The following is a 144179-nucleotide window of genomic DNA, read 5'->3' as shown; positions in this document are numbered from 1 at the left end:
TTCTTGGTCTTCACTTTTTTTCAGCTCTCCTTTTGATTCTGTATCCTTCATGATTTTAAGCTGTGTCTGTAGCAATGGGAACCATGTTCAAGAATGAGTTTCCATTGCTTGATATGAACCCAACATAGTGACATACTAGAGTACTTTAATTTTCTTTTGGGCAGAAAAATGTTGCCAATTAGTTAAGTAAGAGTTTTCTAACTTGGAAAAAAAATCCCCCGCCCCCCCCCTCCAACAAAGTAAGGCCTATTTGTTGTGAGAAAGGATGTCCTCCCTTTTAAACCATCTAATTTTTTTTAATTTTAATCCAGAATTAAGATGCAATGCATTTAAATAATCCAATAGTATTCAAATATCTAGGTAAAAGAAACAAAAATCAAATAAATGTCTCAAGTCTTACATCAGGACTAAAATTAGAGGGAATTAAATTGGAGATTTTATATGGGAGGATAAAACTTGGGTCCAATGTGTAATTGCACTGAACCCGTTAGGATGATAACACGTATTCATATTTGAGCACATGTCATCATTTCAACGAATCCAATACATTAAACCCAAACCAAGTCTTATATGAGAAAAGATCTTTTCTCATTTTTTTTTAGCTTAAAATGTTATCTTAGTTTCTTTTCTTTTTTTCTTCTTCTTATTTTCACATTTAGTTTATATGCATCTTTTAATATATATATACAATTTTTTCTCTTGCTACAGACTACAGTTGTACATTAATAGAGTTTTTTTTTAAAAAAAAAAAAAAAAATCAATAACTCATTTGAAACATTCTAAGATAATGGGACAAGGTTTCTCTTCTCTTAAAAAAAAAAAAAAAAAAAAGGTTTGATGCTATCAAATCTGCTGAGGACACATGTTTCTCTGCCATCACGTGAACTAAATTAAAAGCTGCTGAGATGTACAAAAGGAACTGTATTACCGACATTAGTTTATAATCCTGCAAACGGCGCTCTTAAAACCATAGTTAGCTATCTATTTAAAAAAGGTTTTGATATTATTTTTATGAAATATAAAAAAGTTGTTAAAATATTTTTTTTTATAAAATTTTTTTTTTAAATGAATTGTTAATTATTACTTTAAAGGCAGTGGTTAGTATTTTCTTTCTTTTTTTCTTTTTTTTTTATTAGGAAAACCTGATGAACTAACTATTATGGGCCTACGGTGTGTGTGTGGGGAAAACCTAATTCAAATTGTCTTTTCCAATTCACTTTGAACTTTACAATGGTGGACTATCCGATCCTTATTATTTTACTCCAAAACCCCAATTGGGTGTGATTAAGAAGAAACATTGTTTGTTAATGACTCGGTTATGTATAATTAATATGATCCTTGTTTTTTGGTTTATGTTTTCATTTTCATTTTTTTAGTTTATCATTCATCCTGGTCAAGCATATCCTGGTCAAGCATGAGTTCTTATATTCTGGTCCTCGGGCTTCACAATTCAAAAAGTAAACCTGAATCAATATGTATGAAAAGGATAAGGTATCACTATCCACATGGCCTGTCTACAAGAGCACGAGGCCATGTTCGGTCCCTGCTTTTAAAATCAGTTTTCTGTTTTTAAATTCATAAACATAGACATACAATACGGAATGGTGCTATCAAATATGTTTTTTTTTTCAAGCTTAAGGACATGCTATTTTTCACACTATTGAATTGGTTTATTGGGATTGGTGTATAATAAAATGAGAGTCAATGATAAATTTTTGTTAAAATGATGTTACTCTAATTGCAATTTACTATTTTAATAAATTGTGGAAAAAAAAATTATGAAAAGAGTTGTCCCTAATGATGATGAAAAAGAATCTCGATGAGCCACTCGACCAAATTGGAGACATGGAAGACTTGCAAAAGGAAATCACTCAATCGAAAGACTTTGGTGTGGTACCAATATAAGTTTCTCTAATTAATACTCACAAATCTAATATACTTAAAAATAAAATAATACACTCATCAAAAAATAAAATAAAATAAAATAATACAGTTTCTAAGATTTTTCTCTTATACCTTGGAGTGGGTGTGGCTTAGTGTTTATATGGTCATTTCTAACCCCTCCATTTATTGAAGTTAGGGCATAATAGGGGACTATAACATTAATGGAAGGCGAGAATCTCGTGATTTGTGCCCATGACGAGAGATTGTAGGTTAGTTATCATGAATTACACACCTCAGAAAACCACACCTTTTCACATTTGGGTTCTCGTCCTTCCATATTCGTCCTCTTTTTTAGTTAGGTGATTATGGTTAGACAGCTATGAGGTGAAAGTGTCTTTTGTAAATAGACGACTGTAATTGAATGAACGATACTCATCATATCTAACATTACTTTTTTTATTAAAAAAAAAAAAAACTATTTTGAAGGAAATGTCTTTGAAAACTATCTGTTTAAGGGAAGATTGAAATGATGTTTTTAACTTAAGAAAAGCATTACTATTATTTTAGATTTTGTGTTTGTAAGTTTTCCTTTTGGTTTTCTAAAAACAACTAAAAGAAACAGCCAAACACACCTTCTCTTTTTCTACTTATGAGATAAGGTTAGGTAAGATGGTTAGAAAGTCCAACATCACTCTCTTGTATGTTGTAATAGACCAACCAACAGATACATTTTAAATTGCTTTCACCTTCTCTCACTCACACACTCTCTCTGTCTCTCTCTTTCTTTATAGCATGCATATTTTCTTCGTACAAGGTTAGGCTTAGCCATAGAGAAACAAATATATATACAACAAAGCAAGTAAATTCAAACTAGAACACGTCGAGCAAAACCATTCGTTTTCGTTCAAATTAAAACGCTCAGCGTGGCGTACGTACAATGATGAATCCTCAAAAGCTCTGCGTTGTCAATGACGAGGCATTCCTGGCCGCCCTTATCTCTTTCATTTCATCCTCATGGGAAATGAACAAGACTTTCTATAGGGAAAGTCGGAAAGATGACTAGTTCAATTCTATCTATAACAATTTCATTAGAAACATTAATATATATAAGAGTACTATATAGTTTTAGACACATCATTCATGGGCCCATTACTACATGTTTAGTCATTTTGCTTTTGTTCAAATTTTAGACTTTCAAAACACTTTTGGGAGATCCTTCTATTTCTAAAAGAATCTGGTATAGTCTTCAGCACATTTTTATTTGTTTGTCAACTGAATAGACGTATGAATGTTAGTTAAAGTTTTCCTTTGAAACTCTATTATACATATACTGTGTGAGTGTGTGTTTAAACAATTTTAGGGGATGGATCTTTTTTATTGTTATTATATATATAAAGCGTAAATAGTAGAGTACACCAATAGAATATTCTGGCCTGCTTGGAAAGAACCAAGCTCTGCTTGTGATTCATGCATATATCTTACGTCAACCTATGAGAAAGTCCATTGTGTTGTGCCCTATCAACTCATGGAGAGCCACATGTAACCAAACCATCTGAGAAATTTCAACTCTGATAAGTGATAACCCCTCAACTTTTGCTTTAAGTGCAAATCAAAAAGCATTATTGAACAATTCTATAGCCAGATTTGGTAAAGCGAAAAAGACAAGAGAGCTTTGCAGCTGAGTTATAGCCAGATCAGCTATAGCCAGATTTTTATTTTCAATGAGACTTACAGGGTTCAAATTATCTCTCCCAATTACTTAAAAAAAAATTTAAATTAAACAAAATATTATAAAAGAAAAGATGGTTAGAAATAACTATATGTTAAGAATTTTTTTTTTTTTGGATAGATAGATAGGGGAGAAAACGTAGGAGATGAGGTTTGAATTACAAATGAGGCAATATATATGAAGGATGTGATTGCTTATGGGTTGTCATTTCAACCCCTTGATTTGATAGGATTTGAATCTATAATATGTGTTCCATGTTAATTACTCTTTATTATCAAAATAAAGCACCGATGGAATTAGTAAATTGTTGTGATACAAATATTTGGTATGACATGCTAATAAATAAATTGAATTTGGCTCCCAAACATGCATGTATGATCGATTTTACATAAATGTATGATAGCTTGAACAATGATAGATTTTGACTTGTGCTGGCCCTCATTAATTATTCATGACCTTGGCTTTCTAGTCAGGTATTAATTGGCTTTGAAAAATGAAAGATGGATCAATATTATTGGTACTTACAAAGTTTTCCAAATTTCTTTCAACCTAATCATGGAAAAAATGAAGCTAACCAAAAGAAATAGTGTAGAGATTATGAATTGGAGAAAAAAAAATGCCAAATTAGTTTAAATTCTCATTGGTGGAGGTAGTCTTCCAAACAAAAATTCTCTTATACTTCGAGTATTTTACTTTATGTTTCACAAATCGCAGTCTATGAATCTTGTTCTTCTATTTAGCCTTAAAAACATTCAAAATAGACACATAACTTAATGTAGCCAGTAGTAAGTAGCTAGTAGCGTATAAAGTGGATGTCAAGAGTGAAATATATGATTTTTAATTTTGTTTTATCTTTAGTGTTGACTCTTAAAACTCTTTTCAACCCAATTAATGTTGCCTGGACTCGAAAGGTCGAATCAAAAGACTTTGAGATACCTCCTCAAATTTAGTGCAAGTGCCAATAGAGCAAGAAAAATGATTAGGTAAAAAGTATTGTGATTTTTCATTTCATATAAATGGTGGCTTTCACCATAAATTTAATTAGTAAGACTTACCATTCATATAAGAGGAGGAAGTACGTATTTATAGTATTTCGAAAGTACACAATAATTTTCCTCCTACTAAATGGTCATTAGTGGTATGAAAAATGTGGAAAAAAAAAAAAACCATGATCGGTTCTGTCTTTTGGGCTTTCATTATCCTTAATTTAAGGGCATGTTACCTTTATTTAAGTATTGGGCGCCCAAATAAGTGGCCCAATATTTTTATATTATAATGTTTATATTTGATTTTGGAACACTTGACGGACTTGAAGGAAGCGAAAATCACATGAGAGATGTAGTCAAAAGTCGGTCATGTGATGAAGTTGACCAGTCGACATACAAAATCTCTTCGCATCAATTTGTGGCGCTTTCCATGGATTATTAATCAACATCATCCTATTCCTACTACTTGCCTAGTAAATTCAGTGGGTGAACTGATACCTCGAGTATGGCATCTAATGCAATAGTTTTAGATGGCCAAGATTGGAAATTGAAAAAATCAACTTTTAATTTTAACAATCGAGTAAAATAATAAGAAGAAGTTTAAAAAATAAAAAAGGGTGTAGTAAAAAAATTTTGTGAGAGCAAAATGGGATAATTATACTGAATCCAAGTCAAATTCATGGAACATTTTTTTTTTTCTTAGAAAGTAAATATAATGAACTTCATTCATCAAAAAAGAAGAGAATAACCTCGAATTAACCTTTTTTTTTTTTTTTTTATTAAGAAAGTGGTGTTCCAGTTTTTGATTAAATATCCCACCCTCTCCTCTTAAAATGCCTCATAAACAATAAAAACCTATATGAGACACTCGATAAATACTATAAACCAATAATTTAGTAGTAGATAAAACTTAGGACCTCAAAATCTACTGCATCTTTCAAATCTCAAATCTATTAAATTCATCAATCAAGTGTCTTTAAATCTACTAAATTCATCAATCAAAGTGTCTTTAAATGAACTTTTAGAATCTAACCATTGTAGTAGTTGGCCTGAGTGGTGTCAATTAATTGCATGTGTTATCAATTTTTATAATATAGTTCTGAATCTTCCGAATTTTTTTTTTTTATAGGTCCATCATAAATAAATTGGGAATATATATATATATATATATATATATATATATATCATAATAAGATATTTGACGTCATTCAAATATTGGAGTGGCAACAATCTCCAATGTACGAATTGTTGGTTTGAAGTGGACAACGATTTTGAGTCCCACTATTGATGATTCGAGCCTGTTGAACCGAACCCACTCTGCGAATGTGCATGTGCGCATGTGCATGCAGTTCCTTCGCAAGAGCAAAAGGGGAGAGAGGAAGAGAAAAAAAAAAGTACTTATTATATTCTATCTTCATCATTTTTCTTTTTGTATAAACTCATGATATTCTTTCTTTTTCTTTTTCTTTTTTAATGTCATTAGAAAAAGCCAATGCTCTTTTTCATAGATTTGTTGCACAAGTCTTTTACTACTGCACCAGCTGGTCCAGAGTCCTAATATATATATATATATATATATATATATATATAATATTAGGCCTTTGAATTAGAATCTTTGAGAATATTATTTCTGCTCCATGCAAGTTTCTTGATCCCCTGCAGATTAGGTATTAGTTACTATAATTTTTTTTTTCTTCATATAGGTAGGTAGAGGATGAGGAGAGAGAGAAGGCTATCGCTTCCTAATTATTATATTTAATTATCTTTAAACAAAACGATTTGGCTTGAATTTGGTATGCTGATGAACTTTTAAAGATGATGACACATATATATCCTACACATGCCGTCATTTTGGTGAATTTAGTGCACTCGAACACTTAATCTAAGTTGATTACTATACATATTTTTAAGCAAAATGATTTCGCTTGGATTTGGGTTTACTATCAGAATAATGACACATGCCACTATTTTAAAGAATCAATTGCACTCACTTGACCTAAGCTTTATCCCAAACAAAATTGGCATGACTCATCTCTCCCACTTGTTAGGTATTTTTTTGGGGTGAAAAAAAAGTGGTAAGCGAAAGACTTGTTAGGCACCATTATACTTCCTTATTTTTTTAATTTTTTTTAATGATTGATAATGTACTCTTCTTTTGGAAAAATTTTGGTGATACAACTTTGTGCACAACTCGCCTACATAGTGAGTTGTGGTTGATAAAAGGGTGACCTACCATCATCTTTCTACCAATCACAATTTGTTACGCGCGTGATTTGTACACGAAATTGTGTATAGAATTATGGCACCAGAACTGCCCCTTTTCTTGTTGTTTGGCATAGAATCAATGCACTTTGAATGCATGAAGATTCGGTGACGGTTGCTACTGTCTTTTACGGTTGCTACTGTTGTTGGTATTGTAACAGTACAAAACTACAAACTACATAGTGAGTTGTGGTTGATAAAAGAGTGATCTATCATCATCTTTCTACCGATCACAACTTGTTACGTGCGTGATTTGTACACGAAATTGTGTATAGAATTATGGCACCAGAACCGCCCCTTTTCTTGTTGTTTGGCATAGGATCAATGCACTTTGAATGCATGAAGATTCGGTGACGGTTGCTACTGTCTTTTACGGTTGCTACTGTTGTTGGTATTGTAACAGTACAAAACTACAAACTTATTCAATTCATTTGACCAGGACCACGTGTAATTCATATCCTGTGCAAGAATTGACATTGTTTATTTTGTTGTTGGTCTAGGGACGTGGCACATGTCGGTACCACGATATAGATATCAAAGTCTTGTCTTATGGATTTAATTTTAATAAAAAATTATGGGCATATTATAACGTATGATGAGCCCCTCTGACCTGTGTGATTTGATCAGACTATTCAGCAGACAAAAGATTTTATCACACAGTGGTGAAGCATGATCTTTGCTTGTGAAGCACGATCTTATGACTGACACAAATTGGAGTGTGCGGATTAAAAATTGGAAATAATTTTAGAAATACAGTCAATTCCACGTCTAATTTTGCATTTTGCTTACTTTCTTATTATGCGGCTGTCAGTGGTGGCCATTGCTGGTATTTTATGTCTTTGTAGATCGTCACTTTAAATTAATTACTAAGTTAGTTGTAAAATTGGGTATGAGAATAATTGTTTAAACTAAAAAATAGGTGGCATTCGCATTAAAAAAGTAATGAAAGTTAATAAACAAAAGAATATTTCAACGGATGCTAGATTGCACTCGTTAGAAAGGAGTTGAGTTGGGAAGTAACAAAACGTAAACTAATAAAGAAATACCCTTTTAAATAAAAGTGGCTTGACCTCCTAAAAAAAACAAGTCAATTGCAATAAAAAAACTCACCTTAATCAAAACACTTTGATACTCGTTAACCGAATCTTTAAACAAATATTTTTTAAACTGAAAGTACTATGAAATTTACTTACTTATTATGCGACTGTCAGTGGTGGCCCTTGCTGGTATTTTATATCTTTTGTATATCGTCACTTTAAATTGATTATTCACATTCGTACAAATCAGTAACTTGTAAAATTAGGTATGAGAATAGTTAGTTAAGGTTAATAAGCAAAAGAATATTTCAATGGATGTTGGATTGCACTCGTTAGAAAGGAGTTGAGTTAGGAAGTAACAAAAAGTAAACTAAAAAAGAAATACTCTTTTAAATAAAAGTTGGTCGACCTCCCAAAACAAAAACAAAAAAGTCAATTGCAATAAATTTAAATAAAATAAAATAAAAAACTCACTTTATTCAATGCACTTTGATACTCGTTAATTGAATCTTTAAACAAATACTTTTTAAATTAAAAGTGACTTGACTTCCTATAAAATGTCAATTATTTATATTATAAAATTCAACATGGCAAATTCCTTAAGGCACTTATTAACCAACTCGTTAAAAAATTTGATCAATGCACATGTAACGGTCACATTGTTTATTTTCATTTTTATTTTTTTCCTTTGAAATGGAGCACTCATAGTTAAATACATTCAACACTTTAAAGCATCATTAGAAACACAAACATGTTTAAGAATGTTACAAGTTTTTATTAGAACATTATCAATCAAAATTTGTAAAATAATTCATTTTAAATATTAATTATTTAAAACAGAACAATTTTTGAAGTTATTTGGAGAATTAGCATTTTTTCTATTTTGGAAACACAATTTCCTAATTTTGACTCCATAATATTTTAAGTGAAATTGTATTTTGAAAATGTGATTTCAAAAAAAAAAAATGACAAGATTCCAAAATAGTTTCAAAATAGTGCCAATTTAAATAATTATTATAGTATTATTATTATTTACAATTTTTTCCTTCCACTTTTCAAAATGATATACAAAATAAATTTATAATTTTTTTTTTCACAATTCATTGAGTAGTATTATGATTAGTGCGACATTACTCTCAATGGGGCTATCACTGATATCATTTTTATTATATACAAATAACAACCTGTCATCTCAATAGTTATTAAAAATATTGTAAAACTTGTTGTTTCATTACTTATATTACATTTACATAACTTATCACTAAGATTATTTTTATAATGCAACAATCACAAATCACAATAAGATACGTGAACAATTCTGAAGAAAAAAAAATTTTATCACTAAATTTATTAAACTCTTTTAAGTTTTCTTGTTGTATGCAACTAAAATTAACAAAAAGTTTTTAGCTATTTAAGTTTTATTTAATTGAATTTTTTAATTTTGTTATTGTTTAAAATAAATAACTGAAGGAGATGAGTGTAAAAGACTCATATAAATATTTATTCTAAACTCACCTTACTATATAAATTACATGTATGTATAAGGTTTTGATGTTCAAAAATGAAAATTTTAGTCGAGAATTTTGTACTTTAGTGTTTTTTAACTAAAAGAATCATGATTTATCCCACATTCTCTTGTTTTTGTAACTATCAAAATTAAGAAGGAAATAATGAAAAATATAAAGTGCATTTGTAATTTGAGAGTTGTGATACATAAGGACATAGTTGTCAAATCATGAATCGTATCGTGAATCGATTTTTTATTTTATTTTTTGTATCGTGTATCGTAAGATACACAAACACCTAATAAAATTATAAAATAATTACAGATATACATATATAAAAGATATATTCATTATAAATTCAAAATATATTCAACTAATGACCAATTTAATCATTACTTATATAATAAAATTTAACAAATCTAACTAAATAAATCAAATTAACTTATGTTAACATGCACATTCAAATTTATTAAACTCAAAAGTAATAAATGATATATGAACCAAAATAACAATATCTTTTCATCATTTTGGCTAATCAACTTCATCTAAGTCAATGTTATCATCATGTTCAGCATCTTGCAAAATTATTTTTTCATAGACATTTTCTTTATTATTATCAACATTTACTCTTTTTTTTTGGTTTTTTTATTCTAATAATTCTTTCTTTATATTTTTTCTTGGCATTCTAGCTTTTTAGACTCAAAATAATAATAATAACAAAATAAAAAATAATTATATTTTCATTTAATACACTATTAATAGCATAGAAAATAAATTTGCACATATGAAAGTGAGTGTTATGAGTATATTCTAAATTTTGTAGGAGAAAGAGAAGGGAGGAAAAAAACTCATGGATTTGCTATTTCATTAGACTCAATTAAGTTTCCCGATAATTTTGTGTTAACAAAGTCTAACAACTTGTTTAAATCAAATAAAATCACAAATTTTAACAAAAAAAAAAACTCATTTTAAACTCACATGTCTATGTATTGTACGATATGTACGATTCACCGATACGATATAATTCATACGATACGCACCAATGTATTGGACGATTCATGAACACTTAAGATATACCCTTACGATACAAAACTTTTTGTACACGATACGATTCATATTGTATGATACGTATCACATATTGTATGATACTGACAACTATGCATAAGGATGACAAAAATACCCCACCTTGCATGACCCATCCTACTTCGCATAAGCCTTTACCATCTCACCTTGAATGTGTGAATTTATTATTATTTTTATATATAAATTAATCTTTTTTATACTTATCCTATTTAAAATATTTTTTTATACATATTTTATTACTGTCTCCTAAAATATTTGATTTCTCTCTTGACATTCCCACAATTGTCTCTCACATTTTTCTTTTATCTCTATCTTATTAATTTTTTGAAACCAACTCATTAGGGATGAAAAATACCTCAACCCATCCCAAACTCGACCTACTCCACTTGAGTTTTTATCAATTCGAAAAAGGGACGAGACACTGTGGTGGCTCCAGGAATTTTTTTCCCAAGATAGTCATTAAAAAACTTAAGTTAAAAAACTTTTAATAAAAATAAAACTTGAATATATTAACATCACAAAAAAAAAAAAACACAAATACATATATTTTTAAAATTTTTAAATTTTCTTTCACAAGTTTTCTTATTTTGAAATCGTCATGTGATTTGGTAGCTTCACTATCAATGTTATCAGCTACATCCTTTTCAATATATACAACCAATCAATCATTTAGCTATTGATCTCCCATTCAATTATCAACATATTGCCTAAATAAGTAACAATATAAACAAAATGCATTATCTTTTTGAAAAAATGTATCACAAATCAACAAATTCGGCTAAAAACTAAATCAAGCACTAACAGACTAGCTATTTGAAAAGTCTGCATTTTTTATTAAAAAAATAGTGATTTTAAAATATGTCCTTTGAAATTAAACACAATTTAAAGAATTCACAATTAAACATTTGATTTGGGCTTTTAGATTGATTTGTTTGTTTGAGAAATTTTTAAGAAATACTACGTTCACAATATTTTTACAATACTTTCACAACAAAGTCTAGGTAGTAAGTTTTTATTAGTTCTAATTTGAACATATTACTGAAATTATTTTTTTGTCCATCATTAACAATCTACTACTTAGAATTATGAAAATATTGTGAACATAGCATTTCTTATAAGTTTTTGGTTCAACATTCGACATACCAAAATTTTGAAGAGATTAAATTTTATTTTAATGGGCTCAAATTGTTATTCAGGATGTTCAAATTTTTTTTTTAAGGGTGGTTAAAGGCCCGTATTAATTTAAAAAAAAAAAAAAAAAAAGGTTATGGCATCTTAGGAGACACCCCAAATCAGACGTCAGCCATCTTCCCATCTATGGTCTATATAGGTTATGGCATGAGCCCAACCCTCATCATAACAATTCTCTAAATTCAAAGTATGATAATAATAATAACACTAATAATAAAAAAAGGGAAAAAGGAAAAAGAAAAAAAAAGGAAGAAAGATAATATGATTAAAGTAATGTTGTCGGCAGAGTTGGGTTTGGTAGGGTGAGCAGCCGTACGTATGAACGGTCAACCGTCAGCGAGGGACCCACTGTAACCAACAAAGATGGAAGAAGCACGTGTCTCTAACGTGGCAAACTGTCATAACCGACAATAACCGTGACCTCGTCCTCTCTGCCTCGAGTCATGTGTTGCTCTAATCTAAGCTGCTACCTGATGCGACAAAACTTAGACACGGACTAATGTCTTTTTGTTTGTAATTTTTTATGAAACAATACCTAATTATTTCAAAACTCCGGCAACTTTTGTTTTGTATTATTTTATTTTATTTATGTTACTTACGTATGATTTTATGACATATATTACTAAACAATTTTATGGCATATATAATTTTATGAAAAAAAAAAAAGAAATTAGCTAATTTTTTAAATTTTTTTTTAAATTTTTCATAAAATTTTTCTTAAATAGATGATTAATGTATACTATACATTAATCAGATTCTTCAATATTTAATTTATTTATGCTATACAAAAATTAAATTCGCCTAAAAGGAAATTGGGGTTGTCAAAGATTTAACCCTTGCGAACAAACCAAACAAACAATCGGTGGAGAAAATACTTTTTATTAATATTTTTTTTGGTTGTTGAGAAAAAAAAAATATTAGACATTTCACATGTGAATCAATAGATAGCTCTAATAAGAGAGGCTATATTTGAAACACTTTATTATTATTTTTTATAGGAGTATTTGAACTTTTATTGATCAAATTAAAAGATAATACATCATTTGAGAAAATATTTTCTAAGAAATAAAAGCGATCTTCGGTAAAAGTAACATAATACTCAATATTCTAAGCATTTTTGGCTAGCAAGTAAGCCGTATGGTTACCCTTCCTTCTCATATATATGTGAAACTTGAAAAATGCAAATATCAAAGGGCTAAAGAAGAAAGACCATGAACTACCGATGCTATAGAAGATGGAGTAGGAGACTTTCCAGCAATTGCATTTGAGACCACTCGAGAACCATTATTGGATAGTTTAGTTTTTTGGGACGTTGAACCTGTTGGAATGCTAACATGTATCAAATAGTTTTTAATCCTAATTGTCTCAAATTCTCTGAAACTACGTTCTCTCCTTATCTTTTCCAGCATTTCTCCATTAATGAACTACCATCTGTTTCAACTTTTAAGTTCAATGAGTATGAAACCTAAGCCCCTGCGGGAAAATTCATCGCATAGGATAATTAAGTTGGTTACTTTTTGTCTTGTTTATGGAAAAGTATTGTCCTCCAATGCTCTTGTGTTAATAAAGAATTTTGTTTTCCCCGATCGTCTCCTCCTTTGTTTTTCTAATTGTCTCCTCCTTTGTTTTTGGTTCCCAATTCGTTGTTGATTTGATTTTTTTCTTTCTTGCCACATGCAAGAAATGATCATATGAATATCTCATTACCAATAAAAATGACATCAAAGGATGAAAGCCTGACTACCCTATCTTTAGGTTTGTGTTTGGTCTAAGATGCTAGTGACTTTACAATTCATTCAATTGGGAGCTTTTACAAATTAATGGATAGGATTAGTGGGTTACTGTATAATCACATCAAGGAGGAAAACCTAACTAGCAATTTTTAGGTTTGTTTTGACTTTTCTAAATTGTGAATGTTTCCTTACATCGTCACTAAGCTACTTTGAGTTAGAATTTCATTTAAGATTCTTATGAATTTTTTTACTAATTAATATCATTTATCTCAAAATTTGTGTACAAATTGCAAATAAGTACAAACCTAATTATATAAAGAGAGCTCATCTATAACCACGTGAAGGCTCCCCTCATTTTAGCATTTCTCTCCTCATGGTTTGATAAATATTTCCCCGAAATCACGGATTTTGAAATCTGTACCCTACCAAACCAATGGGCCAACCATGTAAAGAGAGATGATAAAAAAGAAAACAAAGGTAAATAGAAAAATATTTTCCTAATCCTTGTGGGAAGAGCAGGTAAAAGGAATTATTAGTTTAGTATTATACAATTTTCACTGTTTTTTTTAACCTCAATTTTTGTTGTGTTATATTGTTATTGATAATTTTATATATAATAAAAGGAATAAGTAAATTATTGGTGAGTTGGGATTTGGTAGAAAAGTGCACGGGCATTTGATATATAGTTCTTTTAGAGTTGGTAAGGAAAAGGAGTAGGTAAATTATACAAGAAAAAAAAAAGCAAAAATGAAATAAAATGAAAATAAATATAATTTATTTTCACATGTTATAAAAGAAAAGAAAAGAAAAAAGAACTATTTTACCATAATATCTTTCATGTCATATATATTTTTTTCAAAATTAAAATCATTATATTCATTTCCTTATAAGAATTACAGTGGTTTTCCTCATTTTTAGAACAATGATTTTTTTTTTGAAAGCATTTGTGGAAGAATGATTAGTAAAGAATGGAATTTTTTTTTTTTGATAGGATAGTAAAGAATGGAATTGATTAAGAGGGAATGCTAAAAAAATGACTTAGTTATACTCAGTTTATTTTTTTGGCATCATTACATGTTGCTAGTCGTATAGAATGAGAATATTCATTCAATTCTTTCTAAAATAAGTTGTAATCAAACATGTAACTAATTAAAATCAGAGAGAAGGTTTAAGAATACAATAAAGAGAAATCCACAACATTTTTCATAAAAAATTCTAGATGGTATACTATTTTTAGTCATAATTTAGGCTGACCACTAAAATTACTTTAGCATTTCTCATACAAAAAAATCTCACAATATATCATTATTATTATTATTATTATTATTATGGCAAAAGTTAATGGATACCCAGAGGATATTGGTTTAGAAACTTTTTATGTGGAAGAAAAAAAAATTGATATTTTAACAGTTTATATATATATATATATATATTTATAAAATTTGTATCAAAACGTTTTAAATTTATTATTATAATAATAATAATAATAATAATAATAATAATAATAATTATTATTATTATTATTTTATGGTAAAAGTTAGTGGATACCTAGAGGATATTGGTTTAGATACTTTTTATGTGGAAAGAAAAAAAATTGATATTTTAACAGTTTTTTTATATATTTTTTTTATAAATGTTGTATCAAAATTTTTTAAAAATAATTTAAACTATTTTTAGTCATAATTTAGGTTGACCACTAAAATTACTTTAGCATTTCTCATACAACAAAATCTCACAATATATCATTATTATTGTTATTATTATTATTATGGCAAAAGTTAATGGATAGCTAGAGGATATTGGTTTAGAAACTTTTTATGCGGAAAGAAAAAAATTTGATATTTTAACAGTTTTTATATATATATTTTTTATAAAATTTGTATCAAAACTTTTTTTTAATTTATTATTATTATTATTGTTATTATTATTTTATGGTAAAAGTTAGTGGATACTTAGAGGATATTGGTTTAGATACTTTTTATGCGGAAAGAAAAAAAATTGATATTTTAACAGTTATTTTATTTTATTTTTATAAAAGTTGTATCAAAACTTTTTAAAAATAATTTATTAACAAATATCCTAAGGACATATTCGTCTCTACAGTGAGTTGACATCTCACTTCTTATGAAAATATTGTGACATGTTATGTCGGTAATTAGAAGAACTCATAATTGAATTGAACTAAGAGGGCCATCATATTTCATCAGCAAGATTACAAAGGGAAATGTGGAAATGCCCAATGACATGACTTTATTTTGACATTTTACTTCTTATGAAAATATTATGAAATTTTACGTCGGTAGAAAAGGTCATAATTGAATAGAATTGAATGGGCCTTCATATATTTTATATATATCTCGTCGGCCAGATTACAAAGGGAAATTGCCGAATGACATAACTAACTCATTATGTTTCAAACATCCTCTAAAGTTCTATAATTAATCAAGTACTGCTATGTCCTCTAGGCTATTCGAATGAAGGAAAGGGCACCGAAAGATTTAATGCATTAATTAATTATCAAAGAATATGATGAAGTCTGATTTAAAAGATCAGAGGCTTATGTGGTGACATGCAAAGCTGACGTGGTAACCTCTGAGCTTAGTATTCTCTCTCTCTCTCTGTATAGAGTGGTGGCCACAACCACAGCAACAACAACAGCCACAGCAACAACAACAGCAACAGCAACAGTAGTTTTGGATATTGAAATAGTTGTATTTCCCTTTCAATTCAAATCTCTTAAATAAAAAAAAATAAAAAAATAAAAAAACAAATGAAACCCGAAAATATATATATATAAAGAAATGAAATTTTTACGTGCCCACCTAATTTTGCATAATCTTAATCGACGCTGACGATTACGTCGAGAAGACATGGAGTCAGCACCACGTGTGATAGCTAAAGAGCTTGAGTCATACATTTGGTCCTCCTCTAGGAAGTCAGTCACACCACGAATGCTTGAATCATTTTAATTTGTTGGTGGTTAATTAATTTTTTGGTTTTTTCAATGGTTTTGTACAACTTTTTTTTTTCCTCTATTCTTTATTTAATAATCAATGTTTCTCGTTGGTCTTCTCTGGCCAGATGGGACTGCTTTTGAAGTAAAAGGCTCAATTGGGCAATCGCCATGCATTTTGTTTTTACCCTTTTGTTTTTGTCTGTGTTTTTCTTTAAATAAAGGATCTTGCTAGCTAGGGTTAAAAATACAGTTAAAAGAATATTAAATAATCAATTATTAGGATTGAAAAACAATTAAAGAATATTAAACGTTCAATTATTAGTTGTTATGCACATTTTTTATTAAAAAAAAAAATTGTCATTGATTCAATTGTTTCCACGCGTAATTTTGTGATTGTTGCATTTTTTTAAGTATTTATTTAGTGTTTGACTGAATTTTTTAAAATAAAATTTAAAAAAATAAAAAATAAAAAATAAAAAATAAATATTAAATGTATCTTAAGTCTTAAGTCTTAATTTAATAAAACATGAAAGAAATCTAATGATAAATACATTAATTTAATTTATTTTTTTCTTTTATTACTTTTCTTTATTTCAAAAAAGAAGACAATATCTGATGTAATCCATATGTAGGTGAAAATCCCATTTTCAATTTATGTTGCATTTAATTTGGCGTAAACTATTTTCTAAAGACGGAAAAACATTTTATTTATTGGTATTTGATTGCATTTTTGAAAATATTCTGAAAAACATTTACATTATGCCACCCTCAGATGAGTTTCCAACATTTGGGTGTGTTTTGGGGGCCTTTTGCGACTCAAAATTGTACAAATCAAATACCATTGGAAAGCATGTGAATTTATCTTTCCAATGACACTAAGTTTAGGTAAATTTCTTTCTAAAAAAAAAAAAAAAAGGTTTGGGTAAGATTAAGGTCTATGCAAGAAGTTATGACTTTCAGAAATCAGTATATCATAAACTTTTTCGGTTTATTATAGCGTAAATGCATGAATTTGCATGGAGGCCTTACCGAACTAGAAATTAAGTGCGCCATATATCGTTGGAAAGTTTAAAATATCTACTTCAAGGTATTTCTTTGGTTGTAGCATTTTGTACGTAGGATATTTAAAAGTTATGGGCCCCCCGAAGTGTTTTTTAGGGTTTCTTTACGTCCTTGTCCAGGTTTGATTGTGGCTAATTTATTGCACAATATTTCCAACTATATGTGGTTGATGCAATTCAGATATCATTTGGTCGAGTTTCAATCAAACCTAATTTTGAGTCAGTTTAAAAGTGATTTCTCGTTTTCACAATATCTCATTCATTTTACACATGATTTTTTAGTGATCAAACTTTTATTGTAAAATCAATTGATTCTTTTACCATTAGGAAATTAATTGCTTCTATCAAATGGTTGGATTTTCGGGGAAGGTGGAGCATGTCCATTGCAAGGTGCCCTTGATTTGGAAACCCACCTTTGGATTTAGAGGAAATCAAAAAAAAAAAAAAAATCACATTGGAGTCAGAATCGCTTTAACTAGATTGAATCTTATGAACAAGGTGTTTAAAGTTGGTTAATGATGGTCAGACTCTTTCAAACTTTATAGTTTGCTCCAAAAGTTTTGAATTTGTCATGATTCGACTATATTTAGCCAAGTGGAGGAGTTTGAGTGAGTTTTGTGGTGTTAATTTGCATTTTTAGTGAAATTTGGGTTTTCTCCGTTTTCATAATTTTCTCGGTTTTGGTTTCCAAAATGGCAAAATAAGGTAGCAACAACAATGGCCAATATAACAAATTCACCCATCTAACACACAATTAATATAAAATAATGAAAAGCTTAGGAAAAAAAAAACATCATTGTGCATTCACCATTCACAATAAAAGATTAAAATTAACTAGAGGAAGAAATACAAATTAACATAATGACACATTACATGAAGAATAAGGGAAAAGATGAATACATAATGCATCCTACCTAAGATGTATGAAGTTGCTAGAATGCATGAAAATTTATGAATATGCGAAGAGATTGAAATTCATATTCCAATTGAAATTCCTAGATGATGAATGAGGAAATTTCATAATTATTCTTTAAAGGATATATTGCATGTCAAATTTGGAATTTTGACCCTTTAACAAACGTTTCATCATTTCATTCAACTTCTCTTATACCACAATCGAGGAAAATGCAAAAACCTAATTTATATTAAACGTGGATGATATGCAAGAAACAATATCATATTATGTTTTTGGTATTTTCATTATTTTATGTGATGCAAGGTTAAATTAATGCACAAGGCATGAAAATTGCCTGAATGATTACATAATGCAACCTACCCTAAGATGCATGAAATTGCTAGAACGCATGAAATTCATGAATATGTGAAGAGATTAAAATTCATATTTTAGTTGAAATTCCTAGATGATGAATGAGGATATTTCATGATTATTCTTTAAAAGATATATTTCTTGTCAAATTTGGAATTTTGACCCTTTAACAAACATTTCATCATTTCATTCGACTTATCTTATACCACATTTGAGAAAAATGCAAAAACTTAATCTATACTAAATGTGGATGACATGCAAGAAACAATATTATAATATATTTTTGGTTTTTTCATTATTTTATGTGATACAAGGTTAAATTAACATGTTAGAAATTTCTATACAGCATGAACAACATTATTTCATATAACTAATTTCAAGATTTTAATGAAATAAAATTGTATTTCTATCGCAAACACATGGATTCACAAATCTATGAGAATTAAAAAAATAAAAAAGGTAAATTCCTAATCTAATATAAGGAAATCATGGCAAGAACATCTTGATTCATCCAACAAAACGTAATCTAACATTTAAAGAGATGTTATGATTTCATATCGAACATGATGTTTGCTTACGATGAAAGGATATATCAAAATGCATGATCAATATGAGTATGAGATGACATGTAAAAACTAATTTACCAACATACTAAGGGGCAATCCATAATAATCATGTTTTCATGTCTAAGAAAGTTTTTCAAACCAAGAAAACGTCCTAACTCAACATGAAACGAATCTTTTGCATTTTTCTAAATTTTAATAAAAAAAAATCATTTTTAACTAATTTAAAAATGAGTCATTTTTTTAATGAGAAGAATAAGCCTAACTATAAGATTGGAGTTTATTTGTATGCACGTGTCCTAAGCGACGACAGATTCCACGAATCCTATCATGATTAATTATGATGTATATAGTTATTTCCTATTTAGATTAATTATGATGCATCCTATATTTGCATGTATATGATTATTTACTATTTAGATTAACGGGAATTGAGGATTTAGTTGTCTTTTAATTAATTTTGTTTTAGGAAAAATCAAAATTAACTAAATTTAATCACTTTTGCACGCATGCCTATGGTAAGACCATTCTTTGACCAATGAAAATTATGCCTTTGTATCATATTGGTCTAAACCTTGATTTCAAATTAGAAAAAGACTGTTATACCCTTAAATCCTACTATGATTAATTATGATGTGAATTTTAATCCTAGGTCACTCATGGAATTTTTAAAACGTGTAAAATGGCCATTTTGCCTCTAAGCACTAATTTGCACAAAAAAAAAAAAAAAAAGAGAGAGAGAGGAATTTTGACTGTTGCAAAATAGGGTTTCTATACTTAAAAAAAAAAGGGTTTCTATAACAACTCATCAGTGAATAAATAAAGAAAAGAAGAAATGATTGAGAACCAATTATTTTTGTTTCTCTCTATCTTTTTTTTTTTTTTTTTTAATTTTTTTTAATTTATTTATTTGAAGGGGTGCCTCCGGCGAAGTAAATGGTATTCTTTTTATGGGGGTTATTGGGTGAACTCAAATTTTATGGAGTATGGAACCGAAAATTTTAAAGGTCATAATATTAAATATATATATATATATATATATTATTAAAAATCCAAGGGGTGGGGGAGAAGGAGATAGACAAAGGGCACAAGCTTCTCATTTGGTATATACATATTTTTTATCATTAAATTTTTTCCCCGTTGATTAAATATTTCTCGTTTTATAAAAAAAAAGAAGAAAAAGAAAATTCTTCATTAGTATTTTCTAGAAACATTTTACATTAAAATAAACGGGGCAATATAACTAAATTTGAATGTATAGTAGTAGTATAGTATTAGAATTTATAATGTTTTGTATTCATCACGCTGTAATTTACCATATTTTCTCCCAAATTTTTTTTTGGGGATATAATGAGGGTTAATTTCATCTAAAAGATATATATATATATATATATAATCTAAAGCTAAATGATACGTGACCATAAATAGCTTTAGATATTGAAAAATATATATATATTTTCAAAATCTAAAGCTATTTATGGTCACGTATCATTTTGAAATGATTTTTTTAAAATAATTAAAAATGAACTCAAAAATTTAAAATGAAGTGACACCAAATATTTTTTTTTTTAAATATGTATTAAAATTAAATCTATGATGAAATAAAGCCCTTATATTTCAAAATATGTAGAGGTCCACTTTGGTAACCCCCCGACAAATATTAAAAAAAAAAGAATATGACTTATTGACTATTCCATTGGACGTTGGTTGGTTGTTAGGTGGCTTTCTTGGAACATAAGGATACTTGTTTCTGCTTTGCTTTCGGTTGGTTAATTTATCCTTTTAAGATTTCTAAAGTCTTTATCGTTCTCAGTTTTGAGTTTTGACCACATTTCTCTGTCCTTGTTTTCTCAAAAAAAAAAATTTCTCTCTTTTAGAGAAAACTTTCGGAAAGTGGCAGTAAGGTGGATAAGAAAAAGAAAAACCTCATCTCTGAAAATTTTGTTGTAAGAATATGCTTTCCTTCTGCAATGAACAAAGACTGGTTTTGACCCCACTTACAGCAGCGGTGCTAAAAAGCTAAAATGTTATTTTCGACACCATTAAAAAGCTATTTGGAGTTGCAACAGTGAAATTATAGCAAAAAAATTTGACTTCTTAGCTACGGTGCACAGAAATCTTTAGCTGTGCATTGTAGTTCAAAGGTAAAAAAAAAATTTTGTGTTCACATTGTTGGTTTGAATATTTGTGGTTTTTTTTAGTGGGATGTATTATTTTATTGTAGTTAATATATTGTTTTATTGTGATATTTATATTATTTTATTGTGTTGAAAGTTAAAATAGATTCACTGCTGCAGTATGTGAGTAAGTAAAATAGATAAATTAATTTTTTGTGGTGTCAAATAGCTAAAAATATAGTTCTATTTCTGTGGATGCTTAATATGAAAATTTATGAGTTATATTCTTATTTACTCTTCCAAACCGAAAATGGAAAAAGTTGAAATTTATAAGTTTGTGTAATTAATACACTTTTTCCAATGTTTGAAAATTTAAAGGAAGAAGAGAGGAAAGAGATTGATAAAAAGAGCAGAGAAAAGTGGAGTGAAAATTAGGGTAGAAGTAAAACCACTTATTTTTTATTTAGATGTTTTAAAAATTAAAAGTAAACAGTAAGAAATAGACTAGCGCTGTTGCTTTCTACAAAGTTTATGTAAAAAATCGACAAAATCCATAATTACTGAACATAAAAGGCATCAATTGTTTTTGATAATGTTGCTCTAGATTTGTTGTTTGAGGATCATGAGAGAAGCTTTTAGAGAAATCAATAATTTCATGGAAGAAAGAAGGTAGGAAGCACACATAAAGGCATAACCGCTGTGGTGTAGGCCAATAGGACCGACGTTGGGATGGTAACAAATGATGGGTTAGGGGACTACAGGGTGAGGTCCACTGGTGTTGGGGTCCAATCGACAAGATAACCTTGTTCACAGGTGGTTGGGTAGGGACAGATTTCATTACACACGCATAAAAAAATATTGAGAGAGAGAGAACAAATGGATTGCAAGAGGAAATAGGATCTGTTTGTAAACACTTTTAAGAGATTTTATTCTAGTGGAGTAGTCCCTCTTGTCTAAACCAACTCTATGCATTTGAAAGAAGAATATGATGTTCTACCAACAAAATGAAAGAAGAATATAATGGATAAACTATAAAATAATAAAATAGAATAAAGCAGAATGTGATTTTTTTTTTTTAAAGTATGTTTATGGATTTATAAAATTTAAAAAAAGAAGAAGAAGATATATACTTCCCCTTAGCCAGTTTGCATCCCACATTAGGGAATTAGGGAAGCAAGAAGAAGCTTCATGATCAAAATGGAATGGACTTTCCCTTCTAAATCTAATTATTTCATTTCGTTGGACAAAACTCTCAAACAAGAAAGTATATGATAAATTTAGACCACTTTGATGTGGTGATTCTAGGAATTTTTCTCAGGATGTTCCTTAAGAAACATAAATTATATAATCTAATAAAAAGATAAATTCATTTATTGACAAAAAAAAAAAAAAAACACGCAATACATAAAGTTTACAATTGTCTTTTACGAGTTTTCATATTTTGAAATCGTTGCATGATAGTTTCATTATCAATATTACAAGCTATATCTTTTTCAATATACTTAATCAAACAATCATTCATCCACTGAATGTAGAACAAATTATACAGCAAAATTTAATTTTATTAGTATAAAAAAACTGAAGATGTTCCCAGATTTTTTTTAAAGGGTAGACAAATAAAAAATTTTAAATTATATATATATATATATATATTTTTTTTTTTTCACGTCAAGGTGGTCCTGGGACCACTCTGCCCTTAAGTTGGCGCCGCCCCGAGTGCCTCTTTATTTTCTCTCTTATTTTGCTCTTCATTTTTTTTTCTCCTCGTTAAATATGATTACCCCTGTGGTCCACTAGATACTCTAGGTGGCTCATTAATTTGAGGCATAATGTAGATTCGACGTTCTTTAGTTCAATCTATCGTACTATCGGTCTATGAAACTTAGAGGATGTCTTATGGGTAAAGAGTAATAGTTCAATAAAAAACTGAAACACCATTCTTTTATATAAAAAAAGTATGATATAATTTTAATCCTTTAAAAGAATTAGAGGTATTTATAGAACATGAAGCCCATTCATACGATTTTATAACAGGAAATAGATAAAGTAATAATGGAAAATGGGAGAGTTATCTTCAGTGCCCTCTAAGTAATGGAAAAATCATGAAGGAGGAAGAATCATCTAGCGAAGGAAAAAAAAAGTAGACGTGTAAAACATTTAAATAATATTTATGAGAGTAAAATATCTGTGGCAGCAAGCACCCTGCAAGGCTTTAAGACTGTAACCCCACTTCCCTTCATATTTATTGGTACTTATTATTGCTATTATCATGTAATTACTGATTTTACCTAATTGCCAAACTAAAACTAAACCCAAAATGAAAAAAGAACAAATAGAACCGAAAAAAAACAAGTGGCTCCCACCCCAAAGCTCCCAAAAATAAGATAAAGCATAATTAGTTGTACCGTTCGTTTGAAATTCGCTTATTTTGTTAAAATTAAAATTTTTTTTATTGAAAATATTATAAATAAAGGTAAAGGTTAGTTGAAATAGTATAACGGGACTCATGAATAGTACCAAAAAGTATAATGAGACTTATAAATAGTAGCAAAAATAAACTGAATAATAAAATAAGTTGACAAAAATAATATTTGACAAACGGACACTAAGTATATCAAATATGACCAAAAAAGTATATCAATTAAAAAATTATCATAAAAAATTCGGAAGATGAAACCTAAGTAATGTGGGATAATGTAGTTTTGCCATGTGTTTAGGTACATCTTTTGTTGTTAACTCTAATAAAATGGATAAAGCAATAAAGGAATCCAACAAAGATAATAATATAATAAATGTGGCAAAGGTTACTTGGCAAAATTTCTTATCCTCAAATAAAGAATTTAGATTTGAATCTAATCTACACAATGACCAATTAGTATTTTAGTCCAAAAGTAAAAATTAGTAATAACTATGAAGTGGATATCATAGGTTCAAATTTTACTGTACTTATTAAAAAATTTTGGTAAAAATTTCAAACTCATTTGCGTGAGACAAGTTTTGAAAATTAAGGCAGATGAATTCTACTTCAAATGACAATTTGACCGGTGTAAAACCTTGGGTCTAAAGAAGGTAAAAAAGAGAAAAGAAAAGAAAAGAAAAAGGGAAAGGGTGTCTCATATTGTGTTATCATACCACCTAAAAGTACTTAAAAGGACTTTAAAGCACCTTTGTAAAAAAACGATGTATTTTCGGTAAATTTCCAACATCTTTAGGGTTGTGTCCGGTTGGGTGTCTGTAGTTTATTTGTATAGTGCTATATAAAATATATAATTTCTAGTTGTTATGTTAAATATGTGACAAAAAAAATTAAAACTTCATTTATTTTTTAAAAGCTATTTTTGTTAAATTTAAAAAAAAATTTGAGACTAAAGGAAAAAATAAAAACTAAAAGTTTGTGCCAAACATACACGAAATTTATACCCAAAAAAAAATCAGTTTTTAAATTCAGAATTTCACCAATAAAAAAAATTTGAATTTCAAATCACTATAGAGGCCGTTTGGTATATGTGTTTAAAAACTGAAAATTGTTGTTTAAAAATATTTGTGGAAATACGTGTGGGTGAAAAAGTACGTTGAAATGCGTGAAATGCTGTTTAAAAACTGAAAATGGTTGTTTAAAAACACAAACCAAACACCCTCATATTGTCAAACACTCAAAAACACAAAACATTAAAGAGTTTTTAATCTTACAACTCTATATAAGAAAAATTGTACTGCAAAGGTTCACAGTAAAAAAAAAAAAAAAAAACTTTACTTTTGTAACAAAAGGAAACGTGCAGAAAGTTGACTACTGCACTCTGCACCGAAGTTGCCCTGTTCCAAGCACTCGCACAGGCAAAAGACAAAAAGTAACGGCCATGGCCTTCTATTCGAGGTCTTATTATATATATATATATATATATATATATATTTATTTATTTGTATTACTAATTAATACTTTACATTCAAATAAATAAATATATATATAAAATATTTGTATGTAAAGTTTGAATATTTTAAATATTTATTTATTTGTATTACTAATTAATACTTTACATTCAGCCCAAAAAAAAAAAAATTAATTGAATTTAGTAAGATGGGTGTAATGTTTTATATAATATAATAAGAGATTGTCATATCAACATTTTACTTAAAATTTAATACATTATATTATACATAATAACATCTCAATAAATTCTCAATTTGGTTAGATTTATATATGGGTATTAGAATTCTATGGGTGTGGTTGTGCTTTATTCTTAAATATGCGATAAGATGATGTGACATGTTGGAATTTTTTTTTTTAAATCTTTTGAGAAACAACATGTTGGGATTAAAAGGGTAAAATATAGGTTTTACACTATATCCTTACATAATTTAATTTAATTTATTTATATCTTAAGATTAAAAAAAAACTTTATGTGGTTATTATAAAAGGGTCATGCTAACGAGTGTCCTTAGGGCACTTATTAATAATCAATTTTAGGAAAATTTTGATATCACTTTTATAGGAAATAAAAAAAATTGTTAAAATATTAATTATTTTTTTTTATTTCCCATAAAAACTTTATTTAAATGGATTATTAACTAGTACCCTTAAGGCACTCGTGCACTTGTTAACATTTCTCATTATAAAATATTTCGATTAATGGGTGCTCTTTAAACATTTGTTAATAAATTATTTTAAGAATATCTTAATACAATTTTTAAGAAAATATAAAAAGTTGTCTTCTCTTCTAATTTTTTTTAAAAAAAAAATATTACCTAAACTAATGCTAGGATATATGCTAACTTTTTTCATTATAAAAACATTAATATTTGTCGCAAACTTATTACACACATTTTTTTTAAATACACACTTTTGGAAATAGTGCGGTCAAGATATAATTTCAGTCAATTCAGCAAAAAAAAGAAAGATATAATTTCAGTTATAATTTTGAAAAGGTAACAAGAAAACACGATTTCACATTTTAACAAAAATCGTGTTTTGAACTCACATTTTTCAGCGGATGTTTCTCACGCGTACCGTACACGGTGTGTAATTAATCACTGTTGAGAGAGAGAGAGAGAGCGACATTTATAGGGAAGCAAAAAAGTAAAACCCTTTTTACATTAGCCTCTAAAACAAATTTCTATTGGGGGGGGTTTTACGTTTTAGGCTTGGAGTGTTGGCATAATAACTATATAAAGCCGCCAATGCTGAGGAATCTCAAACTCACATCCTTTCCTTCAGCCCAGTTTTCTCTTCCATTCTCTCTTTCTTTCCTACATATTTGTACTCCAGTGTATAAGTGTGTGACTGACTGACTGTGTGTTTGTTTCTCATGCTCTTTGTGCCTTTGCCACCTTCTTGTTATAACGTCTGAACTCCCAAACCAAACTATAGCTGCTTGGTTTTCCTCTACAAACAAAACCCACTTCAGCTTTTGGGTACTGTGTCTGGTTTTTCAGTTTAACACCAATATTTGTTGTTGATGATCATAGGAAATGCCTGTTCTGTTCTGTTTTCTGATATAATGTTCTGTTTATATATGTAGGTGTTGTGTAAAACTGAGGTAAAGAAAAGCAAAGAAAAAAAAAAGTACAAAAATGAAGTATGTGTTGGTGACTGGTGGAGTGGTTAGTGGCCTTGGAAAAGGAGTCACCGCCAGTAGTATTGGTCTGCTTCTCAAGGCCTGTGGCCTTCGCGTGACTTCCATCAAAATTGGTCTCTGCTGCTTCTTCTTCTTTGGTTTTTGTTTTTTTAGCTGCTTTCTTCTGTATATTTCTCTTTTCTTGACAAAAATAGCTTTTTTTTGGGCCCCTAATGAATTTTTTTGAAGCTTTATTGCTACATTATTAGCTTTTGGAATATGGGCAATCTCTTTTTTTTTCTAAAATGAGCATCTCAATTTTAAGTTGTTTCTCGGTTAAGGATGTGCATATGTTATTTGTACAAATGTGTCTCATAAAGTTGGTTAAACTTCCATTTAGTTTTCCTTATCTAATTTATTAATCTCTTTTTTTCTTTTTTAAATAAAAATATATTAACTTGTGTGTTTTTCTGGGCTCCTCTTGTTGGGGCGGAAATTGACAATATCACACAACCACATCAGTTTTATGATTCATTACTGGGCGTCTTTTTCTTTTATAAACTCTTGAGATATGATTGCCTTGTCTTGTTCTTGTTTTCTTCTTTTTCAACGTTTTGACATGTGTTTTGGCCTAAATTTTTGTTTTGTAATTCAGATCCTTACTTGAACACTGATGCTGGAACAATGTCCCCTTTTGAGCATGGAGAAGTTTTTGTGTTAGATGATGGCGGTGAGGTATAAAAACAGTTCCTTTTCTGTGTTATTTGTTTGTTAATTTTATTGTATAGATGATATGTCAACATTATTTTCCTACTTGCTTCAACTCTCTTTGATGGGGTTTATAAAATTAAATTCTTGAAAGGTTGGCCCCTTTTATGCTCTAAATGGATTCTATTTCGACAAAAAGTTTTTGAAATGTTTAAGTAGGCCTATTGGTATGGGGATTTGGTTGTTTCAGTAAATTGTAGTGCACCTCACTGGATCAATTTCATGTTTTGTTTTTGAGAAAAGAAATGACTTTTAAAATGATCACTATCAAATTTGTACGCTATCCTATTTCTTCTGTACAGATACTAGTTGAAAGTTCTAGTTAAGCATGTTACTTTTAACAAAAATTAAAGCAAAAATGTAAACATCAGGACAATTTGTCAAAACTTGACAAATATGGATGATTTGATCAAATCTGGGCATAACAGTATGAACCATGACTTTATTTTGTATTCAAAGGTGGACCTGGACCTTGGAAATTATGAAAGGTTTCTAGATATCAAGTTGACACGCGATCATAATATCACTACCGGAAAGATTTACCAGGCAAGTTGGTTCATTTCCATACCTGTATTAAATATTTACTTGTAGAGTTGGCAAAGATTATTATATTCCCTACCAAAATCTAATGGCTTAAGTTTTTCTTCTTGTATGGCAGTCTGTTATTGACAAGGAGAGAAGGGGAGATTATCTGGGGAAAACTGTACAGGTTTGTTTTCTTTTTTCCCTCTTTCTCATTAATAAATCCATTTTGTTTTCTTGTATCATTCTTAACCTTGATATACATGTATGGCCAACAAGTCTTTTTACATTCTTTGGTTCTGTAGGTTGTCCCTCACATTACAGATGCCATTCAAGAGTGGATTGAGCGGGTAGCAAGGATACCAGTGGATGGAAAGTCAGGTTCACCTGATGTTTGTGTCATAGAATTGGGTGGAACTATAGGTACACTAACAACAGTGTTCTTGAACGAGTTGTTTCTCTTTTTTTTATTATAAGATTTTAATAAGCTTCCTTGGTGCAGGAGATATTGAATCCATGCCGTTTATTGAAGCATTAGGCCAATTCTCGTATCGTGTAGGTAAGGATATTATCTATGCAACTTCACAATACACAAGTGTTAAGCCTGATCTTTTAATAATTCTAATAAAATGTCTTCTTTTCTTGAATACTTCTCATTTTAGGGACCGAGAACTTTTGCTTGATTCATGTCAGCCTTGTGCCTGTTTTAAATGTTGTTGGTGAACAGGTAAACTTCTTAGGAATTGCAATGTACATCCCATATGGCAGATGATATAGTGGCTGCATCTTTTTTATTTATCAGAACAAATTTCTTGGTCGGGTTAATAATTGTTGTGAATTTTGTCATTATTGTTCAGAAAACAAAACCAACCCAGCACAGTGTTCGGCAACTAAGAGGCCTGGGTTTGACACCACATATCTTAACTTGTCGTAGTACAGCGGTATCCCACTATCCCTTTGTTTCTCTCTGACACGCGTGCGTGCACACACACACACCTTTTATGTTTATGTTGCTACTTTATTGGGTTGACTTAATGTATTAAATTGAATTTGTTGACAGGCACTTGAGGAGAACGTAAAAGTCAAAATCTCTCAGTTTTGCCATGTCCCGGTATTTTGATATGGACAAAAGTTTTATGCGCATATAAGTTGAAATTTATATTTATCTGCTTTGTAAGATTCTATCTTATTGAAAGCACTTGTTTTCCAGGCAGAAAACATCATCACTCTCTATGATGTACCCAACATCTGGCACATTCCTTTGCTTTTAAGAGTAAGTAGTACTTTAGCACTCCTTGGAATGTAAATCATGAATATTTAATTAAGATCTCTTACAGCTGGATATGTTTTTTCTTCTGAATTAGGATCAGAAGGCCCATGAAGCAATCTTGAAAGTGCTGAACCTTCTGGGGTTTGTCTGATTAGCTCAGTTCTTAATTATTATGTTAATTTTGATCTTGAATGTACTGGCATGTAACATCATTTTAGTTTTCAGCATCCTTATGCAATGTTTTCTGTAATGGCAGTAAAACTGGCAAGCCTGCATTAGATGAATGGATTTCAAGGGCTGAAAAATGTGACAAGTTGCATGAGCCGGTGGGTCTAACAAGCAATTCTCAAATTCAGAATCTATTTTTCTTTCTATTTGTTGTCAGAAGTTTATCTCTGTATGTCAACTAATTGGCAGGTCCACATTGCCATGGTTGGGAAGTATACAGGCCTTTCAGATTCCTACCTCTCTGTACTGAAGGTGCACTTAGTTATCACTTCTTACTCTAAATCATTATTTCAGCTGGAATTATTATGCATTCTTATAAAGGAAATATCAAAGATTGTTGCTAAATGCAGTTGACTTTGGGGTCCTTATACAAGAAATATTTAACTATATTCATTAGTAGATAATATGATATTATTTTTCAACATATGACGCCAATAAAATATTTAATTTCTGTTTCTATTTCTCTAAAGATACTTTCATCTGCTCTTACATGTGATGCCATTCAAAATTTTAACTGTGTATTAGAATCCAAATAGTCTTTAGTAGATAATATGATATGATTTTTCAACCTACAAATCATGTCTCATGTACTTTTATAGTGGTAGATAAAATGACATGGTATTGCAATCTATGCTGGCCTTGTTTTTTGTTTATCCAGGGATTTAGGATATCTGGATCATCTTCAGCATCTTAGTCAATATATTGTCTTATTAGAGTATAAGTCACTTGTTTTAGCAATTCTGAATCCATTTTGAGCATTCATGATGTGTCTCAGTTCGTTAAGAGGCCAGTTATTGACAGATCTGACTACTGATTGAATTTAGTTATAGAAATCTGATGATTCTTTTTTATCTTCATAAGCTCAAAGAATCACAAAGCACACATATCTACTATGTAACGATGCTTTTGAAGATTCTATAAGTAGTGCCCTTCTTCAAATAAAGGGCAAGTTAGAAATATTATTAAATTTGTGTCCTTTTACTTTTCAAAGTACATATTATTTAGGAACATCCTAAAATGGAATGAAGGACCAAAAATGTGGGACAAAGGGAATGTATATGTTATTTTAAGTTCAGTATCTTAATACATCACATGCATATTGGTATAGCCTGGGTGTGCAGAAGTTTAATGTTGCTGACTATATACAATGTACTGTCTCTACAGGCTCTTCTGCATGCTTCTGTTAGCCATGGCAAGAAACTCTTTGTAGATTGGGTTCCAGCTAGCGATCTTGAAGATGCAACTTCAAAAGAGGTTGTTATTAATTTTGTGTTTCTCACATTGTATGTAATCTTACTTTTTACCTTATTTCACAACATGACAAAAATTTCTTGTTGCAGAATCCAGATGCCTATAAAGCTGCTTGGAAGTTGCTGAAGGTTGGTTTATCTGATGTCATTGGATTATCAAGCTAATAATGCTATTTTAATTTATTCTGGAGGTGTCTACCCTCTTGAAGTTGTAGTAATTTTTTTTTTGATTTGGTCTCTGACTAGCCTTTATCTTCAGAGTGCAGATGGTGTTCTTGTTCCAGGAGGGTTTGGTGACAGAGGAGTGCAAGGGAAAATTCTTGCAGCAAAGTATGCCCGAGAAAATAAAGTTCCATTTCTTGGCATTTGTCTAGGAATGCAAATTGCTGTCATTGATTTTGCACGATCTGTTCTTGGTCTGAAAGATGCTAACAGCACAGAATTTGATCCCAATACCAAGAATCCCTGTGTTATATTTATGCCTGAGGTTTGTATTTTGTGCCTTTTGAGTTTAAACAATGATAGAAAATTGTTTTTGCACTTTTAAAGAAAAAGTAGAAATAGGGTTTAATTCTTATTCCTTCTTTTATTTTTAGCTAAGAAGAGAATGTTGCTAATAAGAGCCAGAGAGAGATGCTTCCCTTTAAATTCAACCCTCATTTATTTTTTGATTAAACTAAGAACCTGACATGAGATCTATGTATTTATCTAATAATTTCTGATCTTTCACTATAAGCAGGGCTCAAAAACACAAATGGGAGGCACCATGCGCCTTGGATCAAGGAGGACAAATTTCCAGGTTTTGGACTGCAAATCTGCAAAACTGTAAGTATTGATTTTAAAAAAGATATTTACATACAATATACATGAGTTAACCGATAATTGAACATTGGGGCTGAGTAGAAATTCAAAAGAAAAATGTATTTTTAAGGGTAGATTATAATGTATTTTTATTGTATAATTAAAAAAAAAAAAATTAACAGTAGGGTTCTGACTTAAAAAAAAAGAAAAAAAAAAAAACTCGGGGGCAATAATGAAACAATATCAATATGACAAGACATGCTAGATTCAGATTTAGACTTTAGGTTCTTGTACACACACACAGAATGTTAACGAGCATGAATGTATTACAAGATTTGAAAGTTCTGAATTTAATTTTAGATGGGTACTAGTCTGCTAAATAGGATGCATCAGCTGGTTGGCTAAACCTTTGTGCTTTGATTTGTGTTAGATATGGAAGTAGAAAGTTCATTGATGAGAGACATCGGCATAGATATGAGGTTTGTGGGATTGACATGCATATAATTTTCTTTTAACCAGCTATTTTGGAAGGGGGAATAATTTTTTATCATGCAGGTGAATCCTGATATGGTTGTACGCCTTGAAAAAGCTGGCCTTTCTTTCACTGGCAAAGATGAAACTTGTCGACGTATGGAGGTATAATTATAAGCTACAATGTTAATGACCTTGTGATCTTTGAATGTAGTTATTTTACATCTGTAGTGGCTCTGTGTTAATATTTGGTTTGCTGATGTTACAGATTGTCGAACTACCTAATCATCCTTATTTTGTTGGTGTTCAATTTCATCCTGAATTTAAATCAAGGCCAGGAAAACCTTCTCCTCTGTTTTTAGGTACCTCTCTTGCTTTCTTAAGTATCCATTCAACTTGATGTTATTCAATCATAAAATTGTTACATGAAACAAAGACCTGTTTCAATCATCTGACACATATACTGGAATTACGTGTGGTTAGTTTTTGGTTGGGACTTTGACAGTTTCTATTATTTTTGCTTCTAATCCATGTGTTTCCAATCATGTGTAAGATGCAATAGAATATACTAGGGCCCATAAAGCTAAAGAGATTAGAGCTTTAGTAATAAGTGCTGAACGCAGGATCTGAGTGGAAACATGTAAATAATTGTATGCTACGATATATCTTTCAACAAAAAATGATCAAGGTGGAACTATTTCTGCTGCTTTTAGGAGATACTGATTATAGGTAGTTTTCTTTTATATAAAAAGTATTCTTTCTTCATATCTTATGAGTTCTTCTAAGCAAAACATTTTTTTGGTGCATATACCTTATGGTAAACCTAGATTCCTTCCCTTGTGTAACTTTTAACAAGAATAAGTTAAAAGCATTGCACTTTAGTTAATCAGAAACAAATATGGATCTTGCATTAAAAGGAACAAAAATGTTCAAATCCCATCATCCAAGTAAGTAAACAGACATGAGTTTGGTATTTAATAGGAAAAAGTTCTATTTAATTCTATCTTCAAAATGCCTGCATGACTCTACATATTGTTACACGAGACCATTGTATGGTACAATTTGCACCAATAAATTAATACATCTGACAGGTAAGATACCTTCCTGGCTTTCTTATTGTAAAATATACCTGCATTAAAACCTATCTTGAAATTTCAGAAGGAGAATTAATAATTTGGTTTTATATCATATTGAAGTCCAAGGATATAAAAACATGGAACAACTGCAGAGTTTCCATGTCATTTGATCAGATACCCTAGGGTAAAGTGCTGTCCATATAAACAAATTGTCCTAAGTGGGTTATCACCCAGTTCGAAATATTTTTAAAATAAGGGAGCATATTCTGGAAATATCTGTAATTTGGAAGTGCAATATGCATATTATAAGCTCGCTCATATTTGAAAGTGTCATTTTACTTCACTCTAGCCTGGTCAGGCTGCAGGTTAGGCATTCATGAACAACTATGTTTTTGATCAAGGGGTAAATATTTGGCCATCCTCACCCAATTTACAGAAATTATCACAAAGAAAACATACTGTTGTGTCATCTTTTGGGTATGATATGGTGGACAAATTTACAAATGGTGATGACCAAATGCTGACGTAGATATATGTTGGATAATCTTTGATGAGATGACATTGTATCAAGATTGATAGGGTTCATTTTCATTTGTTTTGATATCTAATAATGATTTTTATTTTTTGTGTGTTAGTTACCGCTCTAAATAACAAACTGAAAAGTGAAAAGTATAGATTGAATGTTTTCTTTTAATGGTTAGCATCTGAATAATATTTCATAATTCGAATATAAATTCAGCAAAATTCAAGTTTTGGTCCACTAATTCAAGGAAAATTGGACGATCTCTGCCTTTATTGCAAATATTTCATCATTTTATGAGAAACTTGTGAGTTTCATGAATATTAATGTGGTGCTCCTATGATAGATTATGCTATAATATTTGCAGGTGTCAGTGTATGTGCATGTAAAATTTTTTATTCTCTTTTTTTCCTTTAAAACTGCTCCATATTGTGTGCATTTTCTCCTTGATTAGTTAAGATGGGTGGAATAGCTGAAATAAGTACTTGTTCTGCTTGAAGCAGTCCACTGACTGTTGGTTTTCTAATTCTATTAAAATTTTTGGATCTATGAGAGTTCATGTTTGTAATAGGAGAGGAGTATTCCCTGACATGTATGTTGTTGCTGATTAACCATTTAATTTTATTTACTTGTGTCTTAACCTCATTTGATATGTGTGTGCACCAAAATTCGGAAATGTTAACTTCTGAATCCTCTCATTCTTATGTCAAATTTAGGACTTATAGCAGCAGCATGTAGGGAATTGGATGTTGCCTTACACAGCTGTGGGAGCCAAAGGACTGTCACAAATGGAGCAGCCAATGGTCCCACGAAACTCAAATACCGGAATGCAACTCCAGCTAAGTGCACCAAGGGGTTGCCTGATGGTGTTTATAGCAATGGCAATGGGATCTACTTGTGAAGGTTGTTGGTGCCTTATGTTATAGGATCTCTCTTTGTGGTGTGGTTGGTAGGTTTTGTGAGGCCTTACAGAAGAAATTTAGGATTGTCTGTACAGTAATTTGGGTACCGGTAGGTATAGCTTTCCAAAGGACTCATAGAGCAGCATTCTCCCGGTCTTTTTAACGGGATAGCTTGTTATTGTTGTATTTCATGAGAAGGTATTGAGAGTCACCTCTCTTTGCACCATTATTTTTATCATGTTTTGGTGCATTTATTGTATCCTAATTATGTCTGGACTCTTGCAGTATGTACTCTGTATACACTGAAGTTTGTGCAATGAACTGTTTCCCTTTCCTAAAAGTATTCATCTCCAAAATTGGATCATCTCTTATGATTGTTTCTTACAGTAGCAAAAGCACAATTGATGGTTTAGTTTCAGGGGGCCTTGAGGCAATCGACAATCAGTTCAAATACACCAGTCTTTATCGATTATCAAAACAACAATTTGCTTATGAATAGGACACTACACTGCTTACAACTATGTCAAAGGTTGTTGACAGTTAAAAGAATATCTTGGGAAAACACCAAGTAAGTTGGCCTATTCTTTCAAATGGCAGTGGACGTTGTTGGAAGGGTGAGTTTGTAAAAGGATAATAACATATTATCCGCCTAAGATTAGATCTGAATTCATGTTGCCTATCCATTGTTTGAAAAGTGTCATTTTACCTAGCTTATGCTATACAATTGTTACTCATTTCATCACTTTCACTGACAAAAACAGGGGAAAAAAAAAAATCAAGATCTAAAGTTTGGGTTTTGGAATCTGTCATGGCTCCGTCACAATGGGGTGGGCCTGATTTAACAACTATAGTCACAAGCTATAATTTCTCTTGGATGGGCCGTTTGTCTCCATTAGCCCAGATCCCTCTCAAGGCTTCCTAATGGCCACAAGCCCACTCCTTTCCATACCGAACTCCAAAAGCCCATATCTCCGGCTTCACCCCCTACTCGCTACACCGCAAATTTCATTCTAATTTTAGAACCCAATATCCACCTAAAATCTAACAATCACACCACTAATCTCAACCTCACCCAATTCTTACCAAAAAAAAAAAAAAGCTGGGCTTTAGTCTCCCTTACTGTTATTCCCATTGACCCACTTAATATAAACCAAATTTTCCCTGAACCCAACTTTTCAAGACATGAACATGGTGGATGTCCAAATCTCTCCACTTGATCATTCCTTCAATATGGCAATCCAGAAATGCAAAAGTGAACTTCCTGATCTATCACAGATTGGTTCCCTCTAAAAATCTCAAGTTGCATAATTTAGTCTTCTATGATTTGGAATGTCTCTCCTCTTGGTAAGGCTAGTGGTCTTTGCCTTGCCTAGAGAAATGGTATTGATCTATGGTCCCTCAAACCCTCCTTTTGGGATTCCCTAAAACATGTGATTAATTCTGTTGATGGCCCTTGGATTGGGATTGGGGTTCTCTCTAGCTATGTAAAACAAGAGGGTTCCACTTTTGCATTCTCTTCTAGTGGTGGCTTCGGAGGCCTCAATGATTCTAAAGGCCTTATTGATATGGGCTTCATGTAATCATCTTATCTTAACTTAGTTTCGGGCTGTCCTCCTCTTTTTGTCTTGATTAATATTACTTTTACTTACATTTAAAAAAAAAAAAATCTGATCTCACCATTTGTTTGAGGAATAATAATAAGTGAGATTTGACTAAAAAAAAAGAAAGAAGAAGCGGCGATTCTTCATTTAATGATCATGATTTAATAATGCTAGCATTAATACATTTTGTCACAATTATCTTATGTAACAGACTATAATTAGCTATTTGTCACTATCACTTAAACCCATATTTTTTTTCTCCCCACTTACAGTTTACCAGATAGGATAGTTGTAGCAAAATATGTGTACTAACATTGTTGTTCCTAATTTTAGGTACCATGAGTTTTGGTGGCCATACTTAGCAAATAAAGACATCTCATTTACCTTACACTATGTTTGGTTTGAGAGGAAAGGGAGGGAAAGGAAGAGAAATTAAGTCTTTCTGCTGTTTGGATAGTAGGAGAAAAAAGAAAATGAGCTAGATTTGATGGAAAACCTATCAATTAGGTCCACATTTTGTTTCCACCCAAATTGGGTGAAAATGGAGAGAAAAGCCCATTAAAAAATACATTATCTACAATTGTTGACTTTTAAGTGATTTAAATATATTTTTTTTCCCTGTAAGTTATGTTTGGTTGGAAAGATTTTGGGAAGGAAGGAAAAAGAAGAGTGAAAAATAGGAGAGAAAATGGGTGAAAGTAGTGTTTAGTTAGGAAAGGAGGGGGAGAGAAAAATTGGTAAAGCCCGCTATTGATTTGACAAAATTGTCCTTCTCCTAGCAAGTTAGCAACAACAACTCTTTTTGTCTTTTACGTTTTTTGTTCTAAGTCCATTTCTTCTATTACCATTTTTATTTATTTTATTTTTTTGTTCTCACTTTTTGTCTTTTTTTTTTATCCGTTTTTTACATTTTCATTTGTTATTGTTTTTTTTTTTTTTCCCCATATGTTCTTGTGTTTTTTTTTTTAAATAATAATAAAATTGAAGCGTCCTTACACAAGTTTTTTTTTTTTTTAATTAAAAAAGTGTTACATTTTGTTTTATATAATAAGGACATAATTGTAAATTTATATTAACTTAATTTTTTATCTACTCATTTTTTATTCAGTTATTTTCAACCAAACAAATAAGATTTTTATCTCTTTACTTTTCAATATCCTTCCAACCAAACACAAATGAGAAAAAACTAAAATTTTCTATCATTTTACTTTTCTATTTTTTATTCTCTTACTTTTTCACTCTTTCAACCAAACAGCCATAAAAGTAAAATATTTTTTTTTTCCTCCCCTAATTCTTTTCTATCTCTTCTACTCCCTTCCTTCAAACCAAATATAGCGTTCATGAATTTCAGACTACCATTAAAAAGTAAACGAACCCAGGTCATCCCCCAGTCCTCTTTCTCTCTGGAAAATAGTTCTGGAGAAAGAAAGAACTCCTATCGATAATGCACCTATCCAATAAAAGAGTATGTTGTTGTTCCTTTCTTTCCCATTTAAGGCATGAAAGTGTGCTAATGATCTGGTCGACGGTCGTGTTGTATATGTTGGTTTTTTCAGCTCTTTTTTTCATATGGGGTTGAGTTCATCTTTCTATTTTATTCATTTTCTTTCTTTGATTGCCTTTTGGGGGGTAGGGTGGCACTGGATGGACTTGTTAATGCAGAGATCCATCCAACAAGTAGAACAAACCAGCGAGGCTGACTCAGTCAAGAGAAAACCAGTGGCACTGGATGGACTCGTTAATTTCCTGGCGATTTTGAAGGACGCAAACATAAGTATTGACACTTCTATGAGTTCTATCCCTGACAAGCTGCGTGATCAGCACTATGCTGGAGTGTTCTTAGAGCCGAAAAAACTGGTAAGTTCCATTTCGATTTCCTCGTATCTTATATAAATAGATGGAACATTATCATATAATCAGTACATATATCTCATGTTTAATACTCATTATTCTCTGTAATGTTTAAAATGTATACATTATCTAAATCATATCTACGAAACCCAAGATGATGCAGCAAAATATAATAGACTAATAGTACGTTCATATACATATTAATAGTCTACCTAAATCAACTTGTATTTATATTTTATGTTTTATAAATCCTGAAAATTGTATTAAAAAATTTTGATGTGAAGATCATTTTTTTTTCCATTTCTTTTCTACATGTTAGAATATTATACGATTACTTTAAAAATTAATACTTAAAAAATTCGTGTGATAGTCAAGCCTTGATTATATATATTTCTTAAGGATTAATCTTGCATACTTTCCCTACATGTTTCAATTTAATTTGTATATAAAATTTCTTCTAGAAAAAAAAAAAAAAAAAAAATTCGTACACCAAGGGTCCATTTGTAGTGCAATATGCATATATAATTAAGCGCGCTCATATTTGAAAGTGCCATTTTACTTCACTCCAGCCTGGTCAGGCTGCGGGTTAGGCATTTATGAACAAGTATGTTTTTGATGAAGCCATGGAGGGATAAAGATTTGGCCATCCTCGCCCAATTTACAGAAATTCTCACAAAGAAAACATACTGTTGTGTCATCTTTTGGGTATGATATGGTGGACAAATTTACAAATGGTGATAACCAAATGCTGACGTAGATATATCATATATGTTGGATAATCTTTGATAAGATGACATTGTATTAAGATTGATAGGGTTCATTTTCATTTGTTTTGATATCTAATAATGATTTTTATTTTGTGTGTTAGTTACAGCCCTAAATAACAAACTGAAAAGTGAAAAGTATAGATTGAATGTTTTCTTTTAATGGTTAGCATCTGAATAATATTTCATAATTCGAATATAAATTCAGCAAAATTCAAGGAAAATTGGACGATCTCTGCCTTTATTGCAAACATTTTATCATTTTATGAGAAACTAGTGAGGTTCATCAACATTAATGTGGTGCTTCTAAGATAGATTATGCTGCAATATTTGCAGGTGTCAGTGTATGTGCATGTAAAAATTTTGATTCTCCTTTCTTTTTCCTTTTAAAACTGCTCCATATTGTGTGCATTTTCTCCTTGATTAGTTAAGATGGGTGGAATAGCTGAAATAAGTATTTGTTCTGCTTGAAGCAGTCCACCGACTGTTGGTTTTCTAATTCTATTAAAATTTTTGGATCTATGAGAGTTCATGTTTGTAATAGGAGAGGAGTATTCCCTGACATGTATATTGTTGCTGATTAACCATTTAATTTTATTTACTTGTGTCTAAACCTCATTTGATATGTGTGTGCACCAAAATTCGGAAATGTTAACTTCTGAATCCTCTCATTCTTATGTCAAATTTAGGACTTATAGCAGCAGCATGTGGGGAATTGGATGTTGCCTTACACAGCTGTGGGAGCCAAAGGACTGTCACGAATGGAGCAGTCAATGGTCCCACGAAACTCAAATACCGAAATGTGACTCCAGCTAAGTGCACTAAGGGGTTGCCTGATGGTGTTTATAGCAATGGCAATGGGATCTACGTGTGAAGGTTTTTGGTGCCTTATGTTATAGGATCTCTCTTTGTGGTGTGGTTGGTAGGTTTTGTGAGGCCTTATAGAAGAAATTTAGGATTGTCTGTACAGTAATTTGGGTACCGGTAGGTATAGCTTTCCAAAGGACTCATAGAGCAGCATTCCCCCGGTCTTTTTAACGGGATAGCTTGTTATTGTTTTATTTCATGAGAAGGTATTGAGGGTTACCTCTCTTTGCACCATTATTTTTATCATGTTTTGGTGTATTTATTGTACCCTAATTATGCCTGGACTCTCGCAGTATGTACTTTGTATACACTGAAGTTTGTGCAATGAACTGTTTCCTTGTCCTAAAAGAATTCATCTCCTCCAAAATTGGATCATCCCTTATGATTGTTTCTTACAGTAGCAAAAGCACAAGTCACTAGTCTTATCTCCTTTTTCCGATTATCCTTTTTTTTTTTTTGGTTAGAGTTGAATGTTCCATGGGTGAAGCAAGTGGAGAATCTTGGCATTTTTCATGCCAAATTGATGGTCTAGTTTCAGAAGCCTTGAGGCAATTGATGATCAGTTCAAATACACCAGTCTTTATCGATTATCAAAATAACAATTGGCTTATGAATAGGACACTACACTGCTTACCACTATGTCAAAGGTTGTTGGACAGTTAGAAGAATATCTTTGGAAAAGACCTAGTAAGTTGGCCTACTTTCAAATGGTAGTGGACATTGTTGGAAGGGTGACTTTGTAAAAGGATAATTACATATTGTCCACCTAAGATTAGACCTGAATTCATGTTGCCCACTCCTTTCCACACTGAACTCCAAAAGCCCACATCTCCGGCTTCACCCCCTAATCGCTACACCACAAATTTCATTCTACTGTTAGAAACCAATATCCACCTCAAATCCAACAATCAACCTCACCCAATTCTTACAAAAAAAAGCTGGGCTTTGGTCTCCCTTACTGTTATTTCCATTGACCCACTTAATATCAACCAAATTTTCCCTGAACCAACTTTTCAAGACATGAACCTGGAGGATGTCCAAATCTCTCCACTTGATCATTCCTTCAATATAGCAATCCAGAAATGCAAAAGTGAACTTCCTAATCTATCACATAATTGGTTCTCTCTAAAAATCTCAAGTTGCCTAATTAGTCTTCTATAATTTGGAATATGTCTCTCCTCTTGGTAAGGCTAGTGGTCTTTGCCTTGCCTAAAGAAATGGTATTGATCTATGGTCCCTCAAACCCTCCTTTTGGGATTCCCTAAAACATGTGATTGATTCTATTGATGGCCTTTGGATTGGGATTGGGGTTCTCTCTAGCTAAGTAAAACAAGAGGGTTCTACTTTTGCATTCTCTTCTAGTGGTGGCTTCAGACGCCTCATAGATTCTAAAGGCCTTATTGATAAGGTCTTCATGTAATCATCTTTGATAGTTCCTTGGATATCAGTAGGTTGATAAGTCTCGAACGATGACGATCTTTGGGCTATATCCTGTAAACAAGAACATTGAATTAGAGGAGACCGGTGGGGACCGGCTAAAAGTCCTCCGATGGTGAAGTTAGTGAACTTGGAATTCTCTGTAAGAAGGGAGTATTTTCTTAAATAAAAATGTCTGAATGCCTTACCCCTCATCGAAGAATCCTTATATAGTATGTGTGGAACGGTTATCTGTTTAATAACCGTTTCTAATATAAAAGAGTTTGGAGAATTGAGGGTAACTTCCATAACCGCTATGGAAGTTACCTCTGTTGGACGGCTTGTTCCACAGTAGTTAATGTAGAATTTGGCACTTAGTAGTTTAATCCGGTGAACTCATCCTTCTTTCATTAAGGACGGACGAGTCTATCTAGGACGGCTTGTCCTTGTCCAAATGATAAAGGATGGATAAGATTCCCATGGGATCTCGTCCGTCCAAAGACGGACGAGGTTAGCAAGGACGCTTGGGACGATCACTTCGCCTGTCTGGTTTGCCCTAACTTGTCTTTCGTTGGATGATCCATATGGACGAGTTCAGGAGTTGATGTTTTTTGTGACACCATTAGTTGCCCCCTTGTCCATGTGGGTTGTCCAATGAGTTGGGTGAGTTGCCGACACGTCCTTGGACGTATATAACTGGTTAATAAATCAATGCGCCATGTGTTATTTTTTTATTGGCGACTGATCTCGTCGATTTAGTTTTCCGAGGTAGATGCCACGTGTCATTTTTGTATTGGTGGTGTCATTTCAAATACCCAGGCCAGCATCCTATAAATAGTGGAATGCCTCCCTTAACCCTTCTCATTTCAGAGATTTTCTTCCTTGACATCCATCGTCTAGAGCCTTGTTTAGGAGTTTCTCTACATCTAGAGTTCTCTTCCGTCTAGAGCCAGGTATTCTTCTTCTCTCCGTCTTTAGGTTCTGAGTTTCTTGTCAAAAATGTCAGTTGCTTCTTCGTCCACTGATAGCCTTAATAAGGCTATAGATGAGTATTATGAGGATAGTAGTGATAGGTCTAGTTCTAGCAGTACTAGTGACGGTAGTGGAGGAAGTACAGATGAGAATTATTCTTCTAGGGCCCCTGGGTTCTCTATTGAAGTCGTCCAGGAACAACTTAGAAGAGCTTCTGGCTCTCAAGTTGGCTCCCTGTCCAGCATCCCTCCGTCTAATCTGACGGACGAGGAGGAGACCGTCTTTAGGTGTGCAGTAGGCGTTCATTCTAAGATGGATGAACAAAGATTAAATAATCTTAAATCTTGGTATCAAATTCCGGACGAGTTTAACCTTAGGTTGCCCGTCCATGGAGAGTGGTGTTGTGATCCACGCTTTGGAATAGGCGTCTAAGAAGCTTATTTCCTGGGTGGCCTTAGGTTTCCATTAAATGCCTTTGCTAGAGAGTTGTTGGTCAAGTTAGGTTTAGGTGTCTGTCAATTTAATCCTAATGCGTGGAGATTAGTTATCTCCATGCAAATTTTGTGGAGGGAAGTTTTTTGGTGGGGATTGTCCTCTCACTGTGGACGAGTTCCTTTATTGTTATAAATCTTCTGAAATAAGTCAGTCTGAGGGTTTTTACTAGTTCACTGCTAGGGGGAATGATTGTAGGTTAATCAAGTCCCTAGCTTCGTCTGATAGAAAATGGAAGACAGAATTCATCTTTGTCTCTGGTTTCTGGGCAGGGAACCCTGTGGGCATTGGCAGGGATCCCTTTCCTCCTTATACTGGGGACTTAGGGAACCTTCGTCCAGAAGGTACGTCCCTTCCCCTTGTTTATCTTTATCTTTCTCTTTCTATTTGATTTGTTTACAATTTCTAACCTTTGTTTACTCATTGTGTTGTAGCCGCCAAGCGTCTGTCTTTAAGCAAATTTCATCGTGACCGTGTCCACAGGGCTCGTCTTCACACAGACAGGAGCTTTCGTTCTCTTGTCACTCTTAGACATCTTGCCAAGTGGGGTTTGGGTCCTGAGCCATCAAACGAAGCTATTACACACGAGGTTATTGTGCGCAAAAGTAAGTTTTAAGCTAAGGGTTTTTTGTTTGTTTTTGTTTTTTTTTTTTTTTGAAAGTTCTATGTTATACATTCCTGATCTGCTTATTATCTCATTTTAGGAATGTTAACAATGAAAGAAAACAAAGGGAAAGAAGTTGTGGGTGAGGGAAAACGTCCTGAGGCTCAGTCCTAGGATCACCTTATGACTGGGGATAAAAGAAAGTTCTTGCCAAAAAACATTGATTTAGAAGGGCTCCCCAGCCGTCGAGACAAAAGAGTGAAGCACGGTTCGTCCAAGGTGGTTAAGTCTAAACCTCCACAGCCTCAGCCTTCCATCCAGATAGTTGATGTGGACTTGTCCACTCCAGTCGAGTCCACACCGTCTAAGACTCCTCCGTCCAAGACTCCTCTGTCCAAGTCAACTGTGCCTGGCTCGTCCCAGCCCTCTACAAACATCATTGAAAATGAAGATCTAGCTTGGGAGCGTTTTCAGATGGCTGTTTTGGACGAAGACATAAACATGTGTTATAACATGGGCTTAAAGGAGTTTGAGCATTCTGGCATCCATGACCTCTTTTAAGGTATGTTAATATTCCTTTCTCGTCCTTGTTCATTTAACAACTTTTTTCATTTAACCATCCTATGTTCTTTACCTATTTATAGGCCATGTCAAAGTTTATGGCAGTGTCCAGACAGGCAACAGAACTGGACAAGATGAGGGTCTTGTTGGAGACGAGGATTCAAGAAGTGAATGCTGACTGCAAAAAATGGGTTGGGGCTGCTGTAAAAGCTAAAGGAGGAAGTCACTGAACATAAAAAGCTGATCGAGGAGCTAAGGACTGATGCGCTGGAGAAAGATACTCATATTGACCATTTGCAAAAGATGAACGACGAGCTAAGTGCTCGTCTCTCCAAGGCAAAAGAGGACGTTGTGGCTGAATTCAAGTTGTCCAAAGTGTATACGGACACTGTGGATCGTAATTATGCAGTTGGTTTTGAGGATTTCAGAATGGATGCTATTAAGAACTTCCCTGAAGTTTACTTTAGCTCAATCAAACTTAACCTCGCTGCTGCCACCAACTCTTTTATTCAGACCAGCTCTGATGACATCAATGTGGAGGACGATGCCAGCACTCAGCCACCCTAGGATGACCCCAATGCCAATGCCCCCTTTGCTTAAGGACGAGACCTTCACACTTAAAGCAATCTTTGTGTTTGTTTTCCTTTTATTTGGTTTTTGTTTGGTCCTCTGTTTGGGACCTTCTCATGTAACCAAAATACACTTGCCTCGTCCATGGTTTTAGGACGGGGTTTTTAAACAATCATTTCAGTTTTTTTTGACTTAACAAGGGCTTTTGGACGTAGGACGTCCACCCTTTAAATGAATGAAGGCTCATTTTCTTTGCATGGACGAGTGTTGTTATGCTGTTATTTAAATCAACTCCAGCTTTGGCTCGTCCATGGCGAAAATATATATATTCTTCATATTATTTGTTAGTCTAACTCGTCTTTGCAGGTAGTATTTTTATTTAGCTTTATTCGTCTTAAGACTTACAAGCTAATTTTACATACCATTCAATATATTTTGCCTAACTTTTCTCTCATCCAGAGGTTGGATTGTTTCAGTTGGCTTTTGATTCTCGCCTTTAAATTGGACGAAAATCCTCTATAAGGCTTTTCCTCGTCCATGAGTTGGACGAGTGTACCTAAGGTTTTTTCCTTGTTTTACTTAGGAAAATTTAGACGTTACATCTCTGCGTCCAGAGAATTTATTCGTCTTGAATCTTTCAATCCCCTTGTGGGTTGGCTTGGACGAAAATAGCATCGAGATGTAAAATTCACACAACATTTTGTACATAACATAAATATCGTTTACAGATAAGGCACATGCATACTAATGCCTTTTTATTTAATAAGTACAAACTTCACAACTTCGTCCATAATCATGACACAACATAATAAATAATACGGTAGTAGTATCAAACACAAACAGCATCAAACATAAACAACATCAATATTAGTAGAACGTAAGTAGACAGACAAAGTCCAAGCTCGTCTAGAGGTTCACTTTTACTGATAGTAACTCCTCAGGTGCTCCACATTCCAAGGATGTTCCAATTTTCTCCCGTCCAGGGCCTCCAAGTAGTAGGATCCTTGCCTTTTACAGTTGATAACTCTATAGGGTCCTTCCCAATTTGGGCCCAACTTCCCATGTGCTGGGTTTTTGGTTGACAAAGAGACATTTCTCAGGATGAGATCTCCTATGTTGAAATGCCTTGGCTTCACCATCACATCATATTGCCTAGCCATGAGGTTCTTGTACTTTGCTGCCCTGTGTTCTGCGTTTGCCCTTTCCTCGTCTATTAGATCGAGGTTCAAACGGAGTTGCTCCTCATTATCCTTGTCTTGATACATCATCACCCTGTGATTGGCCATATGTACTTCTGCAGGTATGACTGTGTCGCTTCCATAGGCTAGCTTGAAAGGAGTCTCCCCCGTAGGGGTTCTCACTGTGGTCCTGTACTCTCATAAAACTCCTGGTAGCTCATTTGGCCATACTCCATTTGCCCCCTCAAGCTGAGTCTTGATGATTTTCTACAAGGATCGGTTTGCAACTTTAGCTTGGCCGTTGGCTTGGGGGTGTGCAGGTGAGGAATAATGATTTTGAATTCCAAAGTGTAAGCAAAAGTCCCTGAAGAGTGCATTGTCAAATTGTCGTCCGTTATCAGACACCAATACCTTCGGCACTCTAAATCTACACACAATGTTCTTCCACACGAAATTTTTTACATTCTGTTGTGTGATATTTGCTAACGGTTCAGTTTCCACCCATTTGGTGAAATAGTCGATGCCCACCACAAGAAACTTCATCTGCCTTGTGCCCAGAGGGAAAAGACCCAAAATGTCTAGTCCTTATTGTGCAAAGGGCCACGGTGCCACCATCGGGGTGAGGTATTCTGATGGTTGTCTGGGGACGTTACTAAACCGTTAGTATTGGTTGCAGACCTTAACGTATGCTTTAGCATTAGCTTACATATTTGGCCAGTAATACCCTGCACGGACGACCTTGTGGACAAGTGACCTGGCTCCTGAGTGATTGCCACATGCTCCTTCATGAACTTCTCTCAGTACATAGTTTGCTTCGTCCGGAGCCAAGCACCTAAGATAAGGTTGAGAAAAGCCTCTCTTGTATAGCACTTCGTCCATAAGGACGTATCTAGTCGATCTCACCCTCAACTTCCTGGCTTCTTCCTTCTCTTTTGGTAGTCGTCTGTCTTTCAAGTATGATATAATCGGGGTCATCCAATTTCCTCTGCTATCCACTTATTGTACTTCCGGGATATCTATACTTGGCATATACTGAACTTCATCAGATTCGTCCATAGATTCATTCGCTGAGGCTTCTTTTGCTATGGTATCAGCTTTCACGTTCTCCTCCCTTGGGATTTGAACGAAGTCAGCTTTTTCAAATCTTTTCATAAAGCGCATCACCCTACTAAGGTATTTCCTCATCCGTTCTTCCTTCACTTCATACATCCCATTTACTTGCCCCATGATCAACTGAGAGTCCCCCAAGACGAGTATAGACTTGGCTTCCACAGACTTAGCCAATTCTAGCCCTTTGAGAAGGGCTTCATACTCGACTTCATTGTTAGTTGCTTGGTACTGTAGACGAACCTTATGTTTCAGTTTGTCTCCTTCTGGGGATTGTAGGACCACACCAATTCCACCTGCATGCCGCGTAGACGAACCATCCATATGGACGACCCATCTCTTACTGTCTTCTGTCTCATCATGACTTGGGGTAAACTTAGCAGTGAAATCTGCTAGTGCTTGAGCTTTTATGGCATGCCTTGGTTGATATCTAGTGTCAAACTCATTGAGCTCTACAGCCCACTGGATCAATCGTCCTGCAGCTTCCAGTCTATTCATTGCCTTCTTGAGCAGATGATCTGTCATGACATTAATGACATGTGTTTGGAAATAATGCCTCAGCTTCCTGGAAGCGGTAATCAATGCGAAGACTAATTTCTCCCTTTATGGATACAGTCCTTCCGCTCCCCTCAATGCCTTACTCGTATAATACATAGGTCTTTACACTTTATCTCCTTCTCTTATCAATGCTGAGCTCACGGCATGCGGGGTTACTGCTAAGTATAAATATAACTCCTCTCCCACCACTGACGGACTCAGCAACGGAGCCATGGTAAGGTATGCCTTCAGATCTTCGAAAGCTCTCTGACACTCATCGGTCCATTCGAATGCTTTTCTAAGAACCTTAAAAAACGGCAAACATTTTTCAGTGGCTTTAGAGACAAACTTGTTGAGTGCAGCAACTCGTCCAGTAAGGGATTGAATTTCTTTGGTATTTTGCGGAGGTTTCATGTCTAGTATTGCTTGAATTTTATTAGGATTCGCTTTAATTCCCCTGTGGGAGACCATAAAGCCAAGGAATTTCCATGATGATACTCCAAAAGCACATTTGCTAGGATTCAACTTCATGTGATACTGTCTCAGTGTGTCAAATGTCTTCTGCAGGTCGTCTAGATGCCTACCCTCATCCTGACTTTTTACCAGCATGTCATCTATATAGACTTCCACATTCCGCCCAATCTGCAGACGAAACATGTGGTTGACCAACCTTTGATATGTCGCTCCTGCGTTCTTTAAGTCAATTGGCATCACCTTATAACAGAATAAGCCTTGACTGGTGACAAAGGATGTCTTCTCTTGGTCTGCCTCGTCCATCCTTATCTGATTGTATCTAGAAAAAACATCCATGAAGCTAAGCAACTTGTGGCTTGCAGTTGAGTCTACCAACTGGTCAATGCGTGGTACCGGATAACTATCCTTGGAGCAAGCCTTGTTTAAGTCAGTGAAATCTACGCACATTCTCCACTTGCCGTTTGCCTTTTTGACCATTACTACATTGGCCAACCAATCCGGGTAGTACACTTCCCGAATAAACTTCGCCACCATCAACTTTTGAACCTCGTCTTTGATAGCATCATTTCTCTTAGGGGCAAACACCCTCTTCTTTTGCCACACAGGCTTGGAGGAAGGACATACATTTAGACGATGGGTGGTCTATACCCGGCATGTCCTCATGACTCTATGCGAACACATCAATATTTTTCTTCAAAAACTAGACGAGGTCCTTCTTAATCTTCTCTTCTAGATCTGCTCCGACCCTGGTACACCTCTCAGGATTATCTTCATCCAAGGAAATATCTTCCAATGCTTCGGTAGGCTCTGCTACAACTCTCTTTTCTTCAATATTCATGGCTTAAACTTGTTCATCCATGGCCAACATGGCCAGGTAACTTTCTCTTGCTACAAGTTGGTCCCCTTGTACCTGCCCTACTCCGTGTTCTGTTGGAAACTTGACTGATAGGTGGTAAGTCGAGGTAATAGCCTTCCAGCTATTCAAAGTTGGTCTTCCAATTATGGCGTTGTAGGAGGATGGACAATCTACCACAAGGAAGTTCACATCCTTGATGATTTGTCGTGGGTATGCCCCCACTACCACTGATAAGGAAATAGTACCCACGGGTTGCACCTTCATTCCACCAAAACCTACTAGGGGGGAGTTTACTGGACGGAGCTGGTCTCGTCCTAACCTCATCTGCTGAAAAGCTGGATAATATAAAATGTCTGCCGAGCTTCCGTTGTCCACAAGCACTCTTCTAGTTGTGTAGTCAACAATTAATAAGGTGATGACGAGAGCATCATCATGGGGGTGATGAATTCTTACAGCGTCTTCGTCCGTGAAAGTTATTGCTTGTTCGTCCGTGGACCTTGCTTTCGGTGATTGTCCAGAAAGTTGGACGCTCTACACTACTTTCATGTATGCTTTCTTGGACTTGGACGACTAGCCTGCTGAACTTCCCCCTATAATGACTCTATTTCTCTGAGCGGTGGTCGTGATGATTCTTCCATCTTCCTTTTTAGTTTCTCATCCCTGTGGTCTCGCCCAAGGAAATTCCTCAGCTTCCCTTGCCTTATGAGATTTTCAATTTGCTGCTTTAAATCGAAACACTCGTCTGTATCATGACCATGATCCCTATGGAAGCGACAATACTTGTTCCTATTGTGCTTATTGGGATCTCCCTTCATTTTCTCCGGCCACTTCAAGGAAGGATCATCCTTGATCTGCATAAGGACCTGCTCAAGTGGGATGTTCAAAGGGGTATATTGCTGGTTCCGTGCTGAAGAGCCTGGCTTCTTACTATCTCGGTCTTTCCTTTCTTCCGTCTGTCCCTTCTTTAGACGAGGGCCTTACTCAGGATGGTGACTGGGGTTTGCGTCTACTCTCTCAGACCTCTTTTTCTTCTTAGCAATGATCGTGTCTTCTGCATTCATAAAATTTTGAGCCGAATGGACAAGTTCGGCCATGGATTGGGGCTCTTTTTCATAGAGTTTATGTATAAACAAATCCGAATTCACCCCATTATGGAAGACCACCAATAGGAGCTTATCATCTGCTTCGTCCACACTTAGGGCTTCTTTGTTGAAATGGGCGATGAATGACCGTAGGTTCTCGTTCTCCCCCTGCTCTATGGTTAACAAGCTGGACGAGGAGCGCTTGTGCCTTTGTCCCCCAATGAAATTTTTAACGAACAACTTGCTCAACTCTTCAAAAGAACTTACCGAATTCGGGGGTATTTTGCTGAACCAAACTCGTGCTGGGCCCTTGAGGGTAGTAGGGAAGGCTCTACACATTATTTCGTCAGGCACCCCTTGAAGATGCATGGTGGTCTTAAAGGTGACGATGTGATCAAACGGGTCACGTGTTCCATCATACGAATCCAGAGAAGGCGACTTGAACTTTGATGGTAAAGGGTGACCGTTGATGGAAGCCGTGAAGGGGGAATCAGTTCTGTGAACCAAATCTTCTATCGGATTCGCCCTCCTCATATTCTCTTTCATTTCCTCCATGACTTTCTTCATTTGGTCCATTTCTTCTTTCAAGTGTGGTACCGTTCGTGAAGTGGTGCCTCTGAACTAACTTCCAATTTCAGTATTCTCTCTATCACCATGACTCCGTGTTTGTCCTCCTTCTTTACGTTCTTCACGTGTCTGCCTCCTCATATTAATCTCCATTCTTAACTCTTGGTTTTGGCGAGTCAACTCCACCATAGATTGCGCATGTTGGACAGATGATGTCTGCATGACCGGTGCAGATTGGTGATTGCGATGAGGGTTGCTGCTTCCCTGATGGCCTGGGCTAGTAGCCCTCGACCTAGTCCGAACCATCAACCTTTTGTCAGGGAGAAGTAAACTGTAAAACAATCTCACTTCCCATAGATCGCGCCAATTGATAGTTCCTTGGATATCAGTAGGTTGATAAGTCTCGAACGATGATGATCTTTGGGCTATATCCTATAAACAAGAACACTGAATCAGAGGAGACCGGTGGGGACCGGCCAAAAGTCCTCCGATGGTAAAGTTAGTGAACTTGGAATTCTCTGTAAGAAGGGAGTATTTTCTTAAATAAAAATGTCTGAATGCCTTACCCCTCATCGAAGAATCTTTATATAGTATGTGTAGAACGCTTATCTGTTTAATAACCATTCCTAATGTCGAGGAGTCTGGAGAATTGGGGATAACTTCCATAACCACTATGGAAGTTACCTCAGTTGGACGGCTCGTTCCATAGTAGTTAATGTAGAATTTGGCACTTAGTAGTTTAATCCAGTGAACTCGTCCTTCTTTCATTAAGGACGGACGAGTCTATCTAGGACGGCTTGTCCTTGTCCAAATGATGAAGGATGGATAGGATTCCCATGGGATCTCGTCCGTCCAAAGACGGACGAGGTTAGCAAGGACGCTTGGGACGATCACTTCGCCTGTTTGGTTTGCCTTAGCTTGTCTTTCGTTGGACGAGCCATATGGACGAGTTCAGGAGTTGATGTTTTTTGTGACACCATCAATCTTATTTTATCTTATCTTATCTTAGTTTCAGGCCCTCCTCCTTTTTTTGTCTTGATTAATATTACTTTTACTTATATTTTTTTTTTAAAAAAAACCTCATCTCACCATTTGTTTGTGGGATAATAATAAGTGAGATTTGACTAAAAAAAAAAAAGTGGCGATTCTTCATTTAATGATCATGATTTAATGCTAGCACTAATACATTTTGTCATAATTGTCTTATGTAATAGACTATAGTTTGCTATATGTCACTATCACATAAACCCATAATTTTTTCCTCCTTACTTACAGTTTACCAAGAAGGATAGTTGTGGAAAAATGTGTGTACTAAAATTATTGTTTCTAAATTTAGGTACCACGAGTTTTGCGGGCCATACTTAGCAAATAAAGAGATCTCATTTCCCTTACACTATGTTTAGTTTGAGGGGAAAGGGAGAGAAAGGAAGAGAAATTAAGTCTGTCCACTGTTTGGATAGCAAGAGAAAAAAGAAAATGAGCTAGATTTGATGGAAAACCTATCAATTAGGTCTACATTTTGTTTCCACCCAAATTGGGTGAAAATGGAGAGAAAAGCCCATTAAAAAATACATTATCTGCAAAGGATTTAAAATTTCCTTTTTTACTTGTATGTTTGGTTGGGATGATTTTGGAAAGAAAGGAAAAAGAAAAGTGAAAAATAAGAGAAAAAATAGGTGAAAACAGCGTTTAGTTGGGAAGAAAGGGGGAGAGAAAAATTGGTAAAGCCCGCTATAGGTCTAACGAAATTGTCCTTCTAGCAAATTGGCAACAATTTTTTTCTTTTACGTTTTTTGTTTCAAGTCCATTTCTTCTATTACCATTTTTATTTTTATATTTTTTGGTTCTCACTTTTTGTCTTTTTGTTTTTATCCGTTTTTTACATTTCATTTGTTATTGTGGGTTTTTTTTTTTAAATTTTTTTTAATAATAATAAAAAACTTAAAGTGTTTTTTTTTTTAATTAAAAAAAGTGTTACTTTTTGTTTTATATAATAGGGACATAATTGTAAATTTATATTAACTTTATTTTTTATCTACTCATTTTTTTTTTTAACTAAACAAATAAGATTTCTATCTCTTTACTTTTCAATATCTTCCCAACTAAATACAAATAAAAGAAGTCTAAATTTTTTCTATCCTTTTACTTTTCTATCACTTTTTATTTTTTATTCTTTCACTTTTTTACTCTTCCAATCAAATGGCAATAAAAGTAAAAAGCATATACCACCGCGCACTCTTGGGGCGGTGGTCACTCCACAAGTATAAATGCTTGTAGGGTGTTGGAGATAAGGGTCAGGGTTCAAGTCTCCAGGAGAAAGTTTCATACAAATATACATTTAGATTAGGCTAGAGTACAAATTCTATCTTGTAAAAAAAAAAAAAAAAAAAAAAGACACATATTTTTTCCTCTCCTTCTCTTTCTCTCCTGGTTAGCAAACAAATAAAGAGAGAAACTTTCTTTCCTCTCTTTTTTTCCCATCCCTTCCCCTACTTCTTTTCTATCTCTTCTACTCCATTCCTTAAACCTAATATGGTGTTCATGAATTTCAGAGTCTCAGACTACCATAAAAAAGTAAACGAACCCAGGTCATCCCCCAAGTCTTCTTTCTCTCTGGAAAACAGTTCTGGAGGAAGAAAGAACTCCTATCGCTAATGCACCCAATAAAAGTGTATGTTGTCGTTCCTTTCTTTCCCATTTAAGGCATGAAAGTGTGCTAATGATCTGGTCGTGTTGTTCTCGTTGGTTTTTTTTGCCCTTTTTTTTTATATGGAGTTGAGTTCATCTTTCCATTTTATTCATTTTCTTTCTTTGATTGCCTTTTTGGGGGTAGGGTGGCACACTGGCACTGGATGGACTTGTTAATGCAGAGATCCAACAAGTAGAACAAACCAGTGAGGCTGACTCAGTCAAGGCTCAAGGGCAAACATAAGTATCGACACTCTATCCCTGATAAGCTGCATGATCAGCTCTATGCTGGAGTGAGTTGTAAGGTTGAATTTATTCAACCATCTAATTGGCTTTATTCCGTGCTAAATTTGCTTGTAATTCAGCATTTAGTAACCCTGTATTTAGGTGGGTTTGTTGTAAGGGTAGTGAGTGAGATAGAGTGAAGATTGCTCAAGAGTGTGCAAGAAAACAGAGACTCGCGGCTGGGACTCGTGGGTGACTCGCGGCTGCAAGCCGTCAGAAGCAGCACACGTGCCAAGCATGCTGGAAGATGAACAGTCATGCTAGCTGGAGCACTACAGGACAAAACAGGACAACTGGCCATACGGTTAACTCGCGACTGGATCTCGCGACTTAGTCAAGCCGCGAGGTCAAGTCGCGAGCCACCCCTGTTTTGTAAAACCTGACGTTTCACATTCCTCTCCCACTCCAGTATAAATACCCCTTTTACCCACGATTGAAAGAGAGCTTCCAGAGAGAATTTTGAGAGAGAAACCCTAAAGAAAAATAAGATTGTTTCACCCACAATCTATACCTTAGATTGAAAGTTCAAAAACGTGTACAAAACACCTTTGAACGTTTAGACCCCCAAAATACAACTTAACCAATTCAAGCAATATGTCAAACAACTAGTGTGCGGAAACTTAACACATGCTATAATATGAAATTGGTTATAAACTATCTAAGCCATAACAAAATAAAATCCACAGCAGATAATTAAAAGGCAAAGATAGAGAGGAAGGAAGATGCAAACACAAAGACAACACGCGATGTGTTATCGAAGAGGAAACCGAAGTCCTCGGCGAAAAACCTCTCCGCCGCCCTCCAAGCGGTAATCAATCCACTAGAAAATACAGTTGGGATACAAGGACATCAATAGACCCTCCAAGCCTAATCTACCCAGTGCACCTAAGCCCTCCAAGCTTCTTGCTCCAACGAGGTTGCGTCGAACCTTTTTCTTTTCTAGCTTCCCGGATTCCGCTACTAGACCGTAGCATCAACCAATGAAGATTGGTTCCTTCCTAACTGCTTCCCAGAAAGCCAAACAACTGTCTCACAATGATGATGATGGTGAGAACCAGGTTTGGTATAATGCCTCTCAAGGATTTGACAATGGAGAGGAAGAGAGTAGGGGAATTTGAAGAGACTCTAAGGTATAGATTGTGGGTGAAACAATCTGGTTTTTCTTTAGGGTTTCTCTCTCAAAATTCTCTCTGGAAGCTCTCTTTCAATCGTGGGTAAAAGGGGTATTTATACTGGAGTGGGAGAGGAATGTGAAACGTCAGGTTTTACAAAACAGGGGTGGCTCGCGGCTTGACTAAGTCGCGAGATCCAGTCGCGAGTTAACCGTATGGCCAGTTGTCCTGTTTTGTCCTGTAGTGCTCCAGCTAGCATGACTGTTCATCTTCCAGCATGCTTGGCACGTGTGCTGCTTCTGGCGGCTTGCAGCCGCGAGTCACCCGCGAGTCCCAGCCGCGAGTCTCTGTTTTTCTTGCACACTCTTGAGCAATCTTCACTCTATCTCACTCACTACCCTTACAACAAACCCACCTAAATACAGGGTTACTAAATGCTGAATTACAAGCAAATTTGGCACGGAATAAAGCCAATTAGATGGTTGAATAAATTCAACCTTACAATCTCCCCCTTTGGCTATTCCGTGACAAAACCCTAAAACAGACTCTAGACTTAACATGTGAGTTGGGAACAGTTGAACAAAACTCACTCACACCTAACTCTAGAAACTGTGAAGCACTTGAATCATATGAACAAAATACTCTTGAAACACAACAATACACCATGATCATTGTAAGCAGAAAATTATAAATGCATATGAAACAGGCAATATGTGATCAAGCAAAGATGGAGTTAATAAACAAATCATGGCTTGATCAACCAAGTGAACACCACAAGGTAGTGATCACAGTGCTCATTCACACTTGGAATGAACACAAGGACATACAAGTTAACAAGCACAAGGCAAGACACTTGTATGCTCAACACTCAACCAATGCATAACACACAAGGCATATGCATCTAGGAACAATCCTACAAGGGCACAAGAGTGACAGTACATAAACCAAAATGCAGAACATTTAGATTAAAGTACTGATTTCAACATAGCATAAAGGCTGCACTAAGCAAGGTACATACCATAAAGCCTACAAACTATGCATAAAACATTAACCCTAAAAGCTTACAAAAGCACATGGGTACAAACACAAAAACATCCTGAATAACATCATCAAAATATATTAAAGATTAAACCAAGAGTATAAGAAATGAGTTAGAAACAGCTATACACCAAAACACAGTGTATCAAAACCATAAAAACACTAAAAGTACCCAAAACATAAACATATATAAACAAAGTTTCTGATTTTGGCAACTCCCCCTCAACTCATTACTCCCCCTTAAGAGCTGCTTTTCTGCTTCTCAATCATCAATGAACTTCTCCCCCTTTTTGACAGGAATGGCCAAAGGGTCACTGGTTATGCTGAGTGGTGAAGTTGTCGAGTTTTGCAGACAAGACATCAATCTGGTCCTGCATGGCTCTCATCCGCTTTGAGTGCTCAGTCTGGACTTCCCTGATCCCATCAAGTCTTTCCAGAATGATTTGGAAAGCATCTGGAGGTGTATCTGAAGAAGTTGAAGCTCTAGACCTTTTGCCATTCCTCCTGGGTGTTGAGGTTGATGCATGCCTTGCAGCCTCTGCTTCAGTCTCCATTGGGACACCCTCTCCTTCATCACCTTCATCTTCTTCTCCTGGAAGCCTAACACTTATCCTTTTGCAGGTAAGCTTGTTAATTGCAGAGGGTGTGGACATGGGACTGATGTCTTGAGGGATTGGAACACCCTTCCTTCTAAAAATCCTCATTAGCAAATTGGGAAAGATCAATTTAGGCCTAGAGGTTGTTCTAGTCTCATCCACAATGGTGTCATATATGTGGGAACTTATGTCTATGAAATTCTTTTCTTTGAGATCCATCAGAAAAACTGCTCTAGCACAATTGATTGTAGTCAATTTCTTAATGGAATAGAGGTTAAACATCATGATTATTGTAAGACACCTCATGTCCACTGGAAAGGCAGTGGTATTCAAACATTTCCCTTCTCTCTGCCCACCTATCCTTTGTTGAACTGTTTCAATAGGAACACTCCTATCCTTGTAATTGATAAATTCTTCATCATCTAATCCTTCAAGCCCTAATGCATCATCTATGACATGAGCATCCAAAACGAATTCTTTACCTCTCACCCAGCAACTTAATTCATTCTCCTTTATCACAGCATTTGAGTAAAATTCCCTAATTAGGGGTTCACACACAACAGGGAAACCACTCAGAAGCTTTTCCCATCCTCTTCCTTCAAAACAGCTGGGAATAAAGGTTTGTCTTAAGTCCTCCAAATCTACAAATCTTTCTTGAATGATTCCTGCATTCAAGAAGTTATCCTTATATCTCTCAAAGTGATGAACTGACCTAAACAGTTTAGAATCCATTTTTAATCTTTTGTCAGCCTTCTTTGCAGTAGATTTCTTCTTCTGAGGTGAGGGAGCCATCTGTGAACAATCAGAAAAGGCCACAACAGCATAGAACAATATATGTGCAGAACCAGTCAGTACCATGTAATTAACAAAGAGATATCATCCATATAAATTAACTTTGAATACTTTAAACAATAAGCTACTTAATCAATCACATGGATAAACCAAGCCTAAGATAGGAAACACATGAACATGGAGAAACTATCCTAAAGGCAGATATATGTCATTGAGACATATAATGAAAAAAATGATATGACACACAATCAGTATTTTGAGACTAACAGAAGCTCCCAACAGATTAACACAATAAAACTTGCATATTTAGCACAGTAAAACTCACAGCCTCAAAAGGAACAAATAGAAACAACTCAACAGCTCAAAGTACAGATTAAAATAAAAGAAACACTTAGCTAAGCACAAGATGAAGAGCAATAAGGAAACAACTAAGATCACATCAAATACTAGCAGCAGCATTCGCAAGCTAAGCATGAACAAGGAGCAAAATCCGAAACACAAACCCATTTCTAAATCACAAACATATGCGGAAAAATCAAAGGGAAAAGCACAAAATCAAGTATAAAAGGGTGCAAAACTGAAAACCCATACCTGTAACTTGACGATTTTGAGCTACAAGAATGCAACAATGGAGATTGGAAATGGGAGCACGGAGTGTTTGGGAGGGAGATAGTTTAGAGAGAAGATGAACAGTCACAAAAGTTCGAGGGAAAACTGAAAAGAGGTTTAAAAACTGCTCCTGTTTCTGCAAAACACGCGTTTTTCGCGACTTGATTAAGTCGCCAGATCAAGCCGCCAAAGCACACAAGAACAAAAATTTGAAAAATTTTTCTAAGTGTTTTTCGCGACTGGAGGGTCTACCCGCGAGTGAGTCGCGAGCTGAGCCGCGAAAATCTCTGAGTGAACCTCGCGACTGGACCTTCCACTCACGAACAAGTCGCCAAAAAAGACCAGCGAAGATGCGACTGAGGTTCGCGACTTGACATACCCGCGACTGAGCCGCCAAAACAGGGCAAAACTGGATTTTTGAAATTTTCAGATTTTTCAAACAAAATACTTTCCAAAAACACCTAAAACACTAAAAAATCTTTTTGTGCTTGAATTAACAAAGATTGAGCATGTGAAAACATATTTCATCAAGTACAATCACACAAATGAATATGGCATTTATTGAACATAAACTTGTGTGTTGTGTGTAGATATCAACAATGAGATAGTCCTTCGTCTAATGTGAAGCTTCAATGATCAATTCAACCAAGACATACACAATTAGCACTAGATCATGTAACCCATCTCAATTATAGAAATATGTATATATGACCTCCCACACAACTTGATAACATAACTTGGAGCTTATAATTTGACTCCACTTTCAAACATAACATTTGATCTTTTTGATCTTTTGAGGCAATCATCCCTCATTGTGAGAGTGATATATGACATTTCACTTTAAAGAACAGGCCTTTGGCCTTTTTGAATAAACATTCACTTTAATATAAGGTCGCTTACCCTTTTTCCTAGTCAAATACTAGAATGTGCGACAGGCTTTTGCAGCTCAATATCTCTTTTCATTTGGAGATTTACATTTGGTGAGCTCTTTTTAGCAAAACAAAAATAAAACGTGGGAAGATATATAGACACAAGTCTATGCATGTCTCAAGATCAACATAACCATTCACTAATCATTCATGACAAGTTTGAAGATCTATTTACAACAATCACATAGATTTCAAGATTTTTCCCACAGTGATATAAGTGCATGAAAACAAGCAATGCTCGAAAATGCACAAAGCCATTAGCACAAAGGTACAAGGCAAAACAAGTTTTGAGACAAAACTCAACAAAGTCAATCAAGCTTTTTGATTTTCTAATTTTTATGTGATTTTTGGATTTTTGACACAAGAAACAAAAAGATTGATAAAACAAAATTAAAAATATTCACAAGAAGACAAGCAAACAACCAACATCAAAAATAGCAAACAAATCAAACAAACATTGTCGCAAAGCATAGGAAGTATTAATGCATGGACATGTTGTAATGCTTATGCATGAGTACCCTTTTTCACCCACACGTCACTTGCGTTTGGGGTGATTTCCTTATAGGATTGGGTACGGGAGTTAGGGCTTTCAAACCTTCGTGAGAAGCTTTCCAAGCAGTTGGTGAATGCACCAATCATCTTCATCACGTTCATCATTCCGGGATCTCCATTTTGATCTCTAGATTGATCACCTGCCCAAATTCTCCTATCATTTCTGGGTCCTCCTGACCTTTGAGGAGTTGCACTGTTCTTTGCTCTCAGCTTTTGGCAATTTGGTCGAGTATGCCCTTGAAGTCCGCAATAATGGCACACATAAGTTCCTCTAGGACCTCTTTGTGGTCGTGGACGTGACTTGGCACGATATTCAGACCTGCCCACAGACTGATTACGGGGATTCAGCATCCGTTGGTTCACCACATTCTTCTTCTCCTCCACCTCAAGCTTCTCACCAGTAAGGTCAGCTACAACTGGATCTTTGGCCTTTACAAACTTCACTTCTTTAGTGACATTTCCAGATGAACTACTTCCTCCGGTATATCCCAATCCGGATTTGTCTGAAAAGCTCTTTTGAGATGATATAACATCATCTAGCTTCTTGGTGGTGACCCTCTCTATTTTAACATTCGCTTGCACAACCTCATTCTCAAGAAATCTCACTTTTGTGTAAGCTTCGGACAACTCACCATTCAGTGTTTCTATCTCACATTTGGCCTCCCTATATCGAATTAGGAGACTTTTGTAGTCCTCCTCAACCTTCTTCATTTTTCTCACAGTAGCCTTGGCCACCCTTGTGTACTCACCCGACTTCTCCAAGAGTGAGTTATAATTCTCTTGAAGATTTGCTGCGCTTTCATCTTCTTCAGCATCTGATTCTTCAACAATTCCTAGTGACTCATCATCACTATGTTCTCCATGGTCTCGTACAAGCAGATTTAACTCATCCGAAGACTCAACATGAGCAATAGTCATAAAACCTGAATAGTTCCCCTCTCCATCACAGCTCTCTTCAGATTCTGAGTCAGACGAATCCGAGTCACTCAAGGTCGTGGCGTACACTTTACCTTTCGATTTCAAATAATTCAGACATTCCTTCTTAAAGTGTCCATGCCCGTTACATTCGAAACAAGTGACACCTTGTGTGGGTTGGGATTCTTTTCCATCTTTCTTTTTGAAATCCCTCTTCTCCCTTCCAGAACTTTGGAATTTTCTTTTATCATCAAATTTGCCATTATTTTTGAATTTCAAAAACTTTCTAAAATTTTTGACAAGGTAGGCTACATCTTTGTCAACCACATCTTCTCCCGATGAGTCTTGATCTTCCACCTTCTCATTAATGGTCTTTAGAGCAAGGGATTTACTCTTCCGTTGATTGGGCAGCGACATCTCATAAGTCTGCAGAGAACCAACCAGCTCCTGTACTTTGATGTCGTCAAGATCCTTGCTCTCTTCAATTGCTGTCACTTTAGCACGAAAACTTTCCGGCAATGATCGAAGGATCTTCCTTACAATCTTTGAGTCCTCCGTTTTCTCCCCCAAGTTGAACTTACTGACAACCACCTCATTCAGCTTTCCATAGAAAGAGTCAAAAGACTCATCCTCACTCATTTTGAGCTCCTCAAACCGAGTGGTCAGCATTTGTAACTTGGTGTCTTTCACTTTCTTTGTGCCTTCATAAGTTGTTTCCAGAATCTCCCATGCTTCTTTGGCAATGGTAATGTGAGAAATCCTGTGAAATTCATCTGGAGACACACCACAGAAAATAGCATTGAGTGCTTTACTGTTAGCATTAGATGCAGCAAGTGCTGCCTTATCCCATGTGGATTTGGCTGCCTCAGGTTTGGTCCAACCAATCTCAACAGCATCCCAAACGGATTCATCAATAGAACACAGAAAAGCTCTTATACGAACCTTCCAAAAAGCATAATTACTACCATCAAAATATGGAGGTGCATTTAGGGATTGAGACCTATCCATCTCAAAAGGGAGTCAAGAATCACACAATGGTAATGAAACCAATAGCAGTGTACCCGCTCTGATACCAATTGAAAGTTCAAAAACGTGTACAAAACACCTTTGAACGTTTAGACCCCCAAAATACAACTTAACAAATTCAAGCAATATGTCAAACAACTAGTGTGCGGAAACTTAACACATACTATAATATGAAATTGGTTATAAACTATCTAAGCCATAACAAAATAAAATCCACAGCAGATAATTAAAAGGCAAAGATAGAGAGGAAGGAAGATGCAAACACAAAGACAACACGCGATGTGTTATCGAAGAGGAAACCGAAGTCCTCGGCGAAAAACCTCTCCGCCGCCCTCCAAGCGGTAATCAATCCACTAGAAAATACAGTTGGGATACAAGGACAGAAATAGACCCTCCAAGCCTAATCTACCCAGTGCACCTAAGCCCTCCAAGCTTCTTGCTCCAACGAGGTTGCGCCGAACCTTTTTCTTTTCTAACTTCCCGGATTCCGCTACTAGACCGTAGCATCAACCAATAAAGATTGGTTCCTTCCTAACTGCATCCCAGAAAGCCAAACAACTGTCTCACAGTGATGATGATGGTGAGAACCAGGTTTGGTATAATGCCTCTCAAGGATTTGACAATGGAGAGGAAGAGAGTAGGGGAATTTAAAGAGACTCTAAGGTATAGATTGTGGGTGAAACAATCTGGTTTTTCTTTAGGGTTTCTCTCTCAAAATTCTTTCTGGAAGTTCTCTTTCAATCGTGGGTAAAAGGGGTATTTATACTGGAGTGGGAGAGGAATGTGAAACGTCAGGTTTTACAAAACAGGGGTGGCTCGCGGCTTGACTAAGTCGCGAGATCCAGTCGCGAGTTAACCGTATGGCCAGTTGTCCTGTTTTGTCCTGTAGTGCTCCAGCTAGCATGACTGTTCATCTTCCAGCATGCTTGGCACGTGTGCTGCTTCTGGCGGCTTGCAGCCGCGAGTCACCCGCGAGTCCCAGCCTCGAGTCTCTATTTTTCTTGCACACTCTTGAGCAATCTTCACTCTATGTCACTCACTACCCTTACAACAAACCCACCTAAATACAGGGTTACTAAATGCTGAATTACAAACAAATTTGGCACGGAATAAAGCCAATTAGATGGTTGAATAAATTCAACCTTACAGAGCTTCCAGAGAGAATTTTGAGAGAGAAACCCTAAAGAAAAACAAGATTGTTTCACCCACAATCTATACCTTAGAGTCTCTTCAAATTCCTCTACTCTCTTCCTCTCCATTGTCAAATCCTTGAGAGGCATTATACCAAACTTGGTTCTCACCATCATCATCACTGTGAGACAGTTGTTTGGATTTCTGGGAAGCAGTTAGGAAGGAACCAATCTTCATTGGTTGATGCTACGGTCTAGTAGCGGAATCCGGGAAGCTAGAAAAGAAAAAGGTTCGACGCAACCTTGTTGGAGCAAGAAGCTTGGAGGGCTTAGGTGCACTGGGTAGATTAGGCTTGGAGGGTCTATTGCTGTCCTTGTATCCCAACTGTATTTTCTAGTGGATTGTTTACCGCTTGGAGGGCGGCGAAGAGGTTTTTCGCCGAGGACTTCGATTTCCTCTTCGATAACACATCGCGTGTTGTCTTTGTGTTTGCATCTTCCTTCCTCTCTATCTTTGCCTTTTTATTATTTGCTGTGGTTTTATTTTGTTATGGCTTAGATAGTCTTTAACCAATTTCGTATTATAGCATGTGTTAAGTTTACGCACACTAGTTGTTTGACATATTGCTTGTATTGGTTAAGTTGTAATTTGGGGGTCTAAACGTTCAAAGGTGTTTTGTACACGTTTTTGAACTTTCATGAGTGTTCTTAGAGCTGAAAAAACTGGTGAGTTCCATTTTGATTTTCTCATATCTTATATAAATAGATGGAACATTATCATATAATCAGCATATATTTCATGTCTAATACTCATTATTCTCTGTAGTATTTAAAATGTATTTATTATATGATGAAATGCAAATCCTCAGCCTTTGTATGTGTGTTCAGATGGAGCTGAATCTTTGTCGGTGTCCCTGCAAATATGGAAAGATGGCTCCCTCAAGGTAGTCACTGGTGTGGTGCTTACCACAATGTCTCCGATGCCTAAGTCAGTATAAGGAAGCCTTTAGAGAATAATACAGAATATCAGAATAACTATGAGTGATTTTAGGTGTGTCTATGTACCTTGTGTCGGTGTTGTGAGGAGTTTATATATGTTTCCACTCCTCCTAGCCGTTGTGGCTATTATTGTGGTTTTAATGCCTATCTTGGTAATGCTTTATGCTTAGTAATATAGGTTTTGATGGGCTTTCAACGGTTTGTATAGCTGGTCCTGTAACCATCCGAGGCATTATTGGTTATATTGAATGGCTTTCTTGTCTTTGTCAATGATGTGGACTCATTGACGGAGATATTTGATTATCTCGTCTGAGACAAAGGGTTTGTCGGTCTCATCATTATCTAAATCATATCTACGAAACCCAAAATAATGCAGCTAAATATAATAGGCTAGTAGTACGTTTATATACATATTAATAGTCTACCTAAATCAACTTGTATTTATATTTTATGTTTTATAAATCCTGAAAATTTTATTAAAAAATTTTGATGTCAAGATTTTTTTTTTTTTTTTTGCTTTTCTTTTCTACATGTTAGAATATTATAGGATTACTTTTAAAATTAATATTTAATTAAATTAATTTGATAGTCAAGCCTTGATTATATATATTTCTTAAGGATTAATCTTGCATACTTTCCCTACATGTTTCAATTTAAATTGTATATAAAATTTCTTCTAGAAAAATTTTTTTTTTTGTACATCGAGGAACCATTTGGAAATAGCTTTACTTAGCTGAAACTGAATTTTTTTGTTGTTGTTGAAAGTACTGTAGAAAAAAAAGCTAAAAGCTAGTTAAATAATATAATGAGATTTATGAATAGTACCAAAAAGTGTAATGAGATAATGAGATCCATGGATAGTACAAAAAAGCTAGAAATTCAAATAAGTTGAAGTTTGCATCACATCACATCCCAAACAGTCTCTAAGTATTTTAAAATACAAACCAAATTAGTTAGCCTGATTGGTTCAATCATGAACTAAGACCTAGATTTGTCCATTCCACTTAAAAATAAAAGGGAAAATTTTAAAAAGTTCAAAATTGGTCCAATTGTCGATTTAAGTGCTAAAATCAGTTTTGGCTACTACTAGTTCGAACATTGTTTTTAATTATTAGGAAAAAAAATTTAGGCTAAAATTTATTTCATGCTTCTAACTTTACTCTCATTCAATTGATTTTTTTTTTTAATTTTCAAATTTATTCAATTTAGACTTTTCATCTAATTCCATTAAAAAATTTTTGTTAAATATGCAATCAACTATTGAGAAAAAAAATTAAAAAAAAAAAAACTCACATAAAAAATCTATAAAATATTGTTATTAATTTTATTGATTTTTCATTAAATTTTTTTTAATGGAATTTTTTTAACAAAATTGGGCAGAATACTTGAATTGAATAAAATTAAAACTTAGAAAATTCAATTGAACGAAAATAAAGTTAGAAAATTGAAATAAATTTCGGCCAAACTTAATTAAAGATACAATTTGCTTTTTAGCCAAAAAAATTTACATAAAAAAAAAAACTCCTTATATGTTACATCCACATGAAAGCTAAACTAACATTAAACCAAAGAATGATATGCTCACACAAAATGTAGCCCAATATTAAACTAATGAATTTTATGCTCACACAATGTCCATAAATTAATGTTTAAATTTTTTTGGTGGAGTGGCATTTATAGAGGAGAGAGTATACAGATTTTCTTTCTTTTTCGAATATGATTTTTCAAGAAGTATTTCTCATCAAACATCAAATCCCACATGTTTTTTTAAAAAATTATGGCTGAAAAAATATTATTTTTCCCCCTAAACCAAGACATTTTTTTTTTTCTCTAAACTTTAAAAGGTTTGCAGGTTAAACTGGTTTGATTTTGAGTTGAGGTTACCATTTCAACTGTTGTAATGATTAAGACCTCAGAATTTTAAATATAGTTGAATTAATTTTAGGCTAATCCAACAATTAACACCAATTTTAAGTGATTAAATAATTGATATAAGCATGGATAAACACATTAGAGCATATAAAATGTAAAGCCACAGAAAATTAAAGACACAATATCCCACTAAAACAGATAGTTGTAGTAAAAATTACACAAACACAACTCTCCAAGTAATGCTGTAATCTTGTACAAAAGTCATTCAAACTCCTACTCGCAACCAACTCTTCGAGTTCTTTCTCTACTTAAGCAACCAGATCCACAATTGAGCTCCAATTGCATCTTCAAGCCTCCATAGCTGATTTATGGGAGCTCAAATGAATTCCTATTCTCCAAAAAACACTCATAAACACTGAGATGGTGATGGGTGTGAATGATCTAATCTCCTCTCAATGATATAGGTTTGGTGAAAGGGAGAAGGTAGTGACAATAGGTAAGTGTTTGGCACTTAATTTTTGCTGGGTATCTCTCAACTTTAAGATGGGAATTAGGGTTGAATTTCGTGAGAAATGTTAAATATATATATGCTAGGCAAAGGTTGGTATAGGAGGAGAGAACGTAACAAAATTCTCTCAAATTTGAGCATTTTGCTTGATCGATTATCCTACTAGTGTCGAGCAAAAAACCTAGCCTTAACTAATTTTCAAATTCTTGTCACATGCCATTACGCCAAACATACCTCTAGTTTCACTTCCGATATTCCATCTTCAGCAACTTTAATTTTCAGCACTTAGACTTCACCCAAATTACAAATAAACCCATTAAACACAAAATACAAAGTATTTGCATAAAAGAAACAAGAAAATTTTGACACGGAATATGCCAAAAAAAAAAAAAAAAACCTAACACAAAGAAAAATGTTATTGTTATACTATACTAGGCATTTAGATATGTCGCCAAATTGTGAATGAGTTACAAGATTCTTTACTCAGAATCAAACATTCCAAAAAAATGTTATTTTGACGTATCAAAAAATTACTTTATCCATTTAAACACGCCACTTTACAATATAGTGTACATCACATATTCTATTCTTTTACCACTTTAATTAAATATTATTTTGTTTATTATTCTTAATTAAAAAAAGGTGTTTTGTATGGAAGAGAAAAAAAGGTATTTTGTATGGAAGAGAGAGAAAGTTTGAATAAAATTCAAGTAGCACATCTGTGGGTACAATTCTATTGTTAGAACATCACTGTAGCAAATGTCAAATTTATTTGGCATTTAACACATTTTATAAAGGTTATTTATTGTGTTTGGTGTGCTAAATGCCAAACATTTAGCGTTTAGCACACTTAATGCTAGTGCTCTTATTGATGTTATAACTGGCTTTGTTTTTCCATTGTTATTATTGCTTTAATTTCATGTTTGTATTCGTAATTCATCCCATTGTAGAAACATTTTGTTGACAAGAAGTTCAAAAAGAATTGCTTTGTAGTGTTTGCCCGAAAACATTTTATCTGTTGGTCTGAGGATTCTGAGTATTGGAATTGGACCGAAGAGGAAGATTTAAGGTAAGGTTTTTTTTTTTTTTTTTTGGATCATTAAGATACAAAGTAAGCTAATTGCTTTAGACCTTCATATTATGGTTAAAGCTTCTCAACATTCAAATTGACGGGATTGATGAGACTACATCTCCTAGACGAAGCCACTGATCATGATGAAGTCATCTTGATAGACGAAGAAACCAATCACCATTGACGAGGAGATGGAAATCATTCAATATAGTCAATAAATGACTTGGGCAGTTACAAAGCCAGCCATGCAGGTCGTTGGGAGCCTATTAAAGCCCCATTACTAGGTAGGAGGCGTTACCAAGAAAGGCATTAACAACCACAATGGCTAGAATCCAAGGCAACATATATAAAGCCCTCACATTGCCAACACAAGGTACACAGACACTTTGAAAGATACTAGTTGTTATTCTGCTATTCTGTTTCATTTCACAAAACATTTTCCCGTTCTGACTTTGGCATCAGAGATATTATGGCAGGCACCACACCGGTGTTCACCTTGAAAGGAGCAGTCTTTCTATTTACACAGGCCCCTAGACGAGAGCTTGGATCCATTCGGACACGTTCAACTCGATTGATGAAGTCACACTTCATCAGTTTGGCGCCGTTTGTGGGAATGACATTTTCGTATTCAAATTCGAAAACATAGTTTCCGATCAACTGTAACATTCATTCAGATGGAGTCTAATCAAGATTCTGCAACCTTGATTCAGCAAGTCCAAGCCCTAATGGCCACTGTTGAAGAGCTTACCAAACAAAATCAGGAAATGAAGCTACGGCTTCAACAGGAGGAAAATCGATCCAAAGGCAACTTAGAGGATGAAGGAGATAGCCATAGAAGAAGTGACCATCGAAGACCTACAACTCTAGATAAACAGAGTTCGGATCTTCTTCGAGAGATGAGGAAGGAGATGGACAAACTGAGGAACGCAATCAAGGAGAAAAAAGATCGGAGTGTGGATAGAATAGTCAGGGCAATAGACTCACCCTTCACTACGACATCTTGGAGTGTTCGGTGCCGTCGAAATTTCGACTACCCCAACTCGAACTGTTTGACGGGCTTAAAGACCCCCAGGACCACCTCAACACCTTCAAAACGATGCTAGGCCTTCAACAGCCACCTGACGAGATATTGTGCCGTTCCTTTCCCACCACCCTCAAAGGAGTGGCAAGAGAATGGTTCACCAAGTTGCCAACATTGTCCGTCGATAGCTTCGAGCAGTTGAGTAACGCCTTTTTACGCCATTTCATTGGAGGACAACGCCCTAAGAGGCCGGCGGGCCATTTACTCACCGTTAGACAAGGAAATAAAGAAAACCTGAGGTCGTATGTACAACACTTCACTCGAGAGACCTTGGAGGGAGATGAAGCTGATGACAAGGTGCAGCTGACGACCTTCAAAGCGGGACTAAGGTCCAGAGAGTTCGTGGCTTCACTTGCAAAGAATCCTCCCAAGGCGATGGCAGAGACGCTCTTGAAAGCACAGAAGTATCTGAATGCTGAAGACGCATTAGCAGCCATAAGGGATGCAGAGAGGCCAGGAGACAAGGGAAGGAAGGAAGATGATCGTAGAGGACAAAAGAGGGAACACCCAAATCGTCGGAGCAATGACGGGGGAAAAAGGAAAGATGATAAAACTCCTCGAACAGTAAAATTTACCCCTCTAGTTATGCCTGTTGACAAAATTCTAACGCAGATTAAGAATGAGAACTACCTCAAATGGCCAAGGCCATTACATTCATCCCCCAACATCCGTGATAAGAATAAATATTGTCGGTTTCACAAGAATAATGGCCACTACACAGAAGATTGTTGGGACCTAAAGGAGCAGATAGAAGAGTTGATACGGAAAGGAAAATTGCAACAGTATGTGAAGAAAGGAGAGTTTAGCAGGTTCAGGGACGGTAACAAAAACTAATGTGACTCCTCGTCAAGAGACGAAGATAACACGTCCCAGCCCAAGAATGTAATTGGGGAGATAAAGACAATTGCAGGAGGACCATTTACAGGCGGATCATTCAAATCCCTCAGGAAAGCATGTTAGTAGCAGGTGAACAGCGTCCATATGATACCCCCGTTCAAGCAGAGACGGACAGATCAAGAAATGTCTTTCAATGAAAAAGATGCTAGGGGAGTGAAGTAGCCTTATAACAACCCCTTGGTCATAATGCTCACGATAGAAGGATTCAATACCAAGAGGATCCTTGTAGACAACGGTAGCTCCGCAGACATCATCTATCTCTCCGACTTCCAGCAACTGAAGCTAGATCTAGGAAGATTACGCACATTTGACTCCCCCCTTGTCAATTTCAGTGGAGATAGGGTATATCCCAAGGGCATAGTGACGTTGATGGTAACAGTGGGGACCTACCCGAGGCAATTGACCCGTTAGCTAGACTTCTTGGTGGTAGACTGCCCCTCATCATACAATGTAATCATTGGGAGGCCCACACTCAACAAATGGAAATCAGCCACGTCCACCTATTGCCTGAAGGTAAAGTTTCCAATAGAGAGCGATGTAGGGGAAGTAAGAGGATATCAAGTCCTAGCTAGAGAATGCTACCAGGTCGTGTTGGTTGCGAAGGAGAACCATACGTGGAGGATCGAAGAAAAGGAGGAAGATAAGATAGAAGCCCTGGAAGAAGTAGAGATGGTAGAAGGAAAGTCAACCATGACAACAAAGATAGGGATGACATTTAGTCCCGAGATGAGGCCAATGCTCGTTCAGTTCCTTAAAGAAAACCTTGACGTCTATAGCCGGACATAAACTATTGACGTTCATGGACGCATTCTCGGGGTACAACCAAATAAAGATGGCTAAAGAAAACCAAGAGAAAACTGCTTTCATCACAAGCCAATGGCTCTATTGCTATAAGGTAATGCCATTCAGATTAAAAAATGCAGGGGCAACCTACCAAAGGCTGGTGAATAAAATGTTCAGCAAACAAATTAGGAGAAACATGGAAGTATATGTGGATGACATGCTCGTCAAGAGTAAGGAAGAACTGACACATCTAGACGATCTGAAGGAGACGTTCGCCACGCTTAGACAATATCAAATGAAGTTGAACCCCAGTAAGTGTGCCTTTGGTGTAGCCTCAGGAAATTTTTTGGGATTCATGGTGTTCTAGAGAGGAATAGAAGCGAACTCGAAGAAGGTGCAAGCCATCCTCAACATGACGTCACCCAAGACCGTCAAAGAAGTTCCAGAGACTCACTGAGAGGATCGTGGCACTTAATAGGTTCGTCTCTAAAGCGACGGACAAATGCCTGCCCTTCTTCAAAACGTTGAAACACGCTTTTGCCTGGACTGTCGATGCAAGGCAGCGTTTTAGGAATTCAAATGATACCTGAGTAATCCACCCCTCCTAAGTTCAGCCAAACAAGGAGAAGACTTATATCTGTATCTGGTAGTATCAGTTACGGCAGTGAGTGCAGCCCTAATTCGAGAAGAAAACAAGAAGCAGCTCCCAGTTTGCTACGTTAGTCAGGCTTTCCAAGGGGCTGAGGCCAAGTACCCAAGGATTGAGAAGATTTCCTTTACGTTAATAGTGGCCTCGCGCAAATTGCGACCGTACTTCTAGGAAAACCCCATCCTGGTAATGACGGATCAGCCCATCAAAAAATCCATGAACAAACCTGAGGCGGCAAGAAGAATGGTTCAATGGGCGATTGAACTCAGCCAGTTCGACATCGAGTACCACCCCAGAACAGCCATCAAAGCACAAGCTCTTGTGGACTTCATTGTCGAGTTCACCCTTCTAGGAGAGGACAACCCTACCATTGAGAGAGAACAGTGGACGATTTAGATTGATGGTTCGTCAGCTCAAAAGATGAGGGGAGTAGGGATCATCATAGTCGCCCTCGATGAAGAAATACTCAGGTACGGGGTTCAACTGAAGTTCCCAGCCACCAATAACGAGGCCGAGTACGAAGGAATATTGACAGGGCTGAGACTCGCGAAGGCACTTGGGGTTAAGAACCTGCTTATCCAGAGCGATTCAAAATTAGTGATATGGCAGATCAAAGAAGCGTATCAAGCAAAGGAGGAAAGAATGCAGAAATACCTCAAGTTGACGAAGCATCTAGCCCAAGAGTTTGATAAATTGAAATTCGTACAGATCCCAAGAAGCCAGAACATGGCAGCAAACGAGATTGCAAAAATGGCCTCGTCAGAGGAAGAGCCAACGAGCATGGAGTTAGACATGGAGGTTCAGAGGCACCCTAGCATTGAAGAAGTCCCAACATTTGCAATCTAAAGCACAAACAGCTGGATGACACCATTCATATCTTTCCTTCTAGACGGGCATCTCCCTCAAGACGCCGAGAAGGCCAAGAAAATTAAGAGGAGGGTAGCCAGATTTACGATCCTAAATGACACCTTATACAAGAGAGGCTTTTCCATGCCATACTTGAAGTGTATTGACGAAGACGAAGCCAAGTACATCCTGGAAGAAATCCACCAAGGAGTTTGTGGGGACCATGTTGGCCCTAGATCCTTGGTAAGCAAGGTCATTCGAATAGGTTATATCTGGCCTACTATGCAGGTGGATGCAGTAGAGCTCGTCAAGAAGTGTGACAAGTGCCAAAGGTTTGGGAATGTCCAGTGACTTCCAGTAGAGAAACTGACGACGATAGCATCCCCATAGCCATTTACATAATGGGGAGTCGACATTGTCGGCCCGCTGCCTCAAGGAAAAGGTCAGGTAAAATTCCTACTAGTTGCTATTGATTACTTCACAAAGTGGGTCGAAATAAAAGCACTAGCAACCATCATTGAAGCAAGAATCCGAAGTTTCGTGTGGAAGAATATAGTTTGCAGGTTCGAGATTCCAAGGACGATCATATCAGATAATGGGCGGCAGTTCGACAGCCAAGGCTTCCGAGACTTCTATTTGGGCTTAGGCATCAAGAACCAGTTCTCATCCCCAAGGCATCCACAGGTGAATGGACAGACTGAGGTGACGAATCGGACACTACTCAAGATTATCAAAGTTAAGCTGGACGACGTGAAGGGTGCCTGACCAGAAGAATTGCCTAATGTCTTGTGGGCTTACAGGACCACAGCAAGAACCCCAACTGGAAAGACTCCCTTCAGGCTCACCTATGGCATTGAAGCAGTAATCCCAGTCAAAGTAGGAGTAGCAAGCATCAAACAAGAGGTATTGCACGAAGAACACAACGACAATCAGCTGCGGATCAACTTGGATTGTTTGGACGAAGTCAGAGACAAAGCCTCAAGCAGAATGACGAAGAACCAGTAGAAGATGGCTGAATACTATAACAAGAGGGTAAAGCTCAGACGACTTGATATAGGTGACCTCGTCTTGCATAAGGTCACCTCAGCAACTAGAGATTCTGCCCAAGGGAAGCTTGGCCCCACATGGGAAGGACCCTACTGAGTCGTCCACTACTCCAGGCAAGGCAGCTATCACCTGGAAACCCTAGACGGACAGAGGCTCCCACGGCCAAGGAACATTGAGCATTTGAAGAAGTACCACCAATAGATGTAACAAGTAATTATATTCATTCCTGAAGTTAATAAAATAATTATTCAGCTAATGTCTTCATGCAAGCAGGTCTAGTCAGCTGTAAAACCAAAAATGGCTAAGTAACAAGATTCTGCCTTGACGGATGTAAGTTACTGATGAAGCCACAAACATGACAAGATCCCTTAAATGGGTGTAAGTCCAAAAAGAAAAATGGTTAAGTAACAAGATTCCGCCTTGATGGATGTAAGTTATTGACGAATACACATATAAGACAAGATCCCTTAAATGGGTGTGAGTCACAAAATAAAAATGGCTAAGTGACAAGATTCCGCCTTGACGGATGTAAGTTACTGATGAAGCCACACTCATGACAAGATCCCTTAAATGGGTGTAAGTCACAAAATAAAAGGGCTAAGGAACAAGATTCCGCCTTGACTGTTGTAGGTTACTGACGAAGCCATGTGCACGGCGAAGTCCCTAAGAAGATAAAAAAAAAAGGGGGGGGGGGGACAAGAACCTTGCAACAAATCAGAACAAAGCTCAGGCTGAATCTGAGCTTTCAAGAACCTTGCCACAAATTAGAACAAAGCTCAGGATGAATCCGAGCTCCTAACCAGTTCACAAAGACCCTCGATGAGATCCCTTGTAGAGGTGCGAGTTGCAAGAAATCAACTAAGTAGTAGAAGCCACACAGACGAGAAAAAAATCATTGATGGAGGGAAAAGGAAAGTTACAAAAAATTTTGCTAAGTACAAAGCATGGATGAATGTAAGACATCACAAGCATATGATGAGCCAGCAATCACAAATGCAAGTAAGTACACAGCCATAAATGTAAGGAAAGCCCAAAAACATAACGGGCAGTTACCATTGTTTTCACATCTAAAGACCCATAAACACTGGGCTAAAAATATTGTTTTCAAAATAAATTGTTCTAAAATTAGATTTACAAACAGCCTAAAACATAACGGGCACCTAAAATAACAAAAGAGAAAAGAAATTTTTTATAAGTGCTAGGTTCAAGCATCAGTGGCAACATCGTCATTAGTAGGGGCATTCTCGAGGGCATCATTTTCAGTAGCCAAAGATTGGGCAGCCTCGTCAGCAGCCATCTTCTTATCTACCTCCTCCAAGTCTAGTTTCTCCAAGTCTACTCCAGAGGGGTGCTTGATGAAGTATCTCCTTAAAAGCTTGAACCCCTTGAAGTACCAGCTGAAGATCACAGTGTTGTACTCCTCAATTTGCTGGAAGCCCTCGACGGCCTTGGCAACAATGCCTTTGATTTTCTCCCTGGCGACTCCAAGCTGTTCGTCTTTCTCCAAAGTCAACTGCCGCTTAGTTCTAAGCTTGTCAGTCAAAGTCTTGACCTTTTCCTTGGCCAGGTTGGCTTCATTCATGACGACTATCAGCTCTTTCTTTAATTTCGAATTTTCTGCCTCCAAGGTCATCACATGGGACAGCGCAGACTCGACCTTGGATTCCTGAGCCAGGTACTCCGAAGTGAGATGGAGACTCTCTCCCAGCACCCGAGAAAGTAAAAAAGTGAAAAAAAATAATTAGAAGAGAGAGACGAGCAAAGCATATGAGTTTGCACAGGTACCTGGACAAGCTTATGGAGGTGATGCCCCACGACTTCATTGGCAGACACCCCTGATAATACTTTCATGTTGTCAGCACCAAAAACGTCTTGAGCACGCGCCAAGGCAACCCCAGCATCGCCCCAGACGCTGGAAGACCGGGAGTCAATCTTCTCTTTTTGTTTATCCCCAGTTCTTGGCCTCTTATGCCTGGGAGTAAGCTCCTCGACCGAGGGGGTAGGCGATGCTGTCCTTGCTGTCCCAAGATTTGGAGTGGACAGAAGCACTGCAAGTATAGGGGCCCCTCTCTCCGTTACACGAACAGACTTAGCCCCAATAGCGGAAAAGGGCTTGTCCTTCTTGCTCCTCATCTGGGCATACATGTCCTTGTTGAACTTTGTTGTCATTTCTACAAGAAGAAAACGTTTGTTAATACTTATCCAAGTATGTATAGAGGAGTCAACACTGATGAACCCAACACTTACTCTTTTTTCCTTCAATATCTATGTTGCGCAGGACATAGGGAGATGGGTCCGGGCCTAGGCAATAGAACGCAAGGGTTCGCGGATCTACAAGGTCGTCCCAACTTTCGATCATCTTGGCATACTCTATTGCCTTTTCAACATGATCCTAGTACTTGCTTTTTAGCTTAGGTCGTCTCTTAACTGCCAAAGAAACAACTAAAAGGGTTAGTGACGGCCATATAGATAGAATGAAAATCAACAAATGATGAGAAACGAGATTTCCCCACTGACGAAAATCAACAAACGATGAAAATCCCCACCGATGGAGCAACCTTGGGATATCACCCCAAGCCTCACTAGAGGGGGTCTCAAAGTCGTCCCCAGACACGAAAAAGAAACGAGATTTCCAATACTTGAAGGATGAAGGTAAACCCCTGATAATCCTAGCTCTCCTCACCCAAGGTACTAACTCATAATATCCATACTCTTTTGAGTCCTTCAAATGATAAAGATGGACGAGTTCACTTACCTTAATCATATCCCCGTTAGCGGCCAACCATATTTCCATACAGTTGACCACTATCCTCTATGAATTGGGCATAAGCTGCTCAGGAGCAATACCAAAGTGGCCTAAAAGCTCTGAAAGTTTAAATATGTGTATAAACACCCTTGAACGTTTAGATCCCCAATATACAAATTAACCAATTCAAGCTTTATGTTAAACAACTAGTGTGCGGAAAATGAACAAAAGCTATAAACAGAATTGGTAAACAATCTAAGCCAATTAAAAAATACATCCACATCAAAAAATAAAAGGCAAAGATAAAGGGAAGAGAGATGCAAACACAAGGACAACACACGATGTGTTATCGAAGAGGAAATCGAAGCCCTTGGCGTAAAACCTTTTCGCCGCCCTCCAAGCGGTCAATAATCCACTAGAAAATGTAGTTGGGATACATGAACAGCAATAGACCCTCCAAGCCTAATCTACCCGATGTACCTAAGCCCTCCAAGCTTCTTGTTCCAACAAGGTTGCACTGAACCTTTTTCTTTTCTAGCTTACCAGATTCCGCTATAATCCATAGCATCCGCCATCCTTGGCATCTTCCAATACTTCCCAAAGCTCCAAAAACACTCAACACTCTAAATGGGTGTGGGTAGTGTTTGGATAGAAATCTTCTCTCAATAGGTATGACAATGAGAGAGGGAATGAGAAGAGACTACAAAGATTTCTCTCTAAGAATGAGTAGCTCTCTCTAATTAGGTGGGTGTTTTGAAGAAACCTCTCTTAGAGTTTTTTTTTTGAATAGCCACACATTTTTTGTGGGAATGAGGGGTATTTATATTGGTGTGAGAATGGAATGCAAAGAGTCAGTTTTTCCAAAACAGGGCTGGCTGGCGACTTGACCTCGCGACTTGACTGAGTCGCGAGTTCAAGTTGGGAGCTAACTTAATGGCCAGTCTGGATTTTTGTCCTGTAGTGCTCCAGGTGGTATGACTGTTTAGCTCCCCTGCATGCTCTGCGCGTGTGCAGCTTTTGGCGGCTTGCAAGCCGCGAGCCTCCCGCGAGATCCAGCCGCGAGTCCCTGCTTCACTACACAGTCTTAAGCATTTCTTCACACTCTCTCACACACTACCCTTACATGATTCCCACCTAAATACAAGGTTTCTAAGTGCTGTATTACAAGCAAATTTGTCATGGAATAAAGCCAACACATGGTTGATTAAATTCAACCTTACAAGCTCCATCATAAACGGATGAACGGGAAGCCTAAGCCTACAAGTGAAGGCAGCCTCGTAGAAGCATACCTCACCAAGGAAGAAATGGCAAGCTTGATCCTCACTATTGGGCTGATGAACACGAACCTGTTCTGGAAATTGAAATCTATCTTTAAATCTACCCACGGTATCAACGTCCAGCCCATACACCTCCTCGAGGGCATAAAAAGCCCTAACCATATGAGGGATAGAGACGGCTGTATCACCCTCCACTGGGCTGTCGCTAGATGACAACCCAGTCTCGAGCTCACTAGATCTCACCTCTGACATCCTCTTCGTTTCACCCTCAAACCAAGCAAGCGATTGGCCTAGTATTGGGGATAGCTCTCCTAAAACCACACTCAACCCACAACCCTCAAAAATAAAATCCCCAACCAAGGGAAGAAAGTCACTAGAAACACCTAAAGCAGCCCCTAAGCGAGCAAAAAAGAAAGAGACCAAGGGGCAAGCTACCCTAACCTCAGAGTCACTGACCATGAAAAACTAAGAAGGAAATGAATCCTAAAAGCCCAAAAACCAAAAAAAACCACAGCAAAGCAAAGAGCAAAGAAAAATCAGGAACTCGTAACAGATTATGAAGAAAAAGGAAATAGAAGAAGAAGAAAAGAGGAACATACCTTGAAGAATGAGCAACTCAATCGGAGAAAAATCCAAAGAATATTGCTGGAACAGGGTTGGAACGGTCGCAAGAATGAATGGGACAGAAGAAACTCAGAGCAAATGATTAAAGAAATGGGGAAAAGTGAAGGAGAGGAAAGTTAAAAAAAAAAAAAAAAAAAAAAAAAAAAAAAAAAAAAAAAACCAAGGCCCAAGAAAACTGAAAAATAGCGGGAAACCCAAGGGTCATGCAATTAACTCCACCGATCAGCACGCGCCACATGGCCACACCGCATGTAGTGCCGCCATTATGCATTTAATTCGAAGCGAAACCCCAAGAGTCATGGACAACTCAGGAAAAATTTTCATCTTCTATGGTCGTCATGACATGTCATGACGATCACAGAACCTGGGGGGCAACTGTCATGACGATCACAGAACCTGGGGGGCAACTGATGGGATTGACGAGGCTACATCTCCTAGACAAAGCCATTGATCATGACGAAGTCATCTTGACAGACGAAGAAACCAATCACCACTGACGAGGAGATGGAAATCATTCAATATAGTCAATAAATGACTTGGGCAGTTACAAAGCCAGCCATGCAGGACGTTGGGAGCCTATTAAAGCCCCATTACTAGGCAGGAGGCGTTACCAAGAAAGGCATTAACAACCACAACGGCTAGAATCCAAGGCAACATATATAAAGCCCTCACATTGCCAACACAAGGTACACAGACACTTTGAAAGATACTAGTTATTCTGCTATTCTGTTTCATTTCACAAAACAATTTCCCGTTCTGACTTTGGCATCGGAGATATTGTGGCAGGCACCACACCGGTGTTCACCTTGAAAGGAGCAGTCTTTCTATTTACACAGGCCCCTAGACGAGAGCTTGGATCCATCCGGACACGTTCAACTCGACTGACGAAGTCACACTTCATCACAAATCATTGAAACTGATGCCATGAGAGGTAATATAGGACGTAATTGTGAAGCTTTTTATTCACTCCAGCAACTAACAAATCATACATTTACGTTTCATAGATTTTAGGGAATATTTGTTATTCTAACACAATTATTTTTGTTGGTTAGGCATTGAGGGATCCTGATCCAAATGGTGACAAATTTAAATGTACTGGTGAATATATTGAAGTGGCTGAGCTATTAAAGTTAATGTTGGTTAGAGATTCAAATTAATCTCTCACTAGGAACTGTGTATGAAGTTGTGTTTATCGTAAAGATGAAAGATAATAAAGATCAGTGCAAAATTTGGAATCGCTCAGTGACTCTCACTATCATTCTCCCACATTCGAAAACTCTAACGCGCCCAGAAAATTTAAGCGACAGACCTTCAGAAGAATGGATTGTGATCCAGGTGGGTGAGTTTAAAATGTCAGCGCAAAATGTTGGAGAGATCGATGACATTCAAACTTGAGGATTATTCTCCTCATTGGAAGAGAGGGCCTGTTGTGAAATGTGCCCAAAGAACTACTAGGCACTTGGATAGTAAGCCTTATCCATGTATCCAAAGCAAGGGAATAGTGATCTTCCATAAATATAAGAGAAAATAATATCATGTCATATTGCTTAAGAAGCATTTAATAATTACTTCAAGGAAATATGTGGTCATATGTGTAATAAAGAAGCAAATTCAATTTTATATATTTATATTCATCAAGCACAATTTGTTTTTCGTCCTACGTGTTTGGCCAAATATTTAATTCATTAAGTTCAACATATGATATAAAGATGGTTGATCTTGGTAATCATTTTATGTTGTGGAATTAGCACCAACATATAATATAAAGGAAATAGATATTTATAAAGGACAAAATTTAGTTACAAAATCGGTTATAACCTAAGGCTAAAACCTTACTTAATAAAATAAATATTACTACATATTTTGAAAATCTAATAGTTGAATTGCACGTTATTTACGCTTTTAATATACATGTCAAATTTTGTGTTAATCTGATATTATTTACTATAACTATCGTTTCAATAAAAAAAAAATTTTACTATATAATCTATAAGTTTATATTTTATGCATAATTTTAAACTACAAAAACTTACAATTTAAATAATTTCTTGATAGCATAGTTATTGATCTTTAATTTTTTAGAAAATTTGCAAGTATGAAGGATAAAAGAAGAAGATGTAATCCAATAATAGATTTGTCAAAATTCACATCTAATAAAAAGATATTGAGTAAGATTGTAGACTAAGGTTACAATTAATTTTGTAACTAAATTTTATCTTTTACAAAATATCGCATCTAACTAAATCGGATTTTGATTTATACATTTTATTTAGTCATAAACAACTGAGTAACCGTGCATGTAGCTGAATAGTACAAACCTCAATTCCTTTCCATGTCTTCCATGTCTTAATAATGAATTTGAAGGCTCATTTTGCTTTTTTTATTTTAAGAGTTTCAACTTATGACGTTCGCTTTTGATGATAATTATTTATCATCAGACTAAGACACCAATCAGTTTTTAGTGTAGGTAGGAATTGAAACTCAAATTTCTTATTCAACCATTATAAACTTTACCAGTTGAGCTATCTAGAACCCATGGCTACTGATGACATAGCTATTGATCTTTAATTTTTTAGAAAATTTACAAGTATGGAGGATATGAGAAAAAGATATAATCTAATGATGGATTTGTTAATATAAGGTTGAATTTATTCAACCATGTTTTGGCTTTATTCCGTGCCAAATTTGTTGTATTTTAACAATTAGATACCCTGTATTTAGGTGAGAATCATGTAAGGGTTGTGTGTGAGAGAATGTGAAGAATTCAAGTGTATGAGTATTTAGAGAAGTTCTCGCGACTGGATCTTATGAGTGACTTGCGACTGGCGACTCGCCAAAATGCCACACGTGTGAAGCATGCAGGAAGCTGAAGGGTTACGATAGTTGGAGCACTACAGGACAAAAAATGACAGTTTGGGCTGGTAGTTATCTCGTGACTCATCCTAGTAGCGAGTGAGTCGCTAGAACACCCTGTTTTGCAGAAAAATATCTTTTCACATTCCTCATGTACCCTACTATAAATACCTTTATACCCATGAAATGTAGAGAGATTCTAGAGAAAATTTTGAGAGAAAAACCCTAGAGAAAAATAAGATTGACTCATCCATAATCTTAGACATTTGATTCTCCAAATTTCTCTACTCTCACTCTCTCCATTGACATACCCTTGAGAGGTTCATTAGCCAAATCCTTATTTCATCATACCCATATTAGTGAGGAGGTAATTTGGTGCTTGGGAAACAGTTCAGAGATGACCAATTTATTTGGTTGATGCAATGGGCTTATTGTGGGATTCAGAAAGGTAAAGAAGACACGGTTAGGCTTAACTTTGTTGGAGCAAGAAACTTGGAAGGCTTAGGTGCATTGAGTAGATTAGGCTTGGAGGGTCTATTGCTATTTGTATATCACAACTTTATTCTTTAGTGGATCATTTTACCGCTTGGAGGTTGGCAAAGAGGTTTTTTGTTGAGTTCTTCGGTTTCCCCTTCGATAACATGTGCTAGTGTTATCTTTGTATTTGTATCTCTCTAACTCTTACTCTTGCCTTTTAATTGTTGCTGTGTTGTGATTAATCATCGTTTAGAGTAGTTTGTTTATTTGGGTATTGCTTGTACTTATTATTCCGCACATATTTTGTTTGAGTATAAGCTTATGTTGGTTATTTTGAAATTGGGGATCTAAACATTCACTAGTGTTTTATACACCAAGTGAACTTTCAGTTAAAATTCACATATAATAAAAAGATATTGAGTAAAGTTGTAGTCTAAGGTTACAACCAATTTTGTAGCTAAACTTTATCCTTTACAAAATATCACATCTAACTAAATCGAATTTTGATTTTTATCATGTTATTTAGTCATAAACCAGTGAGTAATCATGCATGCAGCTGAATAGTATAAACCTCAATTCCTTTCCATGTCCTCCACGTCTCAATAATGAATTTGAAGGCTCATTTTGATTATTTTTTTTAGAGAGTTTTAACTTATGACGTTCGCTTTTGATGATAATTTTTTATCATCAGACTAAGATATCAATCGGTTTTTGGTGTAGGCAGGGAATTGAATTCCAAACCTCTTATTCAACCATATAAATTTTACCAATTGAGCCATCTAGAACTCATGGCTACTTTTGATTAAGGTCTTGATTTTTCACATCTTCCATTTTATATATATATATATATATATATATATTTTTTTTTTTTTCACTTTTACTTTTATGTGTTAAAATATGGAGATTCTCACATCAATTATAGATACCTTTTTCTTTTGATTATTAGTGTGCAAGTACTACAAGACGAATATATATTATCCAAGTAGGACAGTAAACCTCAAAAGGTTGGTGGCTAAGTAGTTCTTAAGTTCTCATAATATTCATGAAATTTTTGGAGTCACTCCCAGTATTTTGGGGTCACTTCTAAGGAACTTTTCCTTATAGTAATCTGGTGTGTATGGAATGGGGAAATTGATTCACCCTCTTATAATCAAATATTTAAAGAGGCATGGAGGTGGTTGTCAAAAGTAGGAGTGTTGTAAATATGATAGCTTGGAATCATTGGCGAGAGTGCCCAACCCTTTTTCTTCAATTCAAATGTTTCGATCCTCTACATATTTGGGCCCTTATCCACTGCACCTTTCACCTATCGGATGAAGTTACTTAAATTCAAATCAGAATCGTAGGCCGACTTTTACTGCTATATATACTGACTCCATTGTAAATGAATATAGCAGTAATATATCCTCTCATATGAATGCACAGCTGGATGACCACTTAATTAAATCGAAATATACATATACGTTGTTCTTTAGATGTCTTTCTTATTTTTCTTTTATTTCACAACAGAAAACATATTATTAGAATTTTTATTTATTTATTCCCTGTCAGAACCCCTGCAATCTTTTATCCTCCAACGATTTATCAAGTACTGATTTTCTAGAAAAAAAGAACTACGTTTCAAGATATTTTTAAGACTCTAACCAGTAATCCAAGATGGTCATGCAGTCATGCGTCCTATACTTGTGCAGATTCATGATTTTCTTGACAGCAAATTCCGCACGGCTCAAATTAAGATCAGCTGATCCATACTTGAGGAGTTGTTCATACGTCCTTGGAATATTAATGCACTTACCAAATGTTTGTTGAATAATAAAGAACCAAGTTCGCACGGCCTTGGGAATATTAATTGCAACTTAATGCTGAAGGCCCGTATTCAAAAATATGAGTTTGGCTTAATTTTCAATATTTTTTTAATTGAAATCTCATTTTGTTTTAATGAGAAACTGTCACATTACCTACTAACTAAATAAAATGTAGAGATTAAAATCCAGTACTACTTGTTATTGTGTATTTAAAACAAAATGAGACTTCCAGTTAAAAAAGTACTGGAGGTAAACTAAACTCCGAAAATATAGCATAATTCCAAATTGAAAATGACAAATCCATCCTATGATCCACTTTGAACCAAAGTTTATATATAAAAATATAAGTTAACAGATGCTTTAAGAGTATTAGTTTATAAAATATTTTTAAAAATATTTTATCAAAATATGAAAAGCAAGCTACTTTTTTGATAAATTTAATGATAGTCATAGTAGTATTAAAAGTTTCCTAAAATAGTATATTAACAAATGACCTAGGTACACTAGGACCAAGGTTATTAGGATCAAGATCGAACACAGGATTGGTGAAGCTGGGTTGCTCCTTGCAAGGGATATTGGTATCCAAGATGTTATTTTGGAGGGAGATTCATTGGTTATTTACAATGCTCTTTGTGAAGCTTCCTTACCACCTTCATCTGTAGTTTCGATTGTAGTTGGGATGTGGGATTTATGCAAGGTGTTTAGGTGGCTTGAATTTTCTCATGTGAAAAGAAAGGGCAATAGTTCAGCCCATTTATTAGCTAAGTATGTGGGAGGCATAGATGATTTTATTGTATGGATGGAAGAGAATCCTTGCTTTCTTGAGCAAGCTCTTTCACATGATGTTCTTTCTTGAGTACTTTAAATAAAGTTTTCCAGTTTCCTATATATATATATATATATATATATAAAAGGTAAAGTACCAAATTAAAAACATTATCACTGCCTCATTGGAAACACAAATTTTCTCATGAGTTTAGTTTAGAAAATTAAGCCATCACAATTCACAATAAACAACTATGACGAAATAAGCCATACACTAGCTAGGAACACATTATATCAATTATAATTTTATTGTTCACAATAGAAAGTAAGCAACTGAGAGCTAATACATCTCATATTCTCATGAGTAAGCAACTAACAACGGAATTAAAAAATAAAAAACTCAACATTGGTGTCAATGGTCTCTCTTATAATGTCATCACTATCGAATTTATCGGATTTTTGCAATTGCCTCCAACTTTCTAGTAGTTTAGTCTCTTCTCTTCTCTTCTGTCTTTTGTGATTTTGTTTATTAGGTTATGTTGTTAAGGTGACGGCTTATTGCTGACATGAGACTTAGGTTAGGGTTTTATTTTTTCCTTTTTATATATGTTTATTTTTTTTATTTTTTATTTTTATATATAATTTGGACTAGGGCCATTGGGTTATTTGTTATTTTATTTTATTAGCTTGGGGCATTTTGGGCTCCATTTGGAGGTAAAAAAAAAAAAAAAAGAATTTATCTTTTTGAATTTTCCTTTATATCACAGGATCTTTAGTATTGTTATGAGATCGGGATCTTATAAAATCCTAAGATTCGGATCGAAATCCCACATGGATTTGATTTTAGTAGAGATCCTAGTGAGATCTAGGACGGTTCAGGAATGTAGAATCTTAAAATCCTAAGATCATAAGATCCAGATTAGAATACTGATAACCATGACTGGGACCCTTTAATTAAATTTTCATGTGAAAAAAAAAAAAGAGTTGGCATGGGATTGCTAATGTTAATTAATTGCCGCTTATAGGCATCTATATTCACATCTAATGTCTCTATATTGGGTGCACTACTTGAAATATCATTAAGCCAAAATAATAATAATAATAATAATAAGTATCATGAATGGAAAGGAAGTATTGGTCGTTAGTAATTTAAGAAATGTTAGGTGAAAGTGAGGGAGTGCTCTGGAAAGGATTTGCTAATCCATGCAGCTTTAGTTTTGCAGTATTGAACCCTGTCAAGTATTATTGTTTAACTTATTACCCACAAACCAATGACATCCTCAATAACATATGACTAGAGATCATAGCGATGGAATAATTAAGTCATAATTTATTCGTTGATTGACATATTATCATATTACGGTGAGAATCTACTTTGAAACGGTACAGTCGATCAAGATTCACATTGAAGATTGTAATTTGGAAGTGCAATATGCATATTATAAGCTCGCTTATATTTGAAAGTGTCATTTTACTTCACTCCAGCCTGGTCAGGCTGCAGGTTAGGCATTCATGAACAAGTATGTTTTTAGATCAAGGGGTAAATATTTGGCCATCCTCACCCAATTTACAGAAATTACCACAAAGAAAACATACTGTTGTGTCATCTTTTGGGTATGATATTGTGGACAAATTTACAAATGGTGATAACAAAATGCTGACGTAGTTATATGTTGGATAATCTTTGATGAGATGACATTGTATCAAGATTGATAGGGTTCATTTTCATTTGAGAGATATTACCTGATTTTTCTTTGGAAATTACACAATAAGATTTTACCAAAAAGAGGTGGCGGAGATGAGGCTTGGACCAAGTCACTATCTTGAGACAAATCGTGCTGTTTATGGTATATTCGATGTAGTTAAACAAATAGTTTTTGCATATTGTCCACAGGATACAAAAGCCTAGCCACCTTTGCTGATTATCCTTTCGAGCCTACACTGCTCGTAGGATATAAGCTCTCTATAGTACTTTCTTTTCCTAGAAAATTTAGTAAAAAAAAAAAAAAATTTGTGAATAGTACGAAGCAATAGATGGTAAGTGTTTAGAACAATAATAAAAATTGTTTTTGAAACTCAAACTCAAACTCAAACTCTAGCTATAGCTTTGTAATTCAAAAATAATGTGATACGTACTGAAACTTTTATTTCTTTCTATATATATATAGAGAGAGAGAGAGAGAGAGTCGGACATGTAACCTGTCTAAGGGTCGTCAATGGGTTGAGACGGGTCGGCCCGACCCATTTTCACTTGGCCCATGGGCACAATGGGCTGGGCATAATAGGCTATTAACTAGTTAACGGGCCGGGTCGGGTTGGGTCGAAAGAGCAAACTTCAGTCCATAACCCTGCCCATGGGCAATGCCTATTTTGTCTTTAGCGAGCTGGGCTATTGGGTTGGGCCTAATGGGCTACCCATGAGCTTGTGTTAGCATATTATTTTTATAAGGAAAGAATCAATTTTTTATAAGAGAATAATCAATTTATTTTTTTAAAGGAAAAAATTAAAGAATTTAATACTTAATTACAAATTTTTTTACAGTAAAATCTATTTAATTTTTTATTTTGTTGATGGAAACCTATTTAATTTTTTTTATTAAGGCTTTAATTAGTTTTATAGTTTTATCTTTAAAACAAAAAATATCAAATGGTTAATTCAAATTTGCTAGACTACTAGAAAAAAATATATTTAGTAAACTAAGTTTAGCACAATTACTTTGAGTATCTTAGTGGTTGAGGGAGTTCATAAGAAATTCCTCTATAATATCTCAAGATCAATCCTTCATACACTTCCTATATATTTTTGTTATGAATTATAAGTTATTGGGTTGGGCCAATGGGTTAGGCAAACAGGCTGGGCAATGGGTTGGGCTACTGGGCTAGCCCACCGGGTACCCATGGGCATAAAAATTAGCCCACGGCTTGACCCACTGGGTTAGTAGGCTACCCATGGGCCTCAATAACAACGGGCTGGGCCGCCCATTAGCCCGATGGGCCGTCGGGTTTCTAGGTCAGGCTGTGGGCCATGGACTATTTGACGACCCTCAAACCTGTCCTTAACCAAAGAATCAAAACATTTGCTAACTTTAAATGGTCATAAAGTTGTTGAAATCAATATATGATCAATAGGATACTTTATATATATATATATATATATATATGTATATATATATATATATATTTTTTTTTTTTTGAGAAAATATATATATTATATATGAACCAGTCAAAAGTCTTTGCCGTTGTATATACGTTGAGGCAAATTAATAACCAAAATCAAGTTGTCTTTTAGTGTCATAATGCTATTGAAAACAAAATAATAGCCCATAACGTGGCTGACCTTTAGATATTAATTAATATTTTCCTTTGAAACTTTGACTATACACAATAATTACAACCAAGAATGGAAAGCAAGTTGTAATACTATAAACCATTAACAGTAAATTATATAAATAAATATATAGTTGTATAATTTTCTGATACTTTCTATTTATAACGTTACTATTAAATAGATTAAAAGAAACGTTTTAAAGTAAAAGTTTATAAATGAAAGTATACTAAAGGTTGGCAATATATGGTATTAAAAATCATATTAATTTTTAGAAATTTCCTAATTAAAACCATTGACAATAACTATTCAAATTTTGAATTATATTTGAATTTCAAAATTTAGCAATCAACGTATTTGAATTAAGAGATAATTGATTTCCTCAATCCACATAAATGAGTATAAGAATAAATATGATATTTTTTATAAAAATATCCAATATCTAATAATGATTTTTATTTTTTGTGTGTTAGTTACCGCCCTAAATAACAAACTGAAAAGTGATAAGTATAGATCGAATGTTTTCTTTTTAATGGTTAGCATCTGAATTATATTTTAACTATTTAATTTAATTTACTTGTGTCTTAACCTCATTTGATATGTGTGTGCACCAAAGTTCACAAATGTTAACTTTTGAATTCTCTCATTCTATAGGTTCTAGTTAGTTCAACTGGTAAAGTCTTTGATGGTTAAATAAGAGATCTGGGGTTCAATCATCGCTTACACTAAAAATTGATTGGTGTCTTGGTATGATGATAAAGAGCTATCATCAGGAGCGGACGCCATAAGTTGAAATTCTCTCTCAAAAAAAAAAAAAAAAAAAAAAAAATTCTCTCATTCTTATGTCAAATTTAGGACTTATAGCAGTAGCATGTGGGGAGTTGGATGTTGCCTTACATAGTTGTGGGAGCCAAAGGACTGTCCCAAATGGAGTAGTCAATTGTCCCATGAAACTCAAATACTGAAATGTAGCTCCAGCTAAGTGCACTATGGGGTTGCCTGATGGTGTTTATAGCAATGGCAATGAGATCTACTTGTGAAGGTTGTTGGTGCCTTATGTTATAGGATCTCTCTTTGTGGTGTGGTTGGTAGGTTTTGTGAGGCCTTATAGAAGAAATTTAGGATTGTCTGTACAGTAATTTGGGTACTGGTAGGTAAAGCTTTCCAAAGGACTCATAGAGCAGCATTCTCCAGGTCTTTTTAATGGGATAGCTTGTTATTGTTGTACTTCATGAGAAGGTATTGAGAGTTACCTCGCTTTGCACCATTATTTTTATCATGTTTTGGTGCATTTATTGGATCCTAATTATGCCTCGACTCTTACAGTATGTACTCTCTATACACTAAACTTAGTGCAATGAACTGTTTCCCTTTCCTAAAAGAATTCATCTCCTTCAAAATTAGATCATCTCTCATGATTGTTTCTTATAGTAGCAAAAGCACAAGTCACCGGTCTTATTTCCTTTTTCTAGTTATCTTTATTTTATTTTAGGAGAAATTACATTTTACCACCTTAAACTATACCACATATTACACTTACCCCCTAAACTATACGGGTGCACACTTACCACCCTAAACTATTACCCCTTGCACACTTTGCCATTTAGTTAACTGTTAATTTAGACAGAATTTAGACTCACATGCAAGTCATGTGAGAGCTGCAATAATCAAAAGACCAAATTGCCACTTATTAACTGATATCTTATAAACCTATATGGTCCTCACTGTTACGCATCTTCTTCCCCACACTCTAGTCTCTTTGTCCCTCGCTTCGCTCCCTTAATCCAAGTCTCTATCTTTCATCAACTACAGAGATGAACTTCTCATCAACCAAAAAAGGTAAGAATATTTACAAATGAAAAAATGAATGAACACCTCAAGGATAAAGTCATTTAATACTACTTTCTTCACTGTACAATAACCATATCTCTTTCCAAGTTCCAACAACTCCAAATGCAAAGATTAATAAAAAAACAAAAAGCCTAACTTCCGTTTAATTTGTTGCAAACATCCACTTTCTCTAAATTTTAGCTCTCCTTTTGAATTTTTTGTCTTCTATCAATTCTGTGTCCAAGGAAAAACGAAAAACCTGATTAATTTTCCAGGGAACAAAGAAAATACCAAAGAATTCAAGACTGGGTTTTCTTGAGCATATTCTAAAAGCACTTTCTTTTCCCTTTCCCTTTTAATTCTTACAAACACAAATGCCTCTCCACACCATAAATTACTATTTTTCTTCCTTAAACAGTCTAATTAAACCCAGTTTTTCATTGAAAGCGTTTTTGGGTATTTTCCCATAGAGGCAAACAGAGCTTTAACAAGCACTTACAACACCCAAGTACATAAATTAATTAAAACCCGGATAAATATCAATTTTGATTTTAAAATCTAAGCCAATTAATTGTAAAAGTTCAAGCTTTCAAACTCAGTAGCGATAAAAGCATACACAAAAATTAAACTAGACTACATATAGGAGAAAGAAGAGGACGAGGAAGAAAGACATGAGTACAGAGTAATTCACATTCACTGACCTGAAAAATAATAAAATTTAAAAAAGTGGTATAATAGCCAAACGATGATGGGCAAAGTGGGAAAATTTCGCTAACGGCAGCCATGAAAATGTCGTAATTTTTTTTTTAATTGGGAAGACCGGAATCTCTGTAGTTGATGAAAGCAACAGTTGGAGGAAGAAGAAGCTAGACACTGAGTGTTAAGTGTCAAACTGAGTTTGAGAGGAACTGAGAATATCACGTGAGGGACTTTTAATTGGATGTTTTAAGAGACTTGGGCAATTCTGTCTTTTACTTGGATGCAATGCACTCAAAAGTCATGTGACTTGCACATGAGCCTAATTTCTATCAAAGTTAACAGGTCAGTTAAGGGTGGGGTGCAAAGTGTGCAAGAGATAATAGTTTAAGGTGGCAAGTGTGCATCTGCATAGTTTAGGGTGGTAAAGTATAATTTCTCCTTTATTTTATTTGGTTAGAGTTGAACATTCCATGGGTGAAGCAGGTGGAGAATCTTGGCATTGTTCATGCCAAATTGATGGTTTAGCTTCAGGGGCCTTGAGTCAATCAACGATCAGTTCAAATACACCACTATTTATCGACTATCAAGATAACAATTGGCTTATGAATAGGAAACTGCACTGCTTACAACTATGTCAAAGGTTGTTGGATAAAAGCATACCTCTGGAAAAGGCCGAGTAAGTTGGCCTTTCAAACGATTGAGGACATTATTCGAAGGGTGAGTTTGTAAAAGGATAATTACAGATTATCTATGTAAGGTTAGGCTCAAATTCATGTTGCTTATTCATAGTTTGAAAAGTATTATTTTACCCATAAGAATGACTTATATTATGCATAGTTTGAAAAGTATTACTTTACCCATAAGAATGATTTATATTATGTAGTTATTATTCACTTCATCACTTTCACAATTAAAAACAGAAGAAAAAAAAAAAAACACATTAAAAAAAGAAAATCAAGATCTAAAAGTTAGGGTTTGGGCCTTCCAAAAAAAAAAAAGGGTTAGGGTTTAGAATCCGTCATGGTTCCTTCACAATAGGTTGGACCCAATTTAACAACTATAGCCACAAGTCATAATATCTCTCAAATGGGCCTCTCCATTAGCCCAGACCTCCCCTTAAGCCTTCCCTTCCCAATGCCCACAAGCCCACTTCTCTCCACACCGAACTCCAAAGCCCACATCTCTGGATTCACCCCCTAGTCGCTACACCGCAAACTTCATTCTTAATTTATACACAGACACTAATATCCACCTCAAATCCAACAATCACACCACTAATCTCAACCTCCCCAAACTTTTACAAAAAAGATGGGCTTTCGTCTCCCTTACTATTATTCCCACTGACCCACCTAATATCAACCAAAATTTCTCTGAACCCACAAGAACACACAAATCTAATAGTAAACAAGAGCACAAATATTTAATAAGCAAAAACAAAAATGACATACTAGATGCCTGAAAAATTGTTGTGCCCAGATTTAGGGCCGGTTTGTTATCCTATCTCAAATTCACATTTTTACATTTTAAATAATATTATACACATTTCTACACACTTTTTTATCCATATGTGATGGAACACAAATCCGTCAGTGAGTGAGCAGATGGAATCACTCGTGGAATGTGAAGGTTTGCTCGACGAGGGACACCGGTGTGGCGCCTGCCACAAAGTCTCCGATGCCAAAGTTAGGATCACAATTAAACACAGTAAAAGAGTAAAAGATAGTTTCAGAGTATTTTTGCATATATCCTCTTCTGTTGGTTGTGTGAAAGTTTTATACCTGAGGCCTTAGGGGCTAGCCGTTGAGGCTGTTAATGCTTTCTTTAGTAACGCACCTGGTCAGTAATGAGACTTTTAAGAGGCCCTCCAACGGTCTGCTTGGTCGATTTGGTAACTGCTCGGATCATTGATTGACTGCATTGAATAACTTCCTGCCTTCGTCAGTGATGATGGCTTTCTTCGTTGTTTCTGATTACCTCGTCATGGATGATTCTCCCGTCATTAATGTTATCTTCGTCAGCGGGATGTAGAGTCGTCATTCCCGTCAGTTGCCCCCAGGTTCTGGGGTCGTCGGTGACCTGTCATGACGATCACAGAAGATGAAAAGTTTTTCTTGTGACTCTTGGGGTTCTGTTCCGCTTTTAATGCTTAGTGGCGGCGCTACACGCAATCATGGCCACGTGGCGCTTGATGGTCCGTGGAATTAATGGCATGACCCTTGGGTTTCCCGCTGGTTTTTCAATCGTTTTTGGCCCACATTTAAAACTTCTCCTTTTCAATTTTTTCGTTTACTTCTCAGAGAGCAAAAGCAAACCAATTTTTTAGTGATACTCTGAACATTTTGAGACTTCCTTTCTTCTCCGATTTGCCTTGCGCTGCGCTTCTGCCGTTCCGCCATTGGAGGTACGTTTTTCTTTCCTTTTTCTTTCTTCGTTTTCTTCTTTTACTGTAGCATAATTTCTGATTTGCTATTCCCTTTCGCTTCTATTCTGGTGTTGGCTTTTGTTTTTCTTTTGGGGTTTCAGTTTCGTACCTTGTTTTTCTGCCTTTCGATTTCTGTATTTTCCATGGTTGATAGCTTAGAGGTTAGGATAGCCTGCCCGTCGATCTCCTTCCTTTTTGCGCGTCTAGGGGGGTCTTTGGGTACTTACCCTTTTTTAGAAAATTTTGTGTACCAAGGCAATAGTTTGAGCGTCGTTTTGAGTGAATTGTTGCCCTTGCTCCGTCAATCGCTAAATTGGTTCGAGGGTTTAGGAGGGAGAGGATTAATGTCTGAGGTTAGGTCTAGTGACCTCGAGACTGGGCTATCATCCAGTGGTGGCCCGGCTGAAGGAGATACAGCCGTCTCTGGCCCTCGAGAGGTTAGGGCTTTTTATGCCCTTAGGGAAATTTTTGGTCTGGATGACGAGATCGTGAATAGATTTAAGGATAGGTTTCAATTTCCGTCTAGGGTTCGTGTTCGTCGACCCAGGGAAGAAGATAGGGCTTGTCACTTCTTTCCAGGCGAAATATGCTTTTACGAGTCAGCCTTCACCTGTGGGCTTAGGTTCCCCGTCCACCCGTTCCTGATGGAACTTTTAGATCATTTTGGTATAGCCTCTGGACAGCTCATGCCAAACTCGTGGAGGATCGTCATCAACTGTATGCAAATATGGTTGGCCTCCAACGGGGATATGATCAGGATAGGTGAGCTCACCTACCTGTATCGTTTGAAAGAGTCTAAGGAGTGGGGGTATTATGAATTAGTCCCTTGGGAGAGAAAGATTAGGATCGTCAAGGGATTGCCCTCGTCATTCAGGTATTGGAAGTCGCGCTTTTTCTTTGTGTCTGGGGACGACTTCGAGACCCAATCTAGCAGTGATTGGGGTGATATCCCGAGGTTGCTCCGTCGGTGGGGAACCCCGACCTTAGGTGCGTCAGTATTTCTCCCCGTTGTTTCAATCTTGCCAATTTTGAAGTTCTGGTCTTGCTGACTTCTTTGTTTCTTCGTTTGGTATAGTTAAGAGACGGCCTGGGCTGAAGAGACGATATAAGGAACGCATAGAGACCGCTATTGGGTACGCTGAGACGATTGAGAGTTGGGACGAACTGGTTGACCCCAGGTCTCTTGCATTTTACAACCTTGGTCCTGACCCATCTCCTTTCGTTCTTCGTCAGCTTGGCATTGAAGGCAAAAAGAGTAAGTTTCAACTTCGTCAATGCTGATTCTTCTTATGTATACTTAAGCAAATTTTTGACACACTTTCTTCTTGCAGAGATGACGACAAAATTCAACAAGGACATGTATGCAAAGATGAGGTCAAAGAAGGACGAACCCCTGTCCAATCTGGGAAAGAAGACTGTGCGAGTCACCGGGAAGGGTCCTGCCTCCATCCCGCTCAGCATCGTTCCTTCCATAGCTTCTGAGACGACGAGGACTGCTTCCCCGACCGTTTCAATAGAAGAGATTCCTACTCCCGGCTCCAAAAGGCCGCGTGTGTCTGGCAAAGGGAAGGAGAAGACGGGTACTCGTTCATCCACAATATGGGATGACGAGTCTCTGGCCGTAGAAAGAGCTCACGAGGTCGTTACTTCATCGGACTTGAAGGCTCTCTCTGACCTATCCTTAAACGATGTGGCCTCTCGTCACGTCCACAAACTTGTCCAGGTGTGGGGTTCTTCTCTCTTTATCATCATTTTTTTTTTTTTTTTTTTTTTTTTATAGACGACCTCATAATTCCCTCCAGGTGTTGGGAGAGAGTCTCCATATCACTGCTGAGTACCTCACTCAAGGGGCCAAGGTGGCGTCTTTGGCAACCCGGATGGAGGCTTTGGAGAAGGAGAACTCTGACCTGAGGACGAACCTGATCACTTCCATGGACGAGGCAACGACGTTGAAGGAGAAGGTCAAGGTGTTGGAGGACGACCTCAGAGTTGAGCGCGGGTTGACTCTCGAGAAGGACGAGTAGCTTCTGGCAGCCAAGGAGAAACTGGTGACCATCGCTGCTCGATCTGTGGAGGCTTTCCAGACCACTGACGAGTACAACACCGTGCTCTTCAGTTGGTATTTTAAAGGTTTTGAGCTTCTCCGGAGGTACATGATCAAGCATCCTTCTGGAGTCAACCTGGAGAGCCTGGATTTGGAGGAAGTGGACAAGGAGATGGCTCTGGAGGAGGCGGCTTCGTCTTCTGCTCCTGGTGATGATGCTCCCGATGATGCTCCCGAGCCTGTTGCTGACGTGCCGGCCAGTGAAGGCACAGCTGATGCTTGACTCTTCATACTTAGAAAATTTTTTTGTTTTATTGTGGGTGCCCGTCTTGTTTTGGGCCTTTCTTTTTGTAAATCTAATTTCAAAACAATTTACTTTATTTTGAAAACAATGATATTGGCCCAGTGTTTATGGGCTGGAATGAAGCGTACTTACTTTTCTTCTTGATGTTCTGGCTGATTTACATCCGTCCGTACTTTTTGTGCTTTGTTAATTAGTTGTTGATTTAATGCACTGTGCTCTTCCATCAACTGACTTCTGCCATTTGACTTATGTCCGTCCAGGCGGACTCTTGTCACTTGGTCTTTTAATCTCATTATTATGGTCGTCAGTAACTTACATCCGTCAAGGCGGAATCTTGTTACTGTCTTTTAACCATAGTATTATGGTCGTCGGTAACTTACATCCGTCAAGGCGGAATCTTGTTACTTAGTCTTTTAACCATAGTATTATGGTCGTCGGTAACTTACTTCCGTCAATGCGGAATCTTGTTACTTAGTCTTTTAACCATAGTATTATGGTCGTCGGTAACTTACATCCGTCAAGGCGGAATCTTGTTACTTAGTCTTTTAACCATAGTATTATGGTCGTCGGTAACTTACATCCGTCAAGGCGGAATCTTGTTACTCAGTGATTTATAGGCCTCATGGTCGACCCGTACTGCCTGCGCAAAAACATTGAAGGAATAATACTTTTATTAACTTCAGTAACGAGTGCATTCGTGTATTACATTTACTCATGGTATTTCTTTAAATGCTCAATGTTCCAAGGACGAGGGAGCTTTCGTCCGTCCATAGTTTCCAGATGGTAACTCCCTTGCCTAGAGTAGTGAACGACGCGATATGGCCCTTCCCATGTAGGGCCCAGCTTCCCTTGAGTAGGGTCTTTAGTAGCTATAGTGACTTTGCGAAGGACGAGGTCCCCTATGGCCAGACGCCTGAGTTTGACCCTCTTATTGTAATACTCGGCCATTTTCTTTTGATACTTTGTCATTCTACTAGACGCATTGTCTCTTACTTCATCCAAGCAATCCAGGTTGAACCGCAGTCCCTCGTCATTGAGTCCCTCTCTGAAAGCTCCTCGCCTGATGCTTGTTACTCCAACTTCTACTGGGATCACTGCTTCTGAGCCGTAGGTAAGCCTGAAGGGTGTCTCTCCTATCGGGGTTCTGGCTGTAGTCCTGTATGCCCACAAGACACTAGGCAGTTCTTCTGGCCAGGCACCTTTTGCTTCGTCCAGCTTGGTTTTGATTATCTTGAGCAACGTCCTGTTTGTTACTTCCGTCTGTCCATTTGCCTGGGGGTGTCCCGGGGATGAGAATTGATTCTTGATCCCGAGGTCCGAGCAGAACTCTCTGAAGCCTTGGCTGTCGAACTGCTTCCCATTATCAGATATGATCGTCAAAGGGATCCCGAACCTGCAGATTATGTTTTTCCACACGAAGCTCCGGATCCGAGCCTCAGTGATGGTTGCTAGGGCCTCTGCTTCAACCCATTTTGTGAAATAGTCAATAGCAACTAGAAGGAATTTTACCTGACCTTTACCTTGGGGCAGAGGACCGACGATGTCGATTCCCCATTGCGCGAATGGCCATGGGGAGGATATGGTCGTCATCTTCTCTGCTGGAAGCCGTTGTACATTCCCGTACCGCTGGCATCTGTCGCATCTTCTGATGAGGTCAGCAGCATCCCCCTGCATGGTTGGCCAAAAGTACCCTGCTCTTATCACCTTGTTTACTAGGGATCTGGGGTCGGCATGGTCGCCACAGACTCCTCCGTGTACTTCTTCTAGGATGTATTTGGCCTCGTCCTCGTCGACGCACTTTAGGTAAGGCATAGAGAAGCCTCTCTTGTACAAGACGTCATTTAGGATCGTGAACCTGGCCGCTCTCTTTTGGACCTTTCTGGCTTCGTCAGTATTCTGAGGTAAGTGTCCGTCTCGGAGGAAGGATATTAAGGGCGTCATCCAGGTGTTTGTGCTCTGGGTGGTGAGCACTGCCACCTCTTCAATACTTGGGTATTTCTGAATTTCTATTGCCACGTCTGTGCTCGTCATTCCTGCTTCTGACGACGCTAGTTTCGACACTTCGTCAGCTTCAATATTCTGGTTTCTTGGTATCTGGACGAAATCCACTGTGTCGAACTCCTGAGTTAGTTGCCTCGTCAGTTTAAGGTATTTTTGCATCCTTTCCTCCTTTGCCTCGTACTCTCCACTGATCTGTCCGATTACCAGCTTTGAATCACTCTGGACCAGCAAATTTTTGGCACCAAGAGCTTTTCCAAGCCTCAAGCCCGTCAATATTCCTTCATATTCGGCTTCGTTATTGGTGGCTGGGAATTCCAGTTGAACTCCATATTTCATCACTTCTCCGTTGGGGGTAGTTATGACGACCCCTACTCCCCCCCTCTTTTGGGCTGACGAACCATCTGTCTGTATTGTCCATTTATCAACTTCGTCTGTAGTTCCTTCTTCGTCTGGAAGAGTGAATTTAGCGATGAAGTCAGCCAGAGCTTGTGCCTTGATGGCTGCTCTTGGATGGTACTCGATGTCAAATTGGCTGAGTTCGATTGCCCATTGGACTATTCTCCCTGCTGCTTCTGGTTTGTTCATTGATTTCTTAATTGGCTGATCCGTCATCACAAGGATAGGATTTGACTGGAAATACGGCCTGAGCTTGCGCGAGGCTACTATAAGCGCAAACGCAATCTTTTCGATCCTTGGATACCTGAACTCAGCTCCTTGAAAGGCTTGACTGACGTAGTACACTGGGAGTTGCTTCTTGCCTTCTTCTCTAATCAAGGCTGCGCTTACTGCCGAGGCTGACACCGCCAGGTACAAGTATAGGTTCTCCCCTCCTTTGGACGGGCTCAGGAGAGGCGGACTGCTCAGATATCGCTTCAGCTCTTGGAACGCTGCTTCGCATTCGTCGGTCCAAGCAAAAGCCTGCTTGAGGGTTTTGAAAAAGGGCAGGCATTTGTCTGTGGCCCTAGAGACGAACCTATTTAGAGCTGCTATTCTTCCTGTAAGTTTTTGTACATCCTTGACGGTCTTGGGTGGTGCCATGTCAATGATAGCTTGTACTTTTTCTGGATTGGCTTCTATTCCTCTCTGGGACACCATGAATCCCAAGAATTTTCCCTAGGCTACCGCAAAAACGCATTTGTTTGGATTCAACTTCATCTGGTGTTTTCTCAGGGTTGCGAAAGTCTCCTCCAGGTCGTCCAGATGGGCGAGCTCTTCCTTACTCTTGACGAGCATATCGTCTACGTATACCTCCATGTTTCTGCCAATTTGTTGGTTGAACATTTTGTTTACCATCCTCCGATATGTAGCTCCAGCATTTTTCAACCCAAAAGGCATCACCTTGTAACAATAGAGTCCCTGGCTGGTGATGAAGGCGGTCTTCTCCTGGTCTTCTTCAGCCATCTTTATTTGGTTGTACCCTGAGAAGGCGTCCATGAACGTCAGCAATTTGTGTCCAGCGGTAGAGTCCACGAGCTGGTCTATCCTTGGTAGAGGGAAGCTGTCCTTTGGGCATGCTTTATTCAGGTCGGTGAAGTCTACACACATTCTCCACTTTCCATTTGGTTTCTTTACCAGGACGACGTTGGCGAGCCATTCTGGGTAGTATACCTCCCGGATGAATCCAGCCGTCAAGAGTTTGGTTACCTCCTCTGCTACTGCCTGATCTCGCTCTGGAGCGAAAGTTCTTCGTCGTTGCTGAACGGGCTTCCGTTGGGGTCCACATTCAGTCTATGCTAGATGATCTCTGGAGATATGCCTGGCATGTCCTCGTGACTCCATGCAAAGACATCTAGATTCCCTTTAAGGAACTTTATGAGTCTCGCTCTCATCTCAGGGCTTAGCGTCGTCCCTATCCTGGTTGTCCTGTCCGCATTTCCTTCTACCAATTCCACTGCTTCCAGGGTCTCCACTCCGTCTTCCTCTTTTTCTTCTATCGTCCACGTGTGGTTCTCCTTTCTTGCCAGTACGGCCTGGTAGCACTCCCTTGCCAGGACCTGATCACCCTTCACTTCACCCACACCATCGTTTGTTGGGAATTTCACCTTCAAACAGTAAGTTGACGTTGCCGCCTTCCACTTGTTTAGGGTAGGCCTCCCAATGATGACATTGTAGGACGAGGGGCAATCTACAACCAGGAAATCTACTTGTTTGGTCAGCTGCAACGGATAGGTCCCTGCTGTCACCGTCAGAGTCACTATACCCCTGGGGTAGACCCTGTCTCCACTGAAACTGACAAGCGGAGAGTCGAATGGACGGAGCCTTTTTGGATCTAACTTCAACTGCTGGAAGGCTGGGAGGTAGATGATATCCGCTGAGCTCCCGTTATCAACAAGGATCCTTCTGGTAGTGAACCCTTCTATATTCAGCACTATGACCAGGGGATCGTTGTGAGGCTGCTTCACTCCCCTGGCGTCTCCTTCATTAAAGGACATATCTTGGTATGTTCGTCGGTACTTGGACGGAGGAATGGCGTGGACGCTGTTTACTTGTCTGTGGTATGCTTTTCTAAGTGATCTGAATGACCCTCCTGAGAATGGTCCTCCCGTGATCGTGTTTATCTCCCCGATCACTTTACGTGGAGGTTGGGACGTATGGTCGTCATCCCGAGTGAAGGATTCATTTTGGGTCCTGTTGTCGTCTCTGAACTTGCTATATTCTCCTTTCTTTACATATTTCTGCAACTTTCCTTTCTGTATTAACTCCTCTATTTGTTCCTTCAGGTCTCTGCAATCTTCTGTGTTGTGGTCGTGGTCTCTGTGGAACCGGCAATACTTGTTCTTGTCACGTATGTTGGGGGACGAGTGTAATGGCCTAGGCCATTTGAGATAATGCTCGTCCTTGATCTGCGTGAAAATCTTGTCAACAGGCATAACCAAAGGAGTAAATTTTACCTGACGAGGATTTTTTTCATCTCTCCTTCTATTCCCGTCACTGTTCCGACGTTCTGGTCTGTCTCTCTTTTGCCCTCTGCGGTCGTCTTCCCTCTTGGACTTGTCTCCTAGCCTCTCGGTATCTTTTATGGCAGCTAGAGCGTCTTCCGCGTTCATGTATTTTTGGGCCTTCAGGAGCATCTCAGCCATTGTCTTTGGGGGGTTTTTGGCAAGAGAGGCTACAAGGTCTCTGGATTTCAACCCTGCCTTGAAGGTCGTCAGTTGCACCTTGTCATCAGCTTCGTCCACCTCCAGAGTTTCCCGGGTGAATCGCTTGACATATGACCTCAGAGTCTCCTTCTCTCCCTGTCTTATGGTGAGTAAGTAATCTACTGGTCTCCTTGGGCGTTGTCCCCCTATGAAGTGACGCAGGAAAGCACTACTTAGCTGATCGAAGTTATCTATGGACGAGTTTGGCAACTTAGTAAACCACTCTCTTACAGCTCCTTTGAGAGTCGTAGGGAAGGAACGACACAATATCTCGTCAGGTGGTTGTTGAAGGCCCAGAGTCGTCTTAAAGGTATTAAGATGATCCTGAGGGTCCTTGAGTCCGTCGAATGGTTCTAATTGAGGCAGGCGAAACTTTGACGGCACGGGGCAATCAAGTACCGCTGCAGTGAAGGGCGAATCTGTAGCCCTTACCATCTTGTCTACACTCCGGTCTGTCTTTTCCTTGATAGCGCTCCTTAGTTCGTCCATCTCTTTCCTCATTTCCCGAAGAAGATCTGAGTTCTGTTCGTCCGGAGTAGTTGGTCTTCGGGGGGTTTCCCTCTGTTGGCTATCCCCCTCTCCCTCCGTGTTACCCTTGGACCGGTTTTCTTCCTGTTGAGCTTGTTGAACCTGCTGGAGCCGCAACTTCATTTTCTGGTTCTGCCTGGTGAGTTCCTCAATGGTGGCTGCCAGGGCTTGAACTTGCTGGGCCAAGGTCGTTGAATCTGGGTTGGATTCCATCTGGATATGGTGAATTGATGGAAACTACGTTTTCGAATGTAAATCTGAAAACTCGTTCCCACAGACGGCGCCAAACTGATGGAACACAAATCCGTCAGTGAGTGAGCAGATGGAATCACTCGTGGAATGTGAAGGTTTGCTCGACGAGGGACACCGATGTGGCGCCTGCCACAAAGTCTCCGATGCCAAAGTTAGGATCACAATTAAACACAGTAAAAGAGTAAAAGATAGTTTCAGAGTATTTTTGCATATATCCTCTTCTGTTGGTTGTGTGAAAGTTTTATACCTGAGGCCTTAGGGGCTAGCCGTTGAGGCTGTTAATGCTTTCTTTAGTAATGCACCTGGTCAGTAATGAGACTTTTAAGAGGCCCTCCAACGGTCTGCTTGGTCGATTTGGTAACTGCTCGGATCATTGATTGACTGCATTGAATAACTTCCTGCCTTCGTCAGTGATGATGGCTTTCTTCGTTGTTTCTGATTACCTCGTCATGGATGATTCTCCCGTCATTAATGTTATCTTCGTCAGCGGGATGTAGAGTCGTCATTCCCGTCAATATGTATTTCAAAAAATTATAAATAACATTACTTAAACTACCATACCAAACACCCCCTTAATGACACAAAAAGTAAAATAATAACATAATACTATTTAAATAAGAGGGCCCAACCAACACATGCCAAAACTCAATTTAATATCCAACTTATAAGAATATAAATTCATATATTATATCTTTTCGTTTCCATGTGAGACTTAAGAATTTTTACAACTTGAAAATCATATTCAAATTCGATACATTAGGAACAAATTTCTTGTTTACTACCTAACATTTTTCTAACACAAATCTCTCCATTTGATCATTCCTTCAATATAGCAATACAGAAATGCAAAAGTCAACTCCCTAATCTATCATAGGATTGGTTCCCACTTCCCACTTCCCACTAAAAATCTCAAGTTGCATAATTTGGGTTTTCATAATTTGGAGTATGTCTCTTCTCTTGGTAAGGTTGGTGGCCTTTGCCTTTCCTAAAGAAATGGTATTGATATAGAAATAATTCGCTCAAACAACAACATGATAAACCTGATTGTCTTCTCTGACCCCTCAATATTCTTCCTAGATAATGCCTGCAAACCCACCTTTTGGGAATCCCTAAAACATGTGATCGATTCTTTTGATGGCCCTTGAATTGGGAGAGGGGATTTTTATTATATTCTCTCTAGCTCTGAAAAACAGGAGTGTTCCATTTTGCATCCTCTTCTGGTGTTGGCTTCGGAAGTCTCTTTGGTTCTAAAGGCCTTATTGATATCTCATGGAAAATCTTTTCATTTGATGCGCATTTGGTATTAGTTTATTTAGTCTTTTTAAAAGAAAAAAAAAAAACTAAAAAACTAAAAAGTGATAAAATATACTTCTATTTAAAAAAAAAAGTGTTATATCTACAATATTTTCATAATAAATTATAAATGGTAAGTTTTTTTTTTTTTTTTTTTTTTTTTTGAGAAAAAGGTAAGGAAATTTTATTGAATCAAATCCGATTGGAATACATTATCCAAATCACTAGGTAGAGATTGTACCCATACATCCGTGTCTGCAGATATAACTGCTCTCCTAGCTAAAGCATGCGCCAACCTATTCCCTTCCCTCCTAACGTGATTGAACTTGCAAGAACGGAACGACGTCCCTAGACTCTTGCACTCATCAATCACATGACCAAATAAAGTGCTACAGCTCCTCGCCATGTTCAGAGCAGCAAGAACCCTTGAACAATCCCCTTCTATCTCCACATCAAACAAACTCAGCTTTTTGGCAAATAACAGGGCCCGACGAGCAGCCATAGCCTTTGCCAGCTCCACCGATTGAACCAAAGGAATTTTTTGACTCAAATCTGCGATCACTTGGCCTTGGAAATCACGGAACACCACTCCAACACCCGCGTAACCAGATGTGTCAAAGAAGGCCGCATCAAAGTTTCCTTTGTATACCGATTCCATCGGCGGAGACCAAGACACCTGAGCACTCCGAGAAGAACCCTGTGAAGGCTGAGAATTCGCGTTGAGAAAATCCACAACATAAGCCTTAGCTCAACTGCCCAACTCGTGCAGAGTCCAAGATGGCTGCTTCTCCCTGAGCCTATTACGCCGCTGCCATAAACTCCAAGCTGTGGTGCAAAACAGAGCAACCCGAAACTGAGAACTTTTCAGCATCACTGCCTCAAGCAAGTCCCGAAACGATCGATACCGTTTCTGAAACAAGGGAGCAAAACCTGGATCAGACTTCCAAACAAACTGAGCATGGTCACACAGCCATAAACTATTCAGCAACGTCTCCTGATGATCCTCACAAAGATCACAGGTTTCATCAATGGGAATATGTCTAGCACGCAAATTCTGTTTAGTCGGAAGCGCATCTTTTGCCGCACGTCAAATGAAATGTTTTATCTTATTAGGGGCTCGGATCTTCCAGATTTTTTTCCAAAAGTGCTGCTGCTCAATACCTGAGGAAGAGCTTGGTTGAGAGCTAAAATTTTCCGAAGCCAGGAATCTATAAGCACTACGAACACTGAAGGAACCATCAGAAGTCAGGGGCCAAACCAGGAGGTCTTCGACACTACTAACACTGACTTGAATCCGACTTACCATCTCTGCCTCCCACGGATAGAAATTCTCCTCAAGCTTTCTCGGATCCCATATTCGAGTATCCGGATAGAACAACTCACTAACCCGAGACACAGAAGACTCTCTTCTTGGAGAAATAATTTTGTTGTAGGTCGGGTTTGGGAGCCATCTATGCTTCCACACATCTATCCCATGATCACTGCCCACACGCCAGATAGCACACTTCTCAATGACCTCTCGAGCTTGTAAGATACTTCGCCAAGCATATGAACACTTTTGAGGAATTGAAGCGTCCATAATACTCCCATGAGGAAAGTATTTCGCACTAAACACCTTGTAGAGCAAAGTGTCTTTTTGATGGATCAACCGCCATACTTGTTTAGCCAAAAGAGCATTGTTAAACTTTTGGATATCTCTGAAGCCCATCCCACCAATCGACTTAGAAGAGCACAAGGAACTCCACTTCACCCAATGAATCTTTTTTGAATCACCTTGCCCCCACCAAAATTTGCGAATCATTGTTTCAATATCCTTACAAAGACTGATCGGCAATTTAAAAACACTCATCGAGTACGTAGGAATGGATTGAATTACAGCCTTGATCATAACCTCCTTTCCTGCTTGAGACAAAAGCTTTTCCTTCCAACCTTGCATCCTCGCCCATATTCGTTCTTTCACCTTAGTAAAACAAGCCTTCTTTTCCCTGCCAATAAAGGATGGAAGCCCCAAATATTTTTCATAGTGTTGAATGGCAGGGACATTGAGTGCCACTTTGATTGCATCTTGCGTTTGTGTATCTGTATTTCCGCTGAAAAATAGCGTAGTTTTCTCCTTGTTAATCATCTGGCCTGAAGCCACTTCGTAGATATCCAACAGTGACTGGATCTTAAGGCACTCCTCCAATGTCGCTCTGCAAAAGATAAGACAATCATCTGCAAAGAAAATGTGCGTAAGTTTTGGTCCATTCCTACATAAGGAAAAACCCTCAATCTCTCCGTCCAAGGCTGCTCTCCTGAAAATAGCATTTAAACCCTCCGTACAAAACAAAAATAAGAAAGGAGAGAGAGGATCGCCTTGTCTTAAGCCTCTAGAAGGAGTAATTAAACCCTTCGGCTCTCCATTAACAAGGATTGAATAAGTCACAGTACGAATACACTCCATAATTAAAGCCACCCAAGAATCCTGAAACCCCATCTTCAAAAGAATCTTCTCAAGGAAAACCCATTCCACTCGATCATAGGCCTTACTCATATCAAGTTTTAGGGCCATAAAACCTTTCCTCCCTGTGCAATTAGTCTTCATATGGTGTAAAGACTCAAAAGTTATCAAGATATTATCAGTAATCAATCTATCAGCAGTAAAGGCACTCTGTGTTTCTGAAATAATGGAATTAAGCAAAGGTTTAAGGCGATTGGCTATCACCTTACTAATAATCTTATAAATCACATTACATAAACTGATAGGCCTAAAATCTGAGACCTTTTCTGGATTATTAACTTTTGGAATCAAAGTAATGAAAGTATGGTTAATAGATTTCAAGATAGAACCTGAATTTAAGCTGGACAAGACCGCTTGATGAACATCCACTCCTACGTCCGACCAATAGGTTTGATAAAATAATGGAGGCATACCATCTAGCCCTGGAGCCTTCAAAGGTGCCATCTCCTTAATAGCAGCATCTACCTCCTCAGAAGTGTAAGGACGTGCTAACTCTACCCTCATCTCTTCAGTAACAATTGTATCAACCCCGTCAAGGATACGATCAAAATCATGAGGATGTGAGGTTGAAAATAATTGAGAGTAGTACTCAATAAGCAAACCCGAAACTTGGTTCTCCTCTTCATGCCAGACACCTTCATCGTCCTTTAAACCCTTAATGAAGTTTTTCCTCTTCCTTTGAGTGGCTGTCCCATGAAAAAATTTCGTATTTTTATCCCCACTTTGCAGCCACTGAATACGAGAGCGCTGTTGCCACATCTTCTCCTCCTTTTTCATACAAAACTGAAAGTTCGGATTTAATACGAGCTGCTTCCTCATAGCTCCCAGATCTGACCGACTCCATCTCTGCCTTCCATAATTGTTCTTTAAGCTTCTTTATATTATTCTTTACACTTCCAAAATGATCCCGGTCCCACTCCTTCAACCTCTTTTTACACTTCTTCAATTTCTTCGTGGCAACATACATAGGAGTACCCACGACATTACAATCCCAAGCTTTTGTGACAATTTCCTTGCACCCCGGATCTGTCAACCACATTGCCTCGAACCTGAAGGGTTTCCTTCTCCACCTTTGCGCCTCCCCATTAGAGTCAAGAGCTAGGACAATTGGCCTGTGATCAGAAGTAAAACAATGCAGATGACGAATTCTAGCAGTGGGAAACTTAGCCAACCAATCATAATTAGCCACCCCCCGGTCTAATCTTTCCCAAATCAATTCATTACGCCGTCTTCCATGCCAAGTAAAATCTGGCCCTGAGTACCCTAAATCCACAAAACCACATTGGTCCAACACATCTCTGAACATTTGCATTTGATTATGAGCTCTCGGAGCGCCCCCTTTTTTTTCCTCTACCTCAAGCAATTCATTAAAGTCCCCGAAGCAAACCCAAGGAAGCTTTGGTTTGGAATTAAGCATTCGGAGCATATTCCATCCTTCAATTCTATGATTAGTATCCGGCTTTCCATAAAACCCCGTTAATCGCCAAGCACTCTCTGAATTTCCATCTACAATGGAGTCAATGTGATACTTCGAAAAGCTATCCACCCAAACCTTTGCACCCCCTCTCCAAAGCAAGGCTAATCCCCCCCCTCGCCCATCAGTTGGGACAACAAACAAATCATCAAACACCAACCTCTCCTTAATACTAACCATCTGTTCCCTATCTGACCATGTTTTAGACAAGAACACCACCATGGGATCTTGAGCTCATACAATATTGACAAGCTCTTGAACTGCAAGACGGTTCCCAAGCCCCCTGCAATTCCATGCTAAGAGTTTCATTGTTGTCGGCGGGGCTGGTCTCCAGCCTCCACTGATAAATCATTGCTACAAACTGCCCTTCTCTTCTTGCTGCCTTCAACATCCCCCATCTCTTCATCAGTGTCCCTATTCACTCGTTTCATCAATAGAGATTCCTGCACTTCCTTCGACTTGTTTTTTTGCTGTGGCTGTCTTTTCCAAGTACCAGTCAAATTCTCCTTCCCCAAAACAGCATCATCTTCCTTATTCATTGGTTTGACAACCACGTGGCTACCATGTTTGCAATGTGATGTAGGAATCTTTTCCGTATCCAAAGCTGTAGTTGCCTCATATGGATCACTAATGGGTAAGCCATCTCCTTGACCGACACATACTCCCTCTGAGGTCAGCATTGGTTCATTAGTGGACAAATTCAGGTCCTTGTCTATTTCCTGTAAGTGAGTATTGAATAAAACAGGATCAGTTATAATATCTTTATTAGTTGGTACAGGGATTACCTCTTCATCATCTGCATGCAATGGATTTTTACTCCCCATAGTATTCTTTGTCCTTATGTCCTCCTCATCATTTAGTTCAGTGAGTCGGAGAGTTGAGGGAGCCTTTTGTGGCCTATGATTTTTCTGATCAGAATTGGCCCCGCCCTGCTTGGTTATGGGTTGTGACTTGTAGAATCTCTCCATCGTAGCTCGCATCCACCCCCCATATTGTTGCTCCTCCTTTCGTAAACTCCCTTTACTCCTTAACCACATTGGACAATCTTTCTCATCATGGTTCAAAAGTCCACACCAGTAGCAAAAAATAGGAAGACGTTCATATTGAAAAGATATCCATTCAGGTTTTGATCCTCCCATGTTCACCATTCTGCCTCGACAAAGGGGTTGAGATATATCAATATTAATCCGAACTCGAATACACCGACCACGGCAGTCTCCAGAACTAGATTGATCAACACTCTCAACTATGCCTAAGATTTGGCCGATAGCTTCCGCGGTTACTTTATTCATCCGTCGTATAGGCAGTCCATGGATTTGCACCCAAAAGGAGGCTCTGTCAAAGGCTGCATCCTCCACAGCAGCATCGTTCCCAGGTCTAAACACACCGATTAAATATTTGTCGAAGGTCCAAGGTCCCTGTAAAAGAATCCGTTGCACATCTGCTTCATCTTCAAACAAGAGTAAGGCTGTGTTAGAACCAAGTTCTCTGATCTCAAAAGCTCCACCAGACCGCCACATACTTCGAAGAGTGCGAGTGATGGCTTCCATATTAGGTCGCCGTTTTGTGAAGAACTTCACTACTAGAACCTTACTGTTGTTCGATTCGACATCGTGAGGCTCTAAGTCCACAGCATCGGTTTCTTTTGTGTTAAGGGTTAAGTTAGCTCAGCGCCCAGTGATGTCTTCCATGGCAGAAGACGATGAAGGACTGGCAGAGGTTCTACCCGGGAAGGAGAAAAAAGGCCCACCTAAGGTAGGCGATGTGTTCCACCGCTTCTAGGGTTTCTCGAGAGAAAACCTAGACATGAGGAAAAAAGTGTGTGACTTTTTAAATGGTAAGTTGTTAGTTGTTCTAATTTGAATATACAACTTAAAATACTTTTTTGTCCACTCATAACAACATACCATTTAGGATTTGTTGTGAAAGTATTATGAAATATTGTTGACATAAAATTTCTCTTAAAAGAATAAGAAAAGGTAAAGTTTTAAGAAGTTGTAAAAAAAAAAAAAAGTAAGGGTATGTTTGGATACCACTTATTTTGTTGAGACTGAAAAATTATTGTTGAAAGTACTGTAGATAAAGGTAAAAATTAGTTGAAATAGTATAGTGGGACTTATGAATAGTGCTAAAAAGTGCAGCGGAGCTCATAAATAATAGTAAAAATAAGCTGAATAGTGAAATAATTTTCATTTTTAATTCTAACCCAAACGCACACTAACAAATAAGTTGGAGGCAACAAAAACTTGGTTAAATAAATAAGCAAGATTATCTTGTCTTAATTTTGGGCCTTCCTCTTTTTTATCTTGACCAATATCACTTTTACTTACATTGAAAAAAGAAAAAAAAAAAATCTCATCTCACCATTTGTTTGTTTGTTTGTTTGTTTTTTTTTTTTTTTTAGAAACAACTCATCATTTGTTTGAGAGATAATAATAAGTGACAATTCCACCTAAAAAAAAGTGACTATTCTTCGTGTAATGTTCTTGATTTAATAATACTGTTATATGGCAAACTATAATTGAATATTTGTTATTATTATTATTATAATCATAATAATTATTATATATATATATATTTTTGGGACACACAACCTATCCCATTGTGAAAATGTGTGTCTACTAACATTATTGTTCCTGCACTCATCCCAAAAAAGAAAAAACAAATTATTGTTCCTGATTTTAGGTACCAAAGGTTCTGCGGGCCATACGTACTCAGCAAATAAAAACAGCTCATGAATCCCAGACGACCATAAACAAGTAAACGAACCCAGGTCTTACCCCAGGTCCTTTCTCTCTCTCTGAAAACCAGTTCTGGAGGAAGGAAGAACTCAGGTCGTGTATGTTTTTATTGTTGTTACTTTTTTTATCCCTTTCTAAAACATGGAAGTGTGCTTATGATTTTTATTTTTTTATTTTTGAGTTATGCTTATGCTTTGGTCGTGTTGTATATGTTGGTGTTTTTTTAATTTAATTTAATTTATATATATTATTTATTTTAATTTTTTCTTTGCACAAACCAGTGATGAGATAAAATCAGTCAAGGGAATAATGGAAACTGAAATCCCACAAGTTGAACAAACCAGCAGTGATGAGACAAACTCAGTCAAGGAAATGGAAACTGAAATCCAACAAGTTGAAGAAAACAGTGAGGCAGACTCACTCGAGGGAAAGGAAATTACAGCAACGAGAGGAACAAAGCCCCCACTTAATTTCCTGGCGATTTTAAATGACGCAAACATAACTATTCACGCTTCTTCCCCTGTCGAGCTGTGTGATCAGCTCTATAAAGGAGTGTTCATAGAGCCGAAAACACTGGCAAGTTCTCTATCCATTTCCCCAGATCTTATATACATAGATGGAACATTATATTGCATTATCATTTCATATTTCATAGTGATTCTCTGTAGTATTTAAATTAAATTTATTATCTAATTGAGCTATGTATAGACTACAGTTCATTTGAACTCCTTGTGCTGGCAAATTTTAATACATATGGGATTATACCTTTTTTATTTGTTTAACCCTTCTAAAATAAAAATTTGAAGATCCTGACTAATGTTTTTTTAAGCCCAGCTCAGATAAAGTTTAAATATGATATTCTTAATAATATTTTGGACCTTTTAAACACAAAAAAGTCCAACAACAAACTAATTTTATCTAAAATTTTGTAAGCTCAAGAACAAAAGTAACAATTTTTTTTTTGAGAAAGAACCAAAAAAAAAAAAAAAAACCAAAAAAAAGAGTAACAATTTGTTCCTCTTAGCTTACAATATTGTTTTTATCAATGTAAACATATAATTGTCATAAACTAATAAACAAAAGTATTTTAAGTAGTAATAATTAAAGTTCACTTAATAACAATAATTAATATGTTTATTATATTTAGAAACAATATTTGATTTCCAAGATTTAATCTAGATTGCTAAGAGCAATTGTATCAGTCCAGCCAAAATTTTCTGTTTATTTTACACTGAAAACCTATTTTTTCTATTTTACACTACCACTTTTCCAAAGTACTCATACCAGTTCATTTATTTTATAATCCCCTCTATTTAAATAATAATATTTTTAATTTTTAATTATTATTTTATATTTTTATTTTGTCTCTATCTTTTCTTTTGTACTTATCCTTTTTGCTTTTTCCTTATCTCATCTCTCAAAGACTCAGGCTAATCTTTGTCCTTCTACTTCTTCTTCTTCCATTCACGGTAAACTCCTCCTTCTTCCTTTCAAGGTAACGGTCAAATCACCTCCCTCTACAAGCATCTTCTTCTTCTTTTTTCCTCTCATGGTCAAATCATTTATCCACCACAAGCACCAATCACCACCACAAGAACCACAAGAATCAAAACCCACTAGCACCGATGTACAAGCATCAAAACCCATTCCGTCGACCTACAAGCACCGATCTCTGCCGCCAACACCGATTCACAAGCATTTAGACCCATTTCTGTCGACCCACGAACTTTGATCTAGCGCTACCATCACCAATCCACTGATCCACAAGCGACCAACACTAGCACTGATCTATTTCTCTTTTGGTTTGTCCACGTGGGTGTGTTTGTGTTTGTGTGTGGGTATGTTTGTGTTTGTGTGTATTTGAGGAAAAAGACGATAAGGAGAGGAGAAGTCAATTCATTTTGCATGGAGAAGAGAGAGAAAAAATGGCACAAAATGTGAAATTAATAAAATAATGGTATACACAAACTATAGTAACCATGCATATATGCACGATTACTCTAGCAAATGTGTAAATATATGCAGTTTTAGAAGGATTGATGTAGAAGATTTTTGGGGTAAAATGAGTAAAATTTGTTGCTTTTTGTATTTTGCAAAGTTTTACACTACTGATGTGGATGCTCTAAGATCCTAGCAACTACAATTAGTATATTCATTGAATTAAGAAACTATATGCCAAATGAACTAATAGTTTATCTTTTAGTCATTTACTAATACATACTATGGACAGATTTGTAATAAAACAATTACATAGATTGTAAGATTCATCTCTTACCTAATATTCATCTTCTTATTGACCTCCTAGGAAAAAATCTTGGAGCCGCCACTATGTCTAAACCTTATCTATGACTATGAAATCCAAAATAATGCACCAACATTTAATATTAGGTTCATTAAAAAAAAAACATTTATATTGATGTTGATAGTCTACATAAATCAACTGGTATTTTTGACAAATATGATAGAATTTCAACTTATAAAGTTCGCTTTATAATGATTGCACTTTATCATTAGGCAATAACACCCATCAATTTTTGGTCTAGGCAACGAGGTGGGGCACGACAATTTTTTTTACTAATTGAGCTAACTTGAACCCATAAATCAACTAGTATTTGTGCTATATGTTTATAGGAATATTAACATCATATTCAAAATTTCGATGTCAAGGCCAAGAAATTTGTAATTTAACTAATTGACATTCCAACCCCCAACTATCGAATTGAAAAAAAAAATGTCAAGACTTAAGATCTTTTTTTTTCCCTTCATATTACCATAGTATTGAAATATTCTAAAAATATATGAATTGTCGAGCTTAAATCAGCTTCATTATCAAACTCGTGATTATCTCACTATTTTGAGCATTACTCTAGCATAGTTTCTTTTCTTTATAGGGTTCAGTGCAACTTGTATAATATAAAGCCCTTTAAGGATCTCAATGTAAATTTTGTTGGGGAGATAAACACCTTGGGGAGTCTACTTGAATAATTAATATAACATATAAAGATACACTCTAACCCAAAAAACCTAAGCCCAATTGGTACATGCTCAATTATGTAATATTAATCACTTATTCTTCTCATCATTATTAAATGTGAGACTTCACTCACACATGTATGCCTGATAATATCCCCCTCACGTATGAGTCTCTGCCTTTCTATGGGCTTCAAAACCTCTTCGTGGGCCATGAACAAGAAGTCCTACTCTCTCCCCTTGCCTAATGGGATTTTTTCTTCATCAACGTATCATCCATGAGTTTGTCGTACACCATCCATGGGAATCATGTGTCAACCCCGCCATATCCATGGGAACTTAACACGTCCATGTCCATGGGAATCTCACTTCACACTATTATTTAGCACCATTAGCAACATTCCTTTGTTGGGCTTTTTCTCTTAGGATCTTTGTGTGTTGGCCGTTTAGGCTTGCATTGTCCCCGTTGGGTAGGGACTATTAACACCTTGCTACCTTCGTTGCACACTACCATGGGTTTTGATACCACTTGTTGGGGAGATAAACACCTTGGGAAGGCTACTTGAATAATTAATATAACATATAAGGACACACTTTAACCCAAAAGGTCTAAGCTCAATGGATATTTGCTCAATTATATTATATTAATCATTCATTTTTCTCATCATTATTTAATATGGGAATTCATTCACACATGTACACCCAAAAAAATTGCTCTCTCTCTCTCTCTCTCTCTCTTTCTCTCTCTCTCTCATATTTGAGAGGAAGGGTAGTGGATTTGAACCTTGCTCTTCCAGTAAAGGAGAACATATTATGCTACTGGGTATAAGACTTTTTTTCTCCTTTAGGAAACCCATTGCCAAATTTTCAACTCATTATGTGGCGATTTATAAGACTATCCATATTATAATTTAAACAGGTCAATGCTTACTAAAAAGGTACCAAAACTACCATGGTCTCTTTAGTTTCCTCATAATAGGTTGGAACAAAACAACTCCAAACATATTTGGAATCAAACTTTTTCCAACGCCAAAATCATCATCTATTATTGAAGTCAGTTGCTAGCCATTCACCATTCACTCATCCATCAATCCCATGCACACGATTCTAGTTGCATCTAAACCAAAACATCTAAGCGCCATTGCCCAGCAACCATCCACGCCAACAACCACAACTCATCACCGTCGACAAATATCATACCACAAAGGCACAAACTACCATTAATCATGAAACCATCTAAACCCAAAGCCTCCAAAACCCCAGCCCTCTTGCACCACTAATCACACCACTAATCACTAAAACCTTTAAAGTCCCAATCCATTCTACTTCAAACCCACGAAACCCATGCCCATCAATTATGTCTCTCCTTAGAGTTCTAACTTGAGAAGTCTATATTTGTTGGCTTTATTCAGTGACAAATTTTTATGTAATTTATTTTCCTTTTTTATGTATCTTTCTGGGACTTAATTTTATTTTGGGGTAAATATTCTTGAGCCTTAACTTCTTCTTTGGAAAGCTGCGTTCACATTTCACAGTGATCTCGTGACCTCAAGGCGACCTCAAGGTGACTTAGCTAGCCTGCAAGACACACATGGTAGGATGTTTAGATTGAAATACTGACTAGGCAAGTCACGACCATCTCATGATCCCAAGCTACGACTAGGTCACAAGTTGCACGATCTTTATACTTTGCTCTCTGGACATTCTTGGCTAGTGTATGTGCCAGTACACACCCTCATAGCTGCGATGCATGGCAAGGGTGTCTGATAAGGGTTTTAACAAACCCTGATTCTAAAGAGAGTCATCTAAGAGAGGCCAATATTGATGGTAAGAAAAGGGGGAACTTTTGTTTAGAGAAATAACACACTCCATACTCTCCTTTCGATCTCCTTCAATCTTTGATTGAAATTTTGTATTCCCTCATCTCACCTATACACATAGACCTTGTGAGTGAGTGAAGGTTCATGCAAACTTGAAAAGCCACATTCAAATCTATTCTCTATAGGTTGTGTTTCTATTGGTGCTTCAATGGAGGTTCTCTGGTAAGCTAGATGAAGAAAAGACATGGGGAAGTTGGTTGCTAACTAGAGTTCAAAAGGCTCAAGTACACAAGGAGATATAAGCTTGGATGGTTTATAGTCATCCATGTACTGTGACTATTCATTCTAGTGGAGAGTTCCAATAGGCGGTCGGGGGAGAAGTTTTTTCACTCAGTGTTCAGGCTTTCCTCTTCCTAAACATGCCTTGGTGTTTAGTGTGGTTTGTTTACTTTTCCCTTTGTTTCTTATGCGCTGTTTTATTGCTATGCTTTGCTTAGTTTAGCTTGTGTGTTTGGAACTTGGTTAACTCACTTACACTTTAACTAATATCCTTAGTTTAGATTAAAAGTGATTAAGCCATAAAAAGCTTGTTTTTAGTGTTTTAAATATTTGCTAGGGTTGTTATAGCATCTTTCATAATTAACTCAATCTAATCTCATCCACTTGTAAATTGTTAACTAATGACAATGATTACTATGCAATTTGGTTTAGTTAGAACTAATGACATTGCCCGTGCAAATATTGTATGCGCAAGAAGATTTGCTCTTAGAGTCCGTTTGGGATGTGATGCAAGCTTCAGGTTATTTGAGTTTTTAACTTCTTTTTGGTACTATTTATGAGTCATATTGTACTTTTTTGTACTATTCATAGATCTCATTGTACTATTCAACTAGGTTTTAGGTTTTTCTTTTTCTTTTTATTTTTATTTTAACAGTACTTTCAGTAAAAAGTTTTCAGTTTCAGCTAAATAAGTTATTCCCAAATAGACCCTTAATCTTGCTAGGTAATTTTCTATGAATTTGTCCCAATTTTTAGCTGTTGTGTATAAAAGCTGTCAAATATTGGAAAATATTAGTTATTTCCATGAAAAGTTTTGGATAAGATCTCCATGAAACCTTGGTCTTGCTTTGTGACTTTGAAATGGTTGAATTTTTTACCCCTAGTATGAAAAGAGGGAAAAAAAAAAAAATACTATAACAATTATTTAGGGACAAAGTTTAGTTACAAAATTTGTTATAACTTAAAACTACAATTTTACTCGATATCTTTTTATTTGAGGTAAATTTTGATAAATCCACAATTGTATTACATTTTCTTCTTTTATCCTTCATACTTGCAAAATTTCTAGAAAATTAAAGATCGATATCTATGTCATTAATAAGTTGTTTAAATTGTAAGTTTTTGTAGTTTAAAATTATGCATAAAATATAATCTTATATATCATATAGTAAATAATATTTGATTGACACAAAATTTGATATATGTATTAAGAGTATAAAGAACATATAATCCAGTGATTAGATTTTTTAAAAATGTAGTAATGTTAATGATGTTGAGTAAGATTGTAATCTTAGGCTACAACTAATGTTGTAGTTAAACTTTGTCCATTATTCAGTAGTATTATTTGTGATGCTAGGGTATTATATATTTTCAAACTAACCTTTTCAAACTGACGTGCCACCCAATAAAAATTAATTCTAACATTCATCTATTATATTTGTTGAATCTATTAATCATATTCATTATCACACAAGCTTTTTTTTTTTTTTTTTTTTTTTGAGAAAAAATATTACACTAGTTTGTAAAGGTTATTCAATAAAATTTGTAATTTTTATTATAATAATATAGTTTGGAGCTAGATTGTGTTAGATTTTAGTTATTATATATATATATATATATATATATCGGATTGAATTTAATTAACGGCTATGATCTAATGTTACTATGATTTTTGGATTCTCGTCTCCCTCTCTTATAAATGGCAAAGTTAACTTATTGTCATTATTGATGCTATAGTCGTTTTTTGCTTCCCCATTTATTATTGCTTTTCATGTTCCTATTCATCCTACGACAGATGTATTATGTTGACAAGATGTTAAACAAGAATTGCTTCATAGTGTTTGCCCGAAAACTTCATATTACTTGGATTGAAAATTCAAGTTATTGGAAATGGACCAAAGAGGAAGACATTTGGTAAGGTTTTTCTTTTTTAGAGAAGAAATTCATATTATATAATTTACATTTAAAGTTACTTATTAACATTCAAACCCATATCCATTAAAAAAAAATCAAATCAATAAAATCGATGGCATGAGAGACAATAGGGCGTAATTTTGAATCTTCTTAATTACTCCAGGAACGAACAAATATATATATATATATTGGGGTGGGGGGGATTTATGGGGATATTTTTACTTCTAGCACATTTTTCATTTGGTTCCTAACAGTGATTAGTGACAATTTAAATCTTACCCGGTCTTGCAGTGACGAATATTCTGAAGACATTGAAGTTGCTGTGCTATTAGGAGTATGTTGGTTAGAAATTAAAGGAGAAATTCCGACAATTGATCTCTCACCATGGACAGTTTATGAAGTTGTGTTTGTCGTGAAGATGCTAAATATGTGGAATTACTCAGCGACTCTTACCCTCATTCTCCCACATTCAAAAAAAGTAATTCACGACGAAAATTTAAGAGAAAAACCTGTAGGGAAATGGTTTGAGATCCAGGTGGGTGAGTTTAAAATGTCACCAGAAAATGTTGGAGAGATTTCATTCCAACTGGGGGAATTTTCTTCAAATTGGAAGCGAGGGCTTGTTCTAAAATGTGCTATCATTCGACCGAAGAACTACTAGGCACGTTACACTTGGATGGTAAGCTTTATACTTGTATCCAAAACAAAAATGTGTGGTCGTATGTGTAATAAATAAGCAAATCAAATTATATGTATTCATTAATTTAAGCGGACTGTTACTCATGCATCAAATTCTTAAGGGATATGTTTTATTGATTTAAATAAATTAGTTTTGATTAAGATTGGTTATGATTGATTTTATTGATAGATTATAGGAAATTAGTACTTATCCTTATCAAATTGGAAGGCAATTTTTGTACTAATTCAGATGCTAACAATGAATAAAGCATAGTCATTATAATTAACTAGTATGTAACCCATGCGTAAAATTAAAGTAGTGCTATTGATGTTAGTTTGAGTTATTAAACATATAAGACATTAGTTCAACTAGAACATTTAGACGTACTAAAATAGTTTTTCCTTTCAATTTTCTTGATATTAGTTACACCAAATTTCTCATTACATTGCTATTATGTATATAATTTTGAAAATCACTATTAGATACTACATATACATATCAATTCTACTAAATACAACACAAAATAAAAAAGAATAGATTAGTCAAACTTTAATTGAAATCTAATTTTTATGCTGAATTAACTCACTTGGCACAAAAATTTAAAAGTTTAGATTAGATGGGACACATGGTGAAAAATTAGATTCTAATTGAATTCCAATTTGGAATTAGTTTGGATTTTCTCTCAACTTTGCCTATATATATATATATATATATATATAGATTAGTATGTAACTTGTGCTTAGGCATGGGAATGATAAATTGTAGTAGTGCAATTAATGTTAGTTTGAGTTATTAAACATATAGGCCGTAATGACAGAAATTTTTTTTAAGAGAGAGAGCAACAAATGATACATGTGACTACAAGCCAAGTCCCGGAGGAGAGCAGAGCTACTGCAACTACAAAGCAAAGCAAAGCAGAGCTATTGATGCTGCCAATAAGAACTAACAACCACAATCTGTCTCTCTGTCTCTCTATCTCTCTCCATTTTTTAGGAAAAATGAAATTATTGATTATTTTTATGGAATGAGTTGAACTAGTTACGAATTTGAATGATTAGTGTTTTTAGTTTTAGTTTTTGAATAGCCTTTTTTATAGAATATTTTGTTCATTAGTTGTAGTTTGGCATAGTTTTGTTGTGGATTAGGCTATTTTGCTGTTATTTGGGATAATTTTAATTTTGTTTAGGAGGTCAATATTATTTTTGTTATAGCCAAATTCTTGAGATTCTCAAATTAGGGTTTTTTTTTTTTTTTTTTTTTTTTTTTTTTTTTTTTTTGTGAGTAGACAAAACAGATTTGTTTAAAAATAATTAGGCATATAATTATAGTTGCAAAACAAGGTGTTCTTGCTTGTAAATCAGCCAGTGCAGACTTTGTTGATACAAAAATCAATTAAAAAAACATTTTTTGTTTTGTTTTCAATATTAAAAACAATTTTGGGGGATTTTTAATAACACTTTTTATAAACCTCAAACTCTACAATTTGTTACTTATAACTTTCTTAGTAACACTTGTTTTGTTTGTTCTAAGTTAAATACAAACAATCATATTATTTAATGTAGAAAAGTAAAGATGATAAGTGATATGATTACCTAAGAAAACCAATGAAACCAACAGTTTCAAGGTAAAAGACCTGGGGAGGATTTAACCTAAACTATCCTTAAGGCAACAAATTCATTATGATAGAATGAAAGTTTTACAATAGATTTTTCCCTAAATCTAAAGCTACCTCCTGTAGTACTTGCTCATATGATCACGTATAGTTCTAAATCCACAGACTCTTCTATCTGAAATTTTCACACAAACACCCATGTTTGTGACTCTGAGATCCCACTCAAAGTTTTAAATCATCAGCTATGTATGATCTTGTATGTAGCAACTTATTCCACCAATTCTTGAATATAAATCTTCTTTCTGGTAGATGCTTGTTGAGTTCGAGGCTACAGAAACCTCACAATTCTCAACAAAGTAACTCATAAGACTTCCAAGAACTTCTAAAATGCATTTTAGCTTTTCCTTTTATACCTAGTAGAGTTGAATACAAACCCTAAATGTTTTCGCAAGCTTTGGGCCTACAGAAACCTCACAAATCTCACAAGAGTAACTTACAAGACTTCCAAGAACTTCTAAAATGTATTTAAAGTTTTCCTTTTATACCTAGTAGAGTTGAACACAAACCCTAAACGTTTTCGTGGGTTTTGAGCCTGATTTAAAATCTGCAGAAAACAATCTTCAATCGGTTAAGCCTTTGGAACTTTTTTTTTGAGATAAAAGATAGAAGTATATATATATATATATATATATATATATATATATATATTTATATATTAAAGAAGAAGAAAAAAAAGTATTACGGAGTTATTCTCTTTGGCTCTTGTGACCATATACGACCAAACCCCAAGCCTATAACATATCTTTCTATCCCCACATATTGGATACAAACTAAAGCTATATTGGAGCTACACTTTAGAGAATGACACGAGAGTCTCTTATGGTGTATCTCAAGAGGTGTTTTGAGAAGATGCAAGATGCTGGTAGTCCAGTGGCATGATCCATAATTGTCCTTGGCTGCATCTGAATCTTCTCAAAGTAGTATTTATTTGGAGCATTCCAAATTGCCCATGACATCGTGGCCCACGGTTCAAGCTCTGTCTTCGTTAGCTTATCCTTTAGTGTTCGAAATAAGTGGAAAAAGTCATGCACCTGGTTGCTACATTTCTGCACCCTTCCTTTCGATATTGCCCACATGTTTCGTGCCATTGGACATTCCCATAGCAAGTGAGAGTTTGATTCAGGCTGTTGACAACAGATGTTGCATCTCGAGTCCACCTTCACCCTTCGGCAGTGTAGATTATCCTTAGTGGGGAGAATGTTTGAACACGCTCTCCAAATAAAATTCCTGACCTTCGATGGTACCTTTAGGGCCCAAATTATCTTCCACACCTTACCATCCATAAGAGCATTTGAGTGTTCAGCACCATCTTGATGTATGAGGTGGAGAGCAACTTGGTAAGCCATTTTAACTGAGAACCTCCTTGCTTTGTTTTCCTTCCATACTAACTCGTCCCTTTTGATGGTTAAATACATATGCAGTGGAAAATTAACGGATCTACTTCATTTGCAATTGATAACTTGCACTAAGTAAGTTTCAGAAATTAGGAATAATAGAGTGTACCTTGGTATGGTGAATTTCAAAACTAAAGATCAGAAGTTCTTGAGAACACTTTCAATCTTCACTCCAATTCCACTTGTGCCCAAGAAGTGTGGTCTCTCAATCAGTTATATGTATATGTTCTAGAGAGAATGAAAAAGAGTCTCACTTTCACATACATACAATTTCATGTTCTCACTTAAATTCTGTATGTTTCTCTCCACATAACTGATTATCTAATTGGGCTAACCTTTTAGGCCTTTCCAATTAGGCTTTAGTGTGTGGCTTGGAGTGGGACTAAAAGGGAACAAATAAGACTCTAGCTTCAATGGGCCTTGGGCTTTTCTGTCAACTCTTGACAAGTCCAAAGTTACCATTAATTATATTTAATACCACTATATAAATATAATTGCACTCTAGGCCTTATTAATAAATTATATCCCAAGAGTTTATTGTACATGCAACCCGTTCATAAAATATTCGTAGTGATACAAAATCATGAATGAAGACTACCACTTTGTAGATCACTAAATCTTAATCCTTGAGTACCAAATTTAATTCTTTTAAGTTATTCGTCATATATTTATGAAATCCAATTTCATAAATATATACTTTAATAATTCCTTACTAAAGTGGTTAAGCTTAATACTTTGAATAACCAAACCCATTAAACTTATCTCAAGGGAATATTTTATATCTCCGATAATAGACCATGAATTCTTTCTTGAGAATATATGTTCCATCAACACTAAATGTGGCTACCCAACACACTGAGGTTTTGACCATTAATTTAGATCTCACTCCTGATATATCAAAGCAACCTACATTCCATGATCAGGTCCATTATTCTCTTAGGATTAAGAGTTCATGTAAATATAAGTCGTGAGATTTATTATTCAGTTGACAGTTGTTAGGAGAATAATAAATCTCACAACTGTCCAGTTCAATATGTTTTAACTCTTCAAATATATCAACACATCAACAAGTAGTTTTCACTTCCATGATCAAGACAAATCATGTTAGTTGATATGTTATAGTCTTCGCAGATGAAATGCCAAATTTCATTACCGACTACGAACTAAAATTCCGAGTTTACAAAGAACCTGTGATTTATATCTTCTGTGACTTTTCACATAAATCACATACTATGCATCTCATGGACTATATGATAATGTCTGAATATTCATGTTACCATTATTTTAGATAATAATAAAGCAACTTTATTAATCACAACATTAAGTTATACATAATAACATACATAGCATTATACAATAGGATTTTAGGGCACTAATCCTAATACCTTCTGTGTGTTGCATTCAAAGGTATGACCAAGATCTCGCATCGAGTGCTGGGTGCAAATAAGTCATGCACCTTTTGTCTATTCCACTGGCCCGTGTCTTAATCAATGAGCTCATTGACTAGCATAGTGGTCTGGTCTTCCCCAATGAATATCGGTTTGTGTGTCAGCCATTTATCAACTGCCATTTTTATTCTTTAGCCATTCCCCACCTTCCACTGTAACCTTGCCCTTATAATGTCTCTTGCAGCCAGTAGGATATGCCAAACATATGAAGGATTGTGTCCCAACTCAGCCTCTATAAACGAATAAGTTGGGAAATACCTTGGTTTGTAGACTTGGTAGAAGAGAGAGCGAGTGTGATGTATCAAGCGCCACACTTGTTTTGCTAGCAATGCTAGGTTGAAAGCTTGGATGTCTCTAAAGCCCATACCCCCCTTTGCTTTTGGTGAGCATAATTTTTTTTTCAATTTATCTAATGTATCTTCTTCTCCTCCTTTGTTTGTCCCCACCAGTATTTGGCTATGGTGGAATTTATAGTATCACACAAAGTCTTCAGAAATTTAAAAATGCTCATGGAGTACGTTGGTAATGCTTGCGCTACAGTCTTAATTAGGATTTCCCTTCCCGCCTTTGAAATAATTTTTTCTTTCCATCCCATCATCCTCCTTGTGATCTTTTCCTGCAGATCTTTGAATGTATTCACTTTAGATTTTCCACTAACCATTGGTAACCCAAGGTAATTTTCACAATCCTCCATTATTCTGGCCCCCATCATATTCTGTATGTTTTGCTTTACATTTGTTCTTGTATTTTTGCTAAAGAACAAGGATGTTTTTTTGCCGGTTTACATTTGTTCTTGTATTTTTTCTAAAGAACAAGGATGTTTTTTTGCCGGTTTATAGCTTGCCCTGAAGCTACCTCATATTGCTCTAAGATGGCTAATAACCGTTGGCATTCCTCCATTGTAGCTTGGCAAAAGATGAAACTATCATCTGCAAACAAAAGGTGGGATAGGTGGACCCCACCATTGCTGGATAGAACACCTTGCAAATTTCTAGCTCCCTCTGCCTTTCTAATCATAGTGGATAAGCATGAGCAATGTCTAACACTTAGACTAAATATGTTTTTGTTCTCGTTTTGCCAACTTACATAAAATTAGAACCTAAAAATTTATTTCTAAATATTTAGAACCTAACATGTTCCATGATATTTTCTCACGGTCTAAGTCAAGTCCTAGGTTCATAATATTTATTGAGGGCCACGAGGGAATAAGGTATCCTACATGATTAGGGAAATGGTTAACAATCTATTTTAGGAAAGTTTTGACACTACTTTTATTGAAAATGGAAAAAGCTGTCTCTACACAAAAAACAAGCTATTGCGGCGGGTGCAAAAACTGCCGCTATATGTGCATATTGTGGCACTTTTTCGGACCGCCGCAGTAGTTCTAGTCTTTTGCGGCGTACTATAGCGGCGGTATATAGAACCGCCGCAATATATGTGTTTTAGCAGCATTAACTTAGATATAGCGACGCTGCAAAAACCTGTCGCAATAAATATAGCATTTTGCAGGGATACTATAGCAGCGGTATAGAAAACTGCCGCAATATGTAAGTTGTAACGACGTTGAGATGACCGCCGCAATGGGTACCTATTTTGTAGTGCTTTTTCTTAGTTATAGCAGCGGGTTGGACCGCTGCAATAGATCTTTAAATTTCCCTCTATAGCCCCAAAAATTTCCCTATGTTTTTTTGTGCCTTCCCATTTAGGTTTTCACTTCAGCACTGTTACACACTCTCTCTCACTCTCTCAAAATCTCTTCTCTCAAAAATCCTCCATAACCAAGCTTTCGCAAGCTTTGTCCGCCGCCATTAACTCCATCTCTGCCGCCACCGCCTCGCATCCTCGCCATTGCCACTCTCTTTAGGTCAGGCCTCGGCCTAGGCCCATGCCTAGTCTTCCCACCACCTCGCATTCTCTCCCGCCGATGGGTCGGGTATCCAATGGGTTCCACCTTCGGATCCATTCGGTTTTCAAATTTGGTTCACCAATGATCCCACTCGTCGGAGACTAACTCATCTCGACCCACTTATCTCGCCGGAGTTCCACTGTAAGTTTATTTTATTTTTGTTGATTAATGAGTGCCATTGTTTTTATTTTATCTATTTGCTTCTTCTTCATCAAATAGATATTATATGTATTAGTATTTGTGGGAATTGTATATATGTAGTGAGTTGGATGGAGAGATTTGTGAGAACTGTGAGTATGCCATATACATTGGAAAGGATATTATGTGTTTTGGTGTTGCTAGGGAAGAGCAATACACAAAAACTTATAAAGTATAATTTTTTTTTAATTTTAATTATATATATATATATATATATATATATATATATATATATAGGAGGACCTCAGATAGCTCGTAGAGTTTGGAGAGACTATGACAAGGTAAATTTCTCAATCTATCAATTATCTTTTGTGAGAATATTTAGTTAATGACTTGTGCAATATGATGATTTTGTGATTGTAATTTGAATTTTTTATTTACTCTTGAGGAACTGATCCTTGTATATATCTTGAGATTCTGGATTGGGAATTTCTGTCTGATTGAATAACAAAGTGGAAAATGTTTCAAGTTATGCTTGGCATTGTGAACTGAAATTGTTTTTCTTGAGACTAATTGTATGATTGGATGGCTGCCTTGAGTAGGCATTCTTTTTTGTCCTTGTAGGAATTTCTGACATGTTGTTTTTCTTGTGACTGAAGAGGGACTTTTTTTTCACTTGTGGTCTAAAAGCAGGTAATCCGTGACTTTGTTGTTTGTTGTTAGCACTTATAGGATTATATATTTTCTGAACAGAAGTAGAGGAAAACCACCTTAAATTGGAGATGAAAATATATATTGGCTCTTCATTTCTATTTGATTTGAATTAGGAAACTAGCTAGCTTGTGCTAAGAAAAGTTAACAAATTAATAGGTCCCTATAGTAAAACAAAGTCTTGATACTGATTGGTTCTTTTCTCAGTGTTTTTGGTGAAAATTTTCTAGTCATGTTCATGTTTCATGTATCATTCTGTCTGGGAATTCAGCAAATGTGACTAGAAGCTTCATTTTATTTCTATAAACAATCAATTTTCTGAAATCAGCTTATGAGTTGAAGGTAAGGCCTTGTCTCAGTTCATTTAGACAATGTCATTGACAATCCAGTGTATGTTGTGAATTTTCTAATTTTTTTTCCTGTTTATTTGTTTGTTGAAGAACAGAGAAAGCAAAGCAAGTGAAAGTTTTTTGAGTTTGAAAGTACTGTGTTTGCTCTTTGCTTTGCTTAATGTACAATTTGGATTGAGGATCCCTCTGCTTATGCATACAAATTGGATTGAGGACCCCTTTGCTTATGCAAACCATTTATGTTGATTTTTACTTATTCAATGTGAAGATGTGCCTGGACTAATAATATTGATGATAATTAATATCTACTGGGTTCTACATTGCCACTTGAATTGACGTTTTGTTGAGCATGATTTTCTTCTTGTCTTCCATGATTTTGGATAGCATTTGGTTCAACAAAAGATTAAGGTCCTTGTACAAAAGTTGCTTTCAAGGACCTTAAATATTGTTTCTATTTTGGTTTTGAGTGGCATGGAATCCTTAATCTTTTGCTACTGTACTGAGACTTGCTCAAGGATATTTATTACTTTCTTGCCTTCCAAATATGAATATATGATAACCAAATAGTATATGACTATTAGAAGTTACTTTTACAAATATGGTCTAAAAAGATCCCATGTTTCAAAGACATTCTTAGATATTGTCTCCTTGTTTGAGTAGCATGAGCTGTGATACTTACAAATATGTGTGTTTGTTTAAACTGTGGATTTGAATAAGTATAATTTTAATAAGTTTAGGATGTGATACTTAGATATAGTCTCATTGCCATTTTTCCTGCATCCAACTGTTGGTTATAGGATTATATCTTCTTGAGTTGCTTGGTTACAAGATTTTGAGGATAATTACTATGGAAAAGGGGCTTTGAAATTGAAGTTTGATTGATTAGAATAGTTTGAATATGTAACAAATAAATGATCTCACAACCTTGATTTGCATTTTATGGTGGAAAGTAAATGGCTCTATTGGATTGGGTCTGATCATCATTCACTGTGAGTAATATGCTTCGCTGTTTTTTTTTTTTTTTTTTTTTTTTGCGTAGGAGAAATTTGAAATCATAAATTTTATTTGATGATAAAAAAACCTTCATAAATTGACCCAACCAAACCCATTACCCCGTTTGTTTTGTTTACCAGTTTATTTTGTATTGTTGTAGTAATGCCTTTTGACTAAACACATTAGTCTTTTCCTTGTTAGTGAATGACACATTATAATTAATTTTTGCCATTTGACATGAAGATGCAGGACCAAAAATTGTAGTAAGAGATTCAAACTATTACATGTAGCATTTGCTTAGCATTCTGCTCACGCTATTTTAAATTTGTTGTGGCATGGCCTAATATTGAAAGTTGACTTTTTAACTCTCAATATCAGCCATTGAGAATATTTACATTGTGTGCAATACCTCCGAATACTTACAATATGGCTCCTCTATTGTATCTAAGGAATGCCTAAAGGCCAACAAAAGTCTTTTAAGAACAATAAGTCAAGCGGACCAAAAAATTCACATCCCACCCCCCCTTGCCTTTTATGTTGTGATGAATCATTAGGTCCAAGTGTGATGTCACGTGAAAGAATATGTAAATCTTTTTATGAAAAATTTGATACGTGTAATTCGACTCTTTTCAAATAATTTTTCATTTTACTCTTCTTGTCTGGATACTATCTACACATTACCTCTTGAAATTAATTGCAACTTCAAAACTTTTTCTAAAATGGCACAAATAACAATGGGAAGTGTCATCTCATAAGTAATATTTTTTGTGTAAACCAACATAGAAACTTAATCTAAAATAATGTATAGAAGAGCTAAAGTGAAGTATATTTTTGTTTTTGTTTTTGATTTTATTTTTATTATTTTTTATTTTTTATGTTGTGGATTTGAAGACATCTCTTTTTATTTTTTATTATATATATATATATATATATATATTATTTATGCAAATTCCGAATAGCCATTTCACTATTTGGAAATTTATGGGGTTTTAATGCTCTTGTTTGTCAAGTCTAAGAATTAACTTAGGTTTATATATATATATATATATATATTCTTCTCTTTTTGGCCGATTGCAAAAAGAAGAGGCATTATAAGTTCGTGTTATCAAAATAAGTGAAGTTGGTGAAAGACTTAAGGTACTCTCTCTCTCTCTCTCTCTCTCTCTCTCTGTGTTTGTGGTTGGTTGTTGGATTGGGGCAAGCAGGTGGCTTGCATGGAGTAATAAGGTGGTTTTAGTTGATATTGGGAGTGTTGACTGTTTTGTGTAATATTGGATGATTCTTCTTGAGTTGTTTTTATTTGATTAGTTCATTTTGGGGGCTTTTCTCTATCTTTTTCACACATGTGGAACACTAAAATAGAATTGAATATTTAAAGAGATGTCCATTCCTAAAGACTATTGCTAGTAATGATGTTATAGTTACCAAATGTATTGATAACTTCTCTATGCGTTTAAATTCATTGTTTTCTTAGGAACATAGTTGAAAGTGAATGATTAAAGATGATTTGTTGGGATTTGTAGGGGTTATAACTGGTTTTTAATGGGAAATCATCATCTGCACAGACTTCTATTGAAATTCCTAATAGTCATGTCCAAAAAAACCCGATAGAGTATGCCGATCTTCGTGACATGTTGCATGACATGTTCCCCATACAAGATATGGCATTTGGGCCAATGGAAGAAGTCCCTACTGTGCAACAACCCACAAAATGTCCTGCAGAAGGTCCTAATGAAGATGCACTTCGGTTTATGAAATTGCTTGAAGATGTTAATCAACCTTGTTATGAAGGTTGTAAGCATTTTAGCAAATTGTCAGCCATTGTGCATTTGTTCCACATGAAGTGTCTTAATGATTAGACCAACAAATCATTTACCATGTTGCTGCAATTTTTTCTTGATTTTCTTCCTTCAAATGCTAAGTTGCTAAAAGATTGTTATGAGGCTAAGAAGATTATTAAAGATTTGAGCTTGAGCTATGAGAAGATTCATGCTTGTCCTAAAGATTGTATTTTATATTGGAAGGAGAATGCTAATCTTGAAGCTTGTCCAAATTGTAACCTTTTAAGATGTGAAAGTAATGAGTCTAAAGGTTAACAAAGTACTAATGCTTCCTCCAAGAAAAGAAAAAAGAAAGCTACAAAGATCCGATGGTGGTTCCCCTTAAAGCCAAGATTGAAACGATTATTTATGTCTCCTGAAACAGCGAATCATATGAAGTGGCATACCAATGGTCGTGTGAATGATGAGTTAATGAGGCATCCTGCTAATTATGAAGCTTGGAAATCATTTGACTCTAAGTACATAGAGTTCTTATCCGAGCCTCATAATGTGAGGCTTGGATTAGCAGCCGATGGATTCAACCCGTATGGAAATATGAATAATACTTATAGTACATGGCCTGTCATTTTGATCCCATACAATCTCCCTCCATGGATATGCATGAAAAGGTCTTCTTTCATGCTATCATTATTGATTTCTGGTCCAACCTCGCCTGGGAACGATATAGATGTGTACTTACAACCCCTAGTAGAAGAATTGAAGGAGTTATGAGATGTTGGAGTAGAAACGTTTGATGTGTCTTCCAAAAAATCATTCCAAATGCATGCTGCATTATTGTGGACCATAAGTAATTTTCCTGCATATGGTGATATCTCGAGTTGAAGTACCAAAGGTGCTCTTGCATGTCCCTCTTGTAACTATGATAGTTAGTCTTGTTGATTAAGATATAGAAGGAAATTTAGTTACATTGAACATAGACGATTCTTGGATAGTGATCATAAATTCTGTAAGCAAAAAAAAATCATTTAATGGGCATGTTGATACGAGATCAGCTCCTATTACAGTATCCAGAGGGGAAATCATGTTATAAATGGATGCTATAGCTGATCATGTGTTTGGGAAGAAAATAATTAATTTTCGCAATAAAAGAAAAAGAGGGGAGAAAGCCTTAACTATGTGGAAGAAGAGAAGTATATTTTTCACCTTACCTTATTGGGAGGACTATGTATTGCGTCACAATCTTGATGCGATGCATATTGAAAAGAATGTAGTCAATAATATAATCGGCACATTGTTGAACTTAGATGGCAAGACAAAGGATAACTTGAAGGCACGCCAAGACTTAAAGGATATGGGTATAAGAAGTGAACTTCACTTGGAAAAGGTTGGGAATGATCAGACACGTATGCCACATGCCTACTACCATATGAATGCTAGTGAACAAGATAGTTCTTTGCAAGTTTTGAAAAATGTAAGAGTGCCAGATGGATATTCTTCAAACATCTCACATTGCGTTAAACTCAAAGAACTCAAGATTAGAGGGATGAAGAACCATGATAATCACATCTTAATGCAGCAACTTTTTTTGATAGCAATACGTGGATCTTTGCCCCCTGAGGTGAGTAGGCATTTAATTGACTTATCTTGCTTATTTAGGGAGATATGTTCCAAAGTACTAAATGTGGAGGAACTTGGGGATCTTGAGAAGAGAATTGCAGTGACATTGTGTGAGTTGGAAAGAATATTCCCTCCCTCTTTCTTTATAGTGATTGTACATCTAGTCATGCATTTGGCTAGCAAAGACAAAGTTGCTGGTCTAGTTCATAATCGTTGGATGTATCCTATAGAGAGGTAACACATATAGTAACTTGGTCTATTTGGTTTTGTTTAACTTATCAATTTTCCGTTGTTGATCTTGGGTTTTCCAATAGGTACTTGTCAAGACTTAAGTCTTACATGTATAATAAAACTTATTCAGAAGGCTCCATTGCAAAAAGGTATATAGCAGAGGAATGCTTAGCATTCTACTCACTCTATTTTAAATCTATTGAAACTGCATTCAATTGGCTTGTAAGGAATGTCGAGGAATCCATGGGTGTGGTGGTGAGCATTACACTAGATTCAAATTCATGGATCCAAGAACTTCGTTATGTGCTATTCAATTGTGAAGAAATCATCCCATTTCTCGAGTAAGTAACATGTCATTGCATATCCTTTCATGGAATTCAAGTACAATACTCTAACTTAACACTAACACGTTTGTCTACATAGTGTACACATAACGGAGATCAAGGTTGATTTCTTTTTCATGTAATTTATGATGTTATTCAAAAGCAGCACATGGAGAAATTCTGTAGCTGGTTTAGGGACTATGTAAGTAAAGCATATATATAAAACTATTTTTGGTTGTAACACTTTAGATAGTATACTTATAATAAACGTCATTGTCTATAATAGGTGATGTCAATCGATGCCTTTGAGAAAAAGAAACTCTCTAATAAAGTCATATGGCTTGCTCAATATCTAGATAATGAAGCAAAACAATTCAAGCGTTATGTTATAAATGGTTTGAAGTTTTGCACCAAAGATTCTAAGGCAACTAGGAAAACTCAAAACAGTGGAGTTTGTGTTGTTACTGAAGGTGGTGCTACTTATTATGGTGTACTAATCAACATTATTGAGTTGAACTACTCTGACAATTATCGATATGTACTATTCAGATGTCAATGGGTTGACGTTATTAGTGGGAGATGATGCAAAAAAGATGAGTTTCGATTTGCCCTTTTCAATTTTTCACAATTAATACACACGGGTGATCGATTGATTGACGAGCCTTATGTATTAGCATCTCAAGCTTCACAAGTATTTTACGTGAAAGATCTGATACATAAAGATTGGGTGGTTGTGGTCAAAACAAAACCTAAGGAGGTGTTTGATGTTAGTATTAATGCTTCACATGATGATGATGATGAAGTGGGTACCTATCTTAAGAATGTCCCTTATAATATAACTATTGATGATGCATGTGATGATGCAAATGACAACCATGCTTGTGCTCGAGTTAATGAAGAGGGAACCATTTATGATACACCGTTGATTAGTGAGGATGAATTGAACAAGACTTTATCGATGATGAAGAGCTTAGCGATGATGAGTCCAATGATGATGACTCCAATGATGATGAGTCTAGTGATGATAAGTGTAGTTAATACTTTTATTATCACTCATTATATTTTTCCTTAATGATTAGAGTTTAAGAACCTCTCTTTGGTTAGTTTCTTCCCCTTAAAATTATATCTCAATGTTTGTGTGTTTTTTCTTAAAGAATTCATTATGTTCTAATACAATTATTTGAGATTTCGCTATGTTAAGATTGGACTAATTGTTTGTATTGTTGGTGCATGTCAACTACTAATTGATTGGTTTTCTACAGCATATCGGAGTTTGTTATGGTATTATTAGAAGGGGAAAGAAGGGTATGTAAAATATGCTTGAAGGCGTTGATGCTTTGTGGTTGTAATTCTTTTATTGACAAGGTTTGAGTTCAAATTAAAAAACCAATTTTGAACATATTGAAGTAAAGTGAATGATATCTCGTTTAATGGTAGGTGATTTATCATGAATTCTAGATGAGCACGAATCTCACCTTCCCCAAGGGTAGAGGGAAGGTGAGATTCAAGCTAATGACCTCCACCTTAAGAAGTGTGGTACAACTTTTTGGGTAAAGCAGGTGTATGATGTTATTTTAACTTGAATTAACTTTGTACATATTTAAGCTCTCTTTTTCTTGCTACAAGAACATTGCTTGGTTGATTTGTTGCATGGATGGCTATTGATATCGTATTTTGTTCGCCCTCGATTTGCGTGCCAGACCTAAAAAAATCTAGAAATATCATTTTCTCTCCATTGGGCCACAAGAACATCCAAAATAGTGTGGCACAACCTGTTCAGGCACTGGAGCACCCGAAGTGCATTTTTCAGCCAAAATGACCAAAATGCCCCTGGTCAACCCAAGGTTTGACCGAAGGTCAAACAAGGTCAAAACTCACACAAAACAACATTTTTTAGAGTTTTACATCAGACTTGAGCTTCTCGAAGAATTTTAACAAGTTTGACCCGAAGTTGACTCCAAGTGGGCCCAAAAATCCTAATTTTGATCCGGCCGTCGAAATAGGTTGAAACCAATGCCATTGCAAAGATTATCAAATTCTCGTTCTAACGACTATTTATGGTTTGAAATTGAAGTTAGAATGGCCGAGATATCACGAAAACTAAGTTAACACACCGATTGATGCACTGCTAACTTCCTGGAGCCATAACTTTTGATCCGACCGTTGGATTTTTGAGTTCCACCCCTTTTTAGAAATTGAAAATCAAGATATTTTTAAGGGTGTCAAGATCAAGCCAATCAGAGGCCTTTTGAGGCTGGAGGTCCTTGAAGGGCCGTCGCCTTGAAAAATGCAATGCGGCTATAAATAGCCCCAAGCACCCATCAGACCAAGAGAGAAGACATTTTTCTAATTTTCTACTCTCTGTCCAGCTTCTCTACATGTTTTTTTTTTCTCTCTTCCAAACACCAAAAACACACAAAAAACACTTGAAAAACATCAAAGCTTCTTGATTCTTCTCTCTTCACCAAAAACACAAGGCATTGTTTCTATACCCAATCTTCCTTTCCTTGGTTCTACACTTTGGATTTGGGGTTTAGGGGTGTGGATATAGATTTTCTAGCTGTCATCCACACCCCTAACCTCATAAATCTTCTTCTAGCATTTATTTTGCTTTTATGCCTTAATAACATGATTTATTGCTTTCTGTAGCATGTTACTTGCTTTATTTGTGCTTCTAGCTTAGATTTTCTTGGTTGTTATGTCTTATGCCATTTTCCATGTTTAGATCTATGTTTTCACACGAGTATATGTTTAAATCCGCATGCTTAGGGTTTTTATGCCATGTTTCCCTTTGTTTTGTTCCTTTTTTTTTGCTTTATGTTGATGTAAGGGTTATACGTTCACATGCTTGTCATGCGTTGCTTGAATCTATGTGTTTATGTGTTTTATGCTTAGATCCATGTCCTTACATGTTTATATGCTTGGACTCATGTTCCACCATGTCTATGTCCTAATTTTCTTTATGTTTACACATATGTTTCTATGCCTATATGTCGAGATCTAGGTTTCCACATGCTTGTGTGCTTGGATCCATGTCCTCTACATGCTTTATGTGCTTGTACGCTTCATGCCATGTTTGTGTGCCTATACCTAGGCTATGTTTGTCATGCCATGTGCTATTGTAGCCCTTTTGTCACTTTCTCTTTCTTTCTTGTGTTTTGGCCTAATGGTTTGGACCCGATCTAGATCCTATGGTCTTTGTCATCATCCATACACCTTGGCCCATATCAAAGGGTTTGGATCACCTCTATTTACATGTATATGTTTGCTTGCTTCTGTGCTTTATACCTCTGTTAGCCTCTCTTGTTCTAGGCTTTGCCATGTTTGATGCCCTCCACGGGCTTGATCTTGCTTGGTTACACCTAACGCCCATGAGGCCTTGATCAGATGTAACCATTTGGGAGGCATCTTCGGATGCTGGGTTGCACTTTGCGTATCGTTCCCTTTTCCACTCTGTGCAATGATATGCTTACCATGCTTGTTTGCGCTACCTGTTGGCATTATATGCATCTTTACACACTTGCTTACATGACCATGCATGAGTCTTGCTTATTAGTGTGTCGTACATACTTCAACACAATGAAGCTATGGACATCCAATCCAAACCTAAATTTGTCCCTTGCGGACACCACCTTTTGTTCATTTTCTTGCTTGTGTGCCGTTTCGCTTGTTTGCTTGCTTTCCTTCTATGCTTGCCATGTTTATCACACTTATCTGCTTTATGCATCTTTCATATGCTCTTTGCACATTTTCCTTTCATTGCTTGTCTGTTGGTTTTTTATCTTTGCCTTTGCATGTACACATATGAAGCAAGGACGCATAGAGCTAGGGCACGGTCTCCTAGGTGCAAGCAAAAAGGGCAAGGATGCGAGCATGTCGTTATGAGCCAAGTGGCTGCAGTCAGTAGGTTTAGGAGTTTAGCATTTCCCTTTGGTTATGTACTCTTTTAAACCCCTTCCTTCCTCCACCCTTTCTCTCTTAGATGGTTTGTATTAGGTATATCATGCCGTGTACTATTTGTCCTCATCTCTAGAGTATGACGACCCCTGTTTATTTTCCTGTACTTATATTTTGGGTCATGTTCTAGGGATGTAGGCATTTACTTTCCTAGTTTGTGTGCTTGAATTGTGCATGATGTATGTATATATATACCTGCTTGCCCCCTTCTAGTGTGATTGTCACAGTTTATGTCACTTATGACAAATGATGCCTAATTTCTGCCGTGAAAGTAAGGTGACATGTCGCCTGATTTTTGCTGTGGAAATCTGGTACTTTGCCGAATGCCTTAGGAAAGCATAGATTGGGATCACACCCATTAAAAAGCCAAACCTCAAAGTCCCCCATGCATGCAAAGCCCCAAAAGCCGATGCCAAAGTCATGTTTTTTATTGTCAATCTCCAAAAAATTAAGGTTTTATCAAAATAAAGGAATGTACTTAGACAGGCGTTGTGGGGTGCCTAACACCTTCCCCACATGTAACCAAACTTCCGGACCTAAGAATCAAGATTTTTTGCCATCCACGTTAGATTAGGAAAAATGCAATTTTTCTTAACCTAGGATTGGTAATAAAATCAACTAGAAATAGGTGACCAATTACACCTTAGAAAAAACCTAATGATTGGTGGTGACTCCACTCACCTTTGGTAATCACCTAAAATTTGGACCCAGATTCCTGCCATAAACGCCAAAGGTAGACCTACCTTCCTCCATCGAGAGAGAGAGAGAGAGAGAGAGAGAGAGAGAGAGAGAGAGCACCTGAAGCTTCGCGCGAAATACATGCATCCACCACTATTATGAGGGGCCTCGCGCGCATGGGAGTTGTCGCCATGGAGGGTGGTTGAACAAGGACCCGTGACGACGATGGCGGTTTTTCCACCCCATCCCGATCGAGGCTGAGCATCAACAGACTGGCATCTCTGTTGGGGAATTGATGAGATTTTAACCTTTAGAGCTTTTGATAAAACCATAATCTTTGGACATTGGCTTTCAAAAACACAGAAATTGGCATTGGCCTTCGTGGCTTTCCTTTTGAAAAGGACTTCTACTACATCCTAGTAGACCATTTTCAAAAGAGCAAAAAACTTTTTCTAAAAATCCTTTTTTGAAAATGAGGCTTTGAGGTATTTTCATATGGGGCTTTTGCTGCTTTCCTCACATGCTTTACAACTTTCCTCACATGTTTTACAACTTTTCTTCACATGCAAACATAGGGTAGCAAAAGTTAATTTCTGCTACACCTTTATCCGCATATATATATATATATCTGTTGTGCTTTGAAAAAGTCTTTCCCCTTCATTAAGGATTGCATGACATATACACCCTTTTGAGCCGAACCCGGACTCTACACTGTTGGCATAGTCACATCTCTTTGGGGATTTCATCACCCCATCTGTAGATGCCTAGACACACACATCGGCAGTGTTACCCATAGTTAGATTTGAGGCTAATGTTGTAGGCACTTCTGGGTCTATGGGTGGACAGGAGTTGCTAAAAAGGCCCCCTCGATCCTTCCTACCCTATAACTTCCATGAAGGGAGGGGTTTGGCGATTGAATACCCTAGGACAGGAGCCACCTACCAGTTAAGCCTTTGCATATAGTTGGCCTAGTTATGTCGAACCCGTGAGGACTAGATCAAGCCCAAAGTCCATTAGGATTAGGTGAAACCTAAAGAGTGAACATCCAAGCCTAGGAATGGATACCGTTATAAGGCTAGAGGTCAGGGGAAAGTGTCTTGTAACAGGTGCGCCCTTTTTGCTTGCACCAAAGAAATTGTGCTCTACTCCAGGTTCTTTCTATCTTATTTGCACAGCATCCATGATTAAACCCCTAGGAAAAGCAACCCCGTTGCTTATACATGCTAGATCATTACTTGTCCCTAAGGGTTTACAACCCTAAAAGGGCACTCATGCATACACTAAATGGTTCCGCCACCTAATTATGCAAAGATAAAATTTGTGGCAAGTAACCGAAACTCCGTTTAGGAGGAAATGCCATTGAAAAGCTGTTAAGAAGTCCAAAGCATCCGAAGTTCAAGAGCGCTCCTAGAAAAGATCCAAAAAGATTGCCTAGAAACTTAAATCATCAAAGAGATCACAAGATGTCAAAGTGGCCAATAGGGTCTAAGACCTATGAAAGTTCAAAAACGTGTACAAAAACACTTTTGAACGTTTAGACCCCCAAAAACCAATTTAATCAACACATGCAATATGTTAAACAACTAGTGTGCGGAAACTTAACATATGCTATAACATGGAATTGATTAAACAACTATCTAAGCCACATCAAAATAAACCACAACAGATTAATGTAAAGGCAGAGATAGAGAGGAAGGAAGATGCAAACACAGCGATAACACCAGATATGTTATCGAAGAGGAAACCGAAGACCTCGGCGAAAAACCTCTCCGCCGCCCTCCAAGCGGTAATCAATCCACTAGAAAATACAGTTGGGATACAAGGACAGCAATAGACCCTCCAAGCCTAATCTACCCAATGCACCTAAGCCCTCCAAGCTTCTTGCTCCAACGAGGTTGCGCCGAACCTTTTTCTTTTCTAGCTTTCCGGATTCCGCTACTACACCGTAGCATCCACCAATAAAGATTGGCTCCTTCCTAACTGCTTCCCAGAACTCCAAACGACTGTCTCACAGGGATGATAATGGTGAGAAACAGGTTTGGTATAAAGGCCTCTCAAGGATTTGACAATGGAGAGGAAGAGAGTGAGGGAATTTGATGAGACTCTAAGGTAGAGATTGTGGGTGAAACAATCTGGTTTTTCTTTAGGGTTTCTCTCTCAAAATTCTCTCTGGAAGCTCTCTTTCAATCGTGGGTTAAAAGGGTATTTATACTGAAGAGGAGTGGAATGCGAAACGTCAGGTTTTTCCAAAACAGGGGTGGCTCGCGGCTTGACCTCGCGGCTTGACTAAGTCGCGAGTTCCAGTCGCGAGTTAACCGTATGGCCAGTTGTCCTGTTTTGTCCTGTAGTGCTCCAGCTAGCATGACTGTTCATCTTCCAGCATGCTTGGCACGTGTGCAGATTCTGGCGGGTTGAAGCCGCGAGTCCAGCCGCGAGTTCCAGCCGCGACACTCTGTTTTCTTGCACACTCTTGAGCAATCTTCACACTATCTCACTCACTACCCTTACAACAATCCCACCTAAATACAGGGTTACTAAATGCTGAATTACAAGCAAATTTGGCACGGAATAAAGCCAATTAGATGGTTGAATAAATTCAACCTTACAATCTCCCCCTTTGGCTATTCCGTGACAAAACCCTAAAACAGACTCTAGACTTAACATGTGAGTTGGGAACAGTTGATCAAAACTCACTCACACCTAATTCTAGAAGCTGTGAAGCACTTGAATCATATGAACATAAACTCCTGAAACACAACAATACACCATGATCATTGTAAGCAGAAAATTATAAATGCATATGAAACAGGCAATATAAGATCAAGCATAAGATGGAGTTAAAGAACAAACCATGGCTTGATCAACCAAGTGAACACCACAAAGTAGTGATCACAGTGTTCATTCACACTTGGAATGAACACAAGGACATACAAGTTAACAAGCACAAGGCAAGACACTTGTATGTACAACACTCAACCAATGCATAGCACACAAGGCATATGCATCTAGGAACAATCCTACAAGGGCACAAGAGTGACAGTACATAAACCACAATGCAGAACATTTAGATTAAAGTACTGATTTCAACATAGCATAAAGGCTGCACTTAAGCATGGTACAAACCACAAGGCCTACAAACTATGCATAAAACATAAACCCTCAAAGCTTACAAAAGCATATGGGTACAAACCAACAAATACCTGAATAGCAGTTTTACAAAACATAATATATCAACTTAAAGAGAAGAAGGAAACAAAAAAATAAAGACACTCCCCCTTAGATAGTGACACTCCCCCTTAGGGTAATATCCTCAGAGTGACACTCCCCCTTAGAGTAATATCCTCCCCCTCTGATTATGCCTATCACTCCCCCTTTTTGTCATGGAATAGGCTAGTCATCCTCTTCTAGTTTTCTCTGAATTTGATCCAACTGAGTCTGAAGAGAAGTAAACTTCATGTCCCATCGGTTGCTTTGATGGTGTAGAGAAGCAGTGAGTCCAGACATCTTTGTATTCACCTCGTGGACAGAGGAAACAATGCGATCAAGTTTCTCATCGAGGGAGAGATTGCTGAACTGAGAGTCACTGTGAGATGCAGAAGTTTCTGGTTTGGCTCTCTTCCGACTATGTCCAACACTTGCATTGTATGTACGCATGTTGATCGGACTCGGTTTGGGGATAGGAGACTCATCAGCCGTTGGATAGATCCCCTTGAGCTTCAAGATCCGTGAAATGAGACTGCAGAAAGGAATGCAGATCCGAGACTCACTGCGAAGAACCGTTTTGCGCAGAACATGAAAGATGTGAGCACAAATGTCGATTTCTTCATCAGAGACCAGATCATGAAGAAACAAAGCTCGTCCGAGATTCATATACCCAGTACTTGATAAAGGGTACAAATTGTGAAACATCACAATTGTAAGCACTCGCAGTTTCGGAGAAAGGGAGGAAACACTGATGGATTTGCCATTGGGTGAGAACTCCAAGTCTTGACCAAGACTTTGTTTGAGAAGCTCCTCATCAGGACATAGATCATCATAGACTGGTGAATGACGAAAAATGGGTCTGTTGATGTGAAGAATTTCTGCCAGGTATGTAGGAGAAACAGAAAAGCTCTTTTGCCGAACCCAGCACTTAAGTTCATCTCCCTCCACAATTGCATTAGCATAAAATTCTTTAACCAACTCTTCATACACGATATCCGGATCCGAGAGAAGGTAATTCCAATCCTTGTGAGCAAAGCATATCGGAATGTCAGTGTTATGAAGTGAAGGCAGATCCACCGCTCTCTCTAGTAGAGGTGTGGCATGAAGAAAGAAGTTCTCATATGACTGATATGCTGAATAGGATCTGAACTTATTGGGATCGAATCGCTGTGATGAAGAGCGAGTCACTTTCGGGAGAGGTGTGTCTTCATCAACATCAATTACGGGTTCCTTCCCTTTGGAAGAACCTCCTTTCACAGCAGCCTTTTTGAATGGAGACATGACCAGTCTGTATTATAAACAAGGGAAATGACAAAAACACAATCCAACAGACTATATCAGCAGAGGGTTAGTGAAAATGTAGGAACAATGAGGAAACCCTAACAGCTGGATGAGTATGGTCAGAAAGTAACAATGAGGGACACCAAAGGCCCAAATTAGAACTACACAGTAGAGAGATCAAGTATGCCCACAAAAACAGCTGTAAAGGGACCAAAATCAACACCACATCAACAAGATACCACACAAGATCAAAGTGAAATATGATAGCAACAACAGATCAGACAAAAATTAGCTAACCCTAGCTAAGCACATGATAAAGAACACAACCAATCAAAAGAAATTAGCTCAAAGACCAGAAGAACAGGTTACCATAAGCTAACGAAGACATCACAAAACCCATCACAAAACCCATCACAAAATCACACTCAAAAGAGAATAATCCAGAGGGAAAACCATAACAACAGGAAAATTAGAGTGCAAGACAAGGAACCATACCTGTGAGTCGACGATTTTTAGCTGAGAAGAAGCAAACAATGGAGAACGACAATGGAGGCACGGTGAGAAAGGGAAAGTGCAGAAGAAAAAGACAATGAACAGTCACAAAAAGATCGAGGGAAAACAGAAAATTTTAAAAACTGCCCCTGTATGTCCAAAACACGCGATTTTCGCGACTGAGACAAGTCGCCACACAGTCGCCAGAATAAGCCGCCAAAAAAAAACACAAAAACAAAAGTTTGAAAAATTTTTCTAAGTGTTTTTCGCGACTGGAAGGTCTACCCGCGAGTGAGTCGCGAGATGAGCCGCGAAAATCTCTGAGTGAATCTCGCGACTGGACCTTCCACTCGCGAACAAGTCGCCAAAACTGACCAGCGAAGATGCGACTGAGTCTCGCGACTTGACATACCCGCGACTGAGCCGCCAAAACAGGGCAAAAACTGGATTTTTGAAAATTTTCAGATTTTTCAGCAAAACACTTTCCAAAAACACCTAAAACACTCAAAAATCTTTTTGTGCTTGAATTAACAAAGATTGAGCATGTGGAATCACATTTTATCAAGTACAATTACACAAATGAATATGGCATTTATCGAACATAAACTTGTGTGTTGTGTGTGGATATCAACAATGAGATAGTCCTTTGTCTAATGTGAAGCTTCAATGATCAATTCAACCAAGACATACACAATTAGCACTAGATCATGTGACCAATCTCAATTATAGAAATATGAATATATGACCTCCCACACAACTTGATAACATAACTTGGAGCTTTTCATTTGACTCCACTTTCAGCCTTAACATTAGATCTTTTGAGGCAATCATCTCTCATTGTGAGAGGGATATATAACATTTCTCTTTTGAAGAACAGGCCTTTGGCCTTTTTTGAAAAAATTTCACTTTTAATATAAGGTCGCTTACCCTTTTTCCTAGTCAAATACTAGAATGTGCGACAGGCTTTTGCAGCTCAATATCTCTTTTCATTTGGAGATTTACATTTGGTGAGCTCTTTTTAGCAAAACAAAAATAAAAAGTGGGAAGAGATATAGACACAAATCTATGCATGTTTCAAGATCGACATAACCATTCACTAATCATTCATGACAAGCTTGAAGATCTATTTACAACAATCACATAGATTTCCAGATTTTTCCCATAGGGATATGAGTGCATGAAAACAAGCAATGCTCGACAATGCACAAAGCCATTAGCACAAAGGTACAAGGCAAAACGAGTTTTTAAGACAAAACTCAACAAAGTCAATCAAGTGTTTTGATTTTCAAATTCTTTATGTGATTTTTGGATTTTTGACTCGAGAAACAAAAAGAATGAACCAAACACAAACAAAACCAGCAGCAAACACAAAAGAACAAGCAAGCAAGAAACAAGTTGCAAAAAGAAGTGTGTGCTCCAACACAGACAGATATATAAACAGTGAAGCACACAACACACAAGAGAGTCAAGGAATTGTACCGACACCAATGGTCTTACGGAGGGATTCAAACCGTGGACCATCGAGAGGCTTGGTGAAGATATCCGCCTTTTGATTGTCAGTGTGTATGAACTCAAGACACACAACTCTTTCCTCTACCAAATCCCGAATGAAATGGTAACGTATCTCTATGTGTTTGGATTTTGAATGCTGAACAGGATTTTTGGAAAGATTGATGGCACTGGTGTTGTCACAAAAGACACACATCGTTTCTTGAGGAATTCCATAGTCATGAAGTAATTTCTTCATCCAAAGAAGCTGAGTGCAGCAACTTCCAGCAGCTATGTACTCTGCTTCTGCAGTAGATAGAGACACTGAATTCTGCTTCTTGCTCATCCACGAAACAAGATTGTTACCAAGATAAAAACAGCCACCTGAAGTGCTTTTCCGATCGTCTACACTTCCAGCCCAGTCAGCATCCGAATACCCAGCAAGACATGCATTTGAGTCTTTTGAATACCACAGACCATAGTTTGCAGTACCACTCACATATCGAATGATTCGCTTAGCAGCAGTCAGATGAGATTCCTTCGGATTCGCTTGGTACCTGGCACAAACGCCCACACTGAAAGCGATGTCCGGTCTACTTGCTGTAAGGTAGAGCAAACTTCCAATGATGCTCCTATACAATGTGGGACTTACTTCAACTCCTGATGAATCCACATTCAGTTTAGTGGCAGAGCTCATGGGAGTGGAAGCATGTTTTTTGGATTCTAGGCCAAACTTCTTGACAATATTTCTGGCATACTTCTCTTGAGATACAAATATACCATCCTTCTGTTGTTTGACTTGAAGACCCAAAAAGAATGTGAGCTCCCCCACCATGCTCATCTCAAACTCCTTCTTCATCTCCTCAGAAAATTCAGTAGCACGATCTTCGATAGTTGCTCCAAACACTATGTCATCAACATAGACTTGTGCCACAAGGAGATAATCTTCATCATTTTTGACAAATAGAGTTCGATCAGCATACCCTCTCTTGAAGCCTCTATCTAGAAGATAATGTGTAAGACGATCGTACCAGGCTCTAGGCGCTTGTTTTAAACCATACAGTGCTTTCTTTAGTCTTAATACATGATCTGGAAAATGAGGATCCTCAAATCCTCTTGGTTGCTCAACAAAAACCTCTTCATTTAGATATCCATTCAGAAAAGCACACTTAACATCCATTTGATAAAGTTTGAACTTCAAAGTGCACGCAATGGACATGAGGATTCGAATTGATTCGAGTCTTGCCACCGGAGCAAATGATTCATCAAAATCCACCCCTTCGACTTGTGTGTAGCCTTGAGCCACCAACCGAGACTTGTTTCGAATTATCTCTCCATCTTCATCAGTTTTGTTTTTGAAAATCCACTTTGTGCCTATAACATGAACGTTCTCAGGCCGTGGAGCAAGTTCCCACACGTCATTCCTCACAAACTGATTCAGCTCGTCATGCATTGATTCAACCCAATTCTCATCTAGAAGAGCCTCTTCAACCCTCTTTGGTTCAAACTGTGCAAGATAACAGTGATATGTTACATGATTGGCTAGCAGAATATTTCCTTTCCTGAGGCGAAGACCGTCATCAAGTGATCCTATGATATTACTTTCCGGATGATTCTTGAGAATTCTTGAGGAAGGCCTTTTTGAAGTGGAAACTTCATCACTACGAGAGATAGGAGGATGAACTTCTGGAGGAGTAAGAGGACTTGAAGTTCTAGACATCGATCTCGTTTCCCTTCTTGGGTTGATGGGAGTCGATTCTACTTCTGGTATAGGTTCTTCACCTTCTATATCCAAAGCTTCTACCTCAACATCAGGCTCTTCGGTGCTCGGCCCTTCTACATCATCAACCATTTCCACCTTAGGTAAGGCATCATCAATCTTGACATTTATGGATTCCATCACAGTCTTTGTTCTCTTGTTGAACACTCTATATGCTCGACTTGTAGTAGAGTAGCCAAGAAAAATGCCCTCATCACTTCTTGCATCAAACTTCCCAAGATTCTCTCGATCATTTAAGATATAACATTTACTTCCAAATACCCGGAAATACTTCACTTTAGGCTTCTTCTCATTCCATATCTCATATGCAGTCTTCATTGTACCAGCTCGAAAGAAAATCCTATTGCCAATATGACACGAGGTGTTGACAGCTTCTCCCCAAAAACTTTGAGGTATTTGCTTATTAAGCAACATGACTCTTGCCATCTCCTGAATCACACGATTTTTTCTCTCTACCACTCCATTTTGTTGTGGAGTTTTAGGAGCTGAAAACTCTCTTTTAATACCATTCTTCTCACAGAAGGACTCGAATCTTGCATTCTCAAATTCTCTCCCATGATCACTTCTAACTTTGGCTATCGGAATCCCCTTTTCATTTTGTAGTTTCTTGCACAGAATCTCCAGCCTCTCACAAGCTTCTGATTTTTCTCTAAGGAATTCAACCCAAGTGTATCTTGAGTAGTCGTCCACAATGACCATAATATATCTTTTTCCCCCTAGGCTTTCAGTTCTGGTGGGCCCCATCAGATCAACATGAAGTAACTCCAAACAACGAGAGGTGGCTATCACATTTACCTTGTGATGACTTGCCTTAGTTTGCTTCCCCATTTGACATGCACCACAAATGGTCTTCTTTACTTTTCCAAACTTAGGAAGTCCCTCGACTGCTTCAAGTTTGGAGACTTTGGCTACTTGTTTGAAGTTGACATGCCCAAATCTGTGATGCCACAGCTCCAACATATCCACCCGAGCACTTCTACATGATATTGGAGCCGTGGGAACTATTCCATAACAGTTATCCGTAGTCCGATTTCCTTCCAAAACCTGAATCCCCTCTTTATTGATGATCAAACATCCTTTCTTGGAGAATTGTACCAGGAAGTCGTCATCACAAATTTGAGTGATGCTCAGCAAATTCGCCTTCAGCCCTTTTATGAACAGCACATCTTTCAACAGAGGCAAACCGGGTATCTCGATGGTTCCTTTGCCTAGGACTTGAGCATGGCTTCCATCCCCAAAGGTCACATAGTCACCCACCTTTTCTTTGAGTGACTTAAACAATGACTTATCCCCTGTCATATGGCGAGAACACCCACTATCAAGATACCACAAACATGCATTAAACACCTTTAATGAGGTATGCACAAATAGGTTCACATGTGACAGACAATCTTGACCTTCAAACACACACTCATCATCAGGTTTCATGCTAATTTTAGATTGATTTTTCATTTTCAGATTCTCAATCATCTCACACAACATTCTATTCTTTCTTTTATATTTCTTAATCAATGATTTTGATTCAGATATGCTACTGTGTAAGACAAGATTCTGATTCTCAAGAACTTTCAGCATGTGAACAAAAACTCTAGCATGTTTCTTAGTTTTTAATAACTCTACAAGGTCATCAGTAAGACACCTTTCAGTCGTATGCATAGAGACAGTTTCACAAACACTTGAGCTACAATTCAGCATGGTATAAACCAAAAATAACAACCACAGCACAGGGGTCTAGGATCACACAAATGGTAATGAAACCAAACAGATGTGTACCCGCTCTGATACCAATTGAAAGTTCAAAAACGTGTACAAAAACACTTTTGAACGTTTAGACCCCCAAAAACCAATTTAATCAACACATGCAATATGTTAAACAACTAGTGTGCGGAAACTTAACATATGCTATAACATGGAATTGATTAAACAACTATCTAAGCCACATCAAAATAAACCACAGCAGATTAATGTAAAGGCAGAGATAGAGAGGAAGGAAGATGCAAACACAGCGATAACACCAGATATGTTATCGAAGAGGAAACCGAAGACCTCGGCGAAAAACCTCTCCGTCGCCCTCCAAGCGGTAATCAATCCACTAGAAAATACAGTTGGGATACAAGGACAGCAATAGACCCTCCAAGCCTAATCTACCCAATGCACCTAAGCCCTCCAAGCTTCTTGCTCCAACGAGGTTGCGCCGAACCTTTTTCTTTTCTAGCTTTCCGGATTCCGCTACTACACCGTAGCATCCACCAATAAAGATTGGCTCCTTCCTAACTGCTTCCCAGAACTCCAAACGACTGTCTCACAGGGATGATAATGGTGAGAAACAGGTTTGGTATAAAGGCCTCTCAAGGATTTGACAATGGAGAGGAAGAGAGTGAGGGAATTTGATGAGACTCTAAGGTAGAGATTGTGGGTGAAACAATCTGGTTTTTCTTTAGGGTTTCTCTCTCAAAATTCTCTCTGGAAGCTCTCTTTCAATCGTGGGTTAAAAGGGTATTTATACTGAAGAGGAGTGGAATGCGAAACGTCAGGTTTTTCCAAAACAGGGGTGGCTCGCGGCTTGACCTCGCGGCTTGACTAAGTCGCGAGTTCCAGTCGCGAGTTAACCGTATGGCCAGTTGTCCTGTTTTGTCCTGTAGTGCTCCAGCTAGCATGACTGTTCATCTTCCAGCATGCTTGGCATGTGTGCAGATTCTGGCGGGTTGAAGCCGCGAGTCCAGCCGCGAGTTCCAGCCGCGACACTCTGTTTTCTTGCACACTCTTGAGCAATCTTCACACTATCTCACTCACTACCCTTACAACAATCCCACCTAAATACAGGGTTACTAAATGCTGAATTACAAGCAAATTTGGCACGGAATAAAGCCAATTAGATGGTTGAATAAATTCAACCTTACAACCTAAATTACCAAGTGATCCATGCTGTTCGAATTGCTAAGGGATCTGAATTGCCTAGATGTCAAGAATCCAAGGGCTCTGCCAAGTGATCCAAAGGTCCAAGAGATTCATGCTGTCCAAGTCACCAAGAGATCCAAGGTCCAAGAGCTTCTTTGAGAAGTCAACATTATCAGAAGCCGAGCTTTTCCTCACAGTCGCATTTCTTGTATTGTAAAAGGCCCATCATTAGAGCCGATGAACCCAGCATTGTAAAAGCAAATCTTGAGAATCAATCTTGCATCATAGTAGAAACTCACCATGATAAACACCTGATCAAGGGTACAAAGCCAAATTTTTTCTGAAAATGTTAACTTGATTTTGGTGTTGTGTTTCCACCCTGCATCCCATTTCTGTCACCTCCCATTCTTTCTCATGATCAAAAGATTGCTAAAAAGTCTAAGCCACTGCCACATCGTGATCCCATCATTACTAGGTCTTGTGCAAGAGAAATGTCTACCAGTGGGCCTTTGACTCCTAAAGTGAGTCATGGCGAGTTCGCTCAAAGGAAAGAGCAGATGTCTGAATTGATGCGCATGGTGCAACAACTAGTTGTAGGATGAGGACAAAACTCTTCTGACCACAATCAAGGATGCCCCCAAACTGAGAATGAAAATTAGCCTCCACTGGTACAGAATCAGGGCCACAATGTACCGCCCCAGGGCAATAACTAGGAAATGGATCCTTTAGGGAATAAGACTCTCGAATCCGAGTATGGCCAAGTCAAGAGCCAAGTGGAAACTCTGGCCGAAAAGCTTCATATCATAGAGGGCTCTAGTGTCCACGGAAGTGTTGACCTAGATAGTCTGACTAAGTTTCCTTAGGTCATTATGCCTCTTAAGTTCAAGGCACCAAAGTTCATCAAGTATGATGGTACAGGAGACCTCTGCGCGCACTTGCGCATGTTTTGTAGGAAGATGGCTCCTTATGGGGATAATCCCCCTTTGCTTTGCCAGATTTTTCCTGATAGTTTGACCGGCCTCGTGGCCACATGGTATGTGAGATTAGAAAAGACCTCTAGCTTGAGGGAAATGGCTAACTCTTTCTTAGAGTACTACAGGTTCAACACCGAGATAGCTCCCAATCGCACCGTTCTTCAGAAGACAGAAAAGAAAAGTGGGGAATCCTTCCATAAGTATGCCTAGAGGTGGCGTGAGCTAGTTGCATAGGTGCAACCCCTCATGGTGGAAAATGAGATGATCAAGTGGTTCATTGACAATCTTAAGCCTCCTTACTATGAGAAAATGATCAGCACCCAAGTCACTCATTTTGCTAGCCTCATCCCTATTGAAGAGCGCATTGATGAGGGTATTAGGAGCAAGAAGATCATGGATACCGAGTCCTTAAGTTCCATGGTTGAGCAACAAGTCAAGAGAA

General features: G+C 36.6%; 2 protein-coding genes and 1 long non-coding RNA gene across 10 annotated transcripts; all 3 read left to right on the top strand.

Moving 5' to 3' along the window:
* The first annotated feature begins 26536 nt into the window (after positions 1 to 26536).
* On the top strand, positions 26537 to 86915 carry LOC126706476 (uncharacterized). Of its 6 annotated transcripts, none has more exons than XM_050405967.1 (24): positions 26537 to 26783; positions 26891 to 27060; positions 27582 to 27661; positions 28154 to 28240; positions 28353 to 28403; positions 28522 to 28639; positions 28719 to 28775; positions 28879 to 28943; positions 29074 to 29157; positions 29277 to 29327; positions 29427 to 29489; positions 29581 to 29627; positions 29743 to 29812; positions 29904 to 29966; positions 30879 to 30968; positions 31055 to 31093; positions 31224 to 31451; positions 31704 to 31789; positions 32196 to 32244; positions 32321 to 32401; positions 32505 to 32598; positions 39640 to 39662; positions 39693 to 39826; positions 86574 to 86915. In XM_050405967.1, exons 2-23 carry the CDS (start codon positions 26943 to 26945, stop codon positions 39822 to 39824), a joined length of 1776 nt encoding a protein of 591 aa, XP_050261924.1. In that variant the 5' UTR covers positions 26537 to 26783; positions 26891 to 26942; the 3' UTR covers positions 39825 to 39826; positions 86574 to 86915. The 6 variants fall into 6 exon arrangements, with proteins under 6 accessions (XP_050261924.1, XP_050261923.1, XP_050261921.1 ...); XM_050405966.1 differs by lacking the exon at positions 39640 to 39662 and adding an exon at positions 34549 to 34568 and having other exon boundaries at positions 39690 to 39826; XM_050405964.1 differs by having other exon boundaries at positions 39640 to 39826.
* On the top strand, positions 52883 to 114582 carry LOC126706478 (uncharacterized protein PHLOEM PROTEIN 2-LIKE A4-like). Of its 3 annotated transcripts, none has more exons than XM_050405969.1 (4): positions 52883 to 52904; positions 107041 to 107335; positions 113624 to 113742; positions 114034 to 114582. In XM_050405969.1, exons 1-4 carry the CDS (start codon positions 52888 to 52890, stop codon positions 114401 to 114403), a joined length of 801 nt encoding a protein of 266 aa, XP_050261926.1. In that variant the 5' UTR covers positions 52883 to 52887; the 3' UTR covers positions 114404 to 114582. The 3 variants fall into 3 exon arrangements, with proteins under 3 accessions (XP_050261926.1, XP_050261929.1, XP_050261928.1); XM_050405972.1 differs by lacking the exon at positions 52883 to 52904 and adding an exon at positions 106653 to 106857; XM_050405971.1 differs by lacking the exon at positions 52883 to 52904 and adding an exon at positions 106655 to 106852.
* A 9560-nt stretch (positions 114583 to 124142) lies between these two features.
* On the top strand, positions 124143 to 128091 carry LOC126707306 (uncharacterized). Its single transcript, XR_007648894.1, has 3 exons — positions 124143 to 127003; positions 127086 to 127187; positions 127272 to 128091. It is a non-coding gene; the product is annotated as an uncharacterized LOC126707306 (long non-coding RNA).
* The last annotated feature ends 16088 nt before the right edge of the window (positions 128092 to 144179 follow it).

Source organism: Quercus robur, chromosome 11 (assembly GCF_932294415.1).
Source record: "Quercus robur chromosome 11, dhQueRobu3.1, whole genome shotgun sequence".
Taxonomy (NCBI): Eukaryota; Viridiplantae; Streptophyta; class Magnoliopsida; order Fagales; family Fagaceae; genus Quercus; species Quercus robur.
Note: the sequence above shows the minus strand (reverse complement) of the source record. Positions and strands in the feature narration are given on the sequence as shown.

Coding starts and splice junctions, on each gene's coding strand:
- LOC126706476 (XM_050405964.1), top strand. CDS start 26,943: ATGAAGTATGTGTTGGTGACTGGTGGAGTGGTTAGTGGCCTTGGAAAA. Junction 29,813..29,903: donor GTGACAAGTTGCATGAGCCG/GTGGGTCTAACA, acceptor ACTAATTGGCAG/GTCCACATTGCCATGGTTGG. Junction 31,790..32,195: donor GACTGCAAATCTGCAAAACT/GTAAGTATTGAT, acceptor GATTTGTGTTAG/ATATGGAAGTAGAAAGTTCA.
- LOC126706478 (XM_050405969.1), top strand. Junction 107,336..113,623: donor TCATAGAGCCGAAAACACTG/GCAAGTTCTCTA, acceptor ATCCTACGACAG/ATGTATTATGTTGACAAGAT. Junction 113,743..114,033: donor ACCAAAGAGGAAGACATTTG/GTAAGGTTTTTC, acceptor CCGGTCTTGCAG/TGACGAATATTCTGAAGACA.